Raw genomic sequence first — 144,179 nt, forward strand, 5'->3', positions numbered from 1 at the left:
TGAGATTGCATGTCAGCAGCTTCTTCTCAGAGTTTTTTCCTGTGGTTATCTCCAAACATCTTATTTGAAGATTAAGTGTACTGATTTTAAGGAACCATGTGGCAAAGGCACCAAATCCAGCGTTAATAAAAACTATATTTAACTAAAGAAAAAAAAAAGAAGAAAATAAGCAATTTCTCCTGATTATAAATAAGGAGATGGGCAGTTTTGCGTTTGCAGCCCTGTGCATTCTTTGCATAATAATACCCTGTTGTCAAGGAGGGAGGAAGGAAGGAAGGAGGGAGGGAGGAAGGAGAGGGGAGGAAACTGTGCTGAAAGAAGAGCAATCCAGACAGTGAGAAGTGAAATGTTCTGGATTTAGGAAACTAACGGCAGACTGGAGGAGGGACTTCACTGTGAGAGATGTAGCAATTTTCTTTGGGGGAAAAAAAAAAAAAAAACGCTGGTTCGATATTGCCAGAGCTATTTTTCGGGGGCGGTATCTCTGACAAAAAAAAACAAAAAAACAACAACCTCTGTGTCTATTTTTTTCTCAAATCATGCCACGTTTGAGATTACGCCTGTGATGGGCTGAGCGATCATCATTCTCCTCCTGTTTACGCACAGCTGCCGCTCGGAGCAGGCGGACCGAGAAAGTTACCGAAGTTGTCTTTCCTTGTTCGCCATTCATTTTTTCTTTTTTATTTCCAAATTTCTGTGGCCTCCTCGACTTCATCTGCCCGCCCCAGCATGCTGGACTGACGTCTGAGGAATGGCATCGGCTGTGTTTGAAGGCACGTCGCTGGTCAACATGTTTGTCCGGGACTGCTGGGTCAACGGGATCCGGAGGCTCATCATCAGCCAGCGGGGAGAGGAAGAGGAGTTTTTCGAGATAAGGACAGAGTGGTCTGACAGGAACATTTTATACTTGCATCGGAGTTATTCCGATATGGGGCGGCTGTTTAAAAGACTGGTAGAGTCCTTCCCTGAGGACAGAAGAGACCTCTCCAAATGTCCACTGATAGAAGGTGGGTATGAAGGGGAAGTGATTGCACGTGACAGCTGTGGCAGGACATGATGACTTAGCTTTTAATACAGAAACAAGAGTATCAAAAATACCACAACTATTAATATACATTTTTAGGGTTACATTCTGGTCAGGGGCGTAGCTGCAAATTATGGGGCCATATGCACAGGAGGTGGCCCCCCTCAACTTTCTCTTCCTCTACACTACTGTGTTTTCTAGGGTTGCAAGTGATGATGGAGAGAAGAAACTCTTTGGCATTTTTGCATGATAAAATAATAAAATATCTAAATTATTGTAGATTAAGTTTCTGTCGATCAAATGACTTCCATCAATGTATATTTAAGCACATTTTGAAGTATCACATTATAAAAGGTTGATGGAAACTAAAAAAAAAAAAAAAAAAAAAAAAAATACTTCCTCATCAGGAGATGGAAACACTTTTTCAGAATAGATTCTTAGGTAACAAACATTTAACTCATGACTAATCAGCTGTTCTGGGTCTGACAGTCTCCTCATCGCTCAGGGCTCTTTAATACATATGCATCCATAATTGCTACACACAGATCTGATGTTAAGTTTCTTACATAAAATAAACAGAAATATCACATTTCCATCATGTTTTTCTGCATTGTTCTTCATGGTTTGAGGTTCGACTGGCTCTCTCTTTTGATTTTGTCATCTTGTTGCGATTGTTTTCCGATTGGAGAATTGGCTTGATGAACGTGATTTATCCACATTGTCTTTTGTTGGATTGCTCTGACTGATCACTGTTTTGGACTTTTAGGGTTTGCACCTTTGGCTCTACCATATCAGGAAAATGTTCTCAATAGTGTAGGAACATTTTGAGAAATTATTTTTTTCTTTGCATTTTTGTGGATTACAGTCAGATCCTGTTGTCTAACCAGCTGCATAAAAGTTTTCCAAATGCATAAGTGAGAACCATAAAAGCATTTCTTTCCACATACCTCAGCTGCTATAGATAGATGGCGCTTGTATAACTCCACTTACAAGTTCAGGGCAGCAAAATAAAAGAAGGGAAACATAGTCAACATAATCACTGAAGGTTAGGGCTAATCTGAACATAGCACACTTGCATGCCTTTGTTTGGACAGGTTAATATTTAACAAAGTCCACTTTTGGATGTCACACACAGCCTGCAGACCACAACACCAACATGCTGACAGCACGTTTCTAATCCTCGTCAATATTTGGGAACTAAAAGGCTCTATGGTCTGTAAGGTCTGCTTTCATCTCTCTGTGGCTCGAAACTTGGATTCCCCATGGGAAAACACCGAAAAGACCAACATTGACTTGTGCAAATTTGCTCCCTGCATCTGACGCATCATAATTCTTTAAGAGAAGTGCATGTTACTGGGCCATTTGAGCAGTAATTGTGTGGTGCTCAGAACGAACCTCAGTTCTGAGGCCTCATATCTCATTCAGTATTTGCAGAGAAAAGACTAAGGCTGTGATATCCAGATGTGAGGTGTCAGTTCTTGGTGTTGCCCCAGCATTTGGCTAAAATTTACATTTAACACGTATCACAGTTGACAGTAACACATCATCTAAATCTAAAATTTGGTTTTCTTAAAACAGTTCAAGGTTAAGATGCCTGATTCCTTGACCTGCCTACGTGGTTCTACTTTGAGCATATGAAACATGACATTGAAAGCTTGAAAGGTTATAATTAATCAAAAAGTCTTCTGCCAGTGCCATCTGGTAAAACTCTACAGCAAAGGTTTTGGCAGGGCTTTGTAGAGGGCAGTCTTTTGCCATGTAGCTCAATCCTTTGGCCCTCAGGGTCTGGATCTTTGACACCGTGGTGTTGTGGCACTGCCAATAGGTTTTGGCAGAGCTCCCAGCTGGTTCTGTGTGTATGATCCCCCCACACAGCCTCCTTGGCACTTCCCTTTTGTCTTTACTCACTGAGCCTATATGAATGTTTTGGAAACATCCCTTTAGTGGCGACTGGAAAGCTTTGCTTCCTGCCCATGCACTGAAATAGCTGACGATGTTGTTGACAGCTCGCTGCTTGGCCGCTGCCAGTGCAATGTGCAGTGCATTTTGGGAAGAGACATTTCGGATCTCATGACTCACTTTTCACTTCTTTTTTTACTGTCTGTCACCCTTTATAGTCTGTTTACAGCTAACAGTCAAATGAAACTGTGATATCAGCACTGAAGGGGACATCCATGTTACTTCAGTGACTGGATCTGGTTTGACAGTTTCATTGATGGATAGTAAGCCACAGGGCTAATAACATTCCCCTAATGGCTTTTCCCTTAATTCCTACCTTTGTTCAATATTTCATTTGCATCCCTTCTAATTGCCACTCAGATTAAAAGTCCCTGTGAAAAAGTGGAGCTCTGGCCTTTCTCAGTCCACTTTGCTCCAGTTCTGCTCATGTTTTCCTGTTTCTGTGCTGCGCCTAGGCAACAAGGAAGGCGTGCAGAGCTTTCAGACTGATGTCATGATGAGAGAGAGAGAGGGTGACTGGGAGAGGAGTGGGCAGACCATATTTAGTCCCTCTGGTCTGCGAAGGCCCTGTAACACTTACCTTACATGTGACCCCAGGGTGAACACATACAGGAAGTGATTACTCACGCTCCATGTGAGATTCCACAGAGGCGCATCGACACAGGCTTTGTCCAAAAACACTCCCTCTGTTACACCTTAAGAAACACACCAGAATACTTTATGAATCATCATTTCAGTTGGTTCATCATAGCACTGTTTGACATTTACATATTGCCAGTATTAAAGGAATAGTTTGACATTTTGGGGAAATATGCTTATGGACTTTCTTGCTGGAAGCCGAGAAAATCTATACCACTCTCATATCTGTCTGTTAAATATGAAGCTACAACCAGCAGTCGGTTAGCTTAGCTTAGCATAAAGACTGGAGACAGGAGGAAAACAGCTAGCCCGGCTCTGTCTAAAAGTAACAAAATACATTTACCAGCAGCTTTAAAGCTTTTTAATTGGGTTAGTCATTCCATTTTTTGGAATGTGGTCATGGTATTGATTTTACTGTTACAAAATGGAAACTTACATAAAATGCCATTAAGTGAATATAGTAGGTAGCGAATTGATTTTGGGCACACAGCCACAGACAGTATTTGTACTCGTACACACCGGGTACAAGAAATGCGTGTAACATAGTCTGACCTTCTCATGGACATGGATGCACACTGAGGTTTGATGTCCTCGTCTTGTTGACTGAGGCATCCAAAAATAAAATTGTTACGAAACTGTGGAGAGTTAGAGGTTAGATGTTGACAGATGGTATGGCTGCTGACATGTGCTTATCAGATCCCTGCAGAAGATAGCTGTGAAATAGCTTGTGCTTACAACATCTGATGACTGTTTAGATAATGTGTTTGAAGATGACTTGAACACAGTTGAGTCCCTTCTGCTACTGTGTTATTTCAGCTAATGGATGAAGTGGCTTGTCAACATGACATGTTGTCACAGAACTAACAGACGGGTAACTTTAGAGTGCAATTATGAAAATTATGAGGCGGGCACATGCTAAAATTCCATATGGCATCTATGTAAATACTGTTATTGTTACATTTTTACCAACTTGTTGCTCTAAGCAGATAAATAAGCTGATCCTCCAAAAAGCAGATGATTAAGAATAAAGGCGATTAAAAAAACAACCTAAAGCACTGTCTGGTGAAATAAATTTTGCAGCAAGATAATATTCTCTGAAGCCAAATGAAGTGCTTGTAGAAAACACTTTGACTTATTAGGGGCTGAATGGATAATCTCAGAAAGAAGACAGCAAATGTTGAATAAGCGCCACTGTAGGCAGGACCTCCATGCCGGAAATAAACTCTTTTACAGGAAACTGGAAGAAATACACTCAGGGACCCTGGTAGGAAAAAACATGCATTTTGTGTCTTTGAAGACTTTTTACAGGGGACAACCCTGTAATTGTAACAAACATAGCAAATCTGAGATGAAATATATACACAGATGAATATTTTTCATAGGTTTTGGAGATTAAACTGGTGATTTAGCGTGTGCCACAGTGGGAGGACAGGTGAAGTAGGAGGGCTGTCACTGGCAATCCAGCGGTGCACTGCAATTTTGTTATCTAGATTGATCATTTTGTACCGTCCGCCTGCTTGGACCGAGTCAGCAGTGCACACTGGAGGCTTGTGTCTTTTCTGACACTTTATTTTGATGGAGGAGACCCACATTAACCTCTTCAAAATCCCCCCAAACCCATTTTATTCACTGTTTTAACTTCAATCATTGGGCATTCTTTGGCAGAATGCAGAATAGAGATCAATATCTGATTCTAACCAGCATCTGTCATCCACAACAGCTTGCTTATATGAAAATGCAGCTGATTAAAATTGATATCCTTCTAATAGCAGCAGGTATGTGTTGGACCTGCTGTTTCTAATTGGAATTGTACATCATCAAATTGTGATCACACACAGAAGATTCACTGTGGTTACCACGATTAAGTCTTACACAACCTTCAATTTCCTGTGAAAGAATAAGCACCATACTTCTCTTTTTCACATCAAACAGATCTTTATTCTACACAGCCTGCAGTAAAAAGCATGCATACTTACACAAGACATGATGACCACTGAATTTTCAGTGTGTCCAGAAATATGAATTAAAAAGAAAAACATTATCTGCTTATGGTAGTATATTTGGTCTGCTAAACATTTTTACTTCCAACTCTATGTGTTTCCTCTCGGGACGCTCTCCTCCGGACTTTCCACATGAGCAAACTGTCTGAATGTTATAGTGTAGAAAAACAGCCTTTCAAGGTGATTAGAGAGCTTGTGATGATTGTCACCTAACACACCCTCTGATAATACATTCTTCCTCATCCCACTTTGTTCATCCCCACGTGCACCCTGGGTTGCGCTGTGTGCCTAAACCTAATAAATAAGTAATGTGCACTTGTTTGTGCTTCATTCCTAACGTTAGCGGCCTCCATGGCATAAACTTTTTTTTTTAACTAATCTGTGTACAAGGATAACAACTTACATGACTGGGTGTGGTTTATAGTCTCTGCGGCAAAGTTATCATCCAGGCTTTGTTTCCGTTTAAGATGCTGTTAACTGACACTGACTTGAAGCTTGTCAAGGCTCTATCTCTGAATCAAACATGAGAATCAACCATTTCACAAAATGGTGCAAACTCTGCACTATAACATATATCAAATGAATGGTTTCCAATATTCTTAACAATTTTTGTAGATAATCATTTTTTGTTATATAGCATACATGGGAAGGCCTGAATTTCATTATACAATCCTGTGTTGTAAAATTAATTAAATTACCTTGTATCCTTGTGTGTTGTACAGTTGCCTTCATTTAGCAACACATACGCACAACCATTGAAAAGGTAAAGTCAAGGGGGACCACATTGCTTACTGCTTATTAAAAACCTGACTCACAGCTGTTATGTTTTGCGGTTATGACAAATATAATATAATCCTTAAACATGGATGATTTGACACTGACGAAAAGGTCTTAAAGGGACTTTGTAAGTTTAATAAAAGAACATGATCCAGAGGCAGTCTGAGGTTCAGACTGGGCGGGAGTCTCACTTGGTTCTTAGTGATGATTTAACAGCCCAATCACTCTTCACCTCCCTGTGGGTATGATGTCATCACTGCTGGCCATTATAAATGGATGAAGCTGACTGTGCATAGTGTTGCTTTAGGCTCTCTTACTCAGTACTTCCATGTAACGGCAACCGCTGTGTGACTTGGTTTGGTCTGTACCACTTACATCAGACAGAGCCTCGTCAGTGTGGCTGCAGTCTTCATCATTATTCTCCCCACCACATCCCTTTGTCAGCGTGACAGTAAATGATGCTTTGCTGACTGCTCGCTCACATGGGCGGCAGTCTTGTCTTCTTGAAAGTGCTGATTGTACACTCCCACTGCCTCTTAAATTGCATTCCTAGTTTTCTGCAGGATTAACATGTAATCACAGACATTGTTCCACTGTTATTACTTTCCTCCGTTATTACTGCTCTTGTACAAATGTTTGCAGTCACACTGACACTTTATTCTGTGCTCTGTGTTCTTGTTCTAAACACAATGATAAGTAGTCTGTTTTTTTTTCTTCTCCTACTTGAGGTAAATATCAGCGAGCATTGTTTATAAAAAGGTTACTGTATTATAACAGACTACCTTTTCGCTTGGATTGGTGGGAACCTTTTTCCAGACGAGGGATAAATTCAGACCTGTCTGGCTTTTTGTGTCCTGACCCTGTGGACAGATAACAGTCTGATGGCAATAAAGGTCATAGCAGCTGCCCTTTTTTTTATCGCACCGGCACAGAAATTGTTATACTAAACATTTTTATTGCGTTCTAGTTTTTTTGGACTCTTTTGTTCAGTTTTGATTTTTTATATATTTAAAAATATTTTTTCTTATTGTCTAGGCTGTAGTTGTTGTATTGCAGAGTGGAATCAGGCTTCCTAAGGGGCAGAGAGAAAGAAAAATATATAAAAAGGGCACCAGCTACGTGTGGTGGGGCTCCAGCACACAGATAGTTGTGATGTATTTATGGTGAAACAGTCTCAAAAACGCTTTTCTATGATGTCAGGCAGCCTATATGGCATTGCCCCGCATGTTCTCCAGTGTATCCTAGAGCACACTTTTTCTTGCACATGCATTGGGCCACCATAGAGGGCACTTCATGTTTTGTCCACCAGTGTTATTTTATATTAGATAATGTTGCAATAGGTCTGCAGGTTGAAAACAACAATGTAAAATTACATTAAAAAAAGGATTGTAACATGAAAAAACATACACTTCTCTGACATGGTCACAACAAATTGTAAAGGTTATACACAAAAACAACCCAAAGGTAGGATTAATGACAAAACTGGTGTATTGAATTACAATAGATTGCACAATTTGTAATAAACCGTGTGTATTGTAAATGTAAATATTTTTGTGAAATCCATATTTGTTTTGTTTCAGGGCTTGTAAAAATCAAAGAGGCAAACGACATAGAGGAGAAATTGAACGAGGTGGAAAGACTACTGAAGAATGCGATCAATATGCCATGCAAGGTTGGTCGTTTACCCTTAAAAACGATATTTTATATCACTTTATTTGCATGTTCACTCTGCATTCAAATATTTTTATTATACCTCATGCTTGGGGGTAAAAGGTAGATGTGTGGAAACTTACAGCTATGTGGGCTAAATGACTAACAACCTGACTCCACAGTATTCGAGGTCAGAGGTGATGTTGACTTTCTTCGAGCGATCACCGCTGGACCAGGTGCTGAGGAATGACAAAGTCCACCGAATCCAGCCGTGCTTTCAGAGTCCAATCAAGATATCAGGTACATATCTAGTATTCTTTGGTAACACAAAGATGGCGCCACTGTTGTCACCCCTTATGTCACAATGACCTAACAGCTCATCAAATATCGCACTCTGTACCTTTTTAGAAATCATGCGGTCCAATGGATTCTGTCTGGCCAATACGGAAACCATCGTATTTGATCACAGTCTCCCCGAAGAAAAAGAGAGACCCTCATCCACCGACTCTGTGGAACATACGTGAGTATATAGTATTTTTTTTGCTATGAGCCAGCAGGTTGGTTGCAGTGAAATACAAATGACCTGCTTGTTTTCCACAAATATTTCAGTATTTGCTCTTGAGAGTACAGTAAGTGTGTTGAAGTCCTTGAATGTGACCCAACCCCAGGACCCCTCCACCCCCACAGGAAGTGTGTCTGTGCACCTCTTCCTTCCCTGGGTGTGCATAGGAAGTAAAAGAGGAACACATTCCTCTTGGTACTTCACACAAAACAAGACTTTACATAACTCTTAAACAGCTGAATTACCATTTACCACTGCAGTGCTCTGACCTTGTACTGGTAAATAAAGTCTATGGGTTGATGCTGACAATTAACGCAAGGCGTTAAATCAAATGCATCACACTTTTGATTCCTTTTCGTTACACTACACAGATTCATCCTGCCTTTGGAGTAATGTGTCTTTCATTTTATTGACAGATATGAGGACGGAACAGAGTTTTTGCCGATGGAAGCAGATGTGTGTGACGAGGAAACAGAAGCGTATGTCACCAACCTCTCCTACTACCATCTGGTCCCATTTGAAACTGACATCCTGGAATGAGGAACTGATGCCCGCTGATGGACATATGACGCTATCATTGAGGAAAATGTACTCTTAAATGGAACCTAGCTATGCAACGTTGCACATAGCTGCTCCAAGTAAATGCTGCTTATTCTAAAAACCTCCACTTTGTTTTTTGCCACTTTAAGCGACGTCACCGGTGTGCCTCATTCATAGCCTTACTTGAGTGAAAAAAAAGGAAAGTCGGGAAAAATACTGACTGGCTTTCAGGTGTTGTAACACAACCTGGAGGTCTGTCAATCCTTCGGCTGATGGAGAGGTTGCAGCTTGGCCTCTTCAGAAGAATTGAAATAGCATCAAACACATCAGTGTCCATGGTTTTGACTGTGAATGCAAGCAGAGGGTAGAGGGCTGCACATCAACCTACATTTGGAAACAAATTTACAGTATTGGACCGTTCACTGTTACTCCAGAATCACATCTCTGTTGTTTTGTGTTTCGCATTCATTCTCCAGTGGACCTCCATGATCGGGCCTGGTTGGCTAGGAGATGATGCATCTGCAAAGCCTGTTGTTTTCTCATTTAAACTGCTGCCTGAAGTGTTACTCACAGTGTTACCACTCTAGTGTTTTATTCCTGCGGGAACACAGGAAGCTGTCATGAAGCTCGATGTATGATGTTTGTTCATAGTGCAATTTCCACCAGCATTTAGGAACCTTTTTGTTTGTAAAATACCAGCTTAAAAGGATGGATAATTCCTGTTTTGTTGCTGTCATATGCAGTCGGTGCTTTGGTGTGAGAGTACTCCAGGCTACATTCACCCTGCAGGCACGAGTGGCCCAATTCAGATGTTTGCTAAAATGTGACTAAGATCTGTTTTTTTTTCATGCACAAATAACACAGAATTTGATCTTTTCAGTTCTGCTTGTGGTGGGTTTGTAGTATGAATGTAGCCTAAGGTCCAAGTGAGACTGCGTTTGATAACAGACACACAAGTTTTTCCAACACTTAAGGTAAAAGAATAGAAATAGAAATCATAGGGGCAAATGTCTTCTTCCTGATTTAGCATAAAACAAAAAAACCTGAATAATGAAGCCTTTATTCTAATGTGTTAGCATAAGCATTTTATATATACAGTCTCACTTGGTTCTTGGACTACTGTCAGATTAAAGAATATGAAATAAATATGTGTCATTACCATTTTTCCAAAGCAAAAACTTAATGCTGCCTTTTTGGATGTTGGTGAGATGTTTTTTGTTGTTGTCTAATAATAATGTAATATGTGTTAGTAATGTAGCTTGTAATGTTGCTTATTTTATGTTCATAAACAAATAATTTGATCTATTAGAGAACTGAGTCTTGCCATTATGTGGATCACTGAATCATCTCACCGCTCTTGTTGCCATATCATGAGTGATAAAATGGGGCAAAGAAAGCTTTTGTTTTATGGGTCAACTGAGGTCATATCTGACCCGTTCTGTAAGATGACGTGTGTGGGTTCAGTCAGACAGCTGACTGCAGTCTTACTGAATGTAGGAGTCTTCGGCTCGGCACCGCAACGGGGGGGGAACAAGTACTCTATTTATCTAAAGAAGACAAACGACCTTGCTGTACTAAAACTTTCTAAAGGAAAGTTGTATGAAAATAGGCAAACACTTGATTAAAATTCATGCCTTTTGTATGTTTTATGGGTCCTCCCACCATTAAGAGGTCGCTTTCACTTCTCGCTTTTTAAACTGTGGAATTCAGTGAAGCCTTGTGTGTGTTTTGAATGCAAGAAAGGCAAACCAATGTATATTTGTATAGGCTAACTGTAAGGAAGCCTATCTTTATTCATTGTTTTGACAGTTTTGTTAATGCAGAAGTCATTGTTGCCTTACAATGTGGGCTAACAGCTTGTGTGCAGTTTCTCTGCCCCCTTCCAAAAACAAAGGCATTCAACCCTCACAAACTTGGCACACGAGGCTTCCACAGGACGGGTCCCCCACATGAGTCTGTTTAGTAACACAGTCATGACCACCATTCATCCCATGAGAAAGTGCAGTTCTTTCTCAGGGTGCAAAACTATTTCTTTTTCTCTTTTCTTCAAGAATGACGTCTTGAATTGATGGATATTCTTTGGATAGGAAAGTTTATTGGGAAAAGCCTTGTAGAAAACGGTATATATATAAAGATTAATAAGATTCAATGGTAAAATGTCTCTCTTTCAAAGAACTGCTTCATGTTTATCAAGTCCTGAGTTCATATTTAAAGATCAAATATCTATTAAGACCTCTGTCAGCTTTGCAGGCTCGGGGAATGCATTATAAATATGACTTAGACGGTACTCAGCGGTGACAGGAGGGAGTAACACAATGGCTTTTACTCCAGTTTCAGTGACATTTTAAAAACATATCACTATCTCATTATGCCAGCATGGGGTGTGAGGATTCAGAGGAGCACAATGTGACAGATAATATGAAAATAATATGACACAAAAGCTTTTATTTATTTTGTAAACTTTATACACACTCTGTGAAGCTAATCTTGTAATTTCATTTATTTTTTTATGTGTAATTGTGAGATCTTTTTATGTGTAAATGTGTCAGAAGTATTGAATGAAGATTAATTTTAACCTTTGAAGTGTATTTGGTAACATGACGGATAACTTTAAAGCTATTCAGACAGTATTAGATACAAATTATTATTCTCAAAGCTTCTCAAAACAAATGTTTCCAATAAAAGATTGTGCTGTCAAGTGATGTTTTTTTTTGTGGAACTCATGATGGAAATACATTTAGTGGTCACACAGCATCGTTAGATAGACAAGGAACACATTTAACTGAAAGCTATCGTTAATAGTTACTTTACATATCAATCTTTTACATACAAAACATATTTAAAAAGTATAATGCAGTAACAGTTTAGAAATTGCTCCTTGGTGACAACTGCATTAAATTGCTGCTTGTATCTATCATTAGTGGTAATCAAATATTTATATAAATATTGATGTATAATGATAGGACACTGGCGATTGCTCAGGGGCCTAAACACAGGGGCCTCAAAAGCTCTGGCTTCACTGCATGTCAAAATTTGAAAAATTGATTCCTTGCAGATTTGTTTGGGGCTATTTCAGTTTATATTCTGCTCACATGCTACATATTTTCTAAATCTGGGGGCAGGAAGAGTATTTTAAGTCCAGAAGTATTTGTTGCTGCCATGTGTAGTCTGTTGTGTGCACTGAGCGTGGAGGCCGCAGGACACATTCACTATGCACAGAGGGTGGTAGATGTGGGGGGCAGTTGTTAGGGGCCCAACAGTAAAAAATTTGCCCTGGGGAATCTCTCCCCAGTTAATCTGGCCATAAAAATGAGCAGTGGTAATTTATGCAACTTTATAGTTCTGCTCCACTACATCTCAGAGACAAAGTCTGTACTTTTTACTCCACTACATTTGTCTGACAACTTTAGTTACTTTTCAGATTAAATGTTTTCTCTCCCTCAGCCTTAAACATCTACAGCAGTAAAACATACACATTAATTCAGCATTAATCAAAAACATGCGAGTAACAAACAGACAGAGACCCTTTTATGGCATAATATTTTAAGTGAATGTTGCTTTTAAATCATACAAATACTTAAGTAATGTTTTGGACATTTACATTTAGTTACATTTAGTACTGTCTCTCATTTCTAATAATGAGTACTTCTAATACCTGCATGCTGATGATAATACTTGATAAGTATGTTGAATGCAGGGATCTACTTGTAAAGGAGTTTTCTTTTATTTTTAAAGTAGCATTGCCTACAGTAAGTAGAAGATACAGGCAGTGAGGATTTGGCCTGTTGCCCCTGTTAATAATCCGAGAGCACCACCTTGTGGTGTGTATCCGTATGACCAGTATCCCTTTATCCTATTCTAATACAGTTAAATGTAGATTATGTTTTGATAAATAAACATGATTACATTTTACAAACTACATGGTCTGCTACCATGTTCATCACATCTTCCACAGTATTCTATGGTGGTCAATTTAGGTCTAGAGATAATAAATAAAAAAAAGTAAAAAAAAAAAAAAAGTACTGATATTATTGGAAACTTAAATATAAATACTTAAATATAAATATAAATAAATATCTTAGCAGCAGTTATGAGGTTTTAAATGTAATAAAAATGTTTTAATACTAACATTAAGTCATATGCAGATGTTGCTGCCTGACGCCTTCAGGAGTCTGCGTGACCCCGCGCATGCGCAAAGTGTCCCGATTTAGCCGCTGTATTTCCTGCTTGCTGTTTCCACTCGAAGCGATGGCAGAAGTGAAAGCTTCCTTGTTTTATGGAGGTACGTTCACTCTTTTATCTCATGTACATTTAACACTAGACCATACGTGTTGTCACGGCATTAGTTAAAATGACCCTTAAGGCTCCCCGTAGTTGTAACCGTGAAGCAAAAAATGATGCCCAGTTAGCTGGGACGACAGCTTTAGCTGGGGATGCTTCAGTCATGAGGTTTCAGGCTGGAGGGCAGCAGAATGGAGACGGTGCAGCTCATGTTCACGCTGAGATACGGTGCTTTCTTTCTGTTTCCATGTCACAGTTGTAGCGGCTGTCCTGAGTTCAGCGGTGCTTGCGTTTGTTGAAGATCTGGATGACACGTAAGTGATGCACTCCTGACTGCTGTGCTGTTGAAACATGTCACCTTCCCGCCTCTGTGACATTATAACGCTGCAATGCAACTTCCAAGTTTTGCAGAACAGACTTGATGTGGATGCAATTCAATGCTTAGTTCTGCCTTGTCACTGTTAGAGAGAATAAAACATGTTATTCTGGTTTATCTGTGTAACTTGTGCATATTTAGTTTGATGCAGTTTTACCCTATTTTTTAAGGGTTTGTCACATTTATCACAAGCTGCATGCGTACAATAAGCAGATATGAGTTATTTAAGGCAGTAAAACGCAGTGATGCCTGCAGTGAGAAGTCTGTAGAGATTATGTCTCCTGTGTATTTGTGTTTGTGAGATCCTCTAATTTGCCTCTTTCAGCTTTTTCTGCAACCTTCTTACAAATAACTTTTCTCATATCCACATACTTTGAATAATAATCCTTCTTCTGTCTTGTATATAGTATATGATTCACTAAAATGGCTAAAATGTCATTAATTATTTTTTTTGTGACAGATTCAAAGAAACAAGAGTGAACGACGTCTGGCTGGTTGATGTGAGTCTGACATTACACACACACACACACACACAACCAGTCTGGATCCATTCAGCTATGCTTTACTTTATATCCAGCACGCCACTGTCTGGATCATCCCTTGCGGAAGTGGCAGAGCAGTCATGATGGGATGTAGTAGAGTAGGAGGGTGGGGGCCGGAGGGAGTGTGCAGACTGTCCTCTGTGAATGAGAAGTCATGCATGCTGGGCAAAGCCAGGGGGCTCGAAGGGGTTTATATCAGAGTTTGTGTCTGGGTCCGGAGTTTCACTCCCAGTTGCAGGAGTGAGTCCTCATGCTGGGAAGTTTCAGTACTATGTTAATTGGTGATGTTATTTTTTCTTCTGCACACGTTATTGTTATTTCTTAAACTGAACTCAAATATGAGGATATGGAAGGTGTTCAAAAAGTTTAAATTAAAAGCAAATTGGCCAAATCCACCACTAATCAGTATGTTTATATCAATGGATCAAATGTAAATGTGTATAAAGTGTATTTTCCAGTCATTAAGTCAATCATCAGCCAACTCTGCAGCTCTTTTCCGGAGATTTAGCTTATCGTTTTGGCTTTACAGCACTTTAACTATATGGTTTAGTTTCACCGCTCTCGTCAGCCCTGTTATCTGAAGGCCTTGGCAGCTGTTTGCAGCAAAAACACCAAAAGCCATACGACAAATCAAACAATGAACCCAGTGTTTCACTATCGACCCAGTGCTAAACAGCAGAAGGACAAAGTTAGCGAGTGGCTGGTGAATGTAGTGGAGTATTAAGCAGCTTAGAGCAGTCAAGACCAAACAGAGCTAAAAAAAGAGTGCATATTGGTCTTATATTTGTCAGGTAGCCAGAACTATGGATCCAATCAATAATAATGTTGCTCTATGAGTGCTGGATGTGCAAATAGGAAATTGTTTGCCAACACGTAAGCTATAGCAGGTTTACAAGGTGTGTGTGTGTATAAGGTATATGATGACATGGCTGCGTGTCTATTAGCTTTTCATAATGAATCTGTGCCCCCAAAAACAATTAATTCAGCTTTAAGTAAAAAACTAGTAGGCTAAACACAGGTGTTACCAGTGATACTAATTAAGGTCACATTTAGTGTAGCAGAGCCTTTCCAGTAGGCCAACATGCACAATATCAGGGACAGAACCTTAATTACTATCATTTGTAACACCTGTGTTAGCAGCCGTATGGACCCAGCTACAGCTGTGACAACGTTTCATTGTCATTTTGAGCTTAAAACACCTATTTCAGAGATTACATCAGGGGGTCTTTTAAAGAACTATAGTGGCAACAACACAGCAAAGCTCTCAAAACACTTTTAAAGCAATAGGCAAGAAAATAATTTCAATCTATTTCAGTAGAAGCACACAGTATTAAACAACCACTTTACATTTCATTTGATTTATTGTTGTGCTTTTAAAAGTCCCATTGTCCAATAAGGTAGAACTAAAGTTGTGTGTAGTAAAATGTAGTATTTTACCAGGTGTAAAGTGAAGTGTTAGTAAAAAAAACAACCCTGGCCTAAACACCGAATTCATCACAGTAATGTACAAAAATATGTGTATAACTCTAAAAGACTATAGACTTTATATAAATGTTATATTTTGTGTGATTTATACATTATATTGAAATGCTGATAGTATGTTGCACCTGATCTAAACATTGCTTTCTTCTCCTGGTTATTTCCAGTTCTACGCACCGTGGTGCGGCTACTGTAAAAAACTAGAGCCAGTATGGCATGATGTGGGAGCTGAGCTGAAGAGCTCTGGGTCGCCGGTCCGCGTGGGAAAGATGGATGCCACTGCTTACTCTGGTGAGCACATGATAAAGTACTTTAATGTCTTCCCTTGGAGCCTCTTTGTCCCTCAGGTGATTATTTCATGTGCTGGAGACAAAGATTCAACCTAATTGACTGTATTGTTCAACAACATGATGGTGTCCTGTATGCAAAAGGCTCACAGGTGTTATTAAAAGCACCATAAATATAAGTCCATGTTATGGTTATTGTGACATTATCATGACATCTCCAGTTGTTGTTGTTATGGCAATATTTTTTGCCACAATAATCATACAGTTAAATATGTGTTGTACCAGTAAACTTAGAATAATGTTGCATCATAATCCACTGGGCTTTTAAAAGAATAGTTCAACATTTTCATTTTGGCTCTGTCCAAAGCTAACAAGCAAGAGGGTAACTAGCAACGTGAGAGTGGTTTCAATCTTCTACAAGAGTATCAACAAGAAAGTCATTATGTGTAAGTCCCAAAATGATAAACTGTTCTTTTGAACATAAATATTTGAGATGCTTTTTCCTGAGCTTACACTGTTTTAATAGTGCGTTTGAACCCTGTGAGAAGCTGACAACAGGAGACATAAAACCTCCAGATTTTACTATGATTATTTTTTGTTTGAGATACTGAATGTTTTTTTTTCATGTTGCAGGAATGGCGTCAGAGTTCGGTGTCCGTGGTTACCCCACAATTAAACTGTGAGTGATGCTCTGAGGTTTCATTATCTTAAGTTAAAGGTGGGGTCAGTCATTTTGGAGAATTGAGATTGAGATTATTGAGTCTCATTCCCAGGTTGTTGAATACTAACGCTTTGTGGTAAATGTCAAATAAAGTGGCTCACAGTGGGCCAATCAACACAACAGATGGCGTTCGTGCTCCCTGGGAATGAGACTCGACAATCAACTATCTTTCTCCAGAATGACTGACCCCACCATTATATTTAAAACTAAAATCTTCCACTTAGAAGCAACAAAACTTTTGTTTTGTGTAATTTTATATTTGAAATAACCATGCACAATTTTAAGTTGTTTTTTTCTTTTGCAAATTGCTGAGATCTTCTTAACCCCTCAGTGCAGCTTTGAAAAGGCCTTGAGAAATCCATATGAGATTAAAAGGTTTATTGAATTTTGTACGGACCTGCAGGGTCTGGACACAGTATGATAATTTGTCAAATACTGCAAATTACGGCACACTATTTCTGTGAAGCCTCTAATGTTAAGCGGAGAGGCATTGATTCAACGAAATAGTCTGAGGCTGTAATTTGTGATTTTGGTGTATTATATTGTCTACTGTAGCCATTACTTTGCCCCTGCTCCCTTCACCCTCCATCCCGAATGTCTTTACTTACGTTTGTATTGTGTTATTATCAGGATATTTTTACCCCACTGTTGTGTTCTTTCCCTTGAGGTTTGGCCTGTTGAGATGCCCTTAGATGACTTATTCAGGAGGGAACAAGGTGTTGTTGCTGCTTCCTTAAGGCATAACTAAGTGACAAACTCTGTTCACACCTTTTGAGCTTAAATTTTATTAGGTTTGGCACTCCTGAATGCTGTTAATTATACATTGCTTGGGTGATGAAGTGTGTTTTTAAAATCAGCTTCAGCAATTTCAATTTAAACTTTTTTTTAAAAATTTTACCTTTCTCAGGTATGTCCTAAATCATTTATCCTGTGATCTACTGATTAACTAAATAAGTTTGATACGATTTCCACTTGTGAACTATTTCCACTGATTTTTTTTTTTTCTCCCCCTCATTTAACTCATTACATTTTTTTCCCAGTGACATTTTTTATACGAAATTAATGAATTTAGGTAGACGCCAGCTGCTCAACGACAGAGCTCATGTTGACTTTAGAGAAATGATCATCTTACATAGCAGAGCTTCCTCCATATATTTGAAACAGAATAATTTATCTGCATGCTGCCATAATGGGCTCCCCATTTAGTTTCATCAAGCTCATTTGGGAAACTGCCACAGGAGCACGGCAGGGTTCATAACATTAAACTAAGAAAGTGATGAAATATCCATCGAAGAACACGAGATACCTTCCCCCGAGACAAAAGAAGCCTTGATTTAGCGTTCTGTTTCCCCCTGAGTTCATTAAGCCCTGTGGGCTGACGCAACCTTGGTAATCCTTAATGCATTCTGCTTGTTGTAGGAACTCGACTCCAGCCGTTTCCTTGGCTGGAACTCCGTTAGAGATAGTAATTTGTTTTTTGTTTTTTTATTGGAGGTGGGATGATTTAGATTATGTTGACCTTTTGTGGTGAAGAAGCTTTTCTTAGTGGATTTTCTGTTTCATTGGAACATCTTGTAAGAGACAGGTTGTGGTTTCCATGCTCAGATGTCAGGGACAGACTTTAGCCCCTTAAAACAGCAGTTTTCTTTTTCCACAATTAAAGTCGGGCTACAGCTAATGATTATTTTCATTATCGATTAATTCGTTTTTGACTGTTTATTATTTGTTAATTCTATGAAATCCCCAGTTGACATCTGCAAATACCCAAAACCTTGGTCAAGAGGTTCAGTTGTTGTTCAGACCAAACATCAGAATAGGGAAGAAATGTGATCTAAGTGACTTTGACTGTCGAGTGATAGTTGGTACCAGACAGGGTAGTTTGAGTATCTCAGAAAAACTCCTGGGATTTTCATGCATAGCAGTCTCTAGAGTTTACAGAGAAATGTTTGAAAAACATCCAGACAGTGGCAGTTTTGTGGGCGAAAATGCCTTGTTTATGAGGGGAGAATTGGTTCAAGCTGACGGGAAGGCGACAGTAACTCAAATAACCACATGTTACAACAATACAGTGAAGAAAAAGCATCTCTGAACACACAACGAACCTTGAAGTGGACAGGCTACAGCAACCACACTGGGTTCCACTCCTGTCAGCTAAGAACAGGATGCTGCGGCCACAGTGGGGACAGGCTCACCAAAACTGGACAGCTCAAGATAGGAAAAATGCCTGCTCTGACAAATCTTGACTTCTGCTGTTACATGCAGATAGTAGAGTCAGAACTTGGATTAAACGAGATGAATCCTTGGTATCATCCTGGCTTGTGCAACAGTTTAAGCTTGTGGTAGTGGTGGTGTAATGGTATATGAGTATTTTCCTGGCACACATTAGGCCTTTGTACCAGTCAGGCATTGTTTAAATGACACACAGAGTGCTATTGCTGACAACATGCACCCCTTTATGGCCACTGTCTACCCGTCTTCTACACTCCATTTCAGAAAGCACACGCCGTTTTTTACCAATATGACAGTGGCGTCCACAGTCATGAGATCTCAATCTCAGTGGAGCATTTTTGGGATGTGGTGGAAGAGGTGATTAGCAGCATGAATGTGCAGCAACTGCATGATGCTCTTATGTCAACATGGATCATTTAAAGATTGTTTCCAGCACCTTGTTGAATCCATGCCACAAAGAATTATGGCTGTTCTGGTTGTACCTACTCTGTAGAGCTGGGACAATTAGTCGATTAATTGATTAGACGTCAGCTTTTAACTGTTTTGAGACATTTTCACTTTTTTTAGTCTATGACAGTGAATATCTTTCAGTTGTGGGCTAAACAAGACATTTGAGGACCTTGGGCTTGGGAGAAACAGTGATCCACATTTTACACATATTTTTTCTGACAGTTTATCAAACAATTAATCAAATAATATAGCAAATAATCATTAGTTGCATCCCTAATATGCAGTATGTGTTCCTCAGAAAGTGGCCAATCAGTGTATCTAAACAGAGAAAAGCAGTAAATGTTCCCATTTCCATTTTTGCTTGATTAAACAACTAAAACAATTAATCAGTTGTCAAAATAGTTGCTGATTCATTTTCTGTTGAATGACTAATCAAACAGTTTTGCTGAGCTATGCCTCTGCTGTAATATTTTTTCCCCTTTTGTTCACTGAATGAGGATTTTCAGACAAACCAATATCCTGAATGCAAAGTTCAATGTCATGCAGTTGATTTCCATTTCATTTTATTTTCACATGAATGTTTCAATCAGTGTCTGCGCTGCACAAATCAATGAATGGTGGTGAAAAGGTCTTCCAATTAAAATATCCGCATTTGACTCTTGGTTTGTTTCCGTCTCTCCTTCTCAGGTTGAAGGGTGATCTTGCCTATAATTACAAGGGGCCAAGGACAAAAGATGATATCGTAGAGTTTGCCAACAGGGTGGCAGGGTAAGTCACAGCCTTCAATCACACCAAAAAGAAATGACATGAAACTGATAAATTTCACAGGAACACATGCTGTGTTAATAAGAACTGTCCAAGCAAGCAAGCTTATCAATGCAGGCCATATTTGTTTAATAGCTCAATGGATTTTCTCCTCTGATGCTCCAGTTTAAGCCACTGTATCAACTGAGCCTGGCAGATTTCTCCTCCTTGAGGGAAATCAAGCTAGATCCGTGACAGAGGGGTTGATCAAAAGCTTGGCTCTGACTAGAATCCACTGCTGCAAGTTGTTGAATCTCCACTAGGTGGTGGCACAGGCACAGAAATGAAGAGCAAGAAATGTTGGGAGCTTCTAACATCAGCTTATTACATTAGTGTGCCATTTTTGTGCTGCTGAATAGGATTTTACTCATCATAATGAATTAATCTCTGTGGGTGTATTTCTCTCCAGACCGGCCGTCCGGGCACTTCCCAGCAAGCAGATGTTTGAGCACATGATGAAACGGCATGACGTGCTCTTTGTGTACGTCGGTGGGGAGTCTCCCCTCAAAGTAAGCACCGTTTACTGTATGTCACCCAGACATTGCTTGTTTTTCTTTTTTTCTTTTCTAAGCACCCAGCTTCTACCACAAAGTTAAATCTGTGTCTTTACTGAATGATAGAAGCACTGCTCTGCTGCAGTTATAACATATTTTAACAAAGAGTAGGTTGTGTATAATTCCCTTCTAATGCCTTTTACAACTGTTTAACACTGGTTTATCGAAAGCTTTTGTATAAATGCTGAAAGACCTGTGTGTCGTTGCAGGAGAAGTACAACGACGTAGCCTCTGAGCTCATTGTCTACACTTACTTCTTCTCAGCGTCGGAGGAAGTTTTTCCAGAGGTAACTCTTTGAATATGCGTCCTTTTGAATTTCAGAAAAAATCACTTAAATCACTCAGGGAGAGTTTTATATTTTTTATTGTTAGTAATGTATAGTTATTGATACTCTTGAGGTATTTTGTACCCAGTTGATGTTTCCATTGTTGCGAGTTTTCTAGATTGAAGTTAACAATTACATCCTTTCATAAGCATAATCCTCCCATAACTGCATATACAGATACCAGGCTTACATGCTGTTTTTGCAGTGTGCAAAAAAGTATAAGTTTGTTGCAAAGCCCCGCTGCCAACAGTTTTGTCCCACATTTTTGCAGGTGCACATACATTCATAGAGTAAATGATTAATGGACCTTGGTTTTAAATTGACTATCTCTTGTGTTTTTAACAGTCAGTAACTTTGCCAGAGCTTCCTGCGGTTGTAGTCTTTAAGGATGGAGGCTACTTTACCTATGATGGTGAGTGTTGTGTTGCCATGTCTTCATCCAATGTTTTTTTTTTTTTTTTTTTTTTTTTTTTTGTAACTGGTCTCTTCATTTACTCCTAAAACAGCATAAGAAATTGTAAAAGGGGCCAATAGGGTGCTCCTGATCTTTTTCGTCTTTCCTTTCCTGTGATCCTTGTTTTCTCTTGCTGTGTTTCTCTAGTTTTCCTGTCCCTGCTGCTGTTCTTTCATCTTCCTCACCACACTGAGTTATGGTGTGCCAGGCCCATCATAAAGCACCCCGGGCTCTGCCCACTATTGTGTGTGTGTGGTGCGGCCAGTGATGTTGTGGCGGTTTGTCTTTGGGCGGACATGTTTAGCAGGCCAGGGTGGATGGGTGTGAGAGACCACAGTTTAGGCCAAGGAAACCATTGCAGAGCCGGTAGTGTACATACAGTAATTTAAAGCCAAGAATTGAATCACTGAAGCAGCCGTCAAGTCTCTGCAAAAAAGATCATATTTGACAGAAGAGGTTTAGAGGCGCTGCTTTTTTTTTTTTTCTTCTTTCTGTTGTGCAATTTGAAGCTTCTCACCGCAACAGCATGAGCTCACCGCATTCCTCCATGATGTCTTGTATTTTGCTGCTGCTGTGGGCCTCAGCCGGGAGGTGGAAGCGGAAGGGAAGAGCGTCGAGACACAATGCCAACACAAACGGGCCCCAGTAGTGGCTGTTCGGCAGGTTTGGTGCACGGTGTAGCGCCCGGAGAACAAAATCCATCTCCGCCGCAGCCTGCAAGTAGACGTCCGTCTGCTCCACCTGACCATTGCGGAAGGGAGGCTTCCTGCACCAGAATCTGAGCAGGAGAGGCTCACCACAGTAGATGTTGATGACAAAAACTCCACACTCTGCAGAGTCCTCCAGGACCTTGATACTGAGGATGTGGTGAATGTCTTGCATTGCCATGGTGACGGCGTATTAAGCTTGTCAAGGACTGAGAAGGTGAGCAGCATGGCAAAATGACATGGTTGTGTCCTTCCTCACATGGCGGATTTCTCCTTTTCCCTTTCAAGCCTCTAGAAATTGTAGCATAAAAGAAAAACTCTCTTATCAGGTATTGTTAGTGAAAAAATTGATTAAAAAGAGCCAGAGTTTAGCTCATTAAGCACTCCTCTACAATGACCTACCTACCAACAACAGTGCATTTCCTCCCCTTTTGCCTTTGTTTACCACCTGTGGTCTTCAGCATCTGGTTTGCCTCTAGCTGTGCCGTGCTGTGTTTCTCAGAGGACTGGTCTCACTGAAAATCCACTGTCTGCATGTTGAGTTAATGGTTATTGGATAAATAAGGCTGTGGCACTCACTTTGCATGATGCTCTGTCAGAAACTTTTTATCAAATGTTATTTGACTGAGACACATTTGCATCAGCACCCAGTGACACTGTTTTATGGCAGAATATGACGTTTATTCAAGTGTGTGGATATATAACGCACATATTCTATTTTTTTATTAGCTGCATTGTTTTTATCTACCCGCTACAGAGGCCGGCAGTTCCCAGAATATACAAGCAACTTTTATCATCTCCCTTCTGGTATTGGTTTTTGTGTGTATTTTGTGTGGATGCAGATTCAGAAAATTCTTATTAGAAATTCCGTGTACATGCAGGCCGACTTTTTAAAGAATAGATGCTACTGAGCAAAGCCACACTGTCCCAGATCGGCCTTTTCGCTTTGTGTAAAATGATATTTGACGTATTGTTGTTGAGCTTTGATTGGTTTAGTGTACATCACAAACAGCAGCATCCCCTTTGAAGAGCGCTGTTAAAGTATAGTACAGCACAGAGGCTCATACATATTTAATAACTCAAATCCTCTGTTTCATACTGCTGTGAAGGTCTGCACTGTTATTGTGCTTCAGGAGCTAAATGGTTTTGATCATTGTGTTTGTGCAGTGAAATCTACTGGGCTAAATGTTAGTGCTGTATGAAGACAGAAAAATGTTATTAGCGTGTTTGTTAGTCTACACGTGCTTTGAAACCTTTTTTTTCAGTGTTAATACACATTAGCTAGTGGTCAGTGAGGGGTTTGTGGTTTTCCAACGCAGCCAGCTGTGAGGCAGCACTATTTTGCATATGCTTATTGGGAGTGCTTGAATGACAGGCTGATTAACCGTCCATGAATATCATGACAGGATGAGATCACACTTCAAAATGCGATAACACACTGATGACATTTTGCGACGGCACACATGGACAGTATTCACTTCATTGCTTATTTGAACTGGCAAAGACAACAAGGTCAGTGTGGATCACATGCTGATGAAAAGTGCAATAACTAGTCAGAAGTTAGAGTTTCTCCACACGTGCTATCCCCACTGTCATAATTCACTTAGTTTTCATTTCCGAGTTATGCCAAACATTTGGTTGGAATAACTTGGTCGGTCTACCAACTTTGGTCTAGATGAAAATATCTCAGCAGCTATTGGATCGCCATGAAATTTGGTACAGACATCCGTGGTTTCCAGAGGATGAACTACTGTAACTTTAAAGATCCCCTGGCTTTTCAAATTGCGGCATCATCAGGTCAAACTTTTGAATTTGTCTAAATTCCTGCAAAACTCACGACATTCTCATCAGTCTCAGCTACAGTTGTGTTAATTGCCAATTAGTAAATGTTGGAATGCCAACGTGCTAAGCTAAGGTGGCAAACATGATGACCATTATACCGTAATACATGATGTGAGCATATAGCTCAAAGCACTGCTGCGTCCAGGTACAGCCTCGCAGAGCCGCTAGCATGCCATAAACCAAAGTATTTGACAAATTGAAATGTTGACCTGATGATGGTACTAGAGGAAAAGTCAGGAGATCAACAGAGTTATTACAATTGATCCTGAGAGGAACATGAACGTGTGTACCCAATTTCATGGCAATCCATCCAATAGTTATATTTCAGTCTGGACCAAAGTGGCGGACAGGCCGGGGCCAACGGGAACGGCCGACAATGCCCCACACAACCCACAGTTGTGAAACAAAGTGCACAGGTCGCTTGACCAAGATCCAATAATTAGTTCATTCCAAAAAATATCTTTCTTGTCACCGGTTTTCTTCTGTATCAAGTAGCTGATTCCATAACTTGGCGACACACATTTTCATAAGGTTCCCATCCCTCACTGTAGATTTTTTTTTTTTTGGGGGGCTTTTTGGCAACTAGCCAAAGCATTTCCATTGTTAATATTTTAAGGTTTTCTTTATTCAGTATAGTAAGAAAGCGAGACATGTTGGTCTTTCATTTCACTGAGCTCTCTTTCATTGTTAAATCAGTCTTTTCATCCTCTGCCACCGTCTGTGTCTCACCCTGTTTGAATTGTCTTTGATGTTACCCAGCTCCTCACCCTCTCTCTCTCTCTCCCTGTGTTTCCCCCTCTGCTTGTGTTTCTACACCATTTGCATTGTCTTGGAGGTCTTCTGTGCCATTAACCTTCATCCTTGAGATGTGTCAGAGCTGCCTCCTCCCTCCGCTCAAGACTCTGACACTAGATCATCCTCACTCCACCCACTGTCTGTTTCTATTCCCCCTCCTGCCCCTCATCTTTCTCTCTTGTCTCCCGCTGTGTGAACTCTGGGCTGACAGGCTCCTGTAGGGTGGTATGGAGATTGCGAGGTTGGCGCCCAGGAAGAGAGCAGCTCTAATTTGTTTCAAGGTGAAGCGGGTTCAGTCGTTGTAGAGGTTCATAAGGCTGTACGATCCCAGTATGGGGCCTTCAGTTCTCTCTCACTTCTGGGAGAAGCGAGTCGGGCAGCTGCATGCTGTCTATAAAGCCAAAACATCTGTGGAAAGAACTCTCTGGAATGTCTACCAGATTGACTGACTCAGCAGCCGGAACAGCGACGCTGCTGCTCTGCCTTTGCACAGCAGCAGCCCTGACAAATGGAGTGCGTTGCATTAAGGTCAATTTGATTCTAATACTAGTATAAGCTACGACCTTGGGGTCTTAAAAGCGTGTTCAGGTTTTAGGTTGTCATGTTCGGTATTCTGCTCCCAGCTCCTTTGGGGGCCTGCAGCTTAAGAACCATGTAAAAGTCATCAGTGTCTTGTAATTATTGTAATGGTAGCAGAAAGGTCATGATAACTTATTAACATGTCATAATGAGGTCCCTGCTACATTTGACATCAATTATGTGCATCCTGTAGCCTCTCTCAGCCGGAGAAAAACAGTGTTGTTCAAGCAGCCTCGCTACACCCTATTTATACCCTGGAGGAACAGACTCTGGTGCCAGTTTGCATGTTGCCTCCAGATGTTAGGGTAGCAACAACATGTGGTTCACATTCAGGAAGCAATCCTTTATTTTACTTCAGTTTGTTTTTTCATTTATTTTTTGCACTTAATCTTTTTTTTTTTTTTTTTTTGCCTTAATGCATCTGTTAAATTATGCATTCACTCCAAATGTGTAAAAAATCTCCCCAAACTGTGTCCTGAAAATGAATGTACGAATGTGTGGAGAATCATTAACAAACCAAATGTGCTTTTTGGAAGACAGAAAAGTGTAATAGTTGTGAAAAATGAGGTCAGGTGAGACAGCATCTCACAAAAAAACGGAATCCATTGTGAATGAAAATTACAGTTTTTTTTTATATTCTTGACAGTCGGCTTTTTAATGAATAGCAAATTAATCTTTTACAACATCTGTATTGGTAACAATCCAGGCTGAACAAAATGTTTTCTTTCTTGACAATCAACCTTATACCTTTTTGATTGTTTACCTCTCGATTGATTCCCAATCTGCTCACTGAGTCACAATCCATTTTTTCAGTTTCAGGCCCAAAATAGCCTCTCTGACTGCCCAGAGGCAACCCTCTGTCAAAACAATTTCTGATCATTGTTTAACTGACCTCTGTCTATGAATGCTCAGCTTGTGTGCCTCTCTCTATTCCCCAGAGAGCGTACAGGTGGTAAACACTGTGATCTTCTTACAATCCAGGCATCAATACGCTGCTCTGCTTTGCTTTTAATATAGACAGGTTGTGTCCTGAATGTCAATAGGCTTTTTTGTGCTTCTGCCTCTGAAAGATTCTGTTTCCCTGTGTTGCAGAGTACGAAGATTCTAGTTTATCATCATGGGTGAACAAGGAGCGCTTCCAAGGATACCTCCAGATTGATGGCTTCACACTATATGAGCTTGGAGAAACAGGTGGCGTGTACATACAATTTGTCATCCATAATATTTCATTTTCATATGTTTTACAGCATTTTTATGTGTACGGCTCTTCAAAATGTTCATTCTCACATTTGAGAATCATGAACTAGGAAACAATTATCAAAATGGTTGCAATTAATTTACTGTTAGCTGTTTGACTAATAGACATAATTGGTTCGGCTCCATTTTATTTTCCAAATATTTTAAATGTTTTGTTGATTGTGAGCACAAGTGTTTATTTGTATAATATTTTTATCTTGTGTGTCATTTTTTTCTTAATGATTTAACCAAATTATGGAACCAAAGTAAACATTTCTAATTACAGAATGCGTACCAGCATATATAATTTGAAATGCATGAGCACAATATGCACAAATTCTATTTCACACACAATTTTAGAGCTGCTCCTCCCAAAAGCTCCTTGTAGAAATATCAGTGTTAATTGTATATTGGGGCTATGACTGATTTAGACCGTGCTACTCTACTTGCTCCAATGTACACACACAACAGGGAATTTAAGCTCAAGAATGAAACCCAAACTGTCTCTTAAAGACAATAAACTGATGCTCTGTGCAGAGAAAGCCTTGCTTTTTAATATTAGACACAGTAGTTTACCTCTTTATGTGCAGTTTACTGAGATCAGTGATGCTCAACGGTTGGATTTTGCTTACATTTGTTGCTGCGTGCAGTCAGTCTTTAACCCATCCATACCACATTTGCTGTTTAGTGTTGGTAGTCCTGAACACAAAGGGATCTGTAAAGCATCTTAATTGGATAAACCCTGTGTGACTGATTAAAGACGGCATGTTCTGTGGCTTCAGACTGTTACAGTAACTTAGATCGAAGAGTTTAGCTTGAAGTTTATTTGAGGAAACGGTATAAACAGCCTTGTCTCAAAAGTCTCTCTTTCATGCACTTGGGCTCATTATGAGGTGGTTGAGTGACATTTTAATGCTCTAAAAGCCCCATCACACACATCATAAGTCACGCTTACACAAAACCTGGTACCCTTGTCTAAATACAGGTTTAACCAAAATCCGTTATTTGATGGATTAACAGTACACTAGATTTGTTTTTTTTGCTGTGAACGGGAACATTGAAAGGCTGTTCTTCAAGGGAAGAGGGTGAATAGTATGTCTGATAACCACAACACAAACAACCCACATAAAGGAGAGACTATACTGCATACTTTTAACATCTTAAACCAAAGTTTTGTGTAAAAACTCACAATCAGATCAAAAACAAGTGAAAAGTGCAGCTTTTTCCTTTTCATGATCCCCAACTGTCCATTGTCTTTACATAACCTCACCTTTGACACATAACCGCCATCAGTGACCACCAGGGGGCAGGCTGGTACTCTCATCCAAGCAACAAGGGGTTTCTAGCCTCAAACCATACAAGTCTGAATAACAGGCCTTTTAAGTTGTGTAACAGTTTTTTTTAAGTAGACCTATTTGTCATGTAGTGGGTTTGGGTTTTGAATGGCACCAAAATAGCTCCTCTACCAGAAAGTGACCACTTGTTTCCTGTTAAACCAAGTAGAAAGCCTAAACTAGCTCAATGTTTGAGTGATGAATGAATAAAACGCTCTCGGTGCCTCTCTCTTTCTTTTCCCCTGTTGAGAGGTGATTCGTCTCCTCCAGAGCCTCTTATCAGCCCTGCCATTGTCTTCCCACCCTCTTTTTTTGTGTGTGTGATTGTGATTTGTAATCCCTGTCTGCCACCTCAGGCAAATTGGTGGCGATTGCAGTCATCGATGAGAAGGACCCCACAGAGGAGAGTGGCAGGTACAAAGAACACTGAAATTAAAAAGCAGGGCTCTATATAAATGACTCCCATACGCTACCACGATTACCACAATAGTTGTTTCTAAGTGCACAGTTTTCAAATAGAGATAAGAGTCGCTGTTATTGTTTGGATCTTCCCACAAATTGCAGGCATCGGCTAAAAAAAGGTTAGACTCCGACTTATGTGGTATTTCACTCTCTTCTCATTTGCTTTTAGATTAAAGACCTTGATTCAGAGGGTGGCGAAGGAATACAGAGAACATTTTAACAGGTAAGGCACGGCTACACGATGAGGTGAAAGATGAACATCCAATTTATACATTTATTCTAGGAAGGTGCACTCACTGGGGAACACCGCCTGTCTATTCACAAGCAAGTTTATGCCTTTGTCAGGGCACGTCTGTTTTGGTTGAGGTTCAGTAGAAAGGTAATTATGCAAAATGTCAGCTTCCAAATATAGGTGTTCTTTTCAGCTGTCAGTCAAAAACTCAGCTCGGTATTGTATTAATGGTTAATGTTCTGTTTTCTCCAGCTCCAATTGTGCAATAACAACTGGAGATGGGATGTTTATGTTACGCACTACCTTGTTCGACCTGTACTTCGACTGGAGAGGACCCAATTAAAACAAGGGACTGAATCCAAAAAAGGGGAAAAGCAACTGTATACTTGCTATTTTTGTTGTTGTTGCATAGCAAAGGTTGACTGTGGAAAACGGAGATGATGCAAGAGCACAGCTACCCAAATGTTTAACACACACGTGCGAAACACACGTATGTGTGTGACAGGATGATTTAGTGACTACAGTAGGTAGGTCGCTCTTCAGCTGGAGTACCCAGGTTAAAACAAACAAGTGCTCTGCTGAAGTGGCTCGAATTCAATTCATCAAGGTGCTTTGTAGCTGACCCTTATCTCTGATCACACCCAGTAGGGTGGCTGGCAACAAGAGGATTTCCTCAAAAGGATTAATATAAAAAGAAAAAAATCTAAAATCTAAATGTCATCATTATGTCATGCTTAAGTTCTTTACTGTGCTCCATCATTGACCATGTTGCCTCATCACATAGATACCTGCTTTTGAATGAAGAGGTGTATCTCAAACCGCCCTGATCAAAGTGTTTCTCCCTCACCAGGCATTCCCATTAGGACTGATTGAATTACACAGATCCCTATCATCAATTAGACTGCTATCCGCTACACTACCCAGCGCTGCTTTTTTTGAAGACTTTTGAGTTTGAGATTCCCACTGAGATCAGAGCTGCCTGCAGTTTTCTGACACACCTAAACGGGTACTTGTAATTACAAGTCGCAGGGCTTGAGTGACGCCCCCGATGGTGGGCGGAGGCAGCGCACAGACTCAAAGGGATCATAGGTGATGACTGACATGTGAATGAGCCGACTCCGTTCGATGCAGTAATAAATGTCGTGGTATTCACCCACCGTTTGTAGCATTTTGACAGAACAATGAATGCAAATCTCAAATCTGAGGGGGAGCTAGTCTGCTGGGGAAAAAAAGGCACATGCCTACATGCACGCAAATTGCACTTGTGGGAAAGTCTGATTTTGTCAGTTAGTGGGTGTGTGTATTCGGTTGAAATTCTGCACTAGTCATTATTGTCTTGGCTTTTATGTGCCAGCTGCAGCACAGAAGGTTGGTGCAACAAGACTAGACAAGAAGCCTTCACGTCAAGTCACAAATTCACAGACTGAAAGATGGTATTTACTTGTTGAAAGGCAATACTTTTAACATTTAACACTTTCAGAACATCTTAAAGCTGCACTAATGAGTCATGTTATGGTTACAGTGGATTAAATATGTAATTTGATCCCACAAATAAATTATCAATTGATTCTGCAGTTACTGGGCCCTTTATATAGGTAAATAGTGGATTATTCTGTTGTCAGGAGTACATGGAATATTTAAAAAAATCATCGTGTGTGTGTATATACTTAAAGATTTGAAGTTTAGGAAATACAACTTAAAAAGAAATAACATATGCCAGCAACTTTAACATTGCTTCCTTTTCAAAACAAAATATCTTTTGAAATATTTATATAAACACTATAAACTGACATTATGTTCTTTAGCAGCACTACTGTATGCTTCCTCCCCAACACCAAACAGCAAACATAGGTAGCAACTAGCTGATGAACATGTTTCCTACCATGTTTTCCATGTCACCTTTATCGCTTGTTGTGCTGCACAATGTGGCCTAAATAAATCGCTGAATACAGATGTAAAAATGTCTTGATGCCACTATGAATTTGAAAATTATTGAAAATGGCAAACATTGGCACCCACAGTGGTACCATTTCAAAAAAGGAAGAAAAAAAAGACACAAAGCAATGCAAGCCAATACTTTGTTCCAGGATTTTTTTTTTTTTACAAAAATGTATGCCATCTGAATAAGAAGCTTTATTTACTGAGAAATATTACTGAGGCCTGCTTTATGTTTGAATACTTCAATATTGCATATGCTAATCTGTGATTTAAATCCTGTCCAGAGTGCATGTGTGGGTGATTTTTCTCCCCAAGCCCTTGTATTTATCATACTTAAAAAAACACAACACAACAACATCAATGGTTGTTCAATAATTTATTCCTTTCTGCAAAGACACCTTGTATAATAAAAGCGTATCTCTGAGAGCTTAAAGCCTGATGGTGACATATTGTAGAAAACCTTCTATAATTTGGCAGTGGCTATAATGCCATTCACCCCCACACTGACTTTCCCTGGAATATAAATTCTGTTGAAATCTGGCTTCAGAACACACTCCTCTCTTCATGGGAACCACATGACGGGACCAACATCAACAAATATCTACTTTCAGTTCTAAAAATTTAAGGGAGTTAAACGAATAACTACACATACACCAGAGGGAATGTTTAAGTAAACAGCCAAAATCCCCAACTCTCATGGAAAATCTGAAAGTATTTACCAGAAAAAATGTGTTGCGCAGTCTTGCCTTCGGTTCACTCCATGCCTCCTCTCACACATGTAAGTTTCTCAGTTAGTTACTCGGCGCTCTTGGCCGCTCTGCGCGGTGGTCTGGCCAAGAAGTGTCAGTAGGAGTGGGAAGATGCGCGCACATGGGAAACAGACCTGTAAATATTAAGGTTATTGAGTAGACAAAAGATTAACAATAAGGTTTAACAAAAAAGGAAGGAATTTAATTTCACATTTTGTTTCCCCATCAAACATGCACACGTACACACGCACACATGCTATGTCTGATCCATAACTCACAGGGCTGCAGCTTTCACAGCAGAAGTTACTAACTGACTTTTTGATGAGCTTTATTCCCAGTCTGGCTCACTATTGTCAGCAAGATTATCACTAACACAGACTGATTTTATATTGCATCCTCTGGATTTATTATATGGTTCAGTCTCTTCATTATCATGTCGCTGATATAAGCGCAGGCAGTATTGTGTGTAGCACCCAGGGGACGAACGTGCTAGATGTAGCTATGATTCAGTATGAATATAATATATATGTAGAGGCCCCCGTAATCAGTCATTCAGTGGAAGTCACTGGTTTCCCTGGACACGTGCAACACCCCTCCCCTAGTCTACCCACAATACACTCTTGCTCAGACATAGTGCAGCACAATGAGATACAAATTGAATTCCTCCTCCCGCCTTATCGTTTAGAGAAATCACCTGAATCTTTCTTGTGGTGGGAAAGACGAGGAGAAACCTGAGAGGAGCTTTGGGGATATGTTATTTTCCTGCAGTGACAAAAATGATGCCAGTTTTCCATAGTGAGAACATGCCATTCCATTCAAAGTGGTTTCATATTTGTGTGTCGTCGTGCAGGAAAGTTGGCGTCCCAGTTTGCTGTAGTCCACTGAGACAAGAAAAAGGGCTCATTTTACCTTATTGTATGTTGTTTTTGATGCACTGTTTCACTTTCTCATGCCACTGATCTGTCTTTCATCCCCAGGGACTTCCAGTTTGGCCACATGGATGGGAACGACTACATTAACAGCCTCATTATGGGGTGAGTGTCTCACACCCACCTTACCTCTTTCTTCCCATGTCATCCTCTTCTTTCTCTACCTCATATTACCTCCCGTCAGCTACTTAAGCAGGTTTGGACTGACTTGTAATGCCAGCCTCTGCCATTAAAGATGCTCTCTTGTGGAGAAGTCAATTATACAGACAGACTGTCATTTCTTCCTCTCTCTCTCTCTCTCTCTCTCTCTCTCTTTTTTTTTTTTTTTTTTTTTTTTAATGCTCTGGGCAATTTTAACCCCCCTACTTTCACACATGCTCCTGCAAATCTGCTTCTGCAAGTACAGGATAGTAAGAGGAGCATATGAGGAATTTACGGATAAGGCTATGCATGGATTATATCTATTGCGGTCATGTGTTGTAATAGCTTGTCAAAGAGCAGCGCTAATGATGCAGAGAGCCCTGCTGCAGTAGCTTTTGCGCCCAGGCTGAGGCCGACTGTTGGTGTGTCTTGCATCTGAGAGGCCCTGCAACTGACATCCCACACTTTTAATTAGACATGACCCCACTAGTGTTACAGGCCAGCAGGGCTGTAGCAGTCGGCAAGTCTGTTTTGTGTCTACTAACGTACAGTATCTAATTATGCGTCTTTGTATACTGCCGTGTGTGTTTCTATGAGAATCTCCGAGTGCAATAGACCGCAACAGGATGTTACTTTAATTTGAGCATGTCATTGTTTGTATGAAGGAGATTATAGCAGACATCGCCTTCTAAGTCCTGTGTAATTAAAAGTGTGTCAGTGAGTCGGAAATATGACTACATTCAACCAACGGGCTCCCGGTGCATGGATGAAATTAGACAGGCGGTGTTTATATTTAAGGATAAAAGAGGTGATTAGCCTTCCTAATTTTGTATGAGTACATACAATATGTATTTCTCTGGGTTTAACAGGACTGAATTTGGCCGCTGCAGCACAGGATTAATTGCCCTCCTTTGAGGAATGAAATCCTGGCCTGTCAATGTCCACTAATTCTCTCCCTTAGGAGAGCCATGGAAATAAATCTGATGGCTTTTTATCCTTCTTTCTGTCATCACAGCGATTACTGTGTTCTGGCAGCGGTCTGTCTGGCGTAAAGGCTGCCCCTGCTTTCACCAGAGGCACATGCACACACTCATGAATACACACATACAACATGAGCACCACTCTAAGCCCGAGGCTGTCTCTGCCTCTGTTTAAACGTTGGATTATCGCTAACCCCTTATACGGCATGCATCGTGGGCTGTGAAAAACTTTAAAAGGGATGTGAGGTGACTGAAAAGTCTGTGTGAAGGGAAGACGTGTAACACAGATCACACAAACCAGTGGTCATTTGATTTGTAGGCTAAATTACTTTTGTGGAACCTCCGACAAATGTATTATAGAAATAGTATTCAGAATAGCATGAACACTATTTCCATCTACAAAGACAAGTCTCAACTTACACACGAATAAAGTGTATGTTTACTTCAATGATTCTATTGATTTTAGTGTTTCTTACCGACGAATACCATGTTTTTATTTTTTAAAGGGAGCAGATCGGTTTGAATATCCAGGTTTTATGTCCAAGATGTATGGTTCCTGGACACAGTGTGATTATCATTATCACAGTTTTTTAATTAAGTCCTCTTGCGATAATTAAAGCTCAAAAAATGCCTCTAGTAACAGAGAGTGAAAAGAAAACTCTTGGCGGGGGCGAGGGGTAGGCTCTAATGAACTTCTGATAATGAGCAAGAGTCCTATTAATTAAATATATATATAAAAATAAAAAAATGACGACAAAAACAAATCGAGTTTTCACCTGGATTTTTGGGTGTTTTTTTCCCCACTTAATTATTTCTATTTTGAAGAATAGTTTCAAAGTTTTGTTTTCTTGCCTGAGAGTTAGATGAGAGGTTCGATACCACTCTGTCTTTTCATCAAGTATGGAGGTAAATCCAGGCAGTTAGCTAACCAATTAGAAATATGGGGATGTCAAATAAGATTTCAGTATGTTATATATTATTCTAAATTACATTTTATATGAATACACATAGTAATAATTTCTCTATTTTATTTATATTTTATTATTAGTATAATAATTTCTTTGCATTTACCCTCATCTTCCCTCAAAGTATTTCCCCTGTCCCCACTGCCATAGTCAACGCACAGACATGAGAGCGGTATCAACCTTCTCATCTAACTCTTGTCAAGGAGGCAAATAAGCATAGTTCCTAAAATGTTGAACTATTCCTTCAAAATGAATAAATAAATCCATATGATAATAACATTTCAGACTAACACGGATAAAATTCCTGTGTGTTTTTTAAAAATAGAAAACAAAAATTAGCTCTAGTTATATGGCAGCTGTTTTTGGCAGCAGGAAGGAAATTACTTTAAATGTGTGTGCTTTCTGCCAGCTCTAATTCTATAGAGTACAGTATATGACCCTTCATTATGGGTGGCAACCCCCCCAGTAGTCTCCACTCACAGAGGTGAATAGGCTAATCCATATTTATTTTAAATGGGTGCCATCTGTTGGAGTCGGCAGGATGTCAGATGGAATAAGCATTTGTAATGTGTGTGTGTGTGTGTGTGTGTGTGTGTGTGTGCGTACATGTGATTGCGGATCTCAGCTGGACAGAGTCGTGAGGCGTTGATGACTCTACTGCACGGGCGTGTGTGTTTGCACTCCTGATCTCAGCTGGGTGGTGGATTGGGACAGTGATGGATACGTGTGCGTGTGTGTGAAATTTGTTGCCGGGTTGAGTAACACCGCGGGGATGTGAGGTGGCAGCAGCGTGATGGACCGTTCGTGTGCCTGTTCGTGTGTATGTGTATCTAAGTGCTAGGATACCTTATCTAAGCCAGGGTTTGGTGTTGTGTGAGACGTGTGAAAGAGGGATTGCTTGTTTATATGACCTTGTTCGTTATCTCACTGGGCTTTGTAATTCCTCTGCTGATTTGTCGAAAATAAGTGGGCTCCAGAGCGTACTGTGTGTGTGTGTGTGTGTCTGTGTGTCTGTGTGTGTGTGTGTGTGTGTGTGTGTGTGTGTCTGTGTGTGTGTGTGTGTGTGTGTGTGTGTCTGTGTCTGTGTCTGTGTGTGTGTGTGTGTGTGTCTGTGTCTGTGTCTGTCTGTGTCTGTGTCTGTGTCTGTGTCTGTGTGTGTCTGTGTCTGTGTCTGTGTGTCTGTGTGTCTGTGTCTCTGTGTTTCTGTGTCTGTGTCTCTGTGTTTCTGTGTCTGTGTCTGTCTCTGTGTGTGTGTGTGTGTGTGTCTGTGTCTGTGTGTCTGTGTCTCTGTGTGTCTGTGTGTCTGTGTCTCTGTGTTTCTGTGTCTGTGTCTCTGTGTTTCTGTGTCTGTGTCTGTCTGTGTGTGTGTGTGTGTGTCTGTGTGTGTGTCTGTGTGTGTGTCTGTGTGTCCTGCAGAAATGAGGCCCGACTACTGGGCTTTTCTGTGTACTGTATGTTATACGCCTCAGCATGGATGCAGAGTTGCTTTCGTTTGGACTCCCTGCGATTCACTTGTCAGCTGTAATTTGTAAAGGTCTCTTTTACTGTGACCGCCAAAGACCCATAAAGCCCCTGAGTTGCACACTGTTTGCATAAAAGATAGAAGAAATGCCACTTTGAGGAAAAAGGCGATGCTGTCTGGCCTGTTTCAGACGAAAAACCCTCTCTTTGAAAGATTGCCCATGGGAAAAGTTGGGTTGCCCTGAGTACAAAGGGTTTGTTTATCTCGCTATTGTATTCTCCCAATTTGTTCTCACAATTTGTTCTTCACAAAACCACAATTTGCTCCCATCTAATGATGCGCTTTGATAATGGCAGTCCAAGGTTCTGAGGTTAAGACGATTAAAAGCTGTTTCTTGTTTTTCTCAGCGAGGTGTCAGTGCCCTCCGTTATCATCCTCAACACATCCAACGAGCAGTACTTCCTGCCCAGTGAGCCGATTGAGACCATGGAGCAGCTGGTCCAATTCATCAACGGTGTTTTGAACGGCTCTGCACAGGTCCAAATCTTCTCCTCTCCCTCTCCTCCTGCTTTCTGTTTATGCATTCAGCTCAGTATAGCCCTCCCTCCCCCTCCTTTCCCCTTGTGTTGTACCACTGTAATCACACCAGTAGTCTTCATTAATCAAGCATGTTGCATTGCATTTTAAGTCGTCCCTGGAAAATATTTTCACCAGATGAGATATTTCTGCAATCTCGGTTTGCATGTTCAGATTTCATATTCCTTTCCTTTCTGAATAGATTATCTACAATAATTCTGTCTCCTAAGTCAAACACGGAAATTACTACATGACTCTGTATTGTAGTGTGTACACTAATCTGGAAAAGAAATGTCATCGCTTTCTCTGTACCACACTGAAGCCACCAGATGTATGAAACCATAAGCCAAACAGCCAGAGGTCTTGTCCTTTTTTCCAAGAAAGGTCTGTGCTATTTTTTGCTTGGTAAAACAAACCACCTCCCACCAAAATACAGCAACAGAAACCTCCACGTTAATGCTGTCCAGTTCTGCCAAGGCCTGGACAGTTTCAACCTCTTTACATCATGCTGGTAATGCCTGCCGTGAGGTGTCTCAAGGCTGATTTGTGCTGCATGTAAAAACACAGAATAATGTGAGTTAAAAATAATGTGTACCGTGCAAGAAAGTAACAATAGTTACTGTTAGATTTCATGGGTGTTCTTTTTTATTTTCTTTTTCTTGAGGGAAAAATTGTTTAATTTTTTTTTTATTGTTTTCCATAAGAAGCATAAAAAGAATGAACATTAAGGTACACAGACGGCGTGTTAATCCTTGCATGAAGCATAAACCAACCAGAGGAGGAGACAGTTGGCAGGCTGTGGCATCTCTCTAGCAGGTTTATAGCGAATAGATACATTTTTTTAAAGTTTAATCCTCACTCACTGCTCTTGTGGTACATAGGCTGGCTTCAATTTTTAAGTCCTTTGCTCCTTTTGCAATTAAGAAAGAACAACTCCCAACGATGTGCTGTAAAAATGTTTGTAAAAATGTTTGTAAAAACTTCTCAAACTACTTATGCAGTCTGTGCAACAGCTCCTTCCACAGAAATCATCTCATGCCCACTTTCAGCTCATTCACAGAAGGCCTGCTTAGTCAGTGCTCACTAATTGGCCATCCTGACGAATTAGCGTCGGGACAGATCACTCATTGGCTGCCCGGGTGCTTTTGCCAATAAATGAGTTCAGGCAGAGTCGAACCGCTGGACACTGAACAAACGAGAGTCGGACACATCAGATAATTTTGTGCAGCGGAGCGGTTAATTAAACAATATTCTAAATGCCTGCGATGTACTGACCATATGACTGGGTACCTGAGACTTAAAAGATAATTCTGTGTGCGTACTGCATGAGTAGTTTAGAAGTTTTTACTGACATGTTGATGATTGTTTTGTTATTTAGGTATTATTCCTGAGTAATTGCATCAAATTGTACATGCCAAGCTGGTGACTATGAAATAATTGGGATGGAGTAGACACAGTAGCTCCCCTGTGCCCATTAAATGATCTGTCTCCCTGCAGGCATATGGAGGTGATGGCGTCATTCAGAGGATCAAACGCGTGGCCTTTGATGCCAGATCCACCATTATGGTAAGTTGGGGAGATTTTATTCTAGGCTGCTACATGTAGACGATCTGAAAATATATATGTTTTTGAAGTTTAAGATGCTCAAAAAGTTTTGTGTCATGTGGCTTTTCAGCTACTAAATGCTCTGCTATGTTCACCAGCTTACTTTGTCTGCCATTTGGTGCTGGAAAGGTTGCGTACAGTGGGTTTAGCTTGGAAACAGTGTTGATGAGTGGAGTGAGAGTAAGCAAAAACAGTATAATTGCAGCCCATAAACCAAAACAATGAGCTGAAAGATGCTAAAACACTCCCTAAAACTAATGGGAACTGCAAACTTGCATGATAAATCTCTTTATCGCCCTTTAACATTACACATAGTCATCTGACCCATTGTTCATATAAAAAGATATTGATTAGTGCAGCTTTAAGGTCTATTTTACATTCATTTCAAGCTATTATTTTGCCCTAATTTTGATTGTCTATAGTGACCTGCTACCCAACTGACGTACCTCGGTCTTTCTTTACCATCTACAGTTAAACCACTAATTATTATACTGCTGAACATCTTGTACTTATTGATATGCTTCACACCATGCCTCACCTTGACTGTGTTTACCAATTTAGGGTAAATACTGTATGTATGCAAGCTGCGCCAAGTTCAGCAGCACTGTAAAACAAATGCCCGGGTGCCCCGCTCTTTCCCTCTGGGAGGAAAACAACATTCAGAGGACAAGACAGGGAGTACAACTGAGAATATGCAATGCAGGCTGTAAACACAGTATGTGGAAAGAGAAACAGGCAACAGAGCAGGAGGAGGTGGAGTGATTAGGGAGGAGAGGAGGTCAGGAGACTGAACTTCTGAGGCTGAGCTTCTCCTCCCACTTCTACTCTAAGTAGTTGGATCTTTTGGGAAAACTGGTGTTTTATTTATTTATTTATTTATTTATTTATTTATTTTTACCAAGGGTGTGATAGGAATGTAAATGCAGCTGTTTTGTAATTCTACTCAGTCGGTACATTTCCACTGTTAAGTCTAACAATGTTGTTAAAGGGATGAACTCCTGAAAAATAATTAAAAATTTCATTCAAGAAATAGAAGGTATAGTAACCTAACCTTGCAGACATATTTTTAGCTTTCAGGCCAGGTTTGACAGTTGGGTTTTTAAATGGAATCAGTGTAAGAATAAGACCTTTTAGACAGAAGTAAAGCTTTCAATACAGACACAATATTATAGAGCATAGTGTGCATTTGTTTCTCATTAGCAAATACTAGCAGGTGGCACAGAAGTAAGTAATCCGTGTGTGATGGGCTCGGCTTACACCTGTAAGAGAAATGAAATTCTGTTCTGCTCTTGCTTTCCTAAATTTAGCAAGGACCAAGCGTCACCACGGCTAGTCTTGCTCACAGTGACATGATATGATGCAAAGCAGATAGGCAGCAGCCATCACCTTGCCCCCGGAGAGCCTATCTAAATGCACGTCTGACAGGAGCATGAGGGAGCAGCCACATTAGGCCCAATGACTCATAGCCAGATGTGTTAGCATAGCATACCCATCTCTACCTCATCTAGCATCACACGGCGCCGGCAATTACCATCCCTCTTGCAGTGGCAATGACTGGAGGGAATGTGGAGATTTCTCTTCTTCTCAGCTCAGTGGCTGACAGAAGTTGTGACCGAATACTCCCTTCTAGGTACATTGTCTCTGATGTATCCTGCTATATTAAGGCCAAGTGACTCATTTATCACCGAGATCATTTAAAGAAGGACTTGCAAAGTTGTCCTTCAGTGACCTGGGTATTGTTGTGCCTGCAGGAGAGGAGGGATCATGGTTTGCAGGAGTGGAGAAGTACATGCTTAATTTCACATGCAAGTTCAGTAACATGGATGTGACCAGGGAGCAGATACTCCCAAACAAATAGCATTATGCACTGTGCATTTACTGTACAGATCATTGAACTGGAGCAAAAGTTTAGTTATAATTCACAGTCAAGAAACATCCCAGTATGTGTGCACGCAACCTTTGTACACATGCAGATGTGTGTTTGAGTTTGTGATCATGGGGGGGGAGCCTATTATAAGTGAGGAATACAGAAAGTGTGCAGAAAGACCTTTTGCTTGTGTTTGAAGTTGGAGGTTTATTTATTCCAGTTCAAACTGTACAATTTTAAAAGCATGAGAAACCCAAAGGATTATAGATAAAAGGGTACAACTCTCCAATATGGTTATGAGTGTAAAACAAAACAAAAACAAGTTCAGACAAGATAGAATAAACAAACAATATAACATAATAGAGACATCTTTAAAATTACATGACATAAATTTAATTAACACTAAAATATTAAAGCCTGCCCGAGTTTCTGCAAATGATTTGTGACCTGCCTTCTAAACACGCTCGCAAAGCTTAATGGCGTAATGCAAATCGATGAATAAATGAATGAATAAAAATGTGGAATCGTCGCTAAAAACATAAAAGCCTGTCTGCGATTTTTCTCAGAAATAATTCTGGATGTGCCCTCTGAATAGGATTTTTTGAATTCCCTCTACCTAATAGCTGGGGGGCTCTTTACTATTGTAAACACTGGCTGTTGAAAGAGATGAAACACTTTTATTAAACAGCCAGATACTCACTCCACATCTGTACTGTACTACATTGAAGAAGCACTGAGAGAGATGGAAAAAAGAGATAAGTGTTAGTGTGTTTGTTGTTTTGAGTGTGAACCTGAGAAAAAAAGGTCAGGGCTGGATTAATCCATTTGGGGGCCTAGGGCAGAAATGAGCTGCTCGCCCCTTTTTTGAACCCTGGTTCTCGCTACTGTCACAGTAACACATCTATCATTTTACCTTTTTTTTTAGTACCACATCAGGAACTGTGCACATGGCAGACTGCACATGGAAACTAACCGGTGCTGCTGTTCCTGCCGTTACGCAGACTGAATTTGCAACTTGTTGTCATCATTCCCATGTTCGGTTTTGATGTATTCGTCCTGCCCGAGTCATTTTCAGTTGACACAAGCTCCGGTAGCGTTTATTATGAACAGTTTGTCAGGATGATCAAAGTAATATTCAGATTCAAGAGTTACCTGTACTGCTCAAAATGGAATGACAACAACTTGTACAGGGATATCTCCTCCATGCTTGTCGCAATTTCTCTGATATTTTTCATTGATGTAGCTAAGAAGCTAGTTGGCTATGTAGGATGATGTGGTCTTAATCCTACCAAGCACTGATTGGTCAATTGTTTCTCGAACCATGTGAAACAGCTGCCAGTGAGCATCACGCCAGACTTATTTGAATTGCTCAAAAAGAAAAAGATATAGATTGTGATTTAGAGGATTATAACCAGACTAGGCTCGTGGTAATTTAAATAAATACAAATTCCACCATATACCAAGCATGATGAATACTAAAAGCATAGCACTAGATTCTGACATAAGGAGGCTCTGTAAGACCTGCCGAAAGATGCAGTGATTTCGAATCGTACCCTAGAGTCTGTCAGTACACTGTGACATCACTGTTGGGTGTAGTTATAGGTGCAACAGATCACAACTATAGCCACGTTAAGTCACTCTTTAAGTATTATTGTTGTTGTGTGTATACACTTTAGTGGCGCTTTCTCCCAAGCCATCAATGATGCTAATGTTCATAGATGTTTTTATATATATATATATTACATCTACAGTGTAGTGGCTTTCAGAAAAGTGAAGATTCTTATAGTTGTTAGGGGAAACATGCTTGAATGCCTTCTAATTGTGCAAAAAGTTCATATATTGTTCTCTCTTCTGTCCTCTCTTGCTGTCTTCATTTATTCCATTATTTCTATATTTCTCTCAACCCACCGCATCTCTTTCAAACTTTACTTTTGTCTCCATATCCTCCCTCCCCGCTCACTTCCCTCTTTTCTGTCTCCCTTTCATCTCTTGTTGTCTCCTTTCCTACATCAGTCAGTGTTTCGCAGCTCTCCGCTGCTGGGCTGCTTCCTGTTCGGCCTACCGCTGGGTGTAATTAGCCTGATGTGCTATGGCATCTGCACGGCTGAGTCGGATGACGGTTCGGATGACATCGACGCGCTCAAGAGGGAGGGCCTGACTGACGAGGAGGAAGAAGAGGAGGAGGACAGGCAATGCGCCGCTGAGCTGGAGGGCCCTGAAGAGGGCGAGAATGAGGAAGATGATGCTGGAGAGAAGGATCCCGAGGAGAAGAAAACCGATTAACACAGGGGCTCCCGTCGGATAGAGGATGATAGGCCTAGTCAAATGCAGTGACATGAAACTCAAAGACATATAAATGTATTACTGTTCTGCTTCTTTGTTTTTCATATCACTCCACCCCCCCCATCCCCCCAAAGCCCCTCTAGCACAGACTGTTCTCCCGTCTTTGAGTTCTGTGTGTCACTTTGTAACGTCAGCTGTGAAGCCATCGAATCATGTTTAAAACTAACAGCCTTTTAATGATGGAGTGTAAACACATAAAGTTCAAGAGAAGAGAAGGCTTGGCTGTGAACCAAACATACCACTTATTTATTATGATTCGACCAGTCAGTGGTTTATTCCATGTAATGTGTGACATTTTCTCATTGTTAGGTTGTTGTTTTGTAACCACTTAAATCTTAAATGCCCTTACTATAGTTTCTTCTTCTTCTTTTTTTTTTTTTTTGTCATTTCCCAACCACTTCTGATTATTTTGTTTTTCTAGTTTGCTATGATATCCTAGAAATGGTAGATTATAATCAATAGTTAAGAGATAAATCCAGCCTTCAAACTGAATACAGACATTTTGTTCCCCTCTTCTCCCAACCCAAGGTGTAGATTTATCATGTATAATGATTGACAAGTGTAGAAAGCAAAGGAAGTGCCCACGAAGGAAAATCTGCCATAAATGAATTGTGCTTTTTCTATTGTATGTTACTGCCTGAAAACATTTTACTCTTCTTCTTCTAGGGATGCAAAGTGCCGAGCATTACAACTTATTTCTCACGCCAGCCACCTGTTAGTGTCCATTTGTGCGGAAAGTTGATGAAAAAAGCTGGAATGGTAATTGGTATCAGTCTGTCTGATGCTGGAATATGGCAACTAATTTCAGCCCAACATGACCAACCAGCTAAAAATTCACAGTGTATATGGCTTGTACCTGTACAGCAGACACCCATAACATGCATCAGTAGTTCCCGCGGCTTTTAACAACTCATATTCCTCAGATAGACGGGCTCTGTCTGTTTCCATATTTCAATCTGTCCTCCATCACTGGTTGCTATATTGAATTCAGTAGGCAGGTTGAAGTTTACATCCCAATGCACTGAGGAGTACACTGAGCGTACAAAATATTAGGACTGTCTTCCTACCTCCCCCTTTTTTTTCCTTTTGTTAAAACCCGCTATTGCAAGTTTTCTCCAGGCCTAGAAATCCATCTCTATCCTATTTTCAAACCCTTGTGACTAAAGTGTATATAATAGCTGAAATCAAGTAGGGGTTACGGCTTCCTCGTGGACTCAAGTGGCCAGCCTGTTTCATGAAAAGTGTTCCCTAAAAAATCTGCTACTCCCACTGTAATACCATTTTCATGAAAAATACGCAGTAGAGTGTGCACCCTGTTGGATTTTGGGCCCAGTGTTGCCTCTCTGGCAGCGGGGGCATGTCAAAGCACCTGAAAACATCACTAACAAAGAAAAACAATAAAAGCAATATGAATAAAAACATGTATTTAACAGTCAGGGTGTAATTTTGACAGTGGATTTAAAGTGGTGTTTCCATGGAAACTGAAGCAAAATTCCCAGTGTCTGTCATTAAGATTCTTCCATTTGATTGGTGCATGGAAATCGCTGACATCGTCTTTCTTACGAGGCATCCCTGCCCGCTTCAAACTAGTGAGAAGAGCACAGATAAAACACAAATACTGTATGAAAATCCCTCATTTTAAATAATCAGGTTGGACCACGTCACTCATCAAGTAAGAAGCTGATGATTGAAAGTAATAGTCTGACATTTTAGAAAGTACATTCATTCACTTTCTTGCCAAGAGTTGGATGAGAAACCTCTCTCCTCGTCTGAAGGGAAACCATGTAGCTACTGCCAGCAGCTGGTTAGCTTAGCTTGGCATAAAGACAGCCATCCCTAGTTCTGTCAAAAATAAAATAAAGTCTGCCTACCAGCCCCTCTAAAGCTCACTAATTAAAACGTTATATCACAGACCACACAAACACTTAAGGGACTTCCTGGGAGTCTTCACTGGTCGCCTGAAAACCTCACAGTGATGACGAGACTCCAGGAAAGTCACTGGGCCTGACCAGGATGTAGGTCTGCACACAAAGCCCCTTGTAAAACCACACAATGTTGTCTTTACACCTTTTGTGCAGATTAAAAAAAACAAAAACAAGACGTAACGTGTTAGTGAGCGTTAGAGGTGCTGGTAGGCAGTTTTTGGCCCCTTTTGCACAGAGCCAAGCTAGTCGTTTCCCCCTGCTTCCAGTCTTCATGTTAACCCAAGCTAATGCAGCTGCTGGCACGTTCCATAAAAAAAGGTACATCTACTCATCTACCTAAAACGTAAGACTACTTCCCAATATATCAAGCTATTCCTTTCAGAGGGGTACACAAGATAATCATTTGTTTTACATTATTCAGCTGGAACATTCATGCATTGTATTTAACTCACAGAGCTACAAAGCAATTATAGGTTGGAAATGAGTAATGAATGCTTCTATAACAGGTTTTCTCTTAGGGGACTACGGCGCTGAAATGAATAAGAATTAAGTTCATTCTTGACCTTGGGAACAGTAGATAAAGTAATCTTAGCTCTAGGTCCAGGTTTCTGGAGTTTCTAAAGGCATCTGACGCAGTGACAGCTGAGCAAACTATTAAGATACTGAGCAGGCCTTGAATTAAGATATTTCCAAATGGTAATGAATGTTTTGAGCTGTTAATGCTATTATTGTGTATCTTTACCCCCGTTCAGTAACCCTTTTTAAAAATTGTAGCCGAGTAATAAAATGTCCGGTTTTGGTTATTCATCATTACTCATTTCATCGTGCTTTTGTAGCTCAGTAAATCTTGTAACCTTGATGGACTTAGCACACCTGTTGTGTTTAAATTTTTTTTTTACAGAGGTTATCTGTATTATTACTGTGAAACTGCACTAAAGGAAACCATGCCCTCGCCTTGCCTTCTGGTCTTTGTAGTTGCCTACCATTCTCTTTGGGTTTGAATTGAGATTGTCACACTTTATTACAGGTTTGAAAGATTGAAATAAAGACTGTCCTCTTTTTTTTTTTTTCATGTTGACTGGTATCTTTTTCTCAATCTCACGCACTACATATGCTGTCTATTCTCTTTTAAATTATCTTCCATTTAGACGTCTATTTCTCCATCTATCTCCAATTATCACACATATAAATGTGTTTTTTTCCCCCCGACAATATAATCCTAGGTAGAGGTTTCTACTCAATTATAGCAGATATAATCAAATTTTTGGAGATCCCGGTTTAACCGCGTCTGATTGCATTAGTTGATGTGAAACTCATTTATTTCTTCTCTTTAGGGAATGACAGCGCTCAAAAGTCAAGCCCAGAGACGTGACTTAACATAATGAAAAAGCATAATGCAGTGTACTTTCTAAAGCCTGACCCACAGTTTGGAGAGACAGAAAAAAATGTTTTGTTACTTTTGGGAAGTTTGATAGCTTGTTTTTCAGATCTAATAAAGGAGGTTCATTTATTTTCTCCATTCGTTGTCATTTTGGGGATAAATTGCCACAAAGGGGGAGATAATATATTACTACATCAGAATCAGTGTCATTGAGTGGTGCTGATGCAAAAGTAATTCATCGCTCAATTACCTCGCTATATATTCTGAGAATGAGGTTCATCGTGTGGCAAATGAAGGACGCCTGCTGTCTCTTTCTTACGGAGAACCAACAATCTAGCGCACTAGACAAGGGCAATTACACTTGGTGGCTCATTCTGACGTCCGTCTTATGTTGAAATGGCAAATTAAGGCGAGATAGCAATCATCTCATTTCTGACTCACATGGGAGTTGTTTAATGGTTTTGGGTCGCATGAAAGGTCAAGGTAAAGCGATAGATGGATATTTGAGTTAATGCTTCGAGCCTGTATTTCAAGGGTGTTCCGAGCTCGGTTGGTGTCACTCAAACCAAAAATTAGAAATGGCTGATTAGCTTTGCTCCCTATGGAAACCAACCTACACTTGTTCTCTGTGAGTCTTTGCAGACCCTGTAAGAGATGCAGTATTTTTTTGCGTTATGGCTGATAGATGGTTGCAGCTGCAAAGTCCATCTGTTTGCTGCCACTTTAAAAAAATACCTCAATGCCTAATTACACAAACAATGCGGGCAAATTTGCCCTTTTGAGATATCACCTCCCTTCAGTAAACAGCTGTTTTGAGTATGTTTTATTTTTTTTGTTTCCATCATCGGCATAGATAATATCTCGCTGAGCTTTATGATTATTCTTGGTGCTGTGACTTCACGTCAACAGTTCAACTGGGTTTAATAGCTGCTTGTCAGCCTGTCAGTCGATAGATGGTGCTTGTTGCTGTTGCTTTCATCTGAATGGGCTGACATTTTTGAAAACTTTTCTTCAGGGCTCTGTGAAAATGTGTGCGAAGATGTCTGCTGTCCATCAAAGCTGTTAGAACTTCGGCATCAAAAATCATCAAACAGACACACTCACACTCTCTCACACTCCTGTAGAGGATAATATCTGCCAGTTGAAAAGAACATAAGAACATCACATTAGAGTCAAAAATACAACTCTTTTCTCAGAGACAGATACTACAATGCTTGGGTAAACTAAATACTGATAATTGATTATTTCAACTTGAAGAAAATGAAAGAAAGACCATGGTGTTATGGACACATTAAATAGATTTTAATCATAATTTCTGTTTTGATGCAGTGTAAACCTGAACTCTACAATAAGCTATGATTGGACAATTGCTGTTTGGGGGAAGGGCTTAGTAAACGGTCAATTAGAAATCACAGATTTCAGTACGCTTGCAGCTCAGTGCATCATCCAGACTCCGTATCTTGGTTTGTGACAAAGCTTTATTTATAGCTGAAGCGTACAAATGATGTGCAGCTCTGCAGAGAATAACAAGTGCATGGCCCATATTATCTCTGTCACCTCTAAGTGCACTGTAAGCATTTCCCAGAAGAGTGTTTCTGCTTATCACTCTGCCAAGGAGTTGCTGCCACACAGCAATCGCCTAATGATGTTGCCCAGGTCGTGACCATTTACTCAAGGGACCTGTCCCCTCAGGGGGGTCAGGGTGACTTACAGTACCTTAGACGTAACTGTATCTGGCGGAGGCGACGAGCCTGAGCGCAGCTACCAATGCCGTCACTCCCACCATTGCCACAGGCTATTACCGTCCTCCAACCTGATTATCCAAGGAGCTTCAAAAATCAGCTTTCACAGTCAAGGAAGACAACAGGTTCATCAACACATGGATGAGTGTTTGCCGTGTGTATGTGTCACTGCCTGTGTTTAATCTGATCCTTAGTCCCTTCACACATATGTTGAGGGAAGTTATGTGACTTGCGTGCTGGGCTCAGAGCTTACTGCCATGCCCCCTTATAGACGGTAGCCAGCTGAGTTTTTTTTTAATGATGGTACATTCACAACCCTCATGTGTTTTATACCCTTATACAGACTTAAACACACTCTAATGTATGCACATATCACATATCCTGTTGATGTGAGTTCCTTTTGCTGCTCAGGAAACATACTGTAGAAATGGTAGTGCTTGTGGGAACAGTCTCTTAAGCCCTTTAACTCCTAAAAACTGGATATCCCAGGAAATACTACTGGGACATGAAGAGATGAGTGCTATATTCTGGGAAGAAAGTGGGATTTATTTAAGTTAAGAGCTTTTACACAATAATCCTTTCAGGGGCATATCTACAACATTTTCAATGGGTGGGGTCACAAGCTCGGAGAGGGGTGTCTGGTTTTAGAGACTTTTCTGTAGATTATACTGTATACTGTTATAAACCTGTGTTTATGAAGCCCTGAGCAAGATTCAAGACTGGCTTGTTGGGGAGGCTCTCCGTTGTCAACCCTGAGCTCAGCAAGCAAAGCACGATCGGATCAATGTCCTTATAGTGGTCTTAAAATATTAATTTAGTTCTCTAATTAATAGCCTATACCTGTAGCTAAGATGATATGTGACTTATGCCTTCGGTTTAATTAAGGTTTGGACCCTTACTGGTGTATTAAAATATTTATTGCTTGTTTGATGTCTGATATTATCCTTTTATCCTATTTATCTTTTATATCAACAGCAGTGTTTTACATTTCAGCATCGGTTTTCTTATCTTGTTAGTACATGATTTGATCCGGTTTGGTGCTAAACATACACATAATTTGAACAAATATTCACAAAACAAGGAAAAAGAGAAGAAGAAATTGAAACAAAAAACATGAGATTCAATTCAGAGTAGGACATAGACATACTTATTAACACATAACGTGATAGTTTGATATTCTGGGACTTTATTGCAGACAGCTAGATGCAAATATCAGTACAAGTCTCATGTCTGCATGCTAAATATGAAGTTACAGTCAGGAGACAGTTAGCTTAGCTTAGCATTAAGACTGGAAATAGGGTGAAAGAGTTTGCCTGGCAGTTTGTGGTTTTACTGGGTCGTATGTGCTGGACTATTCCTTAGCCCCGGAGCAGTGACTTCATGAAGTAACCTCCCAAAAAACCATCACTTGCTGTCTTTACACTTAAGTCTGCACGGTTTGAAGAAATAATGTAGGTGCTGCTAGGAAGATTTTTCTACCTTCAGTCACCCCACAAGAGCTGCAGTTTTAGAGATGCTCTGACCCAGTAGTCTGGGTGGGAGAGGTTCCATTATAATGAGATAATCAGTGTTATTGACTTCACCAGTCGGTGGCCATAATGTTGCGGCTAATCAGTGTATGTGTGTGGTTAGGTGTGCTTGACTGCACAAAATATTAAAATGAACAACATAATCATTTCAACTTGATAAAAAAGCAGGAGAACTTTAAAATGACAAAATCAGTGAAGACTTTATTTTGAGGGCACTAATTGTGGAGGGATCAAAAAGATTCCAGGGAAGGACAATCCCACCCATGCCCTTCTGCACGCCCCTGCATCCCTACGCTGGAGAAAAATAATGCATTTAAAATTAACCAGATGCCTTTGAGAGTTCATGTGAACAATGACAAGTCGAGTAGAGACAAGCGCTCCTGATGTGCTATTCGTTGGAACAGCAGTGTGGAGTGCTGTTAGTGGTCATTACTGAGCCCACTTTAGCATCCAACGCCACGGAGGAATAACACAGCGTCTGCAGAGAGTAATAACATCTTAGTGCTCCTGTGGCCACATTTGGCTCAGGCCAGTGGTTAACTTTGCAATCTAATAGGAAATGTTTTCTTTTCAGCTCCCTCTGATAGCTTTTTAATTGGTTTTAGTGACACTGTCACCTCTCTCCCTCAATAGCCTGGAGACCATGTTGTGTTTTTGCTACGACAAGGGAGCTCTGTAATGTAATCATGAAATAATCATAATTAGGAAAACATAATTGTGAGCAGTTATTTGGTTTAATATGACCCAGAGGTGCAAAGTAATCTTTTAAAATGCATTCATGTTGATAGAAGATGGCATAGGAACACATTTAAAAACAAGCAATAATGAGGCTCAAGGCCCATTATTGTTTGTAGGGACCACAACAACCAGCTCTATCGGATTCCTCTGGGCTTTCTGTTAATACTTCTGATAGAAACCTTCTGGGTTGTAATAATACTCAGGGTTTTTCTGATTGTTGCACTAAATTATTGTTATATTTATTTATTTAAGTCCACTCTGGGCAAAACATTAGAAGGACAAGTGGAATAACACAAAGATGTCTAAAATGATCATTTGCAAGTACATAAAGATAATTCTGACAATTGCACAGGTGGCTATAAAGCTTGAACATGAATATGTTGGTGACACAGCTTCACTCAAGTCTAAGATTCTGAAAAGAATGAAAAAAGGATTAGTACAATTTTAATGAAAAGCTACACAGGTAAATGTCATTGTTTTATTTTAAACATCTGCTGCCTCTACAGAAAAGGCACAGGTTCGGTCAAATTTTACCATTTCACAAAGAATCTTGTTTATCCACAGCCTGGTCTTTCTAGAGTGGTTGTCCTGACAATTATTATATTATATATATGTAAAAGTTAATTAGTTAAGGTATCCTCTTTGACAAATAAAAACACAAAAAGAATCATCCAAAAGGAAAATCCTTAAATCTGGGAAATCCAAAATGGCCACCATCTTCCCTAGTGTTGGGGATGAGCAATCAGATTTTATGTCCCTGAAGTCAACGCAGTTAATGGCAGCCAGTATGTCTTGGTGGAGTGCTTGTTCAACGCATCCCATGGTTGCATGGATCTGCATATAAAGAGATATGCCACCAGTATATGGAGTTTATAAGGAAGAAGTATGGCAAGGTTGTAGTCGTATTTGATGGGTATGACAGTAACAACACAAAGAACAATGCACCACAGATGGTCAGAAGGGAAGATTGGTGCCACTGTGACATTTACAGCCGACGTGATTGTCACAGTGCAGAAGGAACAGTTCCTGGTTAAAAGGCAGAACAAGCAGCGATCTGTATCCATGCTGAGTGAAGAGCTGCACACTGTGAGATACCATTCCTTAGGAGAGGCCAACCTGCTGATTGTGCACAAAGTTGTGCAGTGTGCTATTATCAACAATACTGTGCTAGTGGGAGATGACATGCTAGCCTGGACTCCCATGACTTGTGATTTTATTCTGAGTTTAGAAAGAACACAAAGAAGCCTTGCATTTCGAACATAAAGGCTACAAAACAACCACTTGACCCAGATATATGTAAGGACATCTTGTTCTTACATGCAATTCTAAGAGATAATACAACATCATACACCCTCAAGAAATGCACATTAGGCTTCTACATGTCTTACAGAAAGCGATAGTGAGTCTCTACAATGGGAAATCATCTGACACTCTGGATAATAAAATACTGCGCCAAGCCAACCTCAAGGGATAGCAGGCCGCCACCACAACCACAGGTGACATCACTGGAAAGACAGGAAAGCATCCCAGAGCAGCTAGGCTGAAGAGACTCAACACAGTCGTCTCAAATGCAGTGCTACTCAGTATTCCTTACTTAGGATTACCAAGGATTACAGGACCACAGAAAAAAAGTCATGTAGCCTTGGCTTTACTCGTGGAAACACCAGTCTCGCAGTCGGAAACGATTGGTCCACTATTTATCCCAATTTTCCACCGCTGTGGTCTTCATATTCTATGACTTGCCAGTGTTTCGATTTGACAAGTGACCCTGTTAACTGGTGACTTTCAGTCGAATATGTTGATTAACTGGTGACTTTATTTGGCTGAAAGTCAAGAGTCAGGAGGAGCGAGAATTCCTTCACCACGACAGCCCTACTGGACTCCAACTTACATTAAGCCACAGGTCTGACCACAAACATCAGGACCAGAAAAGTATGAAGGCTTGTGACAATGTGTTTGTGTCAATTCAGACAACCCTACCCATTGCTCCTCAAAAGCTTCAGCGCGTCATCAAGTGCAACTGCCAGGCTGACCGCAGCACTCGGAGATGCACATGCAAAAAGGAACAATACTGAGTGCACAACTACAAGGGATCCAGCTGCACTAACTCAACACAGCCCCCTGCGACAAGAATGAAAATGACATTATGTAGTGTTGTGTTGTGTGTACATATTTAATTGGTTTGTTTGATCAGCAGTTACTTCTCTTAGGCCACAGCTTACAATGACTTGAAATTCTAATGACTGAGATGTATTATTTTGTTTTTACTTCAAGGAAAGAATTAACCATGGTATAATCTAGCATGCACAACTATGTAGGCTTTCACAATCATCGACATATGGCTAAAAAGTAGAGATGCAGAATTGGTAAAATTCTGAGATGATACCCATACAGATTTTTTGCCGTATTTGCCTTTTTGTGCCAAGGAAACAAAGAAATTTTCCAAAGATAAGCATGTCCGCCTGTTTCAGTCTGTCAGTCTATTTCTCTTCTCATCCAAGATGTGCTGCTGCATGGAGCACATCAGTGTTTGCGTGCAATTTGTGTCAGTGCTGGAAAATGAGGGTGATTATTTCTCCAATATCCAAGTTGAAAATAACCAACACAACGTTTAACCAGCGCAAAATTGATGTGACACAACACTACTGATATCTGTGAATAACATCTTATTTACATATCAATGTCAGTCAGCAAGGTGAATATTGACTGATACTGCAGTTCAGCCGGATCATATTTAGGCAATTTACAAAAACTTCCTTTCATATGACTTCGATACAGACTTTGTTACTGTCATTCGGAACATTTCTAAGACACAACATCTGTTGAATTTGTTTTTTTTTTCGTAAAAGGCAGCATGTACTAGAGGGAGATAGCCTCTTTTACTATTTATATGCGCATATACACCGATCAGCCATAACAGTATGAGTGAATAACACTGATTATCTGGTTATCATGGCACCTGTCAGTGGGTGGGCTATATCAGGCAGCAAGTGAACATTTTGTCCTCAAGTTGATGTGTTAGAAGCAGGGAAAATGGGCAGCGTGAGGATTTGAGCGACTTTGAGAAGGGCCAAATTGTAATGGCTAGACGACTGGGTCAGAGCATCTCGGAGACTGCAGCTCTTGTGGTGTTCTCGGTCTGCAGTGGTCAGTGCCGATCAAAAGGGAAGGAAAAGCGGTGAACCGGAGACAGGGTCATGGGTGCCCAAGGCTCATGATGCATGTGGGGAGCGAAGGCTGGCCTGTGTGGTCTGATTCCAAAAGATGAGCTACTGTAGCTCAAATTGCTAAAAACATTAATGCTGGTTTTAATAGAAAGGTGTCACAACACACAGTGCATCACAGTTTGTTGGTATGGGGCTGCATGCCCAGGTGGTCATAATGTTATGGCTGATCGGTGTATATACACAGCATGTATCATATAGATATAATGTCATTCTGATTTGTTAGTAGTAGTCCATATAAGTTGTATTGCCATCATATACAGTAATTGTGAGTTGTATATATGTGATATTGATTTGTATTGTCATGATGTAATGTTAATGGGGATCTAAATAAACAAAGCCTACAAAGTTTCAATAAGAAAATATGTAACTTGACAAACAAATGTAAAAACTCCTCAAAACTGCTCCAAAATAAAGTGAATACCAGATAAAAACAACCCCACAATGTCATTGTCAAGCAGCATTGCTTTTAAAGCAGTGACATATGCTCTCTATGGGGACACAAGCAGCCTGGATGAGTGGTGCAGAAGTTGTCAAGCATCCAGATAAATCTTCTCAGAGCTCCACGCTGCTTAGACCACCCAGGAGGATGTGGCCCGGAGGTTCGTCAAGGACAGCCAGAGGCAGATTCAGAACTGGCCCTCAGCCCTGTTTTTCCCAAAGTGGGTTGTCTTCTGTGACTTCAGTTCTATGTGTCTCTCTCTGTATGATGTGCGTGCCTGTGTGGTGTAGCTGCAAGTAGGGCAGAGATTGTCTGTCATGCGTTTTCCGCCTATCTGGACTTGGTTTAAACAGAGCGGAAAGTGAAAGCGCTGCTCACTATGGGCTGTGCAGCTCTGGCCAACGATGACAGAGGGAGAAAAGATGGGATGGCGCACCTGGAGTTAATGACAAAAATTTAACGCTCCTACGGAACATGAAGGGTCCTGCAGGATCACAGCCTGCCACAGCCACTTAGAGGCTACATTTGTCACGAGCAAAGAACTGGGAGCAGGCAGGCAGCATTTCCTGTTGGAGAGTCCTTTGCTGCACCGGTTTGTATCAATCAGTTTGTCCTGACAGCAGCATGAGACAGAAAGAGAAACATCTGCCAACTGTCCTCGCCTTAAAAAAAAAAAAAAAAAGTGCACATGTGATATGAACAGTTCATATCAAAGACAGGGGCAGTTTGCACTCTCTTATCAAGGATTTCTTTCCAAAATCTTGGTAGTCTGGGAATTATTTTGATACCCAAAATATCCCAGAATCAGATAGACACAATCATTTGTTATTTTAAATCAATGTCTTACATGACTCAATAACTCCATAGTAACAACATTCCCCTTAATAGCAGCAATCATGTTGTCAGTGTAGGCACTGTAACAGTTCTTTCAAATGGCGGATGTGCTATTTTAACTCACTTTGAGATAAAAATGTTACAGAGCGAGAAAGCATTACTTTTACATATGTAGCAACTTACATGTTCTTGGAATCTGCACTTTATACTGATATTTTATTCATCTCTCAGAGAAAGACACAAAACAAAATACAGAACCCTGGCACTGCTGAGCTGCACATCTCTGTGTTATGTGGAAGGAAGCATAATAAAATTAAGAAGGCAGTCTTGCCAAATGATGAATGCTGATGCTCTTGCTTCATTGCTTTATCCATTTATATTTATTTAAATGACATATCCTTTGCTTTGATATTCACCAGGGCTCATCCAGCTCCATCAAATGCAACAAGAGGACACAGGGGCTATTTATTCTGTTTAGTTTTTTTTCCTTAGGTTGAGCTTTGTTGATGGAAATCAGCTGGCCAGATTCAGCTAGCAACTAAGCTGACCTTTGTTTTCAAAGCTCTACATTTTGGGAGAAAGTTTAACACCGTTTAAGGCACAAAACTTCTCAAATAATTGATCGTAAGCCCCACTGCCCTTAGTTACTGTTGCTACGCCTGTCAAGTGTTTCATTGGAGCACAACACAGAATGCGGTTTACCATGGCAACCGTGGCAGATTTACCACTCGAAATTTGCTGTAATTTTTTAAACACTTGGTCTTTGATTTCACACACAAGTGAACAAAAGCTTTCCGTCGGATTGGAAATGAGAAGCTGCTTTTGTTGTGAAGCCGTCATTGTTGGCTGAAATGACAAACGTCGCTAGCACATTTTGTCAGCTGTTGCTAGCCTAGTGTAATGCCAAAACTTAAAATTTATGCATAGAGCCCGGGAGGTGTCAGTGAGGAAAAAAAAGCCCCCAAACTGTAATAATTTGTGTTGTGAATTTGTGCAGATTACTTAATAATATCCCAACATGACGGTTCACACAGAACACAAAGTAACGACCTTTCTCCAATCCTTTCTGTAACATGTGAATCACTGGAATCAAAAAATTTATAAATCCAACACAGACTCTTTCAAGCAAAAGTCCACATTCATGAAATATATAATGATTTTGGAGAGCACTTCTGCCATCAAACAGCCTTTTCACAATGTTATGGACCGCTCTCACAGCTTGAATAACCTTTACAGATACTATATATATATTTATTTAACTGTTATTAACTGGATCTCTACACCTCCTGAGAGTCTGTGTAAGATTCTGCACTGGCCATTTTTTCCACATGCATCTCCTTTTACTCCTTTGAGCTACTTTATCAATCCCTGCGGCAATTATGAAGAGGACATATTGGGCTTCCCATTGATATGTTGTGTGATAGGCTGGGATGGTGGGAACTTCCTCTTCCTTTCCATCCAAAATGGACAGCATGCATATTTGTGACACTGTTTTGTGCACAGCTGCTCTTTGCTCCTCCAGATTCAGTCCCCACAACATATATTATAGATACGTCCATTCCTCACCCAGTAGGCAGCACAGGTGGTCTTCTAACCAAGTCATTCCAAGCTCTCTCTGCACCCCGCACTGGCTACATTGGCTGCCTCCCATCAGATTCAAGAAACTGGTACTTGCTACTACTGTGCTGCAAATGGCTCAGGCCCATCCTACATGTAAGACATGGTCAAACCACCCCAGCCTGTCCACTACACTCTGCTACTGCCAAACAGCTTACTACTCCCTCACTGCATGGGGGGGCAGCAACCACTCAACACAATCTCGACTGTTTGCTGTCCTGGCTTTACAATGGTGGAACAAACTCCCCCCTTACACAAGGCGGCAGACACTCTACACATCTTCTGTCAGACTGAAAACTCATGTATTCAGACTGCACCTCAGCCCATGGAATGAAAAACAAAACAAAAACTCATTGTTTCTAAATGTAGCACTTGAATCAATTCAGTTTATTTGATGAATTTGATGTACTTGCATGATTCCGGCAATTTTTGGGTTGTATCCACATGGTTGAATGCACTTATTGTAAGTCGCTTTGGATGAAAGCGTCAGCTAATGCAAGTACCAAAAGGAGAAAATGCTTCCAGGATTATCTCTGCTAAAAATAAAACATGCAAAGGAAGAAATGGAGAATGGAGAGCAAAATTAGGTTGATTTAGGTTTTACAAATAACTAAATCACAATAAAAATGAATTATTCTGTTCTACTTCAATTCTGCTGTTCTCTTGTTCTAGTCTTTTCAAATAAAAACACACTCAAAGGACTCAAGAGTACCTATCAAACAATATAGACATAATGACAATGCTTTCTGTTTGAATAAAAGATATCTTGCAACCAACAAGCAAGTGAAACAATCCAGAATGACAAATAATTTTGTTTTTTAATCAAGTTCAATGTATTTTATCTATATCTCCTAGTTTTGGCTGTCTTTTCACACTAAAATGCTGTGGACATGCAGTCAAATTAAAATTAAAAATCATTTTTAAAAAGAAAAAAAATGTTTTCACCTGAAATAAGTAGGACATTGCAAAAATAAATAAAGAAAAAAATATATATCCCAGGTTCCCAGGAGAGCTCACTCATTAAAGAATCCGGTAAAAGGTTCTTAATGCACATCATGCCTACATGCATATATAATGGTAAAAGACTGAGGCTAAAGCTGCATGTACCAGGCAACATCAAGTCAACAACATCACCAGTTGTTGATCCATGTGGAAGACATGGAAACATTGTTCCTGTTTAGCAGTTTAGAACTAGTTAGACCTATAGTACAGCATTATAAATAAAAACATAACCCTTGGATGGGTTTTAAGCTAATTATAGAAAAACATACTACAAACAAAAGGTTAGATTTATGCTTTAATGTGTGTATTTTCAAAGCTATATTTACTCTTAGGTTCTTTTTTTAATGTAACTTGTCACGCTATATAGTGTAGTTAACAAATGACATAACCCATGCCTGTCGAAGAGGTTAATACTGTAGATAGATACTGTATTCTAGACTTCCGGCGCCGGCGCGAGCAGGACGCTTATCCAGTAGCTCCGTGCGTGTCGTGTACACATCTGACTTCCAGTATAACTCTGGGCTCTGCCACATGCAGAAATACTCGGACGACACTGCGATAGTTGGCTGTATCAAGGATGGAAGAGAGGGGGAGTACAGGAGCCTAGTTGAGGACTTTGTGAGGTGGTGCAGGTCCAACCATCTGTAGCTGAACACCTCCAAGACCAAGGAGATGGTGGTGGACTTCAGAAGGAATAAACCACATCTCCAACTCATGTCCATTGAGGGGGTTGATGTGGAGGTGGTCAGGCCTATAAATATCTGGGGCTGCTGCTCGACGACAAGCTGGACTGGACAGCAAATATGGACACTTTACACAGGAAAGGGCAGAGCCGTCTGTACTTCCTGAGAAGGCTGGGGTCCTTCAACATCTGCAAAAAACTACTGCAGATGTTTTACCAGTCTGTGGTGGCCAGCGTGCTCTTTTATGCTGTGGTTTGCTGGTGAGGAAGCAGCAAGAAGAGAGACGCTGGTCGACTAGACAGACTGGTGAGGAGAGCTGGCTCAGTACTGGGCACAGAGCTGGACTCTCTGGTGACAGTGGCAGAAAGAAGGACCCTGGACAAACTGCTGTCCATACTGGACGACACCCACCATCCTCTGCAGGACACCTTCACCAGGCAGAGGAGTGTGTTCAGTGGCAGACTGCTGTCCCAGTCCAGCTCCACCAACAGACTCAAAAACTCTTTCGTCCCCCTGGCCATCAGACTGTACAACAGCTCTCAGTAAAGGCAGGGAGGACAATAGACAATAGACAATAGATAATAGACAATGGACAATTTCTACCTGTATTTGCACATCCATTTGCACTGTTTTACTTCCATTTGCATTGTTTACTGTTTGCACTGTTTACTGTAGCTAATGTTAATTTTATATATATAATACTTTATATTTTATCTTCTATTTTATTTTTAATTCTATTCTTAAGGTTAGGGATTTTAATTTTAGTCTAATGTATGTTTATTGTATGTTTTGTATTTTGTATGCTACTGGATACTTGAATTTAAAGTATCTATCTATCTATCTATCTATCTATCTATCTATCTATCTATCTATCTATAGTAAGCTATTTAGCGCAAAATGCTCATTTTTGCAGCTAACAGGGAGCAGGGAGACACAGTTTAATCAATAAATTACACTTTTGCTCTTGTGTTAAGGCTAAAAATACACTCTTTAAATGTCTGGTATCGCTCTGCCCCATACACATCACCTCGACATGTGGAGAAATCTAAAGCATAACAGCTATGATTGGACAACCACTGTTGCAGTGAACTGGCAATTTCCGAATGAAATCTTCTAGATTTTGCTCTTCTTAAAAATATTTAATGTACATATATAACAATACAATATAATGTACATGCTTATATATATATATACAGTATATTGCTATGTTTTATGGTTTAACTAGTAGGTGAGGTTGCCATTGTGGATGGAAAATGGAAGGGTGCAGAGAAACCTATAACTATAAATATGATTTATGACTTCCTAAAATGAGTGTGGCACAAACAAAATTGTCCATTTTCATGGTCTGTGCAGGTATCAGAAAGCACCTTAACTTCTTTATTCACATGGGTACAACCAACCTGAGCAACTTCTCTTTGGTTTATGGTAGATGACATGTCCACTTTATACTGCTGTTGAAAACACCCATTTTTTTTTTAACACTTACTGTCCCCAGTGACTGACACACATGCGCACACACACACACACACACACACACACACACACACACACACAGTTTCCTTCTACCCATACTGAAACAACCTTGTCTTCTTTAACCTCCGAAATACTTATCAGAAATTGTATTTAAATTACCTGAAACCAAATGTGCAGATAGACACACACACACACACACACACACACACACACACACACACGCAAACCGACTCTTTATAATTCATGCCCCCTTGTTTGATTCTGTCAACAGTGTCTGATATCAGAATGAATCTGAAAAGTTGCCATTTTCTTGCCTATTAGCATGCAGGAGAGAGGCCATATTTTTGCATGTGAATAAACAGTTATTAAAATTACAGTCAGTGAATCTCAAGAGGATCATAGATTAAACGGTTACACTGACTGACACTTTCTGATTTTAAAATAGAGGAACATATATTTGAATAACCCAGTGTTTATTTTAATCTCATGACAGTAGGCTTTCAGGGTGAAAGACTGAATAGTTATAACCTTCAACTACTCATGTTGTCAGTCCTGCTGTTCAAGTACTGCATGATGGAGCAAAACTCGAGCTTCAACATTGTTGTACAAAATCACCCTTTCCATTCTTTGTCAGCACTAGAGTACTCGTACAGCCAGTTCTTTTCTAAAGAGCATAAAAAGCTAAGCTTATTATGTCTTTATAATGAGGAGTATAGAATATTTAAAAATTTTTACTAATTCATTTATTTTGATTTATTTCTGCTTTATGAATCAGTAATAATTTGTGCACAGTAAGGTTGCAACATTACAAGTTACTACTTCTACTTTGTTTTTTTCCAATAGTTTGACGATAAATATTCCTCTGACCTGATGCTCACTTAAGGTAAGCAGTCAAATTCAGATGGATTCATCCTAATTAGCTAAAAAGGCGGGATTGTGAATTGTAAAGCCTTTATAAATAGTTAATCAACATTTATAAATAGGTTAATGCAAACTAGACTATTTTCTGAACAAGTGTAGTGTGATTGCTGGGGAATAATGTTTTTTTTGGGGGTTGGAAAATAAGGCAGAATGAGCTGTGGGAATGGTGTTAATTCAGGTGATAGGAATGAAGACTAAATAAAAATAAGAGGAATAATAATGATATACAAAAAGTTTTTTGTGAGCACTGAAGGAAGTGGAAGTAGTGTGTAGCATACTGTATCATACTCATAAATAGGTTTTTTATTAGTGTATAAAAACCTGAAATAGCTGTTTTTATCTGCAGCGGGGGACTGAACCAAAATGGTAAACAAAACAATGAGCTCAAAGATGGTAAAAACTCTATTTCGCTGTGGGTTCATCACTATGATTGACCCCCCCCTCACGCATGCATCCAGCATGTGTGGAAGATGATCCATTGTTAACACAAACATCTTCAACAATGTGCTTTTCATGAGAATTGTTGACTTGTACATATTCTGAATTGAAGTGTAAGCTGCTGAGTTTGGGAGTAACAGCGATGTAGAAAATTTTAAATTGTCTTTGCACAGCTCAACGAGCTGAGAAACTGCTACTCATAACTCGGCTGACAGACATACAGCTAGTGAAGATTTTGTCAGGTTCTGGATGGCGTCTTGTCAAAAACTGAGGAAATGTTGATGATGGAAAGACTTGAAGCAGCAAAACTGGTAAACTGCCCAGCTTTTAGTCAAACTTGAAGTGGAGACATCTCCCCTCCAATATGTCTGCTCCTCTGAATGGAGAAATTCAGACATCAGTATGCCTGTGAGAGACAAACACAATGATGACTGCTTCCCCAGTGTCAAATACTTGAGTGTCTGGACTGTGGTCTCAGCCAGTGATAATGAAGTGTTGTTGTCTTGGCTAACAAGCGCTCTCTAACCGCCCGCCGTACGCCCTGCTCTCTCACTGAAAGCGTAACAGCACATGATCAGAAGGCCTCCATGTTAGCTTGTTATGTGAGTAATGACTCATTGGCAACAGTCGTGCCATGACACTTCTGTGATCATAGCAGGATACTACACTGTCCCTCCCTCTTGGTTTGAGTCACACAAACACACACACTGAGCGAGATTGCTATAGTGTGACTTCTGTATCCACTTTGTCTGCCTCACTAATGTTAGATAGTGTGCCTCAGCAGGAATTTTATTGGCAGTACTGCACATACCGTGACATTATTCACTGGACCAAATGAATCTATGAGCTGTGAAATCATTTGAGGGGTGTAATGATAAGGTATCACATATCTGTTCGAGCTTTTGTAGCAATAAAACACACAAGATAGAGTTAAGACTGTGAATATGCTGACACCTTAGAGTGTGAAAAGCTGCAATAACAAAGTTAGGAGGCAATGCACTTCCTCTTTTTCCTCATTCATCTTAAAGCATATATTTCTTCAGAACCAGTGGACACTTTTATTAAACCCCAAAAGCACCCAAAGGATGTCCACGCTCAGTCTGTTATGAATAACGTACATATTTAATTTCACATTCATATGTGGCCTGACAGCTTTCTATATTTATTTTGCACAATAGTGTTGTATGAGCATGCACAGAGAGAGAGAAAGATTTCACAAAGCAATTATGTATTTTAAATCATTTTCATTCACAGTTTATTACCAGCAAGTTGAAGCAAGTCATTACAAAATAAGCAGCATGTTTTTGGAAGCTTTTGGGGTTGAGTGATATTGCAGATTAGTTGAGGATTGCAAGGTGGCTGAAATGTAACAAAATGACTTCAACAAGGAATTGAAAGCTATTTATAGATACTCTTTCCTTTGCAGATAAAGACTATTTAAACTATGAATTTTGTCTTTTTGGTTTTTAACCAGGACAATAATATTTCCCAAACCTCGACCAAGCAGTTTTGTCTGTCTCCATTCGCAGATATTGTAGAAATAATTCAGTAATGAATATTGCCATTCAGCGATACAAATGTCATTTTCTGGGCTTTTGCAGAATTGACCATTATCAGGTGCTGGAAAGGCAATAATGAGTGATACAAAAAGGAATGTCTGCACACTACAATCTGCATACTCTAGTTAATTACATACACAAGCTTCGAGTCTTTCATCAGGCACACAAACATAATGCAGGAGCACTCCAGTAATTAGCCCCAATGCAAAACTGTGTATCCCTAACACAAGCACACACTTGAGAGTGTAGTCCTACGGCATGCGAGGACTACAAAGATAGAAGACAATGAATGTCATGTATGAGACAAAGACAATAAAAACACATAAAGACTGATATGATGAAAAACCAAGTGCCATCAATACCAAACAAAAGAATACATGAAAGTAAAGCAAAAAGTGTGTGTGTGTGTGTGTGTGTGTGTGTGTGTGTGTGTGTGTGTGTGTGTGTGTAAACCTGTTATTTACTTAAATTGGCCATTATAGAAATATGTGTATTTTTTGTAGGAAAGGAAAATTCAGTTTGTTGCATATTCTTATATACTGTATATAAATATATATTTATATTTATACACAGTAATAATTACCACAGTCACCACATAACAATTAACTGCCACCAACCAAGTAAAATCAACACCAAAGAAAATGTTTACCACAAAAACTCTTTTACAACTCAGGTTTGACAGTGTGACTATTCCTATCTTTATCTTCATTGGACAACATTAGTATTTTTCTGATATTGCCACCTTTCAGTATGATTTCCCCGTGAATGCTCAGGAGTTCGGGCACATATGCCTTTAAGTAAAAGATCTAAAGAGCTTCCCATCTCTGATTTTTAAGCGGTATGACAGAAGTAGCTTTACAGAAACATTTAGCAACATCGGGTCAGCCGTGTTTAGTATGAAAAGAAGGTTAAAAGGGGTCAAAACTGGAAATGGCACCAGTTTGAAGTTGTTAGATCCATAATACGCCTCTCGTTTGGAAGGGTCTCACATCCGTAGCTTCTGTGTGCGACTTATGTGACTGATACCCCGGGATGAATCATAATCCTGTTGCCTAGCATTGAATCGCCCACCCATCATTCCTTTCACATGTCCCTCCCTCTCCTCCTCCTCCTTCACCTCCCCCCTGCTTTATAGGTGGCTCATTGCTGTCACTGCATACTTTCCGTGGGGGATAGTGACTGCCACACACGTTTCTGGTATCTCAGTACCCATCTGTCATCACTGGTCAGCCCGGTTCCACACTGTGTCCGGGGAACATCAGGCGTGGGCTGGCTGCCCGGCGGGGTGGCTTGATGATTTCAGTGTACGCTCACAGTTACAGAACTGCCCAGAGATTGGATTCGTGTCAAGTCAAGCAGCAGGTTGGAGCAGATATCAGCTGTAATCTTTGTGTATCCATGTGGAGCCACTGCTGATGGTTTTCACAGCCTCAGCAGTTACCATGTACTGCATGACAGGACGTGACTCAAGATGTCCAGTCACGTGACTTTACTAAATATGATGGCTGCTGGACAGGATGACTACTGTACAGTATATTGATAGTAAAATTTGAAATTATTACGCTACTTAAATAAAGTACATATGAGAAAGGTAATCCAGCCAACATTATTTCTAATGACTGTACCTTAAAGTACATTGTACTACATTTACATTTGCTTTGGCTATTTATATTTTACTGATGTTCAGAGATTTTTACCCACTACATTTATTTTCAGTGGTTGCCTCACAGCAAGAAGGATCTGGGCTTGAACCTGCTGTTCTCCTTGGGCTCTTCTGTGTGGACTTGCATGCTCTCCCTATGCCTGCAAGCGTTTTCTGCCTCCCACAGTCCAAAGTCATGAAGCTTAGGGTAATTGTTGACTATAAATTGCCCGTAGGTGTGAATATGAGTGTGAACGGTTGTCTGTCTCTATGTGTCAGCCTGCTCCAGCCCCCTGGGGATAAGTGGGTATCGCTAATGGATGGATGGATGGATGGATGGATGGATGGATACTGGTTGCTGAATACATCAACATATGATCAGTTTATAAAATATGAGGCATTATAAAAGATTAAACTACCCAAAAGTATACAAAGTGAATTACAAATCAAAGTGAGCTATGTTCTACCATCAAAATACTGCTTACATGTAAATGCATCAATGATTAGGACAATCCAGATACCCATATAAACTGCTTAATGAGTACTCCCACTTTTGATACTTAAATACATTTTGAAGCCAATTCTTTTTACTTATTGCCAATTATACTCAAGTAAAGGATCTGAATACTTTCTTTACCATTGATATTATTGGTGTGTACAGTTTCTTTAACCCTAATGTTTTTTGGGTCCTGGAGATCTCAACAGCTCAAAAGCATACTTGACTTTGTTTTATCATCTTGATACTTATTATTAATATGAATTAAAAACTATGAAAAATTTCCTTCTTTGTTTTCTGAAAATGCTTTATGATCACTTTGTTTTGTCACCTTATAAGATGAGTTGGCTTAGTTTGTGGCAAAGGAAAACACTTTTTCATGTATTGGGTATAAATAAAGTCAGCAGAAAAGAGGAAAAGTATTATTGCTTTTACACATACAGTGGTGAGGACACAAGCATAAGGGTTAATGAGGATATAGGTTTCCAGCAACAAACACTGAAAAAAAAAAGTCTTTTGGATTTACATAAAAAAATTATGGACATCGGTTGCACATAATAAAGTTATGTTTACTCAAATTGATATATTCATGTTCTGTACATTAAATTATTATTCGTTAAACCAACATGACTTTCTTACATAAATTTAAAATATTTATTTGATGTTAAGTATATTAGATTATCTTCTGCTAAACTGACTGATTTTTTTTATGTTAAATGAACGCTATTCTTTAATGTGTATGATATTTAATTATCATCAGTTGGACCAACATAATTTTTTTGCGTGAAGCTAACCTAACTTCCACAGGTAAATTGGACACTATTAAGTTTGGTATACTTTAAATATTTAAATTACTTTTATAAGATGATTGGTAATTTAAGAAATTAATTTCTACACCCCCAACCCCACTTAATCAAGCCGAATCTTTTACGGAAAATAAAAAAGGACGTGGTAATAGGCCGACATATCTTCAATTACTAACTCCAGACAGTGCATAACAAACATCCGTAATGACTAAAAATACAACTTGCTGTGTACTACCTGGGAAATCATATATATTGACAATTCAGTGAAAAAACAAAGTAAACACTATTTAATTGAAAATTTCCATTTATATTTATTAGAACATTGTTTCAAGCATCAAGAAGGAACGGCAGTTAAAGAAAAATCACCCCAAACCCTAAAAATAGGGGTAGTAGTCTGTTTCAGTTTGATAAAAAAATAGTGGAAAAAGAAGCCTCCCACTCACCCAAATAAATCAAACAATTGTAAGAGGTAGATGAAATAATGCATACAGTATTACCAGAAAAATACCTTTTTTTCTCCCCAACAAAGACAGAACATTATTGGTGAACCAAAACCCGAAGCCAAAGCTACAGTGACCACAGGATGTTCCATAATGTGAACATTGAAACAATTATAGTGGCTTGTTTGCAATTACCAGTGTCCACAGTAAACAAAAATCACCCCAAACTCTAAAAATGGGGGGGGGAATTATGTTATAGTTCCATTTAAAAAAAAAAAAAAAAAAAAGCCTCCTACCCACCCAAAAGAAAAGTCCAACAACTGGAAGAGGTAGATGGTGACATAATGCATGTCTTAAGAAATCAAGCAAACAAGTTGGATAGCCTTTTTTTCCTTCAACAAAGAAGAGTCCCTGGAGTCAGAAATGTGTGCAGGTTCGTGTGGATAACAGAGGGAGATTTGTGCACACCATTTAGCAGAACCTGAAGCCAAAGCTACGGTCACCACACATTAAAACTCATCTATGTACATACAACACACTGACAGAGAATTTTCATTTGAATACACACCTGTCCTTTTGCTCTATGGTACATAGCACACAGCCTGACCATGACCACAGGGTGTTCCATAATGTGAACACTGGTAATCGTAAACAAGCCACTATAATTTTTTCAATGTTCACAGTAAACAAAAATCACCCCAAACTCTAAAAAAAGGGGGGGGAAATTATGTTATAGTTCCATTTAAAAAAAAAAAAAAAAAGCCTCCTACCCGCCCAAAAGAAAAGTCCAACAACTGGAAGAGGTAGGTGACATAATGTATGTCTTAAGAAATCAAGCTCGAGAGCCTGGATAGCCAGTTCACTGATAAAGTCTGTTCTTCAGGACTTGGGCTTTTTTGGACAGTGCATTGCCTTCAAGCTCCATGACCACCTTCTGCAGCACTTCAAAGGTATACTTGAGTTCAGCAGGGTAGTTTAAGTTCAAAGAATATATTAGGCCAAACAACATGGCAGCAGCTAAGGGAACACTGTCCATATCCTGCATCACAATCTGGGACTCGAGGACAATGCCAATGTCCTCTGGTTTTTCACTGTCATCTCTGTGTTTCCAGACGTATATACCCATAGTGGTTTCCTCAATGGATTCCTGGAGGAGGGATTCATCTGCTGCCTGTACAATACACAAAAAGAATCAAAGTGTGATTACACTACATGCCACGTCCATATAGGGAATACTGCATATCTGTATTGAGTAATTTATTAAGATATCAAATCAAACTTTATTTATATGGCACTTTCATACAGAAATTAACACAAAGTGGCTCATAGAGGCTGAAAACCACACACATAACACACACTTTGATTTAAGCAATATTACCCAAGAGGGTAGGGACCGAGGCGCTTGCTCCTGAGCGCATCACTGTCATGCTCAAATGACGTTTAAGTACACCCTCTCGGGTAATATTGCGATTATACAACTATTACCAACAAAATAAAATGTATCAAAATATATTCATTTTGATGGACAATTTGCTCTCAAATTTAAAAGGTTTTTGCGAGTGTGCATTCTTTTTACACTCTACAGGAGGTTGATTTAGTTAGATTTTTTTTTCACGAGTAACAATGTTTCTAAAAAATAAAAATAAGAATCATGGATGGTTATCATGGAGATGGATACAACAACATGAGATGGCGGAATAATATTGTTAGTTTTGAGTCAGGCCTGCTGTTATGCTGATTTGAGCACGTTCTAAATGTCTTGTTGAACAATCAGATTGCTTGGTCGGAACTACTTGTATAGATTAAGATCACTACCATATTATCTTACAAGTTAGCTGACTGTAAAGTAATTACAATGGGTAGATGTTTTAAAGCTTATACAAAATATGAAAGATAACATCAACATACTAAACCTAAGTAATACTTACCACATACTCTCTCAATAGATTCTCTGGGTCCTCGTTCAGGTAAACGCAGAGTGCCTTTATGACACATTCTCTTCCCAGATCCACGTCATCATCCTGAGGCAGAAAAACAGAAGCACAAGTTGTTTTGCTTGAGTTTGTCTGTGTAAGTTTGAGTTTGTCCCCCAGAGAGTATACTTACTTCATCCATGGGTGCAATGATGCCCCCTAGGCGTCTGCCAATCTGTCCTCCTCTGTTTTTAAACATTTTGAGCAGTTTCTCGGAGTGAACATCTAATTGCGATAGAAATCTGGACTGCAGGGGCATTGTTGTGATCCGTTTGAATTCAGCATTTATCTGAAAATGAGAATGATTACAGACAACATGCAATATGGCAGCAATTAATAAAAAAATAAATAAAAAAACGAACACCAATCAAGTAACCATGACCAACAGTAAGTTAAAATTAAATTAGAACATTTGTACAGGAGCAGAATAATTCAAAAAGTTCCTTGTTTTATTGCTTTATTTTCTAGTTATATTATGTCATGATCATACTTTTTAAAAAAATCATCTATACCCTCCAAATATTTTCCGGCTGAAACTTGGTGACCCTTAAGTGTTCTTAACTTATTTACTTTGTGGATGTTCCTAAAGCCAAAACGTGGCTTGTTCCCATAAACTGCTATAAAAAAATAGTATATATTGATATTTTTTCGACTTAAACACGCCAGTCTTTTAGAACTACTTCAGCCTGAAATATACATATAAAATATTAATTATATATTTTTTGTTTTTAACCCTTTAAATGCCAGTATGTTTACCATACTGTGCGAGATGTTATGTTAGGATAAACGTGGGATCAAAAAAAGTTGTTTTAATGGGTTTCAATGGGGCAGGTTTTGGCGCTAGGAACATTTAAGCCTGGATTTTGATAGCATTGCCATTTTAGGCTTAATTAAGGTACTGAGATTTCAATTTCAATTTTTTTTTTTTTTTTAATTTTCTTGCAAATTTTAGCTATATTCATTCAACACAGCCAAAATGGCTTAAAAAATAAACAACAGGGTGGCTGGAAATATCCCCAAGAACACTTAAGGATTAACAATTGATTTAGTTTGGGAGAGGGTCTGCTAAGCAGCCAGCAGGTAAGTTACATGACTTTGTCAAATTAAGGTAAATCAACAGATAGGAATCATACAGATTTAATTTTAGTTTGTAATGTGTGAGAGAGAGAGTGTGAGTGAGTGAGTGAGAGAGAGAGAGAGAGAATAAATCACATACCTCGCCTACTTCAAAAAGTGCTGGCCATCTCGTCTGGAAGTCTCTTATCATTGGTGTGTCGCGAACCACTTCCTGTCTCCTATATGCAAATGTCTTTTCCATTTTCATCCTTACTGCTTCCCTGTTGTTCTTCTTCTTAACATCTGAAAGAAGCTCCATTCTCACACTCTCAAGACTCTTCTCAGATTCTCCAGTAGGATAGGGGGGACAGTAGTTCACTTCAGACCTTCTTGGTTTTTTAATGCCAAAAGCAGGGCTTGATTTGCCCTCTGGTTTGTGCTTGAGTGAGTTTATTGTCACCTCAGGACATCCAAGCTTTCTTAGGTGAGTGCGGTAGATTGCCAGTTTGTTCTTCAAGCTGCATTTCCATCCAGCATATCCAGAGAGGGAGCCTTTCTCAGTCAGGCAAGGATGCTTTGAGATTAGAGCCTCTCCAACTGTGTTAAAGTCTTTGTCAGAAACATAAAGTTTGTACTTAACAATTTCTTGCACTAGGCCCTCAAGAATGTTCGACTTCAGTTTAGGATCAGGAATAAACAATGTACCCTTTTCCCTGTAAGCTGCATTGCCCTGCGCAAGTTTCAACTCGGCATCATAACTAAACTGAGGAACACGAAAGATGCTCGGCCAAGATGACCGAGAGCCGGATGACTCTGACTCCGGTGAAGAGAGTATGTCAGTGTCAACACATCCACTGGACAGGGATGAGGATTCATTAAGGGAGTGATGGGCAGCTGAGGTGGGAAGGATATTAGCACACTGAGGAGTTGAGGAATCTGTCATGGCAATCACTCTAATTGTCCCTCTATCCTGTACTTCATCCATTGAAGTGAGGTTCATGAAGTCATTTCCAAATAGTGCATCCATAAACTGAAGTCTGAAGTCATAGTCAAGTCCACATTGTCTTTGTACCTCACTAACAAGTTCATTAACAGATCCTGGGAGTCCATTTTGAAAAGTCATCCTTTGGCTGCTGTTGTCACCCAAGATGACTTTGAGAAGTGTCGGGGCATTCATCCTTCTACGTCTCAGTCTGTAAAAAGAAGGAAAGTGACAAAAAGGAAAAAAAGATTAATGCTTATTGTTTTATGTCAAGTATTTTACTTGTGTCAATACACTAATTGATGCAACATGATGTTAGGTTTCTCATTTTCAGTTTACCACTTGGCCTTGAAGAAGGCCTTGGAGAATTGATTCTAGTCCCACTTTCATTTTGTAATTTGCCCAACTACTACCTGATAAAATCCATCTGTACTAGCTTAAAGTTCATCCTGAAAACTAGAAAGAGGTGGAAACAAATGAGAAGCCTAGGATGTGACCCACAAAAATCAGTGCATGCAATACAGTATGACCTATAATGGATATACAAAGAGATTTCAGAGAAACTCCCATGGGCAACAAAGCACAAAAAAATACAGTCTGAATGTGAAGAGAAAATAGATGTGATGATACACATGCAGGCAGATTGACAGACTCCAAAGCCAATATCTTGTGACAAAATAACAAAACATACAACTCAGCATGCACATTACCATATCACCAAATATACGTGTGTAAAAAAAGAGCAATTACTTTGGACTGAAAATATCTTATTGCAATTAACTGTTCAGTCCTACTATTAATCACCATTTTGGTGGTTAACCAACCTTTTATGATAATCTGCCTTTTTAAGGTTACCATATGACTTGATCCAACAGTGTAAGAGGCCAGTGGATAGGGGTCAGTGAGTTCACTGAGTGCCACAAGTTTTACTTCTCTGGATGGTGACAAGCTTAGCTCAAAGGCTCTGTAGTGTTCAGTGTACCACCCACACAGCACTTTCACAATGAGGAACAACATCTCATTTATTACACACATCTGACTAATTTCAGCAAACTCTGGTAATCCACCTACTGATCCATGGGCAACTATCATGCCATTGCTGTAGGCTATGCCATTGCTTGATGCATTCTTAGCAAGATGCACTTCAGATGTGCTAGGGCATTTTAGCTTTATAGCCTCAGCTACTTCCTCCTTCAGTACATCAACTGGAACTGTGGAGACAGTAGATACATCTAGGCAAGATTTACCATAAGACGGTGAGTTTAGGTGAAATGCAATCATCATTTGATGTTTTGAAGCCAAAGTCAGTGGTACATTCTTAAAGCAACTTGTGTGTTTAACAATGTTCTTAAAGAAACTATGTTTGGCTTCAAATCTCATTGTCCAAACTGTGACTAGAGGGCCAAAACACCTTATCATCTGCGGGTAGTGTTCTACATAGTGGTGTTTGGGTAGAAGTCTGACACCAGGGAACAGGTCTTGGTACCTCTGTCTGTGCTCAACAATTTTGCTTTCAAGGTATGAGATGGATTCATCTGTATGCACAGGAGCAACAACTAACTGCACAATATCTTTTAAATCCATCAACACAAGCCATGCTGGCTCATTTTCTGGGACAAGGGGACCTATCACAAATGGGAGCAGCCTCAGTAGGCTCCAGTTTTCATGAGCGTTGCCACCGATAGTTTTCCGACCCAAGAAACTTTGTGGTACAATATGTGGCTTGTTTGTTTTGTCGGACCATTTATAGGGGAAAGTCAGTATAGCTCTATTTAGTTCATCTAATGTAAATAACTTCTTTGATATCATTAATGCCAAGCAGTGGGCCAGCTCAACAGGCACAATGCCCTCAAATATATCATGAGCAACATCAGGCGGAAAACCGGAGACAACATGAAAATGAGACAGAGTTTTGGTAAAAATGCACTCTCTCTTAACTCCAAAGCAATGTGTACCCTTCTCACAAGATGATTTTACATGATCTGCATGGCCAGCTCTAGTTCTAAGGCTGAAAGCACCGGTAGCAACACACTGATTCCTGAAATCACAACTCTTTGCTGTGCAAAAGCGACAAACGTAATCACCAGAAAAATTTTCTATGAACCCTGCAATACCATGCGCGCCCAGGTTGTCAGCCACAATACTCAGTACTGTACCTTTAAGAGACTTACCTAATAAAGGCACATACACACCATAGTCCTCGAGAATTTTAATATCTTGAAGAAGGGGTTCCAAGACTGTTTCATAACCATATGTTTTTACATCAACACTTTTGCAAAGCACTGCAAGATAAATAGATGATAAAGATGAGTGGGAGCCTGGTGGCAGGTTACCTAGTATCCAGTAAACACCACAAAGCTTGTGTTTTTTCCTAGAGGTGCCTAGGGGATTGCAGGTCTCAAAATCATCCACATACAGACGCAGTGTTATCCGTAACTCCTCTGCATTTAGGAAGCTGTTTGCGTTAAAATGCAAACCATCTTCAGGGGACCTGAATTCAAGAGATGGGTCAAGTTCAGTGTCCTGCTGTCCTCTATGATTTTCAATTATCTTATCAACAATGGCCTTATTATTTAAAATTTGTTGCAAAGATTTCAACAGTGGGACATACTGAAAGGTGTGTTTCTTTTTATGATCAAGTATGTAAGTAACTGGTTCCACAACACAGAATTTTTCCTTATAAAATTGTTTACGTTGATATGAAGTACTAAGAGGGCCGCCTTTTTCAATTGCTTTTGGAACAGGGTTAGATGAGCATACTGCTGTGGTGATTTCTGTAACTACAGAGTCATCAACTTGTATTTTGTGATGCTTAAGGATATCTGTCACAACACTTCTAGATACTGTGACTGATGCTATGTTTATCAAGTAGTAAAGTTCTTGCAAAAAATCATCAATTGCTGTACCTGGCACGTGGACTAAATATTCCAACTTTAGTAAGGCTGCTGCAAGCTGCTGCTCAATTGCACTTGGAAGTGCATTGTGTTGATCTCGTGAAGAATCAGAAACTTCCTCTAACACACACTCCTCATCCTGGCTATCAGCAAACAAATCATCTAATGGTGGAGATGCTATTGTAGTTGTTTTTACAATACCTGGTAGAAAATCAGATAATGTGTGAGGTGTGTGCCGGCGACTCTTATGAGACTTAAAGGTTCCATAAATACTTGTTTGAAAACTACAGCCAACGAACATGCAACCTACATTTTCATTTTTCTTCAGATGTGTGTTGATATGAACAAAAAACTCCCTTTCATTAGCTAAATTTTTGCATGCACATAAGTGACAGCTGAAAATGGACAACTCTTTTCGTGTCTGATTATCTTGTGTGGAATGCACTCTACTTTGATGGATGATTAAAGCATTCCATGTCTTAAATGTACAGGGACATTTAGAATACGTACATGGATAATTTATGGTGCGTCCAAAATGTGGGTGTTTGAGTTTATAATGGTGAAGTAATTCAGACCTACTTTGCACAGCGACTGAACACCCTTTACACTGCCACATTCACTAGAGAAAGAGAGACAAACAAATGGAAGTTCAACTCACTGACACACATCCTACAGAAATAGAGCAAATCATAATTTAAAACCATAATTATATATTATAAATAACCATAATTTAAAAATGCATAATCTTGCCAGTTTATTAGGGAACACTCTTATGTTAAACCAATGCAGTCTAATCCAGAAATCAATAAATCTTACCATCATAAAAGTTAAAGCAATATAGTTTAGTAATTGTTGAAAAAATTACAAAAAATTACAATCACAGCCATTTTATGTGGTTTAATTGTGGTGCCGTTAAATTATTTTGTGAAATCCTGACAGACTAATTATTAGAAACACTTCTCCAAAATAGTTTCAACAAAAAATAAACATTACACCCTTAAAGACAGTAGGATTTACAGCAATTATCATTACAATATTTTTGAAAATAATATCATCATAATCATGAGAAATCCATTCATTCTTGTTTAAACACATCCAGTAAACCAACAAAAGCAAGTGAATAGTAATACTCACCACTACTACAGAGCCTTTGACACAGCACCCAGAGACATACCTTATATCAAATATTGGTCTTGGATGGAGGATATCTACACAGAAAAAATAAATAAATGTTAAAAAGAGCTATAGTTGATAATGAACTAAAGGCAGTGTTTCCAACAGATTTTCAGGAGGCTAGGGGTGCGATCGGACCGTCCGACGGGGGGGGGGGGTGCGATCGCGGTGTATTAAATGTTTATCACCATTACAGCGCAACCTGTCCATGTGCCCGTGTTTTGTTTGTGTGTGTAAGTGCGTGAGCCTACGCGCGCGAGAGAGTGCAGGGAAGGAGGGGCTGACAGAGAGATATGAGAGACGGTATATTTTTTTTTTCCTGTGACAGACTGTGGCGGACCCATACGAGTTAATTAATGGAAAACACTGAAAGCCTAGCAACAACGACAGCTGAGAATATTACTGTCAAATATTGGTATTGCCCTCCTTATAAATTTTTTTAAAATCGCAGGCCATGTCTGCTCTGATACAAGTCAGTGATCCTAAAATGTGTGTTTCTCATCTACAATACACATTCTACATCTCGGAGGCAACGTCTATCCAAACTCGGAAAGGCGAGTGAGAGTCGGGTAGCATGTTGCTGCGGGAGAAGCAGGTCAATGGAGCTGTGCGCGGTGGACGTGCACGAAAGAACAAGCATGTCTTACCGAAAGAAAAAACAAAGCAAAAAAATAAATAAATCAATCAATAAATACTCAAAAATCGAGTGTGTTTCTTATTAAGTAGTAGGCTCCCCAAAAGTCACGGACTGTATATAAAAAAAAAAACATTAACAACATTACTTTTTTCCCCCAAAGGGGTTAATTTGAACGGACCATAATCACCTCCATAATGGGAACAGCTGAACATGACGTTAAAGTACACTGCTGAACCTCAGCATGGCAGAATTGATACTAAGATACCTACTTTAATATCGCCTAGTCGGTTTTCCTCCATTTCGTTACAGCAGCCATGTTTCACCAAAGCCAATGTCAGAGTTACCCATCCCCCACACTCGTTAACTTGTTTAATACCTCCGACAGGTGCCAATTTGAAAAGAGAATAGACCTAGGCCTATGTTCTATGAATTTCCCCATACAAACTAGTTGCCGTGCACACATTACGTTAACAGACATAAAAACTAATAAAGATAAAGATATGAAGATAAAGATATTCAATGAGGGCAGGCATGACCGCTACCATTAGCAACCAGTGAATGACCGCAAACGTTAGCATGAAGACTGACTTGGATTTACTCGACATTACCGGCAAATAAAAAGCCAAACCTTTTCAAATCTTGATTATAAACACGCTGCTTCTAACACTGGCTCATATTTGACAAGTTTTATTACCTTTATGTGTCCTGAGAAGCCCAAATCCATAGAAAATATCACAGCGAGGGAGAAAATGGCGGAGCCTGCAGGTCTTCAGCAACCGTTTCCTGTCCAGGAGCCCGCCCTTGGAGGCGGCCTTTTCGCTGATAAAACATAACTTTTTCCTTTCTTCTTCAAATGATGGAGACATGTAGGTTTTAAATTCCTCAATATTGAAATGCTTTTTAAAGATTTAATCATGTTTTGGAGAGAAATATAAATTAATTATGTAGCATATACAAAATGCATACTTGTAAATTGAACAACCCTCCTTCTTCCATTTTTTCAGTGAAGTATCATGCTGCCGTTGTGAGTAAATGATCCAAAAAGAGAATTTTAAGGTCCAATTTCACTTAGACTCCTCAGTTTATGGCAGTATGTGTATTCCAGTTTCCCAACAGTAAGTGCTGAACATGTGATTCTATCAAAGGCCCATTTCCAGTGGTTTCAGCATTTTTAAATCACTCCCTAACCCAGATTTGGTCTCCGCTGAATCCCAACCCAGATCTGGTGTCTTGGCTAGCCACTCCACAGAATGCTGAATGGGTGATTTATCAGTTCTTGGAGTGGTGGGAAAGTAAATGATTTATGCTCAGCTCTTTTTTTTTTACCCAAATCTTATTTATGTCACTGCTTCTGTTACCGTCACTGCTGTCGTCTACGTTTCTGACTCTTTCTCTCTTCTTGTCTCTTTTGCTTTCTGTCTTTTCCCCTTTCTTTAGAGGTCATGCCTGTGAGGTGTAACTCAAAGCTTTATGGTTAATCCTAATGCATGCTAAAGCTCTGGGAAGCCCCATGTGATCCCAATGAGCACTTATGACTGATGAGAAGCTGGACGTATGTGACATTTACACATCTCACGGTACTGACATATGTCAATCCCAGCATGTATTCATGCTGGGATTGACTTGAACATGCACTCAAGTACAATCACACAAACACACAGATGCACAGGGTTGTGTCAAGCTGAATTAATGCACAGGCCGAAGCATTAAAAGTTATTGCTTATTCTCTCTTCCATAGAGAATGTGCAGGATGAATAAAACATTTGTGAATAAACACATATATTGATTTAAATATAACTCTATGAATACGCTATAGATTGCTCATGAGATTTTGTCCCCTTCCTTTTCCTTTACCCATTATTCCATAATCACTGACTTTAGCATATTTCTTCGTCTCTATTTTTCCATTTCACCCCTTTGCTATCTGCAAAAAAAATGAATTGGACTATTACCATCATGCATTCAGCACCCAGCCTGAGGATATAAATTGGTCAAATGCAAACAAGTGGGATCCGCTGATCCTAAATGTGAGTCACTAAGTCGAGAATTTGGGGCCTTGAAAAGTCTGACAGCTTAAATCACTGTCACTCTGGGCAATGACGCAGAGAGAAACAGGAAGGAAGTAAGATGGAAAGAGAAAAAGTGGAAGAAATAATGAGTTTTTCTGTAGCAGTCTATCTGTAGGGCCACAAAGGCCACAGTAAATATGAACAGCATTTAAATGTAAGCTTGTCATCTGTGGCTCTATGCCAGCTGACCACAGTTTGGCTTTATGCCTTTTTCATGAGCCCCTGTTGATAAAAATTCATAATCCTGATCTGCATTCTCTGATCAAAAGCCCCCCTGAAATGTGCAAACAGATTGTCACCTCGTCTGAAACAGAGATGTTTCACAATGAAGGGCGCGGGTAAAACCACTGCAGGACACCGACCCTCTTTCGGTATGAAAATGATACTTGAAAGGCGAGATAAAATATTCACCAGAGAGAAATATGGGGAGATAGCACATAGCCTTGAGCAAGCAGGGCTCCTGCTGCGAGATGCAGGGAGAGAGACAGAGAAAGAGGTGGAGAATGAAAGAGAGGAAGCTGGGGAGAAACTGGGAAAAAATGGAAAGTGAGAAGGAATGTAATAAAGAGATTTATTGAAGAGAAGATAAAGAAAGAATAGGTGAAAGAATGACCAGGCAATTAACACCTAAAAACTATAAATCTGACACAGGACCTATTAAAATTTTACTCTGCCTGGAAAGGTCACATCTGTTTGCAAATTTGTTATGAAGTTCAGAAAAGGAGGCTAACACATCCCTTAAGCGTTACACATTTATATTTGGGTTCCACTGCAAAAAAACAAGCAATTTATAGAGCAATTCTCCAAGTAAAAATGACACCAATTTTCCACCTGACATTTCTGCTGTGCACTCCTCAAGAGTGTCAGAGACAGACACATCCAAGAGATCATTAGATCATGGGAGAAAAGCATGACGTATCGATTCAGGACATAAAATTCTAGGTCATCATTGATTAGCAGACACTGGCTTTTTGCTTTCCTCTCTGTCATTGCAGGACCCTGGCTTTATTTTTAGGCAAGGACTGATCGATAGGAGGCCGCTTTGTGCGAGTCTCGGTGGCATTGTGCCTCCCTGTGGAGTCTGTGTAGGTCAGACCAAAGCACTCCGAAAGGTTGAACCAATGATGGGAATCAATGGATGGGAAATGTCAACTAACATGGCTGTTTACCACACTGGGGGACACTTTCTGGATACATATTGTTTCATGTGAACTGATGTCAAACCCCATTTTTATTTTTCATCCCCTTAAGCTTCTGCTAGATATAAAACTATGCCAGCCGGCTAAAGGGAAACAATAACTGACATTTTCAACCTATGTAGTTAGAATTGTCTTGTTGGTTGACTGGTACAACATTTGGTTGCTTTATCCTGATTTGAAGCAAATACAGTATTTAGTATTTGTTATTGTTCTGTTTTCCCCCCAACTATGTGCTAATTCTTTTTAAAGAATTGGTGGGGATGAGATTATGCACATAATATTCCCCATCATGTATGGAAGACCAATAGTACCAAAAATAAATAAATAATTACATTGCATGTATTTATATGCCATTAAAGTCACCAAAAATAATATTTTAATGAATATAGGCATTCATTTATAATTACATATTTATTTACGTTAATATTAATTCCCATATTTATTTACTTGTAATGTTCTTTATTAATTTACTCATTTTTAGATGTATTAATATCTGTATTTATTTCTGTATTGCTTTACCCTTCGATTTCCCTCTCGTCATGTCTGTATTTTTAAATCCTTTTTATGCAAATGAGGGTAATCTGATTCACAATATGTGACTGAATAATCAACCATTTGTCTACTGGTTGATCGTCATTAGAGATCAAACCATGCTCCAACACTGGTGGCCACTGAGGCATTCTCAGGCCCTCAGCAGTTGTACTGAGATGATTTACAGCGGCTCCGACAAGCCAACTCTCTTTTCTAGTTTTCCCTCAGATTTCCTCTGGCTGCTCTGCCTCAACTCTTGCTGATTTATGGAGTTTTCTGACAAACAAAAAGCTTTACCTGTTGCAAACGTAGCCACTAACTACTGCTGACTGTAGCTAAAAGGATGGCTATATATACATTTCTTTGTGTGTTGTTTTTATTACCCTTTTCTTTTCCTTTTCAACTCATGTGAAGTATCTTTGAGTTCCTAGAAAAGCACTCTATAGATAAAAAGTACTACTATTATTATTTTTATTATAATATCTGCACGGCTAACTGAGCTAACTGGCTAACAGCAACTACAGGCTACATAGCTGTACTTGTTGCTAAAATAACTAATAGGATGGCTAGCTGCATGGCTAACTGAGCTACCTGAGCTATCTGGCTAACATTAGTTAGTTACAGTAGCTACATATGGTAAAAATCATTAAGCCAACAAACATTGAACTATTTAAATGTATGCCAGCTCACATTAGCTACTGTAAACGTATGCTAAAATATGTAAGAGAAATCTAGCTTAAGAAAAAGTTAGTTAAAAGACATGAAAATATAAAAAACTTCTCCAGTTTTTGATAATCTGTACACATATTTAGGTGAGCAATTCATTACATATTACAATGTAACAATAAATAAATTGTTTTGTGTATAATGGCTAATAAATACAACTATTTCTGATATAAACATGACCAAACTATATTTTCAATAAAATGTATGTGGCTGGAAAACAACTCTTTTGGCACTTTCCAGTTGAACAGATTCAGTGTATTCAGATCTGTCATCTGCTCTTGTAATTCCCCTAATGATCTACGTGCTGCGATGGGTAACGTATCTGACCAACGCAGTCATAAAATGTTAAAGCGTAACATCACACAATTAAACAAATGTTGTGAACAATGGTGACCTGACAGCCCAATTATAACTTCACACTGTTCCAAGCTTCACTCTCTTGCTCCCTCATTTCCATGTGAGAGTCCACTCATGGAGCGTACATCCACCCACTTATGTGAGCCGCTTGAACTGCTCGATGACTCAGCAGCGTTACACAGTGAAATCAGAATCTGTTTTTGAGAGGCACTTAAAGATCCTTAATCCATTCTGAAATTGGCCCTGATGCGAGTGGCTGTTTTTACATTGTGTTGTGACAAATTGTTAGTATTCAACGTCGGTTGTTTGTTTTATGCACAATACAAACAGACGGTCGAATGATGCACCTATGAGGAAAAGTCTATCAACTGTATTTATTCCAAGGTGACGTTGTTTCCACATATTTTTCTTTCATTTGAAGACTAATCCTTAGGAATGCAGAATGTCAGAGAGGTCCACATAATAACTTGATTATACATAATAAAACTAAAAACACATTTCAGTTGTAAAAAAAACCAAAACATTTCTTTTCAGGGAGTGAAAAAAAATAAACAGTATGTAAATGTGAAAATCACTCTTTTGCCTTAAGTGCTAACAACTGAGAGAAACATTTAACCTCTGACAAGGCTTTGGCTTTTTAAATAGTTACAGTAACCACCAGGAACCTCTGTGACAGTTTCTAACAACTACTCGTTTTACTCTGAGCAGCTCAAGTATTAACCGTTCTGGTACAGAACAGGGCTCGAACACACAAAGGCACGACACAAAGACATTCAGCGTAAGATGAAAAGCCTCATTTACGTCAAACCCAAAGCAGACATGGGTCAAATGGTAATCTGTCAATAAAGGCAAATTTATTCAGGCAGGGGACAGGCAAAGAATCATCAAACCGCGTAATAAAGAGAAGGTCAGGCAGGCAGAAAAACATAGACTGGAGAGCTAGGGTGGATGCAAACTTGACAGTCTGGCAGGGAATGAATGGAGATGGAACGGTAAATATACTAGGCTGATTGGGGAAATAGGAAGCAGGTGAGTAAGTGGGTGGGACAGGTCAGGTGATGGAAATAGCAGGAAAGGAGTACTGGACCTGGAATGACAGGGAGAGTTAGTATATAGCAGAGTAAAACAGAGCAGACGACAAAATGAAATCTATCTGGCTGGAGTTGTGACACAAGTGTTATTACTTTTTTTCTCCAATTACTGTGTTCTGATGAAAATGTTTAATTATTAACATTTCAGTCACCAACTCTCACAGAATGAATTATTATGCTCACTAACGATGGATTTAGCGATGGACGTTGTGGGTGTGTACTATGTATGTATGTGCTCAGCTCAGCCGCAGACTAAACTCAGAACCAGCGGAATGTAACTAAGTAGATTATTTTCACTATTGATTAATCTGCTGATTATTGTCTTGATTAGTCAATTAAGTGTGTGGTTAGAAAAAAATTCTGAAAATAATGAGAAATGCCGTCACAATTACCCAGAGCTCACCCTTACAGTGCTTGTTTTGTCCAACCGATGGTACACAACCCGCAATTATTAAAAACAGAGCATCAAATCCTCACATTTGTGAAGCTGGAATCATGAAGTGTTTATTATTAGGCTATTAAAATAATCATGCAATTAGCTAATTGATTAACTTTTTAACAAATTTAACAATTTGTTTCAGCTGCATATTGTAATTTGTAAAGTAACTAGTAACTAAAGTTAGCAAATAATTAGTGCAGTAAAAAGTAGAAGTAGAAAGTGGCATCACAAGAACAGACACAAGTAAAGTACCTCAAATTTGTACATTAAGTCAAGTACAGTACCTGACTTGATGTACTTAGTTACATTCCACCGCTGAGTCTGACTCACTCTCCACGAGAAAACACCAAGGCCAGGACGGCAGGGAATGGGAAGTGACGATAACAACTCCCATCCTAGGGGATGGCAGACCCAGAACCTATAGGTGGCATGGACATAATCCTTTTGAAAAGCCTTATGAACAACAGCAGTGGCAGCAAGTGAGAGTGTAGCTTTCAGGTTTGCAGTGTGACCGCAGACATGGCAGCAAATGAGTGAGAAGAGCACTGAGGGCTTAAAGTGCAACTAAATCCCTTAATTCTGCCAGCTCCCTTCCTCCCATTAAATTTAAAAAATGCAGCAGAGGACAGCACAGGATCATACAGGGTGCATGGCCTTGTGGCTATGGAGGGAATAAAGCAGGAAGGTAACACCAACCAGAGTGCAGGAATAAAGCTGCCAGTAGTCAGAAGTAACTGAACTAACCAGCTGCTGTCAGTCTCTCCGTGCCAGCGCTGGAAGAACAGAGTCTGCTGGTCACTAGAAGCAGATTCAGGGCCATTTAAAAACGTTTCTGTATGGTACCTGTGTTGTGAAGTTTGCTAAACTAGCTGCTTAGAGAGGCTAATTCTGTGTGTGTCAGGCAATGGCTATGTAACAGACCACAGTCTGCAGAGTCGTTTTATAGGAGCGAGTGGGAAGGGGAGGTCAGTTGGTGAAGAAAGTGGCCACCACAAACGTCACCTTCCTCCAGATCAGCCAATATGTAGAATCCAAACAGTTTGCATTAAAGATTTAGGCCTGAATTGATCAACAAAACTATGCTAAATACCCATATACGTAGGTTTTAAACTGAAAAAACTGTACTCTTTAAAGGACCAGTGTGTAGGATTTAGTGGCATCTAGCATTGAAGTTGCAGCTTGTAACTAACAGAACACCACCCGCGTATGTATTTGGCAAACTGGGAATGACAACGGGCTGTGAAATGGGCAGGAGAAACTTGTCTGTTCTGGGCTACATGGTGGTTCAACATGGCAGACTCCATGGAAGGTGACCAGCGGCGTCTGTAGATAAAAACGGTGATTATACACTAATGAAAACATACCAATGAATATTATATTCCATTTCTACCAGTAAATCCTCCTAAATGTTACACACTTAACCTTTAAGTGTACTGCCATAAAAATAATGCGTTGGTTATACATTGCAGTGAGAAGAGGATGCCAGGTGAGTCTACCAGCATGGGCCTGAACTAACTTGCACACTTTGCGTCATTTAAAATCGAAACTTTATATGTCAGTTACTTTATCGTCATCAAGTACATCTGTAGCAAACTAGCAGTGTATGAGATCTGTTGTAGTACTTGTACAGTGGTTCACAGTATCAGTGGCTCAGGTGTGTGAGAGAGATAACAGGTGATTATAGGAACATCTACACCCGTAGGCCCAGAGTCACCCAGCAGGTCTCAGCAGTGCTGGTGTCAGCAGGGCTATGGCACATGCAGGGCAGCAGCCAGTCAGGCTGGGGCAGCTGGTTTTTCGACACACAGCTCAGAACATTGATCCCTGCTACCAAGCCTCCTCATGCTCATTAGTAGCATTACTTGGAGCACTGTAGGGCCCAGGGAGTCTGATCCAATTGGATGGCAGAGCTAGTCAGCGGTCTGAGGAGAAATGATAACATACCCAGTTTTCAGGCCAAGGAGCACACACAAGGGCCAGGCGGATTAGAGTGAAGCACAGTCTTGTTTGGCCAAAAAAGTGAGTTTAACAATCTCGTGGCCAGCTGGTCAACTGTATTGTATTTTAGAGGCTGAATTGTGGTTTCATTGCCTGAGGACATGATGACGACAGCATTCAGGCAGCCATGGAAATAATAACAAGTTTAGAGTGTGCTGGGAAAAAAACAAAAAACAATAGCTGTTTACAGATAGTTCTTTCTGTGCTTGAAACATATTTACCTTCCCAGGTTTATTGCAGTTTGTATCATTCACAGCAAACACAGCACTTGAAATGTCAGCGATTTCCAGGCTTGCATACTGCGAGAGGCAGATTCGAAATCCTCTTTTTCCCCCATGTGTTCATCTGCTGATAGACTTGCAGCATGGAGGCAGAATTTGATATACATACCTTAGGCAGATGAAATGTGAGATCTCTGGTTGTGTTTTTTTGTGTAAATGCACACATTTACATATTTTCCAGAAGGAAAAAACGTTATCTGCAGAAAGTGCAGTTGACAGTTTGCATAAGGTTATGCATAAGAGAGAGGTTTTTTTCTGAAGACTCCCACGCTTTGCTTGCTGTCCCAGTGCTGGAGGTTCACTGGTAATTTCAACATCTATCTTGTTCTTTGATCTCGGATGATCAGTGATTGGTGAGAAGACCACAGTAACAGAGATTATTAATATAATATAACTTGTACAATCAAGTATAATTAATAATAATTATTATCATTCTTATTTTCAGCCTATAATTGACAGCTTGTACACAAGTGTATCTGTATTAAACCTTACATCATGTTTACAGTTGACATAACATAATATAGTGACAAGTTAATATGTGAAACTTGCTCAAGATTACAGCTTTTCTAAAAGACTGTTACGGCAGACTTTTACATTATGAATTTATTTCAGACAACCAACACAACTCAACTTTGTGTTTTGTTAGGGGATAAATATTTGAAATGACTCTTTGTGTAGAAAATACACTTGAGGAGAAAAGTTGGCAAGAACGTCAAGGTCTCTCATGTCTTTTGCATTTCAGGTGTCACTAATACGCCATTCACGATGCACGTTCAAAAGGGCCTCATTTGATCCCAACAGCACCACGGTGCTCCCCCAGTACCGGTACAAAAATAGTGCAGCGAAAAGCAGCAAAAGAGCACTGATGTTCCGCTACTTTTCTCATAAACAAACGTCTGACATTTTGCCGTCTTGCACATTGAACATTGCACTTTGTACTTCTTTCAAAGAGTACCTTTGACTTTCACAAGTAATTCTTGTTTGAGGGCACCTGAAGGAATGATGTGAGGAAGAAGGCTTCCAAAAATAGGCTGCTTATTTATATCATACGTTCAAAGCTTCAGATATCACTCGCTTTATCTAAATATATATATATATATATATATATATATATATTTCTCCTGAGTGGTTTGCTTGAAATGAGATGTGGCGTTGTCTCAAATAATAACGGGCAACTGTAAGAATATCTAAATGTCAGTCTGACACATGTAGCATCATGAGGATGGGTAAATGTCCTAAAAAGTAAAACTGTACTATACTTAAAACATTAAAAACAGCTGTAGTGACCAAGCCTTTAAAAGCATACTAAAGATAGGATGGACATTGATTTTACACACGAAGATCTATGTACTCATCATGACTGTGAAAGCAGTTCTAATATAATGTAATGTCTTGCGTAACCCAGGAAGATACTACTACTAATACTACTAGGATAATACTTTTTGAAAGTTTGACGCAAATATCCCCCTTTGATGTCATCAGGGCTATCTCGACTTGGATGCTCAAATCTTTAACAGAAAGCCTGTGCTTTAAACTGGAGACACAGAGTTTGAAAGATGTGGGCATGAAAGAAAAAGTCACACTTTTGATGGATTATTAACAGCTGGGTAGAGTCATGGAGGCTTGAAGAGGCGCCCAACCCCCCCAAAAATACTATCGAGCACCCCCATAAAAGACAATTTATTGTTTTTACAGTTCAGTTTTTGTCGCCTATATATATACATATTATACAAGTGCTAATTTCTGAGCTTTAGCGATGCTGTTTGGACAATTTTTTTCCTTTGGACAGGACCAGGCTGGTCGTTTCCCGCTGCTTCTTCTTCTGCTTCTTTGTGCTAAGCTAAGCCAAGTTACGTCCGGTAGCTTCATATTGAGTATATCAATTCTCTCTAAATCAAAATCTTGGAGACGCAAATATTTCACAAATGTAGAACTGATTCTTTAACAACTTCAGTCCCACCAAGAGTTGGAAATTCCTTGTATATGCACACATACTTGGCCAATAAATCTGAATATGATTCTGAACAGACACTATTAAGTTGCATTGTTAAAATATACAGAATTTTGCCCAGTTTGACCCAAAACTGGGACTAAAAGTCAGAATATTTTGGCCTTAAGATCAATTTGACACATTCTTCATTTAGTCAGTCCCACCTAATTACGGAAGTGTGATACTAAGTTGCTGAAGTACCCCTTTAATAACATTCATTACTGGTGTTACTCCTTAAACCTGTCAACAATTTAGGAGTCATAGCAGGTACCAATCTTGAATTTTGCTGGCGGGGCTGATTGTGCCTTTAATCACTAGGTCATCCTGCCACCGTGCTTGACACAGGCCCATTACATTTCCAGACGCCCTCACCACTCTACACATCCTCTGAGAGCATACATTATCATGTGGGAGTGAGTGAAGAACACGTCATCTGAGCTTTTTAAGATTTAAGGCTCCTATTTGGTCATTTCTCCTCCTTGACGACAATCTGTCATAATTTCACCCAGCTGTTTCTCAACCAGAGCGACTTGTAGTGGTCTGTCTGCTTAGTGTGCCGGAAATAGCAACCAACAGCGCTTCCTTCAATCGGCCTGAATTAGAGACGAGACATGGAGCCTGCAGGAGGAAGAGAGGCAGGATGCACCTCAATCTTGACAAAATGGAATGATTAAAGCTCTTGGGAAACCATGTTTCATCCCCTAGTTTCAGCCAATTTGTGACAGCTCTCATTACTGTCGCAGCGATGGCGTGTTGTCCCAGACGTGCCACACACTGCCCAATTTAGCCGTCCTACATCATATTGCCTGTTTATACATTCAAGCTACTCAGATTGGACTGTAAAAGTATATCATGTCAGAGGAGAGGTACACCATAAACACGTGACAGTGCTAGTCTTTGCATCTGCACCTCCTGGCTCTAAGAGCGTCTCTGAGCAGTTTCCTAGATATTTCATGTCAGCTCTGAAACTCCTTTTATCCCCTGCTAGCAACATTCCGCTCTCTGCCCATTGTGTGTTTTCAGAGGAAGAATATGGAGTTGGCAGGTACTGAGCAAGCCTGATTGGTGCCTTGCATCATTAAGAATGGACCGCGGCACTGGTGTCTGCGTGTCTGACATTTCAGAGCGACATGAAGCCAGGCCTGTCACACTGATAACGTCCCTTGGGGTGAGGTTGCGAGCGAAACACCAACTTTATTTATTTATTTCTCATTAATCCCACGCAGTCAAGGTGGCAGCTGCATATGGAGATTGTCATGTTTGCGGTATCTTTGTTCGCTTCTCTTTGCTATCACAATGTTACACCTTGTATCAAAAGTACAGCAGTTTCCAGTGAAGCATTAGTATTCTCATGCAAACACCCAACTTTTGAAGTAAGAATGCCGTGGTAATGTATGCAAGTGGAGTATTGTAAAGCTTCATGGAGTGAAATGCTCTATGCTGTTTCCCAACTGGGAGCCAGGGTTGAACATAATTGAGGAGAAACATGACTGCTGGCCAGTTAGCGGTGGACCCTAGAGTAATAGCTCATGCTATGTCTCCACTGCCACCTCTAAAAGTAGCATACTCCTTGTTTATGGTTGTGGAGCTTGCAGTTTTAAAATTCCAATGAGGCTCGATCCAGCGCTGTCTTTATCAGGCTGGATGATTTAAGTGCACCCAGGGAGCAGGAGACTGCTGTCACGGCCTCCTTCACAGAGCCAGTACAGTATGCAGCAGAGGGCCAGTATCAAGTGCGCTTTAAGCCCCTTCACTGGCCTTTGTAAGAGCACAGTCTCCAAAGACCGAGGTCATAGCGAAATCATTCGTTCATAGCTTCTGATCCATAATTTATTTATGGATTATTATCATGACAGGCTTTTTCAAGGACTCTTACAATTGGAATTTACTTCTCAGAATTTGTTGCAGCTTCCCTTAATGATGACATGAAGTCCATTATTTCTTGATTTATGATAATTCAATTTGAGGATAAAAGTGCCCATCTGGCCGCTAGCCACAATGTGTGTGTGTGTGTGTGTGTGCAGCTAAAAGATTTAGATTTAATAGCTAACTGTCGGAATATTGATTGTAAGATTTGCAAGTTTACAAGTTTTGGAAATGGGAGTGGAGATTAACGGGCATTATCACTGGCAGGAGCTGTGCAGTGACGGTTAGTAGCTTATAAAGGGTGATTTTATTAATTAAGAATATAAAATTTGAAGACTTTTATTGCTGGTCATTTTTTTTCTCATTATTTTGACATTTCTTTTTTGTTTTATACTGTATGTTTAAATATGCATTAAATGGCTATAATCCCTATAAAATCAATGAAAATATCACGTTACGTTTTATTCATGTACTAAAGTTACGTCTGGTATGTCTCGTGATTTAAACCTTTTCCTAAGCCTAACCAAATAGAATTTATGCCTAATCCTAACCAAACTGTATTGACAATTTTTACTTTTGACATTTTGTTAATAATACTTACACACTTTTACAGCACTTGCAATGTGGGACTTTTACTTGTAATGGAATATTTTATTTTACAGTGTGGTATTGCTACTTCCAGTAAAGAATATAACTTCCTTTACTACTGATCCTGACTTGACTCTAAGTAAGTAGAGGAATATGTTGACCTTTCTTGGCCATGTCCAGACCAACCATACAGTGGTCACAGAGCTACACTTTCCTCAGTGTGCATGTATGATGTACAGTATGAAAGACATGGTTGTGGAGCTCCTGTCCTGCTTGGTTTATTTTAAATTGAATTTTAGAGTTTACAGATTCAACATTTATGTTGAGCTCTCCATGTTTTCCAGGCATATGGTGCTCCACTGGGGCTCATCATCCAATATGGTGTGTTGCAGAGGAGAACATGCAGTTTAGGCTTGTAGGTGATGAAATACCACTCCATCAACCACAAACATGAATGGGCATAAAGAGAAACGGAATTTAGAGCATGTTTAACTTTTGTAATGTGACGTATTTCTGCGTGATAGGAAATATGTGATCGGGTTTAGTGACAAGACAGATTTGAATAAGGTGGGATTGGATTGCCACACACACCTTGGCAGAGGTGGAACTCCTGTCCAGTGAAAACCATGTATTTCCAGATGGTGGTTTTGAATTTGAATGATAAACTGAAGGATTAAGTGTTCCTTTGTGGGTTGAGGAAAATGCTCCTACTTCCTAAGATAAATATTGAAAAACCGATTGGCTGGAAAATGCATGATCACAAAGCTGAAAACAGGGCTGTTTTTCCTCATGCCGAGTCGATCGTATAAAAGATGATGCATTGCTGTAGATTAAACTACTCAACAGTACAGTAGTAGACATTAGCAGAAACCTAAAAATCTACAACAGTAAAATGCAACATACACATTAATGCAGCAGTAATATAAATACAAAAACATGACACTGACAGGGATTTGAAATGTTTTGCTGATAATACTTTCACTTTGGTAATGTTTGAATACTGGACTTGAAATGGTTTGTTCTTTATGTTTCTATACATATCAAAATGGTGGCCGTGACAACTATTCTGCTTAAGTGAGATTTGATTAATGTTGTAATAATAGATCATATTACCCTAGTGGGTATGGATTATTATTATTTGTAATTATTTCTAAAAAACAGAACATTATCATGCAACAATAAATCATGAAACAACATGATTACAATATAAGGAAATGCAACATGATTCAACAATTAAATACAATATTGGAAACAGTGTATGATGATCTTTATAACATGTTTGAGATGGAGCATATATATAATTGGACTATTTGTGTGCATATGTATACTCATGTTACAAGGTTTGATTAAAAAATAAGACTCCCCAGATCATAAACGTATGGTCAGTCACGTCAACCTTATCAGTTGCAGTTTTCATGGTCTGCGCTCAAGGTATGTATGTATATATATAGTAAAACATAAGCACATACACAATATAGAAAGTCATTTCAGCATTTTTACACAATTTCTAATACTATGAATGTGGCATGAGTGTAGATAATGAGAAGATATGAAGGTGATTTATGGAGTTTTAAATGTGTTGCCTTTACACTTCCTCACTCCCTCTGCATCTTTCAATCATGCTGAATGTAGTGAGTGAACACATTTATCATTAGAATGTAATTCCCCGTTTCATTGTGGTCTCTGCAGCTTGGCTGTATCACTGACGGGGTCTATCTCTCACGCTAAAATAACTGAATTACCAACATGGCAAAGAGGAGACTATGGATTCTACCATTATCGCCATGGCAACATGAGCTGGGAGTGCGAGCTGCCGGTTTGATATTGCACTCTGAGTTTCAGCTCACTCTTGTTAAGAGGATGAGAGTTCAGAGCATTGTGTTCTCTGGAAAATAGAGGGGGTAAAAGCATTGGCTCTTTTTGTGTGGAAGCCTGCAGGAGATATAATCTGGACTATGAGAGATGGCAAGGTTTTCCAAATAAGCTGATTCCAACATCGAAATAAGATTTTCAGAGGTGTTCTAAAGGGATGTACTGTACTGAGGAAAGTGCAAATGACACAAAAATGACAGAAAAATAGAGATTTGTTTTTGATACTGACACATAAAGAAACTGAAAGTCAAAAGAATAAGGAAAGATAATAAAAAGCATTGGAATGTGATTGTGCCAAAAAAGAGGACTGAGTTACAGTTTCCAGTTTTTGGATGTTCTGCTTTTAAAGGACAAGTGTGTATGATTTAGTGGCATCTAGTGGTATAGATGCAGATTGCAACTCCCTTGCTTCACCCTTCCCTTGCAAGCACAAGGTAAAAACAACGGTGTCCATGAAACATACAAAAATGCCACTGACCCTATGTAGAGCCAGTGTTTGGTTTGTCTATTCTGGGCTACAGTAGAAACATGCCGATTCAACATGGTGTCTTCCATGGAAGGCGACTTGCAGAGTATAAAAAGTGTCAATAATTATGTGCAACAATTCTACTTCTTAGAAATCGACGTCTCGTTGTACTGCATTTTAGGTCTTTACATAGCTGCAGGCAACTGGTGTTGAAAATCTAATTCAGAAAAAATTATACAAAGTAGAAATAGCTGCAGTAATAGAACAGTTTACAGGCGATGTTATGTACAAGACGTTGCACAGTGCTGTGCAGTAACACATTTTCCTTAAAGGAAGAGTCTGACTTTTTATTAAATATTTTTAATCATATTCTTGCCAAGAGTTAAATGAATAGATTGATACCACTCTCATATGTGACCTGCTCCATCATTTTGAGTCACTTTGACCCAGAAACACAGTTTGAGTTTTCTTCATGGCTGTAAAGAGGAAAGTCTCAGCTTTATGGTGATACCAAAATTATTTTTCTACTCCAAAATTGTATGAAACGCGCTCTTCCAAAGCTCGACTGTCACCAAACCTTGTTTTTGAGAAAAAGGGCTCTAAAGATAGCAATCAACATTCCGCCATATTCCAAATGAATTGAAAGACATTTATAAACAGTTTATATTCAAATAAATAAACTTACAATTCAAAATGCTTTACATAATTATAATCAGAGACATTATATGCTACCACTGAAAATAGCCCAACATTTTATTTTCTTGTAAAAACGTGTTTCTACACAAACGGGCCGCTGCGACATTCGACTCATTTTGATGGAACGCGTCACATATCTGCCCATTAAATGTGTGCCAGCAGGCGGTTAGCTTAACTTACCATAAAGACTGGAAACTGCTCCAGGCTAAGAAATAATGTGGCACATAAACCCCCTGTAGAATTAAATAATTAAATAAACAGGATATAACAAGTTAATTTGTGAACTTTTGAGATGCTGTTATGTGGATTTTATTACCTTTAGGATGAAGCTTGGCTTGCTGTTTCCCCCTGATTTCAGTCTTTGTGCTAAGCTAAGCTAACCAGTTGCTGGCTCCAGCTTCACATTTTAGTGACAGTTATGGGAGTCAATCTTGTCATCTAATGCTCCAGAAGAAAATGATAACGATGTATTAAAAAAAAATAATAACCAAAAGTCTGAATAAATCAAGGTAGAATAAATGAATAGTGGCTACACTTAGCATATACGTATCTCAAACTGTTGCTTTAATTCTGAGTTGTCACCAATTAAAATTTGGATCACATAACTGAAAGCAAATGAGAATCCACTAGTTCATTATCTCAAATACGAGACTGTACAAAGTATTCTTACCATCACTGGAAACTAATTTTGGTTATCTCAGTCTAAATTGTCCCAGTAGGTCTAAATGCAATTTCTTCAGTGACTAAAGGAGCTAGAGACAATGATTTCATTTACACGGTACAATGTGGCTCTTCTGGTTGTCTTCCATTGATGTTGTTAAAACTCTCCAGCAGTAGTGGGGAAGGGAGGGGTGAGAGATATTCATCTAACAGCCACTGGAAGCTGTGTCACTACATCGATTGTGCGGCACAGGGGGATTCATTGTACATACAAATGATGCATGAATTGCAACACAAAGTGGGAGATACTTAAAGTGAGAGCTGAACAATTTGATTTGATTGAACTGAGTCACAGACAACCCTAAACAGCTCTTTAAAAAGGTATTGCGTTTGCTGAAATCGCATTAGTTCGGGCCTTTGCCAGAAACAAGAGACACCTTTCAGCACAAGAAATACACTGACATTAAGACTGATGCCTTCACTGACATAAATACTGCAAAAATCTTTTCCAGCAACAGCCCATTTCTTGTATAATGAATTAAAATCCAATTACAAGTGCTCATTACCGTAAACAAACAACACATTAGCATCAAATATGCAAATGAACGAGTATCATATTACTCAGTGTGATGAATCACTGTGCATTAGATGAGAAGGACCCAGCGATGTGTCTGTAACAGCCTCTCTTTAGTTCCGTCTGAATATGTGGAAACCTCCCAGCACAGTTATTTGCAGCAAATAGTGTGTCTGAGTACAGTTATTCGTAGCAAATATAATTTCCATTAAAGATTCATTAGTAAACCAATGTACCAGACATATTCTTTTCATCCTATTTGGTACACCGGAAATACTTGCTCGCACATAAAAATGACTCAGAAATGTGCTGTGGTTTCCTTCGGGTCCTTGCAATTAGGTCTGAACTGGTATGTGCTGTAAACCAGGGAGATTTTATAAAAGTGCCACTTCAAAGGAGAATTGTCAAACAGGAGCTGACAGAACTGTAAGGAGAGGCTATAATTCAGAGTTATAGTGAACACCTCGTATGTTCTTAAGGTATCACTTTGGTTTCGTTTCCCACTGTTCGTTTGTGATATATTCACACGTTGTTATTTTATGCCAAGGGGAGTGGAATGGGGAACAACTAAAATATTTAAGAATTGGCACAAACAGAGCATTTACCTTTGAAAGATTTTAAATGTTTTATGAAGATTGTTAATTGAATTTTCGGGGTATACAAAACCATTTAAAAACCCAATATGGGTTTAATAAGTACCAGGGCTGTCCCATGATAGTCAGACTGAACCGTTGGTAGAAAAAAAGAGTCAATTTTCATTAGTCTCAGAAAAATAAAAACAAGGTTAAATTCTATCCGGGAGCTGCACCTTGTCACAGGGATGAAAGTATCAGGGGACTGTTGCAACGCGGACCTTTTCTCTTGTAACATCAGTGCACTGCTGCATGCGCTAACTGTAGTAGCAGAAGAGCTTTGGACTGCTGGAAAGAGGAAGGTTTCAGGCCTGGGAAGACGATTAGCTCGTCGACTCGGAAAGTCTTCAGTCGAAGACAGCCCAAATATGTGCAAACAGCCATGCTAGAAGCTCTGTTTGGCATCAACATGCTTACAACTGTTGACATGCTGACGTTTAGCAGGTTTAATGTTCACCATGTTCATCTTATTTTACCATGTTTACCTTAGTTTTGTGTGTCAAATTAGAACCAAACACAATGTACTGCTGAGACTGACGGGCCAAACCAAAACGCATTGTGCTAGTAGAAAAATCTCCAAAATTCTTACAACAAATGCTGAGGGGGACGTTTCAGTCAAAACCACAAAAGTCAATCACATTGTGGTGAAAAGTATCCCCAAAGTTATTAGGATTCATCTACTGGGAATCATCAATATGTGCACAAAATCTGGTGCCAGTCCTTTGAGTAGATGCTAAGATATTTCACTGGAAAATTTTGACTTGCTGGTGGTGCTATAGGAAAAGTCAGACTTTCTGATTAAAATAAGTAACATAAATTATTAATATGAATTAATTGTAAAATATCTCTTTACTGTAAATCTTCTCAGTTATGTGAGACCAAAGTGAATGGAGGGAAGCTGCTTTTCAATCATCAATGTCAAACTGCACTGACTGAAACATATAATCATCCATCAAAGTGTAATTGCAGGACAATGGTTGGACCTTGTTTAGGTGCACAGAAGGAATTTGTCATATGTTCCAATTAGTTTTTTCCCCCCATGATTTTCCACAACACCTGTTGTTTGCCTTTGATACTTTTCTTACCATAGGATAAAAAAATAGATTCAAAATTGTCTAACTATGCCACTGTGTATATGTTTGTCATTCAGCAGACACAAATGCCTACATGTCATGGTGGATAGAATAAATCTTTGCAGTAGCTGTGGCAATCTATATGTCCAACAAACCAATATTGTACAATTACTACCTTATACAGGTGGCCCACATTTTTAATATATCCCTGCCAACATTACTGCATGTCTTTTCTATGCTGTAGAACACATTCCAGCCTCCACATGCATTAGTATTCATGAAGTCATACTATTTTGGCATATATATTCATACAGTATAACAAACATCAGGTCTGTGTTTGCTATATAGTCCACATAATAAGTTAATAATATGCTTCTTATAGGATCTGCTGGTTTGTGTGCCAAGAGCCAGTCTGTCATGTTTGCACACACTGGTTCTTTGAACAAACTGGGAGATTTACAAAGCCAAAAACAAGTATTATTAACTATCACGTGTTGCAATAAACTAGTGGGTCACATTTATTGTTTAAAAGATGGAGTGAATCGCAGTATTGTTTAATTTTACAACATGTTACGTTAACATTATATCCATGTTGCATTAAAAAGCTATTTAATAGCTTAGATGATTTGCATTTTTTTGTAGTTCATACAGAATGTGTATGTAGGTGGTTCGCAACAGCTGCTGCAAGCAGGGAAGACAGACTAGTATTGTAAGGACAGACAGCCAGAGTTTTAATAAAGTACATTTGGATGCCAGAAGAAATTGGGTGCTTTGAAAAGTCATTATTTTAAATTTACTACACAGAAAGATAAGAATATCACAGTGAAAATGTTACATGTTGTCCAGGTCAGAGTCACTCTGTTCACTTGGTGTTGATACAGTTGCCTGAGCTAAAAAAAAAAGTCCATTATAATTTGGACAAAGAAATTGATAACTGCTAGAAGCTGCTAAAAACTATCTGTAATGTGTTTTTGCCTTGTGTGTAGTTTTTATGTTTTTATACTGTTATTTCATGTTTTATACTTTGAATGTATATAGTTTTCACTGTTTTACATTGTTTTTCTAATGTTTGCACTGTACAGCACATTGTAACTCCGGTTTTAAAATGCGCTCTATAAATAAAGTTTATTATTGTGATATCTTGGCAGATCTAAAAAATTTAAAAATGAAAAATGAATGAATGAATGAAAAAGCTTTTGTTTTTGAGTATGGTTTCTTGGTCACGAGATGTTGATTGAAAGGTTGGTTGCTGGTTGACCAGGGCAGCCAAATATAACTAGATCTACCACCAAGTAAATCCGCCCTTAGTGGGTCATTTCAGATGCTGTATATTTACCAGTAGAGATTGTACATGCACATTAAAAGATGGAATTTGATCGGTTAACACTTAATCAAATACCTCCCTGTAATGTCAGAGAGTTACTACTACTACTGATCCCACTATGGATTAACAGCATTATTAAACTTTAAGCTGTCCTTCAGTTCATTGTTTGGTTTGTGCTACATAATAGGATGATTTAGGGAATAAATGAAGAAAACCATGCAAACCAGAGCTATTAGTGCTTGCCACAAACACGACTCTGATGAGATGCCTACAGTGTTGTAAGTCAATAACACTTCAAAAGTTAAGTGTGTAAAGTCTCCAGTAGTGAGAGTTTAGTTTGTGTTTCTGCCTATTTAAAGATTGCAGAATAAAGTTTTAAATTCAGGCCCACCTACAACTTATAAAAAACACTGGTTGCCAAGTGCTGCTTATTTCTGGCCTTTGCCACAATTTAGTTGTTCCACCATAATCATGTTCAAACCTCACTTATGTTTTACTTATCTAAACTGAGGGTCTATGGGTATCTGATGCTGTACAAATTATAAAGCCCTTCAAAGACACACTGAGTGACTTTATATCCCCCAACTACCATCTGGGTCTCTACAACTCTGCTGACATAATAAATGACTGTAGCACTTCATCTCGATAATTTAAATGAAGGGAAATATCTGGAGCTTTTCGACATTGTTTACTGTATACACTGTGTATGTCATTAGCATTCACTGCTGAAAGGTTTAGCCATCCAAAGTTATAATCCACCACTACAAATAGATGCATTCTGTAAGCAAAAGCATTCATTTTTCAAGGGATGAATTTGATATCAGTGACAGTAAGTTCTTTTCAGTTCTTTCATTTTAATGAATGCAAACGCTGGGCTTTTGTTGCAGCTGATAACAATTTGATTTTGGTTTTATTCCATCCAGATTGTTTATATTAGGGATGTGCTGAGCTTGTTCTCTCAGATTATGTTTACACATGGTGTCATTAAGTGGTGTCCTTTCAGTGGATGGGACCGCCTAAATCCATCCATTAGCTTGTGGGAAAAAAGGCACTGGCATTTCCATTTGAAAGGACCTGAGGGTCTTTTGTTACATGTAGCCGGATGGCATTCCCTCCTCCATGCTGGGAAATGATTGGAAAATGCTGAATAACTTTAATAGTCTACATATTTGGGTTATTTTTAGCCTGGATCCCTACCTTTTAGCTGAAGTACAGCCATGTGGAAACACATTTAACCTTCAGTTACTTCCCATTTACCTCCTATGGAGATGATGCCTTAGTAATTATAACCCTCAGCAGGGTTCCAAAACCTAAACAATTTTAAGGCTTAATATCCAACAAAATCCTTGTCAGGACTGAGCTTCAGGCTAGCATTAATAGAAGGTCTAGCAGAGCAGTCAGGTGTGCTGTTGATAAATGGCTAACTATATTGTCCTTTAAAATTACTGCCCCCTTTCTTTTTACTGTACAAAATAAATTATCCACGGTGTTAGCGCCTCCTTTCTAAATTTACAAACATACTCAGAAAAGCCTGAGGAAATTTTTACCCCAGTTGTTGGCCACCTGAGAGTTTAGAAAATTGATTGGGACAGAAAAACGCCACTGGCACTGCAGCATCTGCTGGAAAACTGGGTGTTCCAGGAAGCCCCAGGTGAAGGTGGTTCTTCTTGTTGGAACTTTTACTTCCATTATAAAAGACTGAGGCTTCATGATAGCTCTCTGCAAGGCAGGACAGTGGCCTTAGCAACAGGTGTCTCTTACTGTGGCTGCACTGTTGCAATTTGGATATGGAGTAGGTGCTTACAGTGATGGATGTATTGTGTCTATTGTGTTCCATTACACTGTCCTGGAGACCTAATTTGCCTCCGGCAGTATGCCTCAGAGGGAGAGCAGTAATTCCAGCTGCTGGCAGCCAGACTGATAACAAAAACCTAAAAGACACTTTCAGCTTTATAACAGCAGGCAATTTTATGCTTCTTTATTTTTTTGGTTCATTTTTCTGTCCATGTATTTTTTTCAAATGTTGAACTAAGGTAATAAGTAATATAAATTAACCAAACCTTGAATCGGGTGCCAGTTTATTGTTTCTGTGATATACAGTAGGGCGTCTAACTGGAGACTGTGGCATACCAAGAATAGTATATATACATACTGTATATAATTTCTGCTCATAAAAGCTATACTTTACTAACCACAGCACTGTCGCCTATTTTGTTATGAGCGTTTTGTCGTACTTGCTTGTAGACCATTGCTTTACTGTTTAACACCGTCCTCCCAAGAAGAACGACAGCATGAGTCATTTCAGAAAATGCCCCAAAACAACATGTTTACAATGAAGAGATAAACCCCTCTAGTGGCAGTAGTAATTGCGGTACCAAAGGAGGTCCCCTAATCTTACAAAAGTAGCCATTCTAAGTCAAATGAGGATGTTTCCGTAACCTTAATGCAAACCAATCTTACCAAACATTAACTATAGTGTTATCACATCATAAAACAGATTAAATTTGGCAAAAATTTGTCACAGTTTTGGAAGGCAGAGAAAAAAAATGTCATCCTGATTGGTGGATTGGGTTGTCAGATTACGTGTATACATCATTTTAGAAGACATGGACAATTTTGAAATTCACACAGACTCTGTGATCCGTGCATTTCGAATCTCATCTCATATTTTGTGCTTAAAAAGGATACAAATTTTTTCCACTTCCAAGACGAATCTCTTGTCAACTATGGTGTCAAATCTCGTCAGACCTACCTCTGACTGATTGACTTCCGGCCCGGTGCCACGTTGTTGATGTAGTATGAAATTCGATCCAGTGTCTGCATCAAAAAACAGACCAGAACAGATGCTTCTGGGACATGCTGCGGACCTTCTTGTAGAATCACAAGCAACATGCTCATTGGATTTTGGCTATTATTGTTCAGTTAACTTAATATTTCTAAAGAGCTTTCTAGTTCCCACTATCCTCTAGTCAGTTTGTCTTTCCTCAACTTAGACATTATAACCCTAACAATTAATGTTAGGGTTAGTAAAATAATGTCCTTAAGTATAACCTGCTATTTAGCATATAACGACTGACAATATAGTCAAATACAATTGTAATAATATAAAATATGTCTTCTGTTACCATAATGTCATCCTCACAGTGGTCAGCTATGAACTTCGGGGCAGAAACCTCAACTTCCACAGTACACTGTATATAAACTGGTGACATTTGTAATTTTAGGGCATTTACAAATTGCTTTACCTTCCATCTTACTGTATGTGGAAGGAGAAAAAGTAAGCAGCCTCAGAATGAAGAGTAATGAAACTCATGTCATACAACTTGTCCTGTCTCATCCACAGCTTTTGGTTGTTGTTTACCCTCTTTTAATTCAGTCCTAGCCTCAGGGAAGATTCTGCCGTGGGCGTGTTTGGCCAACTTAACCATCTCTGACTGGTTCACAGTGACGGCAATTAACCTTTCTTCTCACAGGGGTCGTAGACAACAAAAAACCCACAAAAACTCTAAATGCATAGCCTATTGTAATACATTTATTACTTTGCCCGTCCTTTGCATGGCCACTGCAGAGTATGATCCAAGAAAGCATTATGTCAGGATAATCAGACAGGGTTATTACCAAACAGTGATCATCAAAACATTATGCCAAACAGACAGGAGCTTAGATGTGGGCAGTGAAGTGCCCCATAAGGTTTACAGTGTACTATATTGTTTTGTACACATTTAATCTCAACATTTCAATACTGAATTAAAAATAATTGAATGCAAAAATGTTCCTTTCCTGTGACTTGGTGAACAATTATACATAAAATAATCCTAAACAGCTCTTGGAAGAGAAGTAAACCGCCCTCAAAAAGGCTTTTCTGCAGTATCCATTGCAATGTTGCCAATAGCAACCATCTGCCTTTCAAAACATCAGATGTTTCTTTGTAGAAATCTATTTTGTTGTTTATTATTTTGGTGGTGCGCAGGCTGGAATTATTACATGTGGATGGCATGCTCGATATTAATGTCTCCCTCCCATAAATTTGGAGAACAAATCTACTTGTTGCAATAAACTAAGGAATCTGTTATTCAAAAAGTGGCAATGTCAACATGCAAGCCATGTATTGTAAAAAATAAAAGGTCTGACAGTATTTGTTTATTTATTGTTATGAAGGTTTTCATAAAATTCTGTTGAAACCATCCTTAAGTATGTTGGATGTACAAATACCCTCAAAGTAGTTGCAACATGCTTCTGTTGACATTTCAAAAGTGAAATATTCTTGGTCTTAATGCAGAGGGGAGGGTTTGTGACAATAATACAATCTTATGATTTAACATTTAGAGACCCAGAACTATATTACGCCCTGCCTAATTCGTTTGTTTTATTCAGTTAAGCCTTCAAGTCCCTGCTATTCCTCAAACTAATTGTTTTCAGCCACACTTGTGGCATGCATTGCAATGCCAGTCTGTGTGTTGACATTTATCAGTGAAACATCTTGATAACTATTGGATGTATTGCCATGAAATTTGCTACAGATAAATTCAAATGATTTTGGTGATCCATTTTAAGTTTTCAGTTCCCAGATGGACTATCATCGGACTGACATCTGTGATTGGTGAGTTTTCCATGTGATGTTGAAATGTTTAGTTTTAAATGAACTATATTGACAGCTAGGATTGTTGTGAAATTAAATTCAGATATTCTTGGTCCCCAGAGTTTTAATAACGTTGATCTTCTGCCTTTTCCTCTAGTGTATCAGGTCAAAATGAAATTTTGTCTAATACTATCTACTCCCTTCAGCCTCAGCTGTACTTTGTGTTCAGTGCTATTTAACAAATCTTAGTATGCTTACATGCTAAACTAAGATGGTGTACATGGTATACAGTATACCTGCTAAACATCTGTATTCTACAAGAATGTCTGTAGACTCGTAGTCTTGTTAACAGATCTTTAATGTTTTGGCATCTGTAATTGACTGATAATATGTAGCGTAATTATGTTCTTGGAGAATTTATTATTATTAACAAGCTATTTTATCTTAAAATGCAGCTCATTCTGTGTCCGGTGTGTAACATTTAGGAGAATCTATTGGCAGAAACAGAATATAATATTTATTGGTATGATTTCATTAGTGTATAATCACCTGGAAATAAGAATCATTTGTTTTCGTCACCTTAGAATGAGACGTTTTTATCTACAGAGGTAGCGGGTCCTCTTCTACGGAGACCGCCATGTTGAACTGCCATGTTTCTACAGTAGCCCAGAGTGAACAAACCAAACACTGGCTCTAGATAGAGCCTTCAGTGTTTTCCATGGGTTTCGCAGACACCATAGTTTCACCTTCATGCTTAGTTTAATCAAGGGGTTTCAAGCACATATGCATATAAGGGTTAAAACACTTGTAAAAAGGATTAAGGCAAAATGGATTAATGGAATGTTATAATCAAAAATGGCCTCAATTATTCCGAATATTTACTATGCTTTTCCTCTACAGCAGCTAGTGCCTTTGAAGCTAAATGATCAGATTCCTCTCCTCATGACATCTCTCCTGAGTAAATATATAAAGGGCTGACTTTCAAGTCAATGCTGCCACATCCATTCTAACTTTTCCTGTCTGCAAACTTAAAGGTTTCAATTAAGTTAACTATTCCACCCTCCAGTGAGCTCCTGCACAGATAGATGGGCATTAGGGACACAGGTTTCCCTCATCTGTCATTTCAGGACTGCCAGGGCGTGCCCCCAAACAATGTGGTCAGCTATCTCCCCTAAAGAGGCCAAACTGCACTCCCAGCTGCACAAGTAGAGTCTGGAAAAACCATCCATGTGTAAGAATTTCAAATCACATGCCAGGCGAATATATAAGTAACATTCCACTAAAAAGCCAAAATGACCTTGGTGGAAAGCGATTCCATATGCATATTCAGAGGCTGCTGGTATATGTTTTCTCTGACAGGGATTTAAAAAGTGGGTTTAAATGGTCAAATATTCCACAGAAGGCTTTCCACACCACAATTAAGGCTTGGTAAATTATATCTTATATGCTATTATAACCCCAACTTTTTCTTTTTACCCACATTTTTATTGTAGGCAACCTTAAATTTCACACTAACCTCCCCTCTGTGAGGCACAAAGTCTAAACTGCCTAAGCAGGTGGTCAAGGTTGGCTCTGTTTGACTGTCACTGAGAAGATTTGAGGTCTGTCAATCAGCACCAGCATCAATGTGAGGACTCCTCTGGCGGTAGTGATTGATTTGGAGGTCTATCTCATCTAAGACCTCTGAGTGTTTCTCCTCTTGGAGCCATAGGTTATAAACCGTCGCGAATCCTTTAAAATTGTTTTTCTCTTCACCATCAGATAGAGAGAGACTGGGGTTTTGTTTGCCATTACATTTTAATAAGACAGATGAGAGAGAGAGGGAAGAGTGTTTTCGAGAGGAAAATAAATAATCAGAGACCTGGTTGACTCTGGGCCATATTGCAAATGAATCAATGGACTATTAGAGCCTGAAGCCAGGCATGAAAATGCATCTATCTTGAGCTAAGAGATATAGAGGTCAGAGATGACACTGGAAAGATGTGCGCTCCCGTCAGATCTGTGGCGATACTGTTGTCATGTCTCTTCTGGCAGAGTGGAGCTTTTGTTCTTAATGGCACCATACGTCAATATGGACATAACTGTCAACCACCCACCACTGCCACGACTGGCGATGTTTCATCGCTATTGCATCACAGGGAAAATACATTCACAAGCATTTTGCTTGCATATTTGAATACGATGTGGCATTAACTACATTCCCTCTGCAGTGAGTGCAGAATTTTAAATTTACATCATTCCTGTTCCTGTGTTGAGAATAAGGAGGAAGATAAAAATCTCCAGAGACAGCAGGATTGTAAAAACAAAAACAAAAACCCCCGCAAACATTATGATTGGCTTACTGTACATCATCATATTCCAACTCCATTTCCAGTTGAAAATATGTTTATTAAGTAGGAAGACGTGTCAGTCAGAGCCAACTCTGAGACACCAGAGAGTGGGGACCGGGGACAGTCCTGCATGTGTTCAGGTTTAGGTGACATAAGCACTTTGGTTAAGTTGGGGACAACTTTTGGTTTCGGTTCAGTGTTAAACTAACTGAGATTTTTTGGTCACATGGGAGCAGCAAACAAATATGTGAACACAACATGACTATTTAGGTTTAAGTAAGTTTAGGTTAACCTATTAGCAAACAACTGCTATTTACACAACAACAGATACAACATTAGCATTTATGTTTGAGTCATGTTTTGTCCACCTGATGAATGTAAGTATAGTCGGACCTGCTTGTTGGCTTCAGCAGCCAATTATACAAAAAGAGAAAGAATTTTTGTCGGCCCCCTTTGATTATGCACCAGCCCATATCCTCCTCCTCAAGGAGGGCCGGTCTGAATCAAAAAGTCCAGGCCCATTCTTCATTGAAAGTCAGTCCCTGAATGTAAGTCTAATATTCAGTTTCCTTACAGCTCTGATTTGGTCTCAACCAACTCCTAAGGGAAATATCTTCGACTCTTAAGCTGCTAAACACTCCACTATGTTCACCAGCTTCTGAGCAGGTTGTGTACTATGAGTTTTAAGTATTTATTGAAAATAGCTGCCTGCTGTGACTGAAACCTACACTAACAGTAAAGTTTCAGGCTGCAAAACCAAAACAATGAGCTGAAATATGCTATAACATTAGCCATAGCTGGGAACGGCAGAGTTGAATTCAGTTTAGCGTATAGTTAAATGATAATGCCCTGTGCATTCATTCCTATGAGCAACGCCTTTCATATTGAACATAATGATTTGATCTATTGTCATGATAAAAATATTGATTTTACATGCTTTAATAAAGAAAATTGATTTGGCCTAACCACAGATTCACCCGAGGTCACTGTAGAAAAGAAAATGAGGGCTAAACTGAAAATGGTTGTGTAGTTTGAAGGCCATCCATTATACAGTCAGAAGCTCATTCAGTGAGCGACTAGTGATGTCTTTTCTATTGAACGACTCAGAAGGTATTTTGTTCCAGCAGCGTCAGACTTTTTAACAAACACTCTTAAATGCAGTCTAGATCTCTCAAAACTCATTCAACATGGTGGACATTCAACTGGAAGACGACCTGCAGCACCTGTAGATAAAAACAGCTCATTCTAAGGCAACAAAAACATAATGAGTCCTATACTTAGGTGACTACACTAATGAAAATATACTTATGAGTAATATATTAAATTTCTGCCAATAGACCAAGCCGACAATGACATGACAATTTTATATATATATATATATATATATATTCTGCATTAACATGAGACTTAAAAGATGTGTTAAAATGATTATTATTATCTATCATTATGTTGTCCAAAAGTGTAATTCAGGTGGCGTTATGTTTCTCTAAAAATGTCTCTGCTGTTTCAGATTACTAGTACAAAAAGTGTAACTCCTAGGACACACTGTTGCAAAGTCAAACAGGTGGACTCAGCGTTAGGCGGTCAGATGTCACCTCAGAGTTGGAGAGGGAAGGTTGCTCAGATCTTCAAATGTATTTGACAGATGCCACACATTAGTACCATTCATTACCATTAATCATGACTGTGTCACCAGTAATTACTCCATTTCAACCGACCAGCCCTGGTAAACCTGCTAATGAGGGTTAATGTGCTCGGCTGCCATCATTCTTCTGCCTCCATTATACCAACAATCACAATCTCTATGAACAACACAGTGAGCTCTCAAGCATTTTACTGTGGCAATGCCATTATTGTGTGACTGCTGTCTCTCATCTCATGCCACAATGAATGGCAGACAACACTGCAGCCTCGTTTTTTTTATAATGCATTACTACAGTATTGCCTAGTGACCAGGACACAAAGCAACATTTCTGTCTGGATTGTAAAGGCTACTGAGGGGATTTTGTGTAGGAATACAAATTAGTGTATTTACATTTCACTCCTATTATTGAAATCCTGGAATTAATCTAAGACACATGGGGACAGGTTAAACTGACATGTATATGAATATCTTTATGCGTCTCCGTTTGGCAGATCATAGTAACCCGTCTTGCTTTTCCCAGGTTACATGAAACTCAGGGTCGGTCCTACTCCTGTCCAGAGGCTGGTGGCAATACAGAAGACTCTCTCTTACACTCTTACACTTGTTGTTGTTGCAGTTTAGTTACAACACTAATTTAGCTATAAACTGCACACTATGTGTGCCTCCTGCATGATTATAAGTCTCTGGGGTGGATTTCAATTGGTCTTCTTGGCATTTACACTTATTTGAGATTAGATTGCCAACCCCAGACTGCCAAAAGACACATGAAGTGACAAAGTGTAGATGAGGTCCACCATATGGGTAATGATGGAGTGGAAATGAAACAAGCTGTTCAACTGCTGTCGACAAACAATAAAATGGATATTGATGCAATTTTTGACAATAAATGTAAATTTAATGTGGATAAACCCTTTCTGGGCACAATCTGGATACAAGATGAATGAACTGACATAATGTTGCAACTTACTGTTGTTCTCATTATCTATTTGTTTATCATTTTTAAAATGTATTTATTATATTGTTGATTTTTTGGATTAATGACTAGTTTACTCTACAAAATGTCAGAAGATAATAAAAAAAATACAATGTCACAATGTCTTCAAACTTCATGATTTGTCTGACCAACAGTTCACAACCAAGAAGATTTTCAATTCACAGCACTTTAACACACAGTCATTCGAACCGCAAACTTTGGCCTTTTGTTTGTTAAATAACAATTTTATTATGAAAAATGTGTCTTTCTGTATTTCTAAACAAGAGGCAGATCATTGCGTTGGTGATGCTGTTGGGAAATGCATTGTAATACAGCCTGTTATAAGAAATGTTTGGCTCCTTGTTGACTGGATGATCTCACTATGAATGAATCTAAGTTTTCAACATTTGTATGGATTGCCCACTGGCCATTTCCTGTTTACATGTTTCTGTTATCTGTAACAAGTGAAGCATTTGTCAACAGACACAGCCCATCGCCTTGTCTGGGTGGCTGCGGGGTAAGATAAAGAGGCGTTGAGGCAGGCTCTGCCCTTCTGACAGAAAGCAAGAATAGAGGAATGGAAGCATCCCGTTTGATCTCCGAGGAGGGAGGATGGTTCCTACTGTTGGCTATAGCTCTGCATACTGAGTCTGATAAGAGGATAGTGTGTGTGTCCATACAAGGACCTGTTCAGGCTGAAAGATCCAATGTATTAAACTTCTATATTATATATACCGTATATATATTCAATAATCTTAACTTTGATCATTTAAATTGTGTACAATTAAAGCTAAACGATATTTGTCCTAAAAGTTCCATTCTTAACAGGTTGGAAAGGTCTCTGAAACAACATTTAGCCCATCACTTATAAAACACTCCATTAATTCTTTTGGATAATTAAATTGACTTGGATGTGCTAGTATAGTAGCTCTTCTAAGGAAACTGACCCTCCCAGCCATTCAGTTGTAGAGGAAACAATGGGGACATTATATTTTAAAATAAAGGTTTAATTCACAAATGAATGAATGAGAAGAAAAGTGTCTCAATCACACTATTTTTACTACTCTATTTGTGATGATATAGCAGTGAATTATGTCTTACAATGAATTAAATCACTGCGGGAATAAAAAAAGTACTGTCACTGCTTTACGAATAAACCTACAATCACCTTATCTCTTTGTTGTGCTGCATAGCTCCTGAAGCTCCCATAAACATCCCCTCATTGATAAATGATCAAATTTAAATCACTATATTGCTTTTGCTTTTCATTATTCAGAGCATAATGACACCTAGACTGCTAAGTTATTTGAGATGACACAGTTTTATCATCAGCCTCCAATAAACCAGGACAATCCGCAGGATATATAATGCAGTCCACAGTTGTAATGGTATGCTAATTTGTGCAAGTGTTTTCTCACCAAGAAACTGGAAAATAAGGTGAAATACCTCGAGCTGTGACTCAAGTGGCTCAAAAAGCCTCGTTCCCTGTTCCTGCCCCTGTTGCTCACCAACACCCACTCAACCATTCTCTGAATGTTAAAAACAATTACAGACTTTAACAACAAACAGCAATGTAGTGCAAGTGCGGTAAAACTGTCTGGAATAGCTGGAGTCAGCAGCAATGTTCTTTGTACTGAAACGGACTGCGGTTTTTTGTCTTAATTAAATCACAGCCGCATTTTTAGGAGAATGTTAAGTTTTATGATCCATGGGTTTATGAAGGCAGTGTTCACGCTCATATGTCTATACTGCGCCATATGGGCAGTGCACTCTCAACATCAAAACACGTGACTGAGAAGCAGCTGAGTACAGCTCAGAGACGATCATTTTCAGCTGTAGGTTGAAGGGAGACATAATTAAAGGCATATGAAACCTATTTCGCCATGCAATATCCTCATGAACATTAAAGGTTATCCATATCATTCATTTCTATATACTCTGAGTCTTAACACTGGGTGTTCTGTACTAAGTTGCTGCATTGTATTTAGTCTCACTGACATACTTATAATTCAATTTTTATTATGCTTGGCAGTATGATTTAATCATCAGATTTTCTTTGGCATAATTAATATTCAGTGACCTCTCTAAAATCAATAGGAGAAATCTCCTACTGACAAAGCCTTGTCGTGAACCTTTAATGACTATCATCAGTCATTCCTGATGTGCTATTTATCATAGACGCCACTAATGTTCAAGTCATAACCAGCTAATACTTTGGAAATGAGAACTAGATGAGTGACAAAAACCTCGGGTACCCACCTGTTTAGAAATGTAAAACGTGCATCTTTAATAATATTATACCTTTAAGACATAAATAAAGAAATGTAGACCAAAGCACATGGCCATTCTTTTGAACTGGTACTTGTCCTGCCAGTGCTATTAGACAACCACTGGTGTATTTTTCATACCAGAGAGTATAATTAAAAGTTGTTCAGAAGTGTAAATTTGGCAGAGCAGCTACAAAAAAGCCCCTGGGCGAGGTTGGAGGCATCTCATTATCGGATGCAGGAAGACGCCAAAAGGCGAGACAGATTACTGCCAGTAAAAAAAGAGAACAGATCATTTACTAATACGATGACTACTTTACTTGAAGCTGCCAGGCATCAACAAAACACTCACCTAGTCCTGATAATGCTGGGCCCTTTGACACCTCAATTTACCATCTGCCCTGGTGTCGTTGACGCTAAGAGGTTCCATTACACCGTGATGACTGGAGCGGATGTCGAGCTTTAAAATAGAGCTTGACAATAATACTTCACAATGAAAACACTTTTTCTCTATTATCCTATCCTATTACAACACAATGTATCTAGTGCTTGGTTTCATGTTATTTTGCTAATTTATCATCTGTAGATGTTGGCAGTGTTATGCTGAGATCACATTATGTGGTTTCGACTTTGTAAAATAATTGGGAAACACTGGTAAAACTGGCAACAACTGAGAAATCAGCATGTTTTCCCTTCAACTACAGATAGGATTATTGAGTCACACGAGTGCCTGTACAATAACTCTTTTGTAATCACTGGTACATCAGGGCATTCACACAGCGATGCTTTTAATGCCGTTTTTATTTGTCTTTCTTTAGAGTGGTGGCAGGATGGCTGCTGCAGACGCTGTGTATTGACTGCCAGAATAAAAGAAGTAGAAGCACTCTCCAGCATATTATCAGTTATTATAAAAATCACACCATAATCCTGTTTCCTGTTTATCATTATGCCATTTTGTCACCACAGTCATATTTTTGCACTATGCACTATGCATAAAAACAAGTTGAGGGAAATATTGTGCTAAATAGACTAAAGCAGCAGTCACACTGAGCTGACTAACTAACTAATGAACTTGCTAGCCAGCTCAGTCAGACTAGTGCAAATCAGTCTCAATAGCTCCTGGAGCTTCTCTCTATTTCCTCTACTGCTCATTACCGGTCATTTTTTTCACCATTGCACAGCATTTTGTTCAATTAGAAGTTATTGAAGAGGAAAAACAATCTCACTAACAAAGTCTTTAGCTCATTATCTCAGATTGGTCACTAACAGGACAATACGTTCACAGTTTAGTCAAAAGAAATATATCTACTGACTGTCTCATTGTCTGCAAACTATTGATCTTTTGAAGAAAAGTTTCTCCCTCTGACAGAGGAGCTTGTAAAGGCTAAAAATCAATGGTGCAACACAGCTAATAAGCTATGATAGCTTCCTGCATTTGGGATTTTCCAGTCCTCTCAAAGGTCAGGACTGTCCAGATGGCTTGCTCCAGCGTGAATTCACGTGTTCACTAAAGTTGAACTCCACATGTGTTATTATTTTTCTTTTGCAACATCAAATCATTGCTATGTAATCGCCATTAAATCACAGTTTGCCATCTGAAATCCTGGTGTGACCAAGCCATACTGCAGTCACACAAGCAGCTCTGAGAGCCAAAGGTGGTGCTTTGGGCTAAAGGCTAAGGTCAGCCTCCTAGCATGCTCACAGTGGTAATGCCAACACATCAGAATTCATCCTCTAGGGATCTTGAATATCTATAGCAAGACAAGATATTTCACTTAAGAGCAAAAATGTCAAACTCATGGAGGTGCTAGAGAAAAAAATCGATCACCAGAGACTATAGGATTCATTGCTTTTGGGCACCATGAATGTCTGTACAAATGTCATGGCAATCCATTCAGTAGGACTGGTTGTTGCAATATCAAGAAATATCAAAGTGGTGGATTACCGAACTGGCATTTCTATACCTTGAGCAATGTTGGCTAAAACGCCTAATTATGTCAAAGCTAGAGTTTGGGTTAGACCTTAAAAGGAAACCACGTGCCTCAACGTCACTGATTGTTAATTGTCATTGTTAATTTTCCCTTTAAAAAGTGTTCGTGCTCATGATCATTCTGAAGTTTTTATTTGCAACCCTACACTAGGTTTGTGTGAATTCCTCATACTGTATCTAGTAATGTATTGTCTTGGGACCTGCACAGATTGAAACAGCACCTCTTTACAAATTTCACAGATAAAAATATCCGTCTCTCTGCGAGAAAAAAAATGGTGACAACTTTGTGGTGCTGCACACAGCTGGCCCTTTTAGGAACAGCTTGAGAGGACACAATGATGGAGATTGTTTTTACTACATTAAGCCGGACTCCTCCTTTCCCACCTAAACACAATCAAAAGCTCTACGTTATCAATAGCATCTCCCACTGGAAACGCAATTTCAAGGTCTATTTGATCCATGAAATAGCAATGGTGCATTCTAATTTATAAATTCCAGAATGGCATTTTTTTTTATATTATTTTAGCTTTTGAGAAGAAATCTTTGATAATCCAGGTGCAGTGGAAAAACATAGGACAACACATACAGTACTGGCAAACACTTTCTGCACACAGTTTCCTACTTTAGCTTGGTAATTAGAAAACAGCGTCCTTCATTTTGGTTTATTCACATATAATAAACAATGTCATTTTTAATTCTACTTCTAGCTCTATAATTGGGATTAAGCCAATATAAAATAAGAATTTGACTTAAAATGGTCTCTTAGTCAAAAACATATTACAGAAAGGAAAGATCAAGACTGTGCTCAGCAGGAAAGCTGCCAGTCTTGAAATATGTATTGCAAAATAAATGTTGTCCCTTTGCTCAGGTGTATGAATTTGGCTGCTGGAGTATATTTTGCAGTCTTGCTTTATCCTACAGGATACAGCCATTTTCTGAACATAGGGTACAAATTAGCTGTAGCTAGTTAGCAATATATGTAGCCTGCTGACTAATTGGACTGATCAAAATTTACCAGGAGCTCTGGACAATCATCTTGTGCAGTCATACAGCCAGCCTCGAGATAATCGTTGCCTTTAAAATTCAGTCTGTACACACATGTCCACTGGAAGTTGTGTCATACTGTACCAACCAACATGAAAAAAGTAGGCCTACAGCTTGTGTATTAGGATTATGTACTTGTATGAGGTGACTTGATTTTTTGAAGTATTGAAGTAAACATTTTGACTATAGCAATACAATCCAGATCAGTGTGATTTACACCACTGCAACCTCTTTTGCTCTCTACTGGCTTGAAAATGACTATCAATAATATGTCTGTCATTAGGGAAATAAAAAAATAAGACAACAAATTTAAGGAAGTCAAGGAGAACAGTGCTTGGATGTGGTTTATTTTCTAAAACAAGTACATGAGGAAGGGTACGTATAGATACGAGCAGGTTATTTGTAGTGCAGTGAGCAGAGAATAGGCAACTGATGTATCAATCTGTCTTCCTGAAAAATACTTATCGCCAGAGGAGTGAGATATACAGTAGAGCTGTGAAGTGACAAACAGCAAGGTGTTTTGCCTGGTTCAGCAAAAAGAAAAAAGAAACAGGGCTGGTCTGGTGGTGGAAAACACATTCATTTGTTTAAGAAGAGCTTGGCAGGAACACATCTATTTGTCATGGTGAACACGGCGAGTGAAGGAGTGATTGAGTGGCCTGCAGTGAGTGACCCAGTGCAAGGATTACGCAGGATTGAAACTGTGACGGCAAAGCTGGGGCTGAATTGGACGGTAAAGGAGCAGGAACCTCTGTTACAGCTTTCTAGCCTGTAATGCTTTTACCACAAAAATGCATTTCTTAGATTGATATGGACTGTATATACTGTACATGCCCATTTATATTTTAAAGGAAAGAAATCTACTTCATATCGAGAAATACTGTATTTGTTTCAGTATACCCGACAACAGGGGGCTTTTTTGACTGGGGTAGCCTAAGTGGGGCACTGACTTTTGCAGGGGTGGTATGAAGGATGTGTGTCAGCTTTCCAGTCATTCCCAGTTTATGCAATTCCAACACTCTTTATGGACCCCAGTCTGCAGAAATATTCAAAGATACTAGGCGAAAAAATAACACATTTATAACACATGCAAAAAATGCATGGGATTAGCATAAAGTTGGCATGACTGCAAAGGGGAGACTCGTGGGTAAGCTAATTTTTCCATCAATAAAAATTTGCCTAACTTTAAAGTGTTATTTAGCCCCCTTCACAACATGCTACACGGTTGGTACCAATGGATGCGTTAGGTGATCTAGTTTTTATATGATACCGCTACTGCCTCTGAAAGGTGTGGAGAGGTAAGAATGAATGGGGTGGCACTTGGGGTGGCCGATGCTCACTCCTGGCTCCCCCTCTAGAAACGCCCCTGCCCGACAAGACAATTTATTTCTTAAAAGTTAAGCAAATTAAGCAAACATTTTCTCCAAATCATCAAATGTTTGTGATGTTTTTATTGGTTATGTGGGTAGTGAAAGAGATCCTTTCCTTCCTATTTTTTCTTCTAACTTGCCACCTCCAGCTCTGCTTTTATTTATCCTGGGAGCATGTCTCAAAACATCTCTGGAGGGACCAAGGGTTCTATTTTTATGACATTGCATAGAGGATGTTGGGGCTTTTGTGCTGCTAAAGTGGCATTTTCATCCACTGCACCCAGGTTATTTTCTTACCAGTTCCTGTTGGGTGTTTTGCTGCCCTGTGAAGGAGGGGCACGGAAGTGGGTGCGTTAGTAACAATCAAACAGTGCAGTGCAATTTTGGTGAAAACAATCTTCCTGATTGTTACTTACACCGGAGACTTGGTTGCACTGCCTGCTTGCTTGCTTGGACCACCAAATGTGAATGAAGCAAGGGAGTCGTGACATTTGGGCATCTGAAGACATCCTGCTCAAAAACTTGGATGATATTTTGCAGAATATGAGGCCAGTCAGTAGAAGGGAATAGATACATTTGTCTTTAAAAGCATACATATGTGTGTAACTGGTTTTAGTTATTTATATCCTTAATAGATCTGTCAGAGTGTGTCATGATGGGGTTTGTGGAGGTGGCCTTATCCTGTATTACAGCCTGCTGGAGGATGTTCGCTTTTCAGTGGGAAAATTATTGGTTGCAGCATGTGCATCTGGCCAAAAAATGCTCAAACTTCAGTTACCATGTGGCTCAGATTTCCACCATGTTCCACTAAAAAAGAATAACTGAGGCTGAATGAGGACATTTTTGCTGCTTTGTGTTAAAAACAATACAATATGTCAGTACAAGGATCTAAACTGGCAACCTTGTGGTCAACAGCTCTTTTCTCTGTTCCACTTCATTCCCTGTAGCTGATACCAGCAGAAACAACAGAAACCAAGTCAAATAAATTTCCCATTAATCTAACGCATGAAACCTGGTTCATATGGTATTTGGGCCTGATAGCAAATACTTGCGTAATACAGGTGTGTGCTAAAACTGTAGATGAGTTACCTGCAGGTGCTGAATCACCCATACTGCAGCAATTAATCCCAACATTTTGGAGGTCTGCCAAGTATGGGGCTTGCTGATTCATTCACCCTATTTCACCCCAATATAGTGTCACTACATTAATATTGCAGAATGCCTTGATATATATCAGCTTGCATGTTTTTTAAAAAAATATATAAATGCAGGATTTTGCATGGAACAGCAGTTCTAGTTTCAGATGTGCCATAACATGACACAAACTTGATTTTGAATTTTGATTTAACTCATAAAAAATAGACCAGGTTGAAGGCAGGCAGATAAAAGAAGAAATAAATAAAGACAAAATCATTGTCATAAAATTGAGACTGGCTGTGTGTTAGAATTATCAGCATATGAAAGATGACCCAACAGATTGTTGTTAACTTGTAAACAAACACAGCACTTGGAGCTACTTTGAGAGGTCCAACACAATGTTAATACCCATATGTGCAGGTGTAAGCTACATTCACATTGGGATTCACAGAGAAGATGATTTTAGGGAACCTTTTTTTGAGTCCTGTGCTTAATTAAACAGGAAGGTAACTGTTTGATTTTTTTGACCTTTGATGGTGATAATGAACTCCACACAAAGCACTAATGTTTATCAGAATGACTAAGCTTGGTTCAAAGGATACAAAAAAGCAAGGAAAAACAGACAAAAGAGGAACAAAATGCCTGTGGAAAGGGGATTTGACAACTGCTGTTTAATGGACAATTTGAATTATTCACTTCAATATGAACATTTAACCACTATATTTAAATAAATGTTCATATTTGACATGTGAATTTATTTTAATGAACAGTGAAACTCAAACTTAAATTGGAAGTGATGCTCTCATCACAGCTCCATTGTATGATTTATACTGATTTTAAAATACTGCCTAGAACAGCTTCACAATCATTTTCTAAAGATTACTTTGACATTTCATTTAGACAGTTATATTTCTTCAGGCTAAAATGTGAACAGGAATATACTAAATGTGCCACAGGAACTTACAGCATCTTAAACAAAAAAGCATCCTCGAAGAGCAGAAGAGGCAGCTGGAACGCAACAAAGACGAACTCGTCTGTGCTACAGCATTTGCATGACTCTCCAAGCTGTATTAGCAATCAGGAAGTTCTGGAGAGGAGCGCACAGGAAGTTACTTTGATATGATCAATCAACCACTATACACTGCATGATGAATATGCAGCTAAACATGGTGCTCCTCTCATAAGAGGGAAGTCTGAAGAAGTTTTAATTAAGATTTAGAGAATCTGAATTCAACCATAGAAGCACAGCAGCAACCATTACAGGAAGAAGGAAGTCTAAACAATTATCATGATAGACCGAGGTGTCATCAAAGACTAAAATAGTGTGCATATAAATGACAAAAAAGGGTGTAAAGTCACAAAATGTCTGTAAATGTCTGTGCTGCCTATTTATTATGTATTTAATCATTATGCAAATTGGTCATGTGCAGGTTAAACTGAACTCCTATTACACATACCATAGTAAAATAATGAAATCACATTCACATGTGTATCACATCCTGACAACTAGGTGTAACATCCAACTTCTGTGCTGGCTGTTAATTGGTGGGAATGATTTATGTTAAGTGTTAAGTTTTCAGCATGATGATGAATATATGTCCCAAACATCCCTTCTTTTCACTTAAGCTCATTGTCTCTGAAAGGTATATTGAGGGAGAAGAGATGATGTTTTCCACTCTGAGGACAAAAATACTTTACGCAACATCATCACTTTGAATTCAAAGGTGCTGCAGCTCTTGACAAAATCTGAGCTCTGTGTTGTGAAAGCTTAAAGGACAACAGAATGTTTTGGTCCTTTGATGAAAAGGCCATTTGAAATCTTCTTTCTTTCTTTGAAAATATGCTGCATCATACGAACATGCTTTCCTCCTTTTTCCGAAGCTCTTCTATACACAATATAGCTTCATGGCACTTAGTTGAAAATGGGATATGAATGAGATGTGATGAGTTTTCACCCACTGACAAGCCCATAAAACCACTCGATTATGCAATCAGTGCAAAATAAATACTTTAGATTTGAATAATTTAAAAGCAAGCAGAACAGAGATTCCAGTAAGTAACCACAGCAAGAATGACAAATGACCTGAGGGTAAGAAATGAGGATATTGTCCTGTAAGTAGGTCTGATACTGTGAAAAATGCATGCTCGGCTATGAAGTGCACCAGGGAGCAAATTTTGCTCTAATGCAGCAGGACTGTATCTAAGGAGCAATATTTTATGATTAAGTGCCCTAATGACTACCTTTAAGGGGAAAAAGCATCATTCATAATACACTTTGCATGAGGTTGCCAGTTCCAAACTAGTTTAACTCCCAGCAAGCCCCCATTAATTCACTGTTTGCCCAATCAAATTAAAAGTGGCAGTCAGCGTCTGGGTTTGTTCATTCATGAGGTGGATCTGATTGCGCTTCAGGCCCTGTCAGTGCATGCAGTCTGATAAGAGGCTTGTACAGCGATTGGGCTGATTGCAGAGTGATGTTTTGGCTGCCATCGATGCAGAGCCTATTGTGCGCTCAGCGCTGATCAGGCTGAATAACGAGGTTGTTATGGCGACGAGACCAACTCCAAACTCTGGTGTGTGAGCAAAGATGTGAAAAATGAGAGACAGTGGATTGTAGTGGTTGGATTTTACTAAATAATGATTGACAGAGATGGTTTTCTTTGTAACATTAAACAATGTCAGTCAATCTGTCAGGAGCATCTTTATATCATCTCTTCAACATCTCTCACATCATTAATTTAAAGTTCAGCTGAAATTGAAATGTACGTTTGCTAAAAAATCATTATGTATATCCTTGTTTGCATTGACTTGTGTGCTTTTTTGTCAAAATTCTAATCACCAAAAGGAAGAAATTTAAGTTGATATAATTTATATATTGAAATTTATTGTATTTTTTCCCCCACAGTGACAGCTCTTCATGACACCTAACAGTGCCTGGACATGCACACAAATAGTTAACACAGCCAGCAACAGGGTCAGTGTTAATTAGGCATCCTATGTTACTCTGTGTCTTTGTACATTTTAACCATGTTATGATTCGCACAGAAATATCACAGAAATATCAGATGGGTTGAAATTCACAATACAGTTTAAATTTTTCCGATGCTCAAGGTTATGAACAAATACCTGCAAAGTATATGACATCACCATCAGCCTCAGCTTTGTCTTTGTGTTCATTATCGTTGCATGCTAACATGCTAAACTAAGATGGTGAACGTCCTCTGAATATCCGAATGTTACCGCTGTCATTAGGTCGTTGTCCATGCACAGATTCCACAGAAAATGTGTGATACATTTCAAAAATCCAAAATGTGTGAGTAAAGTTGAGGCAGGCAGAATTAAGCCTGGTTACCCAAAACAGCCCCCTGTGTTGGCATTAACCTGTCACTCAAAGCAGCCATTCTCTTAATTATGCATGGCTTAAAGCCTTAATATAATTTATAGGTGAGTTATATAAAAATCCCCCCCCGTACTGTTTTAACTATAGAGACAAAAAACGTTTTTTCTACCTGGCTGTAAAGTTATTTATTTCTGCTGAAAAGGGGGATTATGGGACATTATGGAGCTGCTGTTCCCACAAATATGTCCAAATAACATGTTTATCCTCTTTTGGCATAATAAAAATGAATTAGGTAATGTAATCACAACTTGAGACCATCTTGTGAGGTATTGTGACTGCATCTTGCACGGTTGTGACACTGCAGTAGGTGTAACTCACACACAGACACTCACACATAGACTCAGTGAAAACAACACCAGCCACGCAGTTGCGGCTGGTAATCAATGGTAGTCATAAAATCATAGAACAAATGTGCTGTCTATTCAGAAGAATGTCAGTGAAAAGTCATATAGCTCAAAGTGTACACACCTTCAGTTTCTAACTTAGCCGAGGCCCTTTAATACTGGGAACCCAAAGGGAAATACATCATCAGTGGCTGCTGAAGGGGACACAGAAAAGGTTATGAATGTCATTACAGTCCTCTACGGACTTTGTGGTGAACTCATTCAAAGTAGTTCATAGTCATGGTTCTGAAAAGCTATAGGATCTGGCCAAAATGTATTATACTCATAACAATGAGGTGATGTGGTTCTGGCCACTTGTAATGCTGTAGATAATCAGATAGGCAAGGAACACAATGAGAGGCAGTGGACCTGACAGCATGGAGAGCCTGGATTAGACCACTCTATGAAAACAGAATCACTCGTGACAGACACTCGTGGCCTTTCATAGAGACGGCTCACAATAAGGGATAGAAAAGAAAAAAATCATTCCCAGTCATTTCTCTTATCAAACTGCTCTTTTCATTTCCTAAGCTCACTATTGAATTTTCTCACTCAAGCTCAACATGGGTGATGGGGTTTCTTTTCTTTGTTATGTGTCATCCACACAGTGGTCTTGCCCAGAGGTTAATAATGAAAGTTAAAAGAGTGTTGCATATTAATGCCAAAATCTATTGAGCCACATGGCAGAGCAATAACTGTCCTTCAACGGCAGACTGCTGTCTTAAAATAATTAATACGCGAGACATGTTGGCTCATTCCATGCTCGGCTGAAATCATAATTGTGGGAAGTTCTCCTTTGGATTTATAGGCAACAGCGATAACATGTTTAAGAAGACACTTCTAAAATGACTACTGCTCTGTATGTTCAAAACAAATCTCCCTTCCATTATAACTTTTAGATTTTCTTTAAATTAATCCTCATTTACACAAGATGACTCGTTGTAAATGAAACACCATTTACAATGATGTACTGTGTGATATCTACAGATGTTTTATGACATGCTATGTGTCTTATTTAAGGAGCTGTGAAGAGCATTACTCATGCAAATCACTGTAGATTTTTCTAATGATAGGAGCAAATTTCAGAAAAACAAACACCAGATCGAGTGTGGATTTTGTTCCTTTACGTGACATTGCTTTTAAAATGTTTAGTAAGATTTCTGCATTCTATACAATATCTACCTTATGGATAAGACAACAACAGAAACATCCTTTGTCAACTAAAACTAAAAAATACATGATAACTGGTTTTCAAAGACCAAAATTAAGATACCAAAAACTATAACAGTGTATTAAAAAAAACTAAAACTTATGTAAAAGGTGGACAAATGGAGAAACAGCCTGTATGCATCTGTGCTATAATTCATTGCAGCCTATTCTCCCAATTAGTAAAACTATATCTCACCATAAATGATCTCCTCTTCAGAAGTTGATTTATCCGATAACCAGTTCTCTAATAGACAGTAAAGTTAGCTCACATTACCAGTTCTTGGAAACTGAAACATATTTATGGACTAGCAACCCACCTCGCCAACATTTATAAAAAAGCTAACATAATATTAGCAAGAGTTTGACGTTACGGCCCAACATTTGTGGGAATCAGGGGTAGGCAATCTGGGGCTCCAGAGCCACTCTCCTCCCTGTGGATTTGACAAAAACTACATGGAAATTAATATTTTTATTTAGCATTTTCAGATTCACTCATTATTGTTGTTTCATCAACCAAAATGTGCATCAATATTTTGCTGAACCTAAATAGCAGTGGCTAATAGTCTTGACTCTCCCTTGCTAGGCTTGCTATGGATTCCAATTCCCAAAGACATTTTGGAGAAAAATTTTGAATGTAATAGTACATGAATGGATTTGTTTGCTTTCACCACCAACAATGCTGGCTTACCAGTATTCTTGATCTGTGGTGAAGCCTCAGTGTTCAGAAGAAAATGAATGGTGAAAACTAGTTTCATAAGTTTTGCAGACCAAAACTAAAACTAACAAAAATAATCTGATAAAATGTCAGTAAAACAAATTTTCTGTGCTAAAATGAATGCTGGAGTGTTAGAATTAGGCCTGTTCCACCATTTGTCACAGGGGTAAAGAATAAATACCATCAGTACTTCCTAAAGTTAGTATGTACATTTATACTGCATAACCATGAGACAACCATATCCAATACAATTTGTTTGATGTTCTTGTTTCTACATCCTCCACCTTCCACCTTCCTCCCAGTTCTTCAGTAAGATGTCAGTACTGAACAACTTAAGTGATGCCAACAGATAATAAATATAAAACTGTTATTCACTTCACTTTTGAAGACACAATACATTTTGAGCGTTTCATTTGTCCTAACGATTGTGGTCTCTGGAGCTATCTGAAAGCATGCTGTCTGTCTTAATACTTTAACTAATGCACATTTAAAGAGCTTTCTCAGACAAGAGGTCACTGAAGGTTGTGCCACTCAGGATAAGTCAAAGTGATTCAGCATCTTTTATCCAGATTTTCTAAATTTGATTACAGCTTTGCATATCAGGCAGCACATAGCATCTCTGTATTTCTGATGATGTTAAAAAGCCATAGATCTCTTGTGGAAAAATTCAGTGCTTGATCAAATGAATGTTTCCCCCATGTGTCAGCCAATTTAGATAATCCTCTACAATGTCACTGATGTGACACTGGTGACAGATTTTAATATGCTGTGAAATATGACAACACTTTCAAAGCTAATTTAACCAGGGGTGTGGATCTTTATTAAGATCAATATTTGTGTATTTATCGTTTGTCATGTTTCCACTAACAAAGATAAATTTGAGTCAAACTGCACCAGAGACAGCACAGAGATGCTGATCCTCACACCAGAGCCAGAACCTTTGAGATTTGCAGGAGAGAGGAAATAATGCTGGATAGAGGTTATGTCACATGGAAGAAAAAAGAAGATGTAAGGAAGAAAGAGAGAGAGAAAGAAAGAAATGCCAGTTACTGTGCAGAATTGAAGGCAAGCCAGCATATTGTAAATCCACCACCAATTCCCCAAATCACTTTGGGAACTGAACTCATCTCGAGGTCACTTGCAACTCTGTTATCCATGCAGAACTGCTGAGTGGGCTCTTCAAGTCAGCAGGGTCAGCTGTCCCTTTGGCCAGTGCTGATGAGATCAACAGTCAGTTTATAAAGTACTGGGAAAGTTAAAAAACTTCTGGCTAAGCCTCCCTCATGTCAAAACTAATGTGACTCACTAGGGGCTTATCACATTATGAAAGCTTTTACATTACATTTCATGAATTCTACATTTGCTGTTCTCCATCTCTGAGCTAAAACTAGTGTAAACATTAGCATTGCCTTAGATTAAAAGCTTTCCAAAATGAGATTAGTTGTCGTTTATGCTGTGTAATAAGTTTCATATACAGCATCTGTGAATTTATTGTACTGAAACAGTTAACAATACTACATACTAGTAATACAACTAACAAAAGTAAGGATGGCAGTGTCAATCAGATGGTCATGACTTGGTCCAGACTAAAATATATCAACAACTATTGGATGAACTGAAACCTTTGTAGTGAAATATTAACATTTATGGTCCCCACAACTTGAATCTAGCATAATGATTTTTGTGATGCCCTGACTCAATCCTATAAAAAAAGTTTCACTTTTATGGTTTCAGGACAACGGGATGACATTATTTGACATTTGGTACTGACATTTATTGCCAAAGGATGAACTGCAATAAGTAGGTGATAATTTCATCTAGCATTAGGTCAAATTTTGAATAAGTCTATCACAGTATTTATGACAAAAGACAATAAACTAATGACATTCTCGTCAGTCAGATGTACTTTGTGTTTTAGTGCTAACCAAGGAAAAATAAACAGGAGCAAAAGGTGCTAAGCTAACCGACTCAGCCCCTCCCAACAGTGACACATGTGGCCATGACCATTTGAATGAGTTTTAATGAACAAATCTTCAGAATAAAAAAAAAAGCTCCCAGGCAGGGAATCATTTAAAATTAACAAGAGAGATGATATCTCATCACAGTTACAAGGTCAAGACCGTAACATCATTTGTTTTGCTGCGCTTTCCTTCAGCATGAATCACTTCATCCTCCTAGTCTGTACTCTCCTGCTCTGTCCTTCAAACACATCCTGTCGGACTGGTGTAATTGCACCATGACAGGAGCGATTCCTCATCCCCATCAATCACTCTTATGGAGATATGGGCTTCTTCCTAACGTGACTACTCCCACCCTCCCTCCTGTCTTTCCTCCCTGGTCTGCCTCCATGTTTTACGGTTATAGTGATAAATAACACATCCAATGTTCAGCCCCCTTCGTCCAAGCCCGGATTTCCTGGCTTGAATCCTATCAGGGTTGGACCAGAAACACAATGCATTTAGTGATATATTGACCACGTTAGGTTATTGACAGGGTTTTCTACCATTAAAGATTTAAACCAAGGGAGTATATTAAAGGGAAAAGGATTTCAGGGCGCGATCAAAATATGTGGTTTGTTTTATTGACATGCACAGCAAAAAGTTATAAATTTTTATATAGATTATATAATATTAAAACATTTAAAATAATATAAAAAGGTAAATAACTGTTCTTAAATTAAAGATAGCTCCACTGCCTCAAGGGGGGTCACTGCTTGGACAGAATCAGATAAATGGGACTCCTCAGATCTGCAGAGGAAAGATAAGAACTCTGTTTAATAGAGCCTAGGCATTTCTAAATAGCTTGTTCTGCTGGACAAAGTGATTAGTCCACTCAGTAATATTGACCTGGAGAAGGATCTTTATGCCCTTTAATTGATATATATTTTTTGCATTGTGAGGCTTTTGTTGCATACAGAAACAGATCAGTGCGGTAGGTTCACAGGCAGGGTAGTCTATTCATAGCAGTGTACAAATGAGTCACTGGAAAGCCTCTCTTCATCTGCACCAATATAAAGACTGTTTGTGTTGTGCGATGTTTTGTTTCTTATCAAAAGAACAGAAGTGGAAAGTTTGCTTACAGAGCCTGGTGATAGCATCTCACTTGCACAGCTATGTGAAAAACTCGGAATTTACAAAAGCAAAGGACGTTCAATACAAATACAAACCAAAGCACACTCAAATCTGGGTATTCAATGAAATTAGGTTCAGCGGTACTTGAGTACACTGAACACAATCTAAATTTAAATCTAAATCTGAGTGCCCTAATACCCTGCTTACAGATCTTAGCCCTGCTCTGTGGAGTATGCATGTTCTCTCAATTTTCTCTGTATGTTTTTGTTTCCTTTCAAATCGAAAAGCATGCTATTGTAGGTATTGTATAAATACTATAAAAGTTGCCCTTGACCAAAGGACTTTCCTCAGAAGTAGAGTTGGTCCCTCGGTGCTGCACTGTGGCTGCACATTGCTCTTAAATAGTTAGGATGGGTTGAATGCAGTAGGACAAATTTCCCCACAGGGATGACTAAATAATAACTCGGCCATTAACCCCAACTGTAGTTCTAAACCTAAACAATATCGTTGCTTAAAATTACAACACAAGTTATTGAGGTTATCATGTAAATGAGGCCACTGCTGCAAAAGGTCTTGTGTCTGGGGAGGCAAGCCATCTGGGACGGGACATTTAGTCTGCAAACACTTGATACAAAGATTCAAAATTCCTGTTATTGCTATAGTCTTCTGATAGTATGACTTATGTAGAAACAAGGTTCTCCATGCATCTTCTAGGAAAATGTTGTTGAATCAGGTGCTTCTGAGTTCCAGAAGAGCTTGCAGAAAAGAAAGGAGGGCTGAAGTACACTGATTAATTCACAGCCTTTAGTGATGCAAACAGACCTACGCTTCGACACCAATGTGACTTCGTCAGTCAAAGCACACAAAGACATGAAGCAAACAACATATACAGTCAACCTAGAACACGTGAACACTTGCCATTGGATAATTGGTTGACTCTGATTATAGTCTGTTTGGACAATTAAATGGTGTGAATTAATTATCCACTACTCTAGACCTCCTTTGTTCTCTGCAGGTATGGCTCCTGTATCTGTATCTTCTGTTACGATAACCTGTCTTCATTGCAGCTGACTTGGCAAAATGACCAAAAATGGTACATGACATCTCTGTGGTTTTGTTGTGTTGTTTAAGATTCTGCATTATCCATCTCCAATATGCATCATAAAATATATATATATATATATATATATATATATATATTTTTTTACAATTGTTGCTCTCACCCACATCTGTCAATGGCAGCTACAATATGGTTAGGGAAAGATTGTGGTTATGGCAAATAACATGGTTAAGGTATGATTGGGGTTGTGCATCAAGCCTATGTTGCATTCAAAAACAATCTTTGAAAAGTAGCACAAAGGTGAGATTTATGATTTTTCTGCAGTGTTTTCCATTTTTCTTTTCTGTTTCACAAGATAAAATACTTTAAGGATGAAGACTGGTTGGTTGGACACATATAGTTAGTCTGATTTAAAGCCCCACCTTTGTTACAGAGTCGCGCACAGCTGTTTCCTGGAGATTTTCTATGTACACCGTCCATGCTGTGGCTGAGATGTACCGATGGGCTAGAATTAACCAATATGGATGCAATTCCTACAGATACTGGGCTAAATTTACAGACACATCATATCTTTTTTTGGCGAAGGCTGACAGCCACACTGACAATTTACCAGGAACACCAATTCTTTTTAGTAATTTTCTTCCCGAACCCTCTCCTTTTCCCTGTGTCTCTATTATCATTGAAGCACGCGTGTTCACCTAAACTCATGTCATCTTTTCGCATCCACATAGATTCTTCATTGACCCCTTCTAAAATCCACTATGTCTTTAGTGTGCATACAAATGTACCAATCTAGGGTAATGTATTAAACAAATTCCATAAATATGAATGCTAAAAATACCAGAGAAAGCTTAGTGCACAGAGCATTTTATTGTTTAAGTACAGTGTGCCTATAATGTAGATCAACATATATATAATACAGTCACTTGATTGGAGCCAGCCAGCTGAATAATGCTCAGTGCATACCATTTATTTGAAAGCAGGATAAATGCAAAGTAGGCTGGAACTACAGTTGACAAGACAGCAGTGACTGTTCCACGCTCAGTAACTGCTCATACTGAGCTTAAGTGGTGTATTTTCAAAACTGCTCATCCCTCCTGAAAGATCCATCATCTGTATTTCCAGCATATGCATGTTGCCGCACCCACACACATACACTGCCAGAGTACAGAGAGACACAGAGGGAGAGACTGGCTTGAATATTGGAATATGTGTCTCCACAAACTTTGGGTCAGGAAGCTTTTACAGTATCTAACTGCTCTCCCCGATTTGGATTTGTGAACACAAACAAATGAACCTCCCAAAGGTGAAACAACAGAGCCAAGGGCAGAGTCTCTTAATGATCCTTGATACCAATTAGAAAAACTAGATGAAATTTCCAGGTTATTGCCTGGGTATGGGACATTACAAACCATGGTAATCTGGGTCCAGGCTGTGGGAGAAGACTCATATTTCAAGGATACCACTGGCATTGTGTTTGAAGGTGGATTTTTTGATCCATATATCCAAGATATATATACTTTTTTGTTTAATCCACATTTAGTGACTCAAGAGATAGCTGATTTAAAGCTACATTAGCTACCTTCTGCCAATCCGCTTTTACATTTCTATGTGTTTTTTAATCTCCACACAATGACTCCATCACATATCCCCATGAAATAAATCCATGGAGATCTGAAGGCAAACTCGACCTGTGTAGTACACTTCATAGTGCTGGTTTTGTGTTGAGGAAATATAAAAAAAAAACACAGCTTCCATGTTCTTTTCAGGCTGTAGACTTGATAAATGGTAGTGGTCACAAAATCTGCACTCTCACTTGTTCAAGAGAATCAAACTGAAATACGAGAACAACAGCAATTCCCCCTGAATTGATAGCTGTGACGTTTTCCTTCACACAGGCATTTTACAGCAGTGAAACCACGGTTCTTTAGCACTTTCTAACACATTTTTCCTCATTTGTCTTAATGAGAACATCATAACAAATGTCCTTTCTGTGAAATTCCCCTTGACCTCAACTACAACCTCTGGGTGATGTAACAACAAAGAAACAATAAAAAAACAAAACAAAGAACAAAAATCTATATTTTCATTTTCAGAATTGTACCGGAAATAATTATGATGCCTGTATGTTTGAAATATTGGTTTCATTTAGCTCAGTGCCTCTGGCCATAGCAGAGAAATCAGGCCTCTGAAAAGAAGAAAACTAGCAACCACTATCATAGTGAGTGTGCTGCCTCTGTAGTCTTACAGCTCATCATGATTTAAATAGAAACACCAAACACCTCAGCTACTATTTTAGTGCTGTTAGCCCACATGTGAGCCAAGCATGGGATTATCCTTGTTTCCCTGTCTTGTAGACACAGCTGACCCCTCTGAGGCAGATTTCCTAACAGTCTTGGGATGGGCGGGAGGGCTGGGAGTTTATGTGTGCTGCAGAGGAGGAGAGATGGATTCTTATTTTGTCAACTCTCCTCATCCCATCATCGGCACAGGTGTTTTGCTCCTGTGAGTTTGCCTCCGTGTGGCTCAGATTTTTTTTGGCTTTCCCCCCATCTGCAGTTTGTGCTCCGCTAGGTCTGTGCCCTCAGAAGCACAGCAGTCTGTGGCGTTTCCGAACAGGTTAATGGACCTCTAACCCCTCATCACTCATTAGCATGATTAATCAGACAGTGGAGTGCTCCATGATTCCCCTCCCCTCCTATCTCCCCCAGCCGCTCAACCAGCTCTGTATTTCTGCCAGATGGTATCAATGCAAAGCTGAGAGCAGAGGAAAATCAAAGGTAGGCTTCAGAGGCTTGAAAACCAAGAAAGCACAGCAGTTATCTCCTGCTGTTCAGATGACACATTTACAGGCTTCATGCGCTCTATGTGCAATAACCCCAAGAGAGAGTGCAAATGAGAAAACACTTCACTGCACTCCCTGGAACACAACTTTTACAGCTACTAGGTTTTACAGCATAAATGTATAGCGATAGGGCACAGAATGCACCTGGAGATGATGAGCACATTTAATAACGTCTAAAATAACCAATTTAATTCTTACAGATGATTGACTGGTGTGGTGGCAATTTGTTTAACAAAGCATACAGTATAAGTATGACCTTGTCTTTCTGTAAGGTTTTATTAAAGTCATCCATGAATGGTCTCAACGCAACCGTCACACACTCTCATATGCGAAAGTCCGAAAGAGCCCCGATTGGAAGAAGCAGTATGGTTTTATCCCTGTTGGAGCACACAGTTACACATTCCTGAGTTCTGGGACAGTAAACAGACAGATAGTGTGGTGAGATGATCATGTCCTTGGCTTCTTAGTGAAGTCTCAACATCCCGCTGTTTACTGGACATAGAGTGTAGTTAGAAACAGGGCTAAAGGTTGTATGCATATAATAATAATGGTTTTACAATGACCAGGACAAAGGGTTGTATAGGTTCTTAAAAAATGCCATTACACTGGAAATGTCAACTCTACATTTACATAAGAAAAACTGCTCTCTTATTCTCTTTCTTGCTCAGAGTTAGATGCAAAGATTGATACCATGTCTCATCACATGTCTGTTAAATATGAAGCTGGAGCCAGGAGGCAGTTAGCTTAGCATTAATCAATATATCACTTAATTAACACGTTATATCTTGTCTGTATAATCAGTATACAAATAAAAAGTTAAATTCTCCTTTTTATGCAGGGTTGTTGGTCGAACTACGTTTCCAAGTACTGGTAGGTGGATGTTTTTCCCTTTGGACCGAGCCATCTAGCAGTCCCCCCCCCCGTTTCCAGTCCCTTAGCTAAGCTAAGCTAACCGGCTGTTGGCTGTAGCTATGTATTTACCATACAGACGTTGGATTGCTCGTCTGATCGAGATCCTGGCAAGAAAACAAATAGGATAATTTCCCAAAATGTCAGCCTCAGTGGAGATTTCATCCACAACAGCATAGCACAGGGAAAGGAGATGTTTACCTTGATGTTGTTTGGAAGTCGTGCTTGTTCCTCACAAACTGCAGAAAAATGTCACCTGTCACCTGCATCTCACTCCTTCCTTGCAAAAATGAAAAAAATATCTGCTAACCAAAACAGCAGAAAATGAAAATTGTCTTGTTTTGTACACCTATTTAGGGATCAATCTGGCAATTTTTACACCTGGTCAGGGACTACAGATGGAAACTAGTCTTTTGGATAGCTCTTTACAGCAATATTTGTTAATATGCACTGTCCCTGAGAAATAATAGTAATACAAAATCACTAGCAGGGAGTGTTAACCTCTGTAGACAAATAAACTTCTTGCAGTTGCTTCTCAATAAGGTGCAGCAGTTACTTGTACATACAACACATTATATCTATATTATACACAACTACATCATAATATATTTCTGTTATGGCTGTAGAGAGTGATCAGTAAATGGGGACGTCATACATGCATGCAACATTTCATGTGAATCGCATTTCTATGTAATTAGGAATGGTGGTAGAAATGACAGAATGCAAATATGTAGCAGATAAAAATGCATACTGAACAGCAGAAATAAGGGCAGTTTAAAAGGTCAGTTTAAATGCACTGGAGACACAATATCATTCTGCACAGAGAGTTCCTGGACAGCAATACTGAGCTGACCGGCACAATTACATCTAAGAATCCGTTATTAGTTCAATCACAGAAATGGCACGCACTCGCACAAAGTCATGAAAAATCCAAAGCCCTAGGTCAGTGTCATTAGTTGGAAATGTCAAGGTGAGCTCCAAATCTGAGGGGTGAGAATCACAGCACTGGAGTTGGCCTCTGGAGGAAAGAGGGTAAGATATTTCTGTCTGCTGTAGCCCCATGCACTTCCAGTCTGGATATGGCAACGAATATAATGATTCAGCAGAGAGATGGCAGACTGCCATGGTGTTTTCTCTGAGAGGGAAGTGTTGATGAGAGACTGTGCCAGGTTTTTTTTATTTTATTTTCATTTATAACACAGTGCGGCAGATTAAACTTTTCAATAGGTGGGGGGCATTTGGAACCACTGCAGATAAACTCTTCGGAACACTGGAATAACACATTGACTCAAGGCCTTCCTGTGTTCCCAAGCCTTAAATGCATGATTTAATCTAGCATCCAATTCTCTTGATTCTCATTGTCACTGTCTTTGGGGAGGGCACGCTTACAGAGCACAGGGAAATGAGAAAATGAGTTTCAGCTGCAGCTTTTTCAGACCTCCACCAGAGTCCCGTGGGTATTCTCATTTCAGATTCAAAGACAAAATAATTAGAGGCCGTTTTGTTGAGGGTAGTCTTCATTTAAATTAGATCAAAGTACAGGGACATAGTATCTTTTAGAGATGTAGCGTTTATGTAATTTCTACAGAGTTTTGTTTAATTTTTTCTTTAGACTTTCCAAGGTCTGCATTCCACACAGAAGTCAACACAGCAGTTTTGGGAAGCCACATAGCTCATGTAACCACAGAGCCTTTAAGTACACCTTGAAGGAAGCTTTCAGAAGAAGTTGTCAATGTTGGATAATGTCTGAGTCAAATACATATATATATATATATTTTTTTTTAAATTAATCACTGCTTGCTAGCTGCCAGCTGGTAGATTATGATAATAACAAGGACAAATATATTTTCTCAGTATCTGATGGGTTTGAGGAATAGATTAAGCCAGGAATTAACATGACAAAAAAGAACCATAAGATCCCTTTCAATCTGTATCAAATTTCAAGGGTGCATTCGTGATGTTCACATCTGCCGCTTGGAGATTATTATTATTTTTTCATCCCTTGAACAATGTCACAGATCAGGCTTCATAGAAAAAAAAAACAATTTGAAATGAATCTTAGATGAATATCACACATTGGTAATACTGACCTAATCTTATTCGCCGTGCAGGTATTAACTTTAGCATCCATGGGATTATGGTTCTGCTTATGTGGTTAAGTCCTCTAAACCAGTGGTTCCCAGCCTTTTTTGTCAGGCCTGTCAAGGGGGGCCTATCCCTTCATTGACACCAACTCTCATCCTACTATTATGTGACTGGATTACCTGGATGTTGTGGTTACTATTACTTGGCAGAAACTTGACCTTTCAATAATTTATTCATTTTTAGCCAACTATTTTAAGAGTTTATCCCGCTAACTTTTTAATTGTTTATCCATTAGCTAACTATCTCAACTGCATCTATCAACTGTTTATCCATTACTTTTAGCTATTTCAGTTATTAGGCTACTATATTTAGCTGACCATTTCAACTGTTTATTCATTATTTTTAGCTATTTCAATTAACCCTTGTATTATGTTGAAAAAAAATGACATTGATTATGTTGCGGGTCATTTTGACCCGTACTGTGTAAATGCACTCAAAACAGTCAAGAAAACAGGTTAAACCAATAACAACTTTTTTTTAGGTTATATAAACATTTAGAAAAGTGACATACAATACATTTTTAATTCCAACACTATATTTAAGAAATATTTAGTCTAATCCTCTTGTCCTCCTCTCGGGTCAAAATGACAATTCTTCCCTCCTTCTTTCCTCCTGCCATGCTCTCTCCTTCCTTCTTCTCATCCTGTTTTCCTTCTCTCTGTTCATCCTCCTCTATTCCCTTCTTTTCTCTCTTCCTTCCTTCCTTCCTTTCTCCCTTCTTTCCTTCCTACCTTCCTTCCTTCCTCCCTTCCTCCTTCCTTGACCAAAAAAAAGCACAAGGGCTAAGTTTTTCCCTCTTCATGAACACATTTCTTTTTAACTTTAACTTCAACTTTAACTTCATCCCAGCGAACTTCAACATTTTCAATGCTCTCCACATGATGGACAGAATGTTACTGTGTGCTTTCTGCAGATGTAATTCTTGCATTTCACACAAGAGGTACTTGTTTTACTGTCCTCTCGGGAGGGACATACCTGGCATCTTTTCCTTTTCTTTCCACCTGTGTCCACTGGATGTTGGTTGGGTGAGGTTGGGTTGGGTGACCTGAGTTTGACCTTTTCAATGACAGCTGCAGCTGCTGGGGATCGAGCTGGCCTGGCTCGCGTCTGGATCTTGGGAGTGACAAGTGCTTTGCCGAGTTCTTCCAGGAAAAGCCGACGTCTGTACAATTTGCCGGCATTCCATTTCTGGTTGATTGCAGTCCACAGGACATAGGCATTGTAAGCAGACACGTCCACAATGTTGTAGAAAATCACCAAAGGCCAACGGGCTGTCTTGCGCTGGCAGCTGTATGTTGCTGTGACTTTGTCCAGATTGTCAACTCCTCCTTTGGTGGAGTTATAATCCAGGATCATTTGTGGCTTCATGTCTTCTCTTGTGCTCAGAGATGCATCTGTGTGCATTGTACTCATTACAAGAACATTCTTGTTTCTCTTTGGGCAGTATGAAACAACTGTTGCTTTCTCAGTGAAAGCAAATATTGAGGAATGCAGAGGTCTGCCCTGCATCTTCAGAATTTCAGTGGGAAGTTCTGGCTTATTTCTTCTGACTGTTCCCAACATGGTCAGCTTTCTCTTCTGAAGTTCATCTCCAAGGCGGTAGGATGTAAAGAAATTGTCACATGTGATGTTATGACCTTGCAGCCCTTCACTCATTTCCAGCACCACACGCATCCCCTGATTCTTCTCAGATGTTCCTCCAGGTAGCTTTCCAGTGTATACTTGCATATTCCATGCATAGCTGGATTTTGCATCACAGGCTGCCCATATTTTGATGCCATACTTGGCGGGCTTGTTGGGCATGTACTGTCGGAAAGGACAGCGCCCCCTGAATGGAACAAGGCGCTCATCTACAGTAACATGGGGACCAGGATTGTACAACAAAGGTAAATTTTCAACCCATTTATCCCACACATCTCTGATCGCAGCTAGTTTGTCTCTTTCACGTCGACCAGCTCTGGTGTCGCGGTTGTCAAAGCGGATCACACGAGATATCATGTGGAATGTCTCCAGAGACATTGTTGCACGAAAGATTGGCCTTCCATTCTCTTCATTCCATAGACTTGCAGTGGCTTCTCCCTTTGACCTGTACACTCCAGCTAATAACAGAACTCCAATGTAAGCATGCAAGTCAGTCTGATCCAGTGGCTTCCATTTCTCTTGAAACACACGTCTCCCCTCCAAGTTGGTCATTTCCAGTATAATCCTCTCTATTGGTGGGGATATGAAGAGCTGAAATGCTGATTGAATCTCATCAACTCGTGTGACAGCAAATCTTGTAGGACCGGAAGTCATTTTGATCACATTGGAAGATGATAGTCTGCCTCGGCTTGGGTGTGGTGATGTTGACCATTTTATATTACCGTCCTTAGATGCCCATGTCCCCTCTGTGGATGATGATTGCTGCATTCTTTGGTTTTCATCTGTTGGAGGAACAACGGCAGACTCGTCCTCTGAATCCTCCTCATCGTAGGAAAATTGACAATCTGGATCAGCAATAACATTGTCCTCTGTCTCTGAAAAATCCTCTGTTTCTGAAATCTCTTCCTCTACATCACTATCCCAGTTAAAAATCTGTGATAAAGCCTCCTCAGTTGTCATCCTTCTGGAGCTCATTTTTGGTGAGTTTGTCAAAGAGATGACATGAGAACAGTGACAAGGACAAGTGTGAGAAAGTTCCCTCTCTTCACACACCTGGCTCTGGGTCTCAGAGGCAATCAAAATACAAACAATTGTACATCAAAGTAAAAAGTACATCAAAGAGACATGTTTATTTTGGATCTGAACAGCTATTTACCCACATTAAAGCGTCTGGGTCAAAATGACCCGCAACATCATCTTTGTATACAAACTCTGCACAGACATTCCACTACACATCAAAGTGTCCAGATTTTACACACCAGTTCATGACCCTAGATGAGGAAAAGTCACCAAATTTCAGCAAGAAAAAGAAAGGATAACCAGTACTTTGATCAACACAAAAACTGAAATGGGTCAAATTGACCCTTAACATAATACAAGGGTTAATATATTTATTAGCTATGTATTTCAACTGTTTTTAGATAACTATTTAAACTACTTACATATTATTTTAAGCTAACTGTTCTGACCATTTATCCATTTTGTTAACTTTTTATTTCAAGTGTTTATTATTCTCAGCTCACAGTTTTACCTTCTTTGCTTTCTTGCTTCACACACACTCAATTGCAACACATTTTACAACTGAGTAAAAACATCACACCAATTAATCTTTAACGAATGCCTTGATATTTTTTAATTTCTTTTTCTTAATTGGGTTAAATAAGCGTTCCATGTTGGCTACCCTGAAAACTAAAGAACCCCGTGCAAGCTTTTTGGGAATACTACCTAAGTATTATGTCTGATGTACTGTAGGGCCAAATGTGCTATCAAATCAATCAAAGTTTTCATGTGCATGACGTAAAGCTGAGGGGGTCTGCAGACCAAAGTGATTATTCAGCACTATGCCTGACCCTTTTGTACTTCACATTGTCATTTGATGCTTTGTGATTATAAAACTATTGATTACAGCCGCTTTAAAGTCATATACAGTGAAGTCTTCAATGGGCTTTACTGTGATGTCTTGAGGCCTGCATCTGCAGTGTACATACGTCAGCTGCATGTGTCTCAGCTACTTTAAGCCACTATAAATTCACACATAAATTCAAAAACATCCATAATTGATGATTCACTTTCCCAGTAAACAAACACAGCCTCCAACTTCCTCTGCGGTCCATTAAACCCTTGGTTATCTGCGATATGTGGTCTGCTTTGGAGTGTGTGTTCATGTATGTTTAAACACTATAATTGCCTGTCAGTAGATTCTGAAGATGAGGAGTTAATTACCTTTTGTGTGCATACCCGTGTGTGTGAGTTGAGTGTTGACATAGCTGACAGGTGAGTGACAGGTTGCTTGAGTTTGCTGCAGATGGATAGAGGCTTTATATACCATGAGTGGGAACATTTAATGAAAACGAAAGTGATTTGTGCCTACAGTAGTTGCATGTTCTCAGAATGTCAAATTAGTGTTCTGACATCTGTGTAACAACCATTCATTGCATATGTTTGTCAGGACTGAGCCTCTGAAGCATAGACACTATTAATAGTATAGTGAGAATTACTGTTGTGTCACAACAATTACATTATTAGCCTAAATATATGAAATGCTGCGTAACTAAATGAGGTATGACATCCATGTATCTCTACTCCAGCTGCCTTTGATGTACCTTTCAAACAAACTTCAAAGCTCAGGGACCAGTGCTGGTTTGTACTGATGTCTTACAGAGGGCACGAAGGGTGTTTTGGTACAGCAGAAGATATGAAGCCTTTCACCGTGGGGCTGAAGAAGCAACTGCAGGGCAGACTCGGTCACAGAGTTAAAAGGAGGGTACACTTTCAACAAATGACCCATGTGCTACAATATGTGAAAAACAACTCAGGCAGCATTTGGCCTTATTTGTGTTCAAGGTCAAAGGATTGTGGAGTGTATCCCGCAATACACAGCCGGAGAGGCATACTAATACACAGACTCAGTAGGGGCAAGTTTGTCTTTGCCTTCCAAAAACATATGACCGTTTTCATGATGATTCATGTGAGTGGGTTTTTGGACTCCCACCATCTGTTTTTGTGGCCAAGTTGATTGGAAAGGTTATGACACTCAAAAACCCCAGACTCGGGTCTAGAAAACCACCACAAAACAGTGATCATGGGTTTTCACTCAGCCATAACTAGTTTTCATGATTTTTGCATGTTGGGATGGAAGTCTTAAATGACAGAACAGTGTCTCCTTTTTACCATGTTTGTGTTTCATTGACATGATGTAAGTGGTGTACTGTGTTGGATACATGTTCCACAATCAGAAGAAACAAACCTGGATGCAAACTGTCTGAAGTAAATGTAAAACCTACCCAAAACAACTTGGTTAAAAGAACAGATATTGTGGGAAATTATGCTTATTCACTTTCTTGCTGGGAGTTTATTCAAATTTAGAGACGCTAACTGGTACCTTTGGACAGAGCCAGGCTAGCTGTTTCTCTGTCTCCAGTTTTGAGCAAAGCTAAGCTAAGTGGCAGCTAGCAGACTGTTCCTTTAAAGCAGTGGTTCCCAGACTGTGGGGTGAAGCTACCTCATGGATATGCCCAACCATCCATCTCCCACAGTCCTCCCTGAGAACAGTATAACATCACATTACTTTTGCCTCTGCTTATCATTTGTATGATTGTAAGAAGTCGATTTTCATGGAAACAGAGCCCTAGTCTGTCTTTGAGATGACTGTGTGGGAAAAGACACACAGAGGTAGTCAATGCCCTTTTGTTCTCTTTAAATTCTTTAAATGAATATTTTTTGCAGCTTTGTAATCACAGCATGTCCATTCAAATGCCATCTGGATATGGAGCCACCCACAGCCCTGATGAAGAGCGCTCTTACTTTGGAATGTATGCAGTGTCACATTTTTGCTGTGGTAGAAGCACAACTTCTGCAGCTTTATGCCTTAAAATGTATATTCAAATATGACTGCATGAATTGCAAAAGACATCAAGCGCAACAACCCAGATGGCTTTTGAATGAGGGTATGCTCTACAAAAAGCCATCTACAGGGCAACATAAACCACGAAGATCCCTTGCTAATATTAAGTAAACAGATAGATGTGTGCGCAAAGATAAAGCGCAGTTAATGATTCCCGCAGTAATATAGTAATGATTGTTTGATCATGGTTATTGGGTCTTTCTGTGTTGAACGCAGTAGTGGAGGTAATATTCAGATCATTTACTTAAGTAAAAGTACGTATATCAGCCTGGATAAAGAAGAAGAAAAAGTCTTGCATTGGAAAATAAATGTTTTAAGTGGAAGTAAAAGTACTCAAAGCAGTAAGAATGTCTCCTGTGACTGTTACTACTATGTATTATATCATTAGATTATGATTAATCATGTATTAATGTCAATGCAGGATTTTACTGTTGCAGTTGGTTGAGGTGTAGCTCATTTGAACTATTTTGGACTATATATATATATATATATATATATATATATATTTGGACTGCACCTGATGATTATTTTCATTATGAATTAATTTGCTATTTATTTTCTCTATTAATTGACTGATTCTTTGTTTTGTATAAAGGCTGACAGTTACCCAGAGACCAAAGTCACACCTTCACAATGTTTGTTTTGTACAGTACAAATCTCAAAATTATTTTATTTTAAAAATCAATATTATGACTACTTATTTAATTATGAATATAGTTGCCAATTAATTTTCTGTCAATCAACTAGTCTTGTTTCAACTGTATTTGTTGGGTAGTTTAATTTATAAAAAAACCCATCATGTTTTATAAGCTCTTTAGCCGTTTTGTAAGCAAAAAACCTAAATTTAACTTGAAGTAAGAAGCAAAATATGGATGGTAGATAGATGGAAAAGACAGCTTTCAGCCGTAAAAATGAAAAGTGTAAAGAAGGGAATAGTGTCGTGGAAATTCTAGTCATATATAGATACATATCTGTCTCTCTCTCTCTCTCTCTCTCCCTCTCTCTCTCTCTCTCTCTATATATATATATATATGTATAAGTGTGTTGGTATTGTCAGCACACAGTGCGACCAAAGTGATTAGAGCAGAGTTGCCTGGATTTTCTTTGTTCTGAGTAGAGCCACTGCTGGCAGCTGTCTGAGGTGATGCAACTGCGCCTCTGGAGAGAAACGCAGGCCCGCTTATTTATAAAAGCCAAAGGGAAGATGAAAGGACAAAGGGAGCTTGAGTGACCTGTTTGGAGAGGGAGGTTCAAAGTCAAAGCGAAGTCATATGGTCTTTACGGGGACAAGGGTAAGATAATGAGCACTGAGAATAGCCCTTGAGAGGGAATCACAGAGAGTTCAATTAGGCTTCCATATTGTTGCTTCTGGCTCAGTCTGACTGCTCCGTGTGCCATGGTGAAATGTCTTGAGTTTTTATAATGACAAGAAGAGCCCACTTGGAGCGCTCTGTAAAACCCCATCTCAGTAATATCCCCTCATCGCCTTGTAAGCAGTAAGAGGAGCATGCTGCTTAACTGCTGATATTAAAGCCCACAGTGGAGTATAGCTTTCTAATTGTTTTCACTTTGTTTTGCTGATTTGAACTTCTTAATGAGGTTTTTTTTCTCTTGTTCTCAGTGAGGGGTCGAAGGTCGGGGGTGTCATTTAAATTTATTGTTTTCATTTTTTTTCATAATGTGGGCGTATAGAAGTCCTTTGAGGCTATAACTGTGATTAAGGGCTACACAAATAAACAATGGGAAAATAACAAAATAAAGGCCGGTTTAGCCTCAAGAATTGATGCACGGTAATATTCCTCATGGTATCCTGGTCAGTGGGAAATGCTCATTGGAAAGTATTCATTGTTAGACCCTCTGGGAAAAACAAACACATGAAAGGAATATACCACCATTAGAATGTTTTTTTCTTTCCTTTGTCTTCCTCTCTCTCTCAGGTCCTCCACTGTTAATATGTAAATATCGGTTGTGAGATAATTGATTATTAAATTATTAATTAAAAGTCACATCACCATCTGCTGCACATACGCTACAATTTAAACTCCATCATCTGTATCAGAGACAAACATCATCACTGTGGGGCACTAAACTCAAGGCAGCGAAGTGGCAATGCAAGGAATGAAAAACATTCAATTTGTGTGGGACAATCCTTATTGACCCACGCTCTGAAGCAACCATCCAATGCAGGCTTGTGGTGAAAATCGTTCTTCCTACTCTAGCGCTACATTTGTTTCCAGTTTCCTGACCTGATTATCTAATCCAGTAAATAACTTAAATGTCATCGAGTTTCCATGGAGGTGGCATTTAAATCAATAAGCACAAAAATATTCAGTAGTTGCTATGGCAGCGGGTGTTTTTGATGTACGAGTGTGAGGCTGCAGCTGTAAAACTGTACAAATTAAAATAAAAGTTAATAAAGCAGGAGATTTGAAGACATGCCTGCAACCTGAGAACCCAGGGGCAATAATGCAAATGTATCTGAAACTTGGGAGGGACAGTCATTGGTGAAACATGTCACCATTTTGAAAGCAAACAGAAACTCAACCCGATGATGTTCCTGTTCATCTCACAACAGGTGTCACCCTCTCATAGCTACAGGAGAGAAGTCAGTACTACCTTCGATATGTGTTGTTCTCTGACAAGGCCGGTGAAGATGGCACCTGATTCGTTTGGTAGGCCTCTTCTGACTTTGGCAAACTTTATATCCTCTCTATGTAGGCAGTTCAGGTTTTATTGTATGGGTAAAACAGGATGGCAGATTTGCCAAATTGTCACACAGTCCAAAACAGACAAATCCAACAATACACCAGTGCAAGATTGTGGCACGACTCAACATCTTCACCACGGCTCTCCTGGTGAATCTCAGGCGTGTTGCATCTTGGCTATTAACTGGGCATGTAATGTCTATGAACTGGTATAGATACATACTGCTTCCAGAAATAGCCTTGTCTTCTGAGCCCAACATTGACAAAAACAAATGTTCATGCCAACTCAGTTGTCAGTTTCATTATATATGCCATGGGGCCACAGTGGCCTTGATGCCCTGCCCCAACTGATTTTGATGATGTTAACAATAAAAGTTTTCCATATTCCAATATTGTTTTTGTGTCTGAACCCCTCATGTTTTATAGTTATAAAATGGACAGTGTGAGGTTTCACAAACCCTAGAATCAAGCTGCCTCTTTGGAAAAATCCAAAATGTGAGTGTGGTGATTATACATTTTTAATGAGTAGATTCACCAAGGATCTATCCACCTTAAATCTGACAACTGGCAATTATCACAGACGCCATTGATTTTTCTTGACCATTTTACTGTCAGACTAATTTCACACTGGACTGAGGAAATAACAAGAATAACCAGAAACCCCATTGGCTGACCCACAGTGGCCTCAGCATTTGATATGATGGGGTGGGGTGGCATATTAACATTAACTACGGCAATAAATCTTCATAACAGCTGGTGTTGGGTTTAAATTTATAGCTATAATTTTTTCTCATGAAGTCATTTAACAAAAAGTCCATTCTCACTGTGGGGGGAAAGTCACTTAAATTGATTCGGGGGCAGAGGAGCACCCGGTGTGGACGGATGCCATAATTCATCAAATCTAAATTATAATTTGCAGCAGTGCCCCTGAGATTAGCAGACATGTAAAGGAAGTGGCTTCACTTTGCACTACGCTGTGATGAGAGGCTCGGCACTGGATAAGTATGCTGCTGTAGATGGGATTTTGGTGAAAACAGAATGAAGAAAAAACAAGTTTTCACAACTGATTTTGCAATATATTTTTCAAGCCCATTTGTTTGTGCACAATTATGTGTGGTGAGACAGCAGAACATGAGCAGGGATGCAGTTTGGCGTGGACTGACAGCTACCTGTTTGCGTGCATATAAAAGCATGATGCGATTGATTTTGTCAGCTCAATAGCAGCACATGAACCGTTCGTGCTCTCATAATCAGCTATGGCATTACAGCTCAGTAGCTCACATAATGGAGGTCTCTCCTGATCACGCTTTAAATATTCATGGGCTGCTGTTGTAATTCACACACTGCAACAGCTATTGCCTTGTTTCCTCCGTAGGCTGAGTTCAGCTCTGGATCTTGATGTTGTGCTCCACAAACCTTTCTCTTGGGTGTTTGTTTACAGCTCACTGCTACAGTTCACCTAAAGTCACTGCACTGGAAATAACAGCAAATTAAATGTTCACAAATTTGAAAGAACTTGGGCTCAGAACAGGACACAACCTGTTGAGCATTCATTAGTCTAAATGTCTGGGTGTCAGGTGTTATTTCAAGTCAATGCTGTTTTTTTAGAAACTATTTTCAGCTCACGATTTTTTTGGGAAATGGACATTAGCGTGAAGGATTGGGTCTGGCATTGCTCAAAGCAAAAAAATCTAAGTGCATTAATGTGTCATGGGTAATCAGATCATATTGTTGGATCATTGAACAGAGCGTAAGCACATGAAATCCAAGATGAAATGCACCACAGATCCAACTCAGCTGAGACACTGTACTGTGGTTTATGAAGGAAGGAGAGAGCAGATTTCGCTCTGCATGATACATACAATAACTGAACATTATAACCTTCATAAAGGTAGGATTTATTGACTGTTAGACTGCGTTAGTTATAGCTAGGGACCTAATATGCTGGCAACTAAGTTTATTTTAAAAGGTCAATTGACCCAAAATACAGAAGATTATATCTACTGAAGTGCTGACTGAGATATTGTCAAGACTTACCTCCAACTCAATACAGTGGAGGTAAAAGAAATATATATATATGTATATATATATACATATATATATTACATTTAAAATAGAGATGGAAATAGGTGCTCTAGTTACAATTAAGGTGCAAGTCCATGCCCCGGTTTTACTCTCTGGCCAGGACCTTTGTTGCATGTCATATCTTTTTCTCCTTCTCCTAAAGTCTCTCTCTACACAGTCAAAAAAGGCAAAAAAAGCACCAAAAGAAACTCAAAACAAAAGGAGCAGTGACTTGGAGGCTGAGTTTTTTAATAGGTGATATTACAGGTGGTTTAATACGCATTTGTACATATGCTTGGGCAGCCTTGATGCAGCCTTCTAGTCCAAACCGGCTGGATTTACTCCAGCCTTCAACAGGGCTGTAGAGCCTGTGTCTGCACATGCTATTGCATTTGCTGGACACCGTATAAAAAACAACATATAAGATATAAAATGTCTTTCCAGAAACTACTTTGGATTATTCAGTTATTAGCAGTTTTTATAGGGACCATTTTGTTTGGTAAAAAGTATCTTCAGGCAAACATTCCCTCTTTTCACCTGCTATGTGGGTGGCAGCAGAAATCAAAGAGATGGATATCTCAACAACTCAAAAGCAAGAAACCCCCAAACAATCAGCATGGCTAAATATCACTAGAAGTGATAAAAAATGAAAAACGAGGCCTTACAGCATGATACGAGCATTAGTCTTCCATCTGTGTTCTGCACAACCTTATCTCACCTCCAGCTCATGATTCAAGCAAAGTCACCACAATGAAATCTGTATTATTTATAATAAAGACAAAAGACTGAATTTATATCACTGATAAATTTTAACAAAGCATTTCCACAGAGTCAGTGAACCGTGCTGTTTGAAAAGTGTTCTGTAGGTTTGATGAATAAAAATCCCATCTTCTCAACGTCAGTTTCAGAGTGACAAATGATCTGTTTGATCTGGAACAGACTGATGCTTGGCTTGCATACAGTGATAACAATAAGCTTTGAAGCTTCATCAGTGAGCCAAGTCACCGCTGCCCAATTTCTCAGACACACACACAGTGTACTGTAGGTGCTGTAGTATGTACTTCTTTACAGCTATAGAGCTGAAAACATGTTTCCATAATGTAGAGTCTATGTGAACAGTTAAAAAAAAAGATGTTAGATACATAAAACATTGCAGCTGTTAAAACAGTGACCTGTGGAAGGCATTGTACAGTCAAACACTAACAGTTGTGAGAGGCTGATGCTCATGATTTTTTCATGCAACATTTTAAACAAGGTGATAAACATGCTGAACTTACTGCCATGGACAGTATGTCAGGCTGTGTGGGCTTGAGGCAAAAAGCGGAAGTAACAAAATATGGCGGAGGTTAAAGCTGCACTAGTTTAACACTGTGTCACGCGAAATAACATGCAAGGGGTAATATATTTGTCAGGCTCAATACAAAAACTGCTTTGGAAGTTTGATCTGCATTTCAATCAGGCAAACAAATCTCACCATTTAGTGAGATGCTGTGCTCTTGCCTCGTGGCGCTAAGCTAAAGGAAGAAGATGAAAGGCGAGGAAAACACTAACAATGCTGTGAGGCACACAGAGTAAACACGCAACTGTCTCCCATCTCATTCCGTATGTGTGAGGACCCAGTTTGAGTCGGCACTTGAAACTGCACCAGCATTAAATAATAACTGTCGATCTGTGGTTAATAGGTAACAGTAGGCTTGTGATGTGGAAAGGAAGGAGGAGGGCAACGAGCTTTGGCCTCCTTTCAACTCTGGATGGGGTCTTCATCTGCTGCGTTTGGGCCGCTGACTAAATTAGCTACCACGGAAACGGCCCCAAGCAACTGCAGAGCCTTCTCCTCGCCATAGTCCCTCCATCGTCATGAAAAATAAAACAGATACAACACCCCCGCGTTAGGGAAGCTTTCAACCCCTGCTCAGCCTCCGCTTTAATATTTCATGGCCTCCTCTTACTTATTTTAGTGGGAATAATTGATCTGGAAAGAGCACTGCCACGCAGAAATGAAAGGCTCTGAGGAGATGGGCAGAAGAAAAAAAAAACTTCTGTTATGGTTTTGACGACTTGAGATTCTGCAGTTTTTTTGTCTGGTGCCGCTCGTACACCAAATGAATGGCCCTGACTACAATTTCTGATTTGTTGAGGAGAAAATGCATTCTGAAGTGTAGCTACATTCAGAAAGACAAAATGTCCCACAGCTTGTTTAACAGCTAATGGATAGGTTGCTATAAAAGGTGCATTATAGGACATTGTGTGCTGCTCTGAAAAGGCGGTTAAGAAAACATTTCTATCAGCAACCATCTCACCAATTTTACTCCGACAAACACAGCTCATTCATTTGACCAAGTGCAGTGCTGTCCATTTCTAAATATTTACCAACATTATAAAAAAGCCCATTCAGTACTTTGAATAACCCTTGTTCGCCCATGGTATTCACTGTTATCGTTAGCATTGTGTTCCTTTTCTAGCAGCCGACACAGGCAGTCTGGAAACACAATTGATTCTTTCTCAGGGATAAGGGCTAAGGTCACCCAGGACCAGGAGCCGTATTCATTGATGCACAAAAACACCTCCAGAGATCTGCACCTGCAAGCATCTAGCACCTTGTGAATTCCCTTGCTGCAACACAGCTTAATGATTTGTTACAAAATGAAAAAAAAAATTTGGACTCAGGCAATGTGTGTGGAGAACCGGAGAGGCAAAGTTAGGTAAACTAAGTTTTTGACAGCAAACAAGACAAAAGGCCTTCCCGGAAAAACAAGAAGTTGACTTGTCAAGCCATTTCGCTCACCGAGGGCATTTTGCTCTGGAAATTATCTCTGTTATTATTGAAAGATTTTCTGTTGAAGTGATGGAAGAGGTATTCAATATTTTTCTGTGTGTGTGTGTGATGCTGAGTAAAGGAAATAGAATACCTCAGTGACGGGTAGCACTGAAAGCCAATGGCAGGCCAAGACAAATAAAGTCAAATAGCCATTTATCATGCTGACAGTTGAAATCCCATCTCAGTAATTACAGCTGATGCCTGGCCTTGAGATCAAACCAATCATTTCAACAGGGGAACAAATGATGTGGAGCCAGGGACCATGGATTGCTTTAGAGATCAATGAACTTCATCAGGAAGCAAGTTAAGCTGAAAAACAATAAACAATTGTTTCACGTTCAACAATACATTTGCTGCTTGTGATGGATCTCGACAGTGGCTGGCCACCTTTCTCTGGGACATTGGAGACAGGATGGAATTAGAGTGGGAGACAATCGATGCACCGGTGAGAGGACAATCCCTCTACACCGTGTTCTACCACTGACTGGGCCAACCACATATCATGCATTGAAACCCCATCTCTCACACATTATGGGTGTATAGTTTACAGTGTTTTTTACAGAAGCTGCTATTAAGTGTAATAATACCTTTACAAATGTTTGGTGTAATAAAATCCTTTAAAAATATTAAAAAGAAACTAAACTTGATATCATGTGAGTCATGTTAAAAGGAAATATGGTTATTTGCTTTATTGCCAAGACTTGAGAAGATTGATACCACTCTCTCATCTGTATGGTAAATAGCCTATGTAGCTGGAGCCGATAGCCAGTTAGCTTAGCTTGGCATAAAGACCTCTAAAGCTTACCAATTAACACATTTGGTTAATCCATACAAAAAATATATTGTAAAACCAACAGCTTTAAACATTAAACATTATAAATTTGACTTTAACAAAAGTAATAGTATAACTTTACAGTATTATGACATATTTTTGGACAGTTTATGTTTTTAGGAATTGGAGGGAATCTATTTCAGAGGACCTATTAATGTGTTTTCAAATTCTCCTTCAAAACCAAAGGCCTGTCTGCAAAAAGCAATATAAATAGAGTAGGAAGGTGTCTGCTATGTCTCGTGTTTCATTTGACCATAGTGAGTCTCTCAGGTTGCCGGGGGGAAAGTGCTGACACTGTGTGGTTTTGCCATCTGCTTAGTGTCCTGTGAGATCCCTGGCTTGTTCATACATCGGCTGTCTGGCTGGAGTGAATCTGTGGGATACAGTGATATACTTCTAGCTTGACCTCTGCAGTAAATTTATTATATACTGTGCAGGGAAAAAATTCCATAAGTGTTGAGGGTTGTAAGAAAAATGAAGGACAGATAAAAAAAATAAAAAAAACTGACTGTACTGCTGAGACACAAGTATAATAGGTCACCCGTTATGCATGGCTCAGCTCCAGAGGAATCTGTATTTTGGCAGGATGATGAGTCAAAAGGTGAAGAACCAGATGGATACACTCTGTTTGTCCTTTCAAAATGAAGGACCTTCTCTTATCGCTGAAAAGGACAAAACCTGTATACACCTGGATCAGTAGTCATTGCCAAAGAATGCCTCAAGCACTCGACAGGCAGTCAGATACACTCAACTCTAAATGGTCCAACATGTAAAATTTAGGCTCTTCACCACCTTTAGATCAGGTGGTATGATATTTTTCTGCATGGTTTGGTATATTGTTTTGTTGTACTGAAAACGGTGGTTATAAGAAAAATGCACAATGTTCTTTGCATTTCTGTTGCTTATTACCTTTAGTATAAATGATAAATTAACTTATTTCCAAAACAGCTAAAGTGGAATTTAACAGAAAATGTTTCAAGTAATCTTAAAAGTCAATAAAAACATCAGATTTCAGGGACTATCCTTTACAAAGAGCAAGTGATGAGTAGTTTCACTATTTTGTACCTCCGGTACGTTCAACAGTCATACAGGAGAACATCCATCACAGAAGGGACAGAGATACCAATTTCACCACCAACAGCGGCATCGATAGACCACAATACAATGCAGCCACAAGATGTATTGTGTGATTATCAAATACAAGAATACTGAGTCAATACTCATGACCTGTTGAAGAAAGTTCTCTTAAAGCTGCCAAAGAGACAACAATCTTCTCTTAAAAGAGCAGTAAACCCAAAGATGTTAACTTTGAGGCTAGATTTTTTAAAATACAGTCATTACCAACATTCACTTTATATGGCAACAACTGCGCATGTAGATGCAAGGGCCAGTCGCTTGTTCAGATTTGTTACATTTTTGTTTTAATCTGTATTTGGCTTTAATTGCTGGAACACATACAGTATATGACCGATTACAGAAGTAACCTACAGTCACCATAGAGGTAATGTGGGGTGGGTTAAAGAGCAGCGGACCTTAAGACAATCCACCCAGCTAGATTGGTTGGACCAGCCCTTCACGGTGGATGCTGTGGTCGGCCCAGGAGGAAAGGAAGAAAGCCAGGTTAAATTAGGAGCCATGTTGGCCCTGCTTGGACTGAAACCTGCTCCTGGTTAAATTCCTCCTCCTCAAATTATCCACCTATGCATTAGGGATTTACAAGAAATTACGTAGCGTATAATCCAGTGCTACTCATTTGTATCAGCCTTACTTTTTCCTGCTGTGTACAGACTCACAAGAGCTGAATTCAGTTAATGCTAATGCAGACTGTTTTCCTATTTTCTGTTACTGCAGCTCTACATTAAAAGCATTGACTTAACAAAACACGGGCTGGTTTTTATTGTGAAACATGCAACATGAAGTAAGATTGTGGTTGTGATTATTATTGACTGACTTCTTTATTAAAACAACATGAGTTTGTTTGGCTGCACTGTAAAGAGATACACTACTTACTCTTCTGTTGTACTTCTAACAAGGTAACTGCTCAAGGAGAGTTTGCTAAAGTATTCTTCTGCACATGTTGTATCCACCATAATCAAGTGTTGCCAAATCAATCAGGTATCAGATCAATCTTAAATAATAATATTATATTAAAAATAAGTTTAATAAGGTTTTATTTTTTCCTACCTAAATACATACTGTGAATACCTTTTCAAAAGCTTTTCAGTTAATGTGAAAACAAGTGTGGGTTAATTTCTCAAGACTGTAGCTGAGAATCCTATTTTATTTCAATCATACATATCTGTCTAATAAGTGAACATTTGTATTTACATTTGTGTCTGTTTTAGATTTTAATTACATTCACATGACTTTTTATTTGATCTTCACAGTACAACCAATATATCCCTGAATACTATGATGTCTAAATAAAGAGGCTGTTAAACTTCTCTGTGAGAGCACAGGTTTATTTTTGTATTCTGGAGAAAATATATGTATGTGTATGATAATCAGATTTGAATATATGCAAAAATGTACTAGAACAATCTGTATGGCTGCAAACAACGGATACTTCGCTGATGGGCTGCTGCTGACGCAGCGTTGTCAGCACCTGACTGGTATGGACTACAGGTTTGAGTTTGTCAGTTGTTTATCTCATGATTTTTTAATACATTCCCTCTCAGACCACTTACGCCCAAAAGGCAAATCCATTC

General features: G+C 39.3%; 4 protein-coding genes across 4 annotated transcripts; 2 read left to right on the forward strand and 2 right to left on the reverse strand.

Annotated features, from left to right (window-relative positions):
* The first annotated feature begins 357 nt into the window (after positions 1-357).
* Positions 358-11,849, forward strand: pxdc1b (PX domain containing 1b). Its single transcript, XM_051410964.1, has 5 exons — positions 358-1,007; positions 7,980-8,071; positions 8,232-8,349; positions 8,458-8,569; positions 9,028-11,849. Exons 1-5 carry the CDS (start codon positions 752-754, stop codon positions 9,149-9,151), a joined length of 702 nt encoding a protein of 233 aa, XP_051266924.1. The 5' UTR covers positions 358-751; the 3' UTR covers positions 9,152-11,849.
* A 1,476-nt stretch (positions 11,850-13,325) lies between these two features.
* LOC127369372 (protein disulfide-isomerase TMX3) lies at positions 13,326-45,393 on the forward strand. The gene is made up of 16 exons (XM_051410657.1): positions 13,326-13,433; positions 13,689-13,746; positions 14,269-14,308; positions 15,997-16,120; positions 16,750-16,795; positions 20,204-20,284; positions 20,730-20,829; positions 21,084-21,161; positions 21,546-21,612; positions 26,670-26,768; positions 28,504-28,561; positions 28,779-28,832; positions 32,506-32,562; positions 36,413-36,542; positions 38,079-38,147; positions 42,067-45,393. Exons 1-16 carry the CDS (start codon positions 13,340-13,342, stop codon positions 42,334-42,336), a joined length of 1,425 nt encoding a protein of 474 aa, XP_051266617.1. The 5' UTR covers positions 13,326-13,339; the 3' UTR covers positions 42,337-45,393.
* A 19,671-nt stretch (positions 45,394-65,064) lies between these two features.
* LOC127369674 (uncharacterized) lies at positions 65,065-74,997 on the reverse strand. The gene is made up of 7 exons (XM_051411241.1): positions 74,273-74,997; positions 73,328-73,401; positions 72,773-72,812; positions 68,478-69,510; positions 67,395-67,550; positions 67,217-67,309; positions 65,065-66,459 (listed from the first exon to the last, which is right to left on the reverse strand). The coding sequence occupies exons 4-7, from the start codon at positions 69,492-69,494 to the stop codon at positions 66,148-66,150; spliced, it is 1,578 nt and encodes a 525-aa protein (XP_051267201.1). The 5' UTR covers positions 69,495-69,510; positions 72,773-72,812; positions 73,328-73,401; positions 74,273-74,997; the 3' UTR covers positions 65,065-66,147.
* On the reverse strand, positions 70,014-72,239 carry LOC127369814 (uncharacterized). Its single transcript, XM_051411549.1, has 2 exons — positions 72,206-72,239; positions 70,014-71,790 (listed from the first exon to the last, which is right to left on the reverse strand). Exon 2 carries the CDS (start codon positions 71,106-71,108, stop codon positions 70,014-70,016), a length of 1,095 nt encoding a protein of 364 aa, XP_051267509.1. The 5' UTR covers positions 71,109-71,790; positions 72,206-72,239.
* Positions 74,998-144,179: the final 69,182 nt, after the last annotated feature.

The sequence above is a fragment of the Dicentrarchus labrax genome, unplaced genomic scaffold (genome assembly GCF_905237075.1).
Source record: "Dicentrarchus labrax unplaced genomic scaffold, dlabrax2021, whole genome shotgun sequence".
Taxonomy (NCBI): domain Eukaryota; kingdom Metazoa; phylum Chordata; class Actinopteri; family Moronidae; genus Dicentrarchus; species Dicentrarchus labrax.

Excerpts from the sequence above, each read along its gene's own strand:
- pxdc1b (XM_051410964.1), top strand. The coding sequence starts at position 752 with ATGGCATCGGCTGTGTTTGAAGGCACGTCGCTGGTCAACATGTTTGTC. Across the intron at positions 1,008-7,979 it reads CAAATGTCCACTGATAGAAG|GGCTTGTAAAAATCAAAGAG; the intron begins GTGGGTATGAAG and ends GTTTTGTTTCAG. Across the intron at positions 8,072-8,231 it reads CGATCAATATGCCATGCAAG|TATTCGAGGTCAGAGGTGAT; the intron begins GTTGGTCGTTTA and ends CTGACTCCACAG.
- LOC127369372 (XM_051410657.1), top strand. The coding sequence starts at position 13,340 with ATGCGCAAAGTGTCCCGATTTAGCCGCTGTATTTCCTGCTTGCTGTTT. Across the intron at positions 21,613-26,669 it reads AGGCTACTTTACCTATGATG|AGTACGAAGATTCTAGTTTA; the intron begins GTGAGTGTTGTG and ends CCTGTGTTGCAG. Across the intron at positions 28,833-32,505 it reads TACAGAGAACATTTTAACAG|GGACTTCCAGTTTGGCCACA; the intron begins GTAAGGCACGGC and ends TTTCATCCCCAG.
- LOC127369674 (XM_051411241.1), bottom strand. The coding sequence starts at position 69,494 with ATGAATGCCCCGACACTTCTCAAAGTCATCTTGGGTGACAACAGCAGC. Across the intron at positions 67,551-68,477 it reads CACTTTTTGAAGTAGGCGAG|ATAAATGCTGAATTCAAACG; the intron begins GTATGTGATTTA and ends TCTCATTTTCAG. Across the intron at positions 66,460-67,216 it reads ATCTATTGAGAGAGTATGTG|GCAGCAGATGAATCCCTCCT; the intron begins GTAAGTATTACT and ends TGTATTGTACAG.
- LOC127369814 (XM_051411549.1), bottom strand. The coding sequence starts at position 71,108 with ATGATATCAAAGAAGTTATTTACATTAGATGAACTAAATAGAGCTATA.